The 123,892-nt window shown below is 41.1% G+C and overlaps 4 protein-coding genes across 5 annotated transcripts; 2 read left to right on the forward strand and 2 right to left on the reverse strand.

Moving 5' to 3' along the window:
- Nucleotides 1-1,946: 1,946 nt before the first annotated feature.
- LOC108696064 (tapasin-related protein) lies at nt 1,947-11,862 on the reverse strand. The gene is made up of 6 exons (XM_018225061.2): nt 11,249-11,862; nt 9,563-9,805; nt 6,743-6,961; nt 5,686-5,988; nt 4,950-5,249; nt 1,947-3,684 (listed from the first exon to the last, which is right to left on the reverse strand). Exons 1-6 carry the CDS (start codon nt 11,304-11,306, stop codon nt 3,548-3,550), a joined length of 1,260 nt encoding a protein of 419 aa, XP_018080550.1. The 5' UTR covers nt 11,307-11,862; the 3' UTR covers nt 1,947-3,547.
- Nucleotides 11,863-18,307: 6,445 nt separating this feature from the next.
- On the reverse strand, nt 18,308-35,197 carry ltbr.L (lymphotoxin beta receptor L homeolog). 2 transcript variants are annotated; one of them, XM_018225062.2, is made up of 9 exons: nt 34,829-35,192; nt 31,504-31,585; nt 30,215-30,340; nt 27,741-27,896; nt 27,486-27,527; nt 25,360-25,461; nt 22,566-22,585; nt 21,310-21,487; nt 18,308-20,813 (listed from the first exon to the last, which is right to left on the reverse strand). In XM_018225062.2, the coding sequence occupies exons 1-9, from the start codon at nt 34,895-34,897 to the stop codon at nt 20,668-20,670; spliced, it is 921 nt and encodes a 306-aa protein (XP_018080551.1). In that variant the 5' UTR covers nt 34,898-35,192; the 3' UTR covers nt 18,308-20,667. The 2 variants fall into 2 exon arrangements, 1 of the variants encoding a protein (XP_018080551.1); XR_005962694.1 differs by lacking the exon at nt 18,308-20,813 and adding an exon at nt 22,218-22,397 and having other exon boundaries at nt 21,366-21,487; nt 34,829-35,197.
- Nucleotides 35,198-45,134: 9,937 nt separating this feature from the next.
- On the forward strand, nt 45,135-72,221 carry scnn1a.L (sodium channel, non voltage gated 1 alpha subunit L homeolog). The gene is given in 13 exon segments (NM_001087923.1): nt 45,135-45,196; nt 52,872-53,180; nt 54,343-54,598; nt 54,685-54,872; nt 56,033-56,142; nt 57,479-57,642; nt 58,115-58,213; nt 60,091-60,208; nt 62,094-62,172; nt 62,954-63,011; nt 64,083-64,129; nt 67,567-67,642; nt 71,012-72,221. Coding segments are annotated over 12 exon segments (1,899 nt in total). The 5' UTR covers nt 45,135-45,196; nt 52,872; the 3' UTR covers nt 71,408-72,221.
- Nucleotides 72,222-78,481: 6,260 nt separating this feature from the next.
- tnfrsf1a.L (TNF receptor superfamily member 1A L homeolog) lies at nt 78,482-110,108 on the forward strand. Its single transcript, XM_018225065.2, has 10 exons — nt 78,482-78,912; nt 95,143-95,350; nt 99,745-99,873; nt 100,451-100,597; nt 102,149-102,233; nt 104,098-104,162; nt 104,897-105,037; nt 106,142-106,170; nt 107,057-107,198; nt 109,438-110,108. Exons 1-10 carry the CDS (start codon nt 78,850-78,852, stop codon nt 109,695-109,697), a joined length of 1,269 nt encoding a protein of 422 aa, XP_018080554.1. The 5' UTR covers nt 78,482-78,849; the 3' UTR covers nt 109,698-110,108.
- The last annotated feature ends 13,784 nt before the right edge of the window (nt 110,109-123,892 follow it).

Genomic DNA, 123,892 nt, shown 5'->3' on the forward strand with positions numbered 1-123,892 from the left:
TGGCATGAAACCTGGTGCATGTTTGCAGATGTTGCCCCAGCAGAACCTTATGCACTAAACATTGGCTGGAGGCTTCTTGCTGGAAGAGATAAATCAAGCATTTTGGTGCCTGTTCTGATATTAAACAAGCTGGCTTGGCTCACAATAATGGGTGGGAGGGTGTCGTTGGCAGTCACATTGTGGTTTCCCTTCCTCTGTAAATCTGACACTTAGGCCACTTCCAGCAGATATGTGCTGGCAACTCCAACGCACTCGAGGGGGGCTGGCACTTAGCAAACACTGCATGTGCCACCACCCACCACAAGGCACAGAATGGGTAAGGCCTGACCTTTTAGTTTTCCATGAGCCAACTTTCCCCCCTGCCACTAATGGTACTTTCCTGCCACGCTGCTCTCACCCCACATGGGCTTCATCTGCAGAACCCTTCTATAAGCACTGCCTATTGGCAGCTTCCTTATTAAAGGGGAACTGTCGCGAAAATGAAAATTTTATAGGAGCTACAGCATACTGAAATAAGTTTTCTAAATACAACCAATTAAACATTCTGGACAGTTTCTAAAATAATCAAGTTTATCTTCACTATTCCTCTCTCAGCATCTGCTTCTCCTCATTCTCTCTTCATGCAGCAGTTGGGTGTCAGATGAATGATCCAATATATCTTATAGGGGGGCTCCTTTTACCTATAAGATGTATTAGAGTTCACTCTATTAAAATCACCAGACATCATGTCTCTCTACATGCAGAATTTGTGCAAAAGGCAGTTATTTTGTTACATTTTGTTTGTACTGGAATCAGTTATTTGAGTGAGTTCTAATACATCTGCTAGGATAGGGAGCCCCCCTATAAGATATATTGGATCTAACTGTCAATGAATATCTGACACCCAACTGCTGCATGAAGACAGAATGAAGAGAAACAGATGCTGAGAGGAACAGTGAATATAAACTTGATTATTTAAAAAACGGTACAGAATTTTTAATTGTTTGTATTTAAAAAGTTTCTTATTTCAGTATGAGTAAGCTTACTGTATATTAAATTTATATTTGTGTGATAGTTCCCCTTTAAACACACAGTCTGAGCACCTTTTACCAGGGTGCTGCACTAGGCCTTGGCTAGATTTACCCAACAGTGTCCAGCACGGCCCTTCCTTGTCTATATTGAAATATGGCCCTGTTGGTCCCCTGACAGTAGTGGAATTGTAAACTGTCACCTAGCAGAAACTTCTCTCTCTAGCAGTGAGAGAAGTTTCTTTTACGAGGAGATCTTCATGTAACGGGGTCACTGCCTTCTCTGAGAGTTACGTTTGTAGTAAAGCATGGCCCTCATGTACCACTCTCTGCCTGCTGTATTTGTCATGAATAGGCGGCTAGGAAAATCAGAATTTCACGTTTTTTTCCAGAATTTCTATTGAAAACTCCGATTTTGAATGCTTTGGGGTATTGCAAGAAACACAGCGCACATCAAAAAATCATTGGGACTTATATGCAACCTCGACAGGTCCGAGACGCCGGATTTTCTGATTCAGACTTTTTCCATCCTCGGGGTTTAATAAATTCCAAAAAATTAGTGATTTTTTAAAAGTCCGATATTATACAAGAAAAAAATCAAAAAATCTCCGGCATTTTTGCATTCAGAGTTTAGTAAATAACGCCCTATGGATAAGGACTATGCATTTGCTCCCAGCTTGTGACTCTTCCCAGATCAACAGAAACCCTCAAACTGTCTCAGTTTCTCAGAACCAAAGCGGAACAAGCCATTGCAACACCCGCCATACTGTTCTGCATATGCAAAACAGATGGAGCATTGGTCATGGGTTTTGCTCTCCTTAAGTTAAATAAATCTATGTACAGAGACGCTGCTCAGCTCTGTAAATAAAGCGGCAGAACTATGAAAATTTCTTGTTATCACCCCAGGTGCCCCACACAATGAATAAGAAACAGACAAGATGGCATTACCAACTCTATTTTATTCCCAGCGTGTAGGGAAGTTGCAAATCCCACAATACGTGCTCTTAAATGCACTTCACTCATTCTCCACCTCTACTGTGGGGGTCTCAGCCAACGCCTGTGCCCACTTACAGTATAATGGACTCATCTAGCCTTGAGCAATAGGCACAATATATGGGCAGTGTATTCCCCCAAAGTTCAGTGAATGCTTTATTGGATTTCCAATTCACTGATATTGGTGATTGTCCTCTTGAACCCATGATGAACTGGGTCTTGTAGAAGCCATGATGAATTAGGTCTTATGGAAGCCATGTTGAACTGGGTCTAGTGGATGCATGATGAATTGGGTCTTTTTTGAAACCATGATGAATTGGGTCTTGTGGAAGTCATGTTGAATTGGGTCTTTTGGAAGCCATAATTAATTGGGTCTTGTTGAAGTGAGGTTGAATTGGGTCTTGTGCAAGCCATGATGATTGGGTCTTGTGGAAGTCATGTTAAATCGCGGCTTGGGAAGCCATGATGAATTGGGTCTTGTGGAAGCCATGATGAATTGGGTCTTGTGAAAGTCATGTTGAATTGTGTCTTGTGGAAGCTATGATGAACTAGGTCTTGTGGAAGTCATGTTGAATTTGGTCTTGTGGAAGCCATGATTAATTGTGTCTTTTTTGAAACCATGATGAATTGGGTCTTGTGGAAGTCATGTTGAATTGGGTCTTTTGGAAGCCATGATAAATTGGGTCTTGTTGAAGTGATGTTGAATTGGGTCTTGTGCAAGCCATGATTATTGGGTCTTGTGGAAGTCATGTTAAATCGGGGCTTGGGAAGCCATGATGAATTGAGTCTTGTGGAAGTCATGTTGAATTGGGTCTTGGGAAGCCATGATGAATTGGATCTTGTGGAAGCCATGATGAACGGTTATGGAGATAAGCTTGAAATGACCATCACTGATGCCATGTTGAATTTTTCATGACTATAACCATATTAAATCTGCCCTTTCCCTGGTTCCTTCTCTGGAATCACCTACCGTGCAGCCTCCGGCATATAACAGTTTGCTTGAGAACACTCTGGGTATTTATACACATGGTTTATCCTGAGGGACCTAATTCTGTAGGCTACAGAGGATCTTGGTCAGTAGAATTAACCTTAAATAAAAACAATGCTAAAGAAACTGGAATTGGCAAAAGGGTAAGTTAAGGAAACAACAAGAAAGCCAATAACTTGGTGATGCAACAAAGGGGATGATCCCAACTTTAATCCATGGTGCTCAAGATACTTTCCACATGATCATGTTTTGAGCACCATGGAATAAAGTTGGGATCACTCCGTTTGCTGCATCACCAAGTTATTGGCTTTCTATTGTTTCCTGGACATACTACTGGCGAGTGGCTAGGCCAGTGCCCATATGTTTTCCTACATCTAATATTGTCATTTGAAAAGGTTAAGTTAAACTATTATCAAAACTAAGAGAAACATGAAATAAAAATAAATCATTGGTCCATCTGTACATAGTGCAACATCTCCCACCCAACAGGCAGCCATTGTGCCAGGGGGCATCAACCGTTTCACATGTCTGGTGCTAAAACGTTTCTTCTCAGTCTGTCTCACTCCTTCTTCTTTTCTGTCCTTTGTTTCTGTTTGGCCCAGATGTATTTAGCAAGCGCCATTATGAAAATGATGGCTGATACGATTGTGGATGAGATGATCAATCCGTTGCCCGAGGGAGTGGAACTTTCTGCATCTGCCCCCAGTGGAGAATACAAAAAGGTTCATTTATTTTTGAGCATAATAATGTGTAAGTCTTCATCCCTGTTTATGTCTGTGCTTTAATATTATAATTCACTTAAGAGGTGGATTGGGCTGTTCTCTTTCCTCTGGTCAAAGTGAGGATGGAGCTTGGAACATTACTGAGCTTTCTAAACAGACAGGGGAGAGGCTTATAACTCCCTCTAGTGACCAAAGCTCTAATAACCTAATTTACTTTGCACAGACATGTAAAACACCCAGCCTTGCCCCAACCCAATTCCTTGTGCGTGGGGAAGAGAAAATCAAGTTTGGAAACCGGGTTCAGAGCATTGTACCTGGGTAGGTATTAGGGTCAGACTGAATTCAGTTACCTGGGGAAGTTTTCTAATGGGTCTAAAGTAAATGGGAGGTTTAATACCCCCTAGAAAACATTCATTCTACATCATAGGCAGGAAAAGGTTTGAAGGGCAGACAAATGGGTCTAATTTACCATTAAAGGAAAACTATACCACCCGAACAATGTGGGTCTCTATAAAAAAGATATTGCATAAAACAGCTCATATGTAAAACCCTGCTTCATGTAAATAAACCCTTTTCATAATAATATACTTTTTTAGTAGTATGTGCCATTGGGCAATCATAAATTGCCATTTTAAAAATAAGGGCCGCCCCCTGGGATCCTACGATTCACGGTGCACACAAACAAACCATACATGTTATGTCACATGAGCCAATTAAAAGACAGAGTTCTGTCTTTTGTTTCCACTCTTCTTTCTGCTACAGTTAGAGCTGCAGTATTTCTGGTCAGGTGATCTCTGAGGCAGCACAGAGAATATCCCAAAATGGTGGCAAGAGATGAAAAAGGGAAATATTTCCTTTAAGGGGAACTATCACAAAAATTAAATTTTAATATAAGCTTCCTCATACTGAAGTAAGAAACTTTCTAAATACAATCAATTAAATATTCTGTATTGTTTCTGAAATAATCGCGTTTATCTTCACTATTCCTCTCTCAGCATCTGTTTGTCTTCATTCTCTCTTCAAGTAGCAGGTGTCAGATAAATTGATTATTTTAGAAACGGTACAGAATTTTTAATCTTGTATTAAATTTTTATTTTTTGTGATATTCCCGTTTAAATATTTATACCAGTTTGGTAAGATTCTTTAATATGCCACTTAATTTAATATAAACTATCTGTTGCTTAAGTATTCATTTTGGGGGTACTGTTTCCTTTAAAGAGATGTACAGTAAATCTGTACCTGGCATAGCAATGCTGACATGCGCTTGGATTGGCTCAGCGAGGGAAACATGTGACACGGAGCAGGTGTACGTATCAGGATCGGATCCCCCGGCAGGTACAGGCACAGTCAGGGTGGTGCTCAGGTTGTAGGTACCGTCGCTGTTTTTGCGATGACTGGAAGTCTCAAGATCAGGGTCAGGGACTGGGGTTCCATTCAGGAGCCAATCAAATTCCACATCCAGGGGGTAGTATCGGTCTGTGCGGCATATCAGTCTGGGCTCTCGGCCTCCTCTTTGGCTAATGCTGACCTTAGGGGGCTCTGGGTACAAAGATAAAAAAGAATCATAATGGGATGCCGTGCTAGGAAATGGGTGCAGCTGAGATTGGTGTTAGAATAAGACCATTCACCCAGAAAAAGGTCCATGTGTGTAGTAGGATTGTTTAGTTGCACGTGGCTGCTGTATAAATACCCCTCCCCAGGTACTTCTCTGTGCACTTTGCCCACTGCACTTGTGAAATAATTGGCTGCTGGTCCTTAACCATTTCTAGCCTGCTGTGTAGTATAACACAATAGGAAGGCTATGGGAGATTATAGGATACATTGTGCGAGAGAGAATATACTGCAATACCAGATGGTCACTCCTTAACACTTGGGAACTATAAGCTAAGGGGAAAAGAACCCCCCTCCCCAAAATAAATACCCCACATGCCAATACCCAAAAGCTATGATTTCCCTCTAGTGCCCAATGACTTACCTCTGATCTCCAGCTTCAGAATCTGCTGTATTTTATGCTGTTCCACATTCACTGTACAGATGTAGGTGCCCTCGTCCGGCACAAGCACCCCTCTCAGTGTCAGGGACACGTCTCCTTTACTCTCCTGCCCCACGCTGACCCGCTCCTCCTCACTGGGGAATACCCTGCGGCCTTTGCCTTCACTCTGAAAGTACCACTCCACCTCCATTCTCTCCAGGTCGCCCCACACCTCACAGTTCAGCGTGACGTCCCCAGATATAGGAGAACGGTGTGAGGGGGGAGAGGAGGATACAATGTAATCCACTGGGGAGACAAATAATGAGAAAGAAGTGAATGTTCAAAAAATAGAAATAACACAGGGCCTATAGAAACCAGCAAGGCAGGGGATTTAAGGAGAACTAAACCCTAAAAATGAATGTGGCTAAAAATGCCATATTTTACATAGTGAACTTATTGCACGAGGCTAAAGTTTCAGCTTGTCAATAGCAGCAATGATCCAGGACTTCAAACTTGTCACAGGGGGTCACCATCTTGGAAAGTGTCTGTGACACTCACATGCTCAGTGGGCTCTGATTGGCTGTTGAGAAGCTAAGCTTAGGGCTCGTCACTAATTATCCAGCAGAAAATGAGCTTCCCTGGCTGTAATATAAGCTGATGCTACAGGTTTGCTGATTATTAAATTCTGATGCTAATTGCACTGGTTTCTGTGCTGCCATGTAGTAATTATCTGTATTAATTACTAATCAGCCTTATATTGTGACATTTCTATTCTATGTGTACTGTATATTGTGAGTGGGTCCCTAAGCTCAGTAAGTGACAGCAGCACAGAGCATGTGCAGTGAATCAGCAGAAAAGAAGATGGGGAGCTACTGGGGCATCTTTGGAGACACAGATCTTTACTGCTAAAGGGCTGTGGTTGCCTTGGGCTGGTACAGAAGCACAAAATATAAAGTACACCATTTCTACCTACTTCTTTAGTTAGGCTTTAGTTCTCCTTTAATGGGATAAAGCTGCCAGACCAGAGACTGTATATTGGCATCTCATTTGCCCCACTCACCCGTCATTGGTGTCACAGTCTTTTCCTCCGTCTCCTTGAGAAATTCCAGTTCTTCCATAGAAGCCTCTGCTTTGCACATCATGGAAATGCTGAGCTCCGGCAGATGGACGTGCGCCACGTAAAACTCGCCATAAATCGGGGAAATCTCACATCCGACTTCCTCGCCCTCGCAGTCCGCATGCAGCAGGCGCTCTGCAAATGGGAGGGGACCCACACGCACTAGCAGGGGGATGGGGGGTTAAAGATAGTAAAAAATAATTATTATTGCAGATTACTTTGAAACAGGCACCACAACAACATAAAACGTTGATACATAAAATTATCTATTTGTACGTTTTGTTTCTACTTCCTGTTCATGGGCAGTTCTCCTTCCTATGGTCAGGCAGGGGGGCAGGGCTAGAACTTGGCAAAAACAGCTAAGTGGAGCACTGATGTTCATATTACATCTTTAAAGGGGAACTATTGTGAAAATGTAATATTAGATTCCTCATACTGAAATAAGAAACTTTCTTAACACAATCAATTAAATATTCTGCTTTGTTAATTAAATAATCAAGTTTATGTTTACAAGTATTTCTGGTCAGGTGATCTCTGAGGCAGCACAGAGAATATCCCAAAATGGTGGTTCAAGGCAAGAGATGAAAAAGGGAAATATTTCCTTTAAGGGGAACTATCACAAAAATTTAATTTTAATATAAGCTTCCTCATACTGAAGTAAGAAACTTTCTAAATACAATTTAAATATTCTGTATTGTTTCTGAAATAATCAAGTTTATCTTCACTATTCCCCTCTCAGCATCTGTTTCTCTTCATTCTCTCTTCATGCGGCAGTTGGGTGTCAGATATTCATTGACAGTTAGATCCAATATATCTTATAGGGGGGAGTATTCCTTTCCTAGCAGATGTATCAGAGCTCACTCAAATAACTGATTCCAGTACAAACAAAATCTAAAAAAATTAATTCTGCAGAGAGACCAGAGCCGGGCCAAGGTAGTTTGGCACCCTAGGCAAGGACTTCAATCAGCGCCCGCCCCCCCCCCCCGTTCTGTAGGATCATTTCCCACCTAATCACTTACAATTTTTTGTAATGAAGAAACCTTACAACACATTAATGAATTAAACTTTTCTTTTATATAAATATGTAATGTTAACAAACAAAAATAAAGTACACTGTACCGTACTGTACCTGTGCCAGCCAGCAGCACCCAAAATATTGCCCCCAATCTGTACCTGTTGTGCCAATTGCCAAACAATGCATTGCCCCCAATCTATACCTGTGCCAGCCAGCAGCACCCAAAATATTGCCCCCAATCTATACCTGTGCCAGCCAGCAGCACCCAAAATATTGCCCCCAATCTGTACTTGTGCCAATTGCCAAACAATGCATTGCCACCCCCCCAAGTCTGTACCTGTTGTGTTGTGCCAGACAGCTCCAATACCAGTCACCAGCCACCACAGTTTCAGTCAGGACTCAGAAGAGCAAAGAACTGCCTGGGCTCTCTCCGACCCGCCAGGTCACCACACAGGCGCACAGCTCCCTCCTGGCTGAGTGACGTCACCACGCCCGCCAGCGCGCCGCTTACTACAGGCGCATGGATGCGCAATTGCGCATTTGTTTACATGCGCTCTGAAGAAGCCAGATCCAGCCAGGGCAAGTAAGAGGGTCGGGGAGGTGGGAAGCAGAGCGGAACTATGCTGGGTGTCTGGGGCAGCCGCATTGGAGAACGAAGGAACAGTACAAGCAGTTCAATTTCAAAATGAAAGAAAATAAATAAAAAAAAATTCTTTCTTTTCAAAATTGCGCCCCCCTATGACTGCGCCCAAGGCGGGCGCCTACTCTGCCTACCCCTAGTTCCGGCCCTGAGAGAGACATGATGTCTGGTGATTTTAATAGAGTGACCTCTAATACATCTTCTAGGCAAAAGGAGCTAGAGTCCTGCGTGGTACCAATTTCTCAGGTTGCCACCTTTTCTGAAAATTTTTACCGGCCGGTGGGAGGAGGCGGGAACAAAAAAGGGGTGGAGCCACACCGCGAGATGGCCAGAAGGCTGAAAAAAACTGTAAGTTCTGAACCGCAACCCGCATATTTACCAACTTTGATCCGCAACCCGACCCAGACCCGCAACTGCCTTATCCGCAACCCGGCCAGCAACCCACTGTCCACCAGCAAACAGGAAGGGGTGTTGCTGCAAACCGGAAGTGACATCATGAAAAGTGGGTGGGGACAGAAGCAAGCTTTGTAAAATTTTAAAAAGACTAAAGTATAGACAATATAACATAAGATAAGAAGTTTAGACGAGACCCGCAACCCGACCCGTATCTGCACCTGAAAATCCCCTTTTTGGGGTAACCCTCGGGTAGCCGACCCACTGCAGGACTCTAAAAGCAGCCCCCCCATAAGATACATTGGATCATTCACTTGACACCCAACTCCTGAATGAAGACAGAACAAGAGAAACAGATGCTGAGAGAGGGATAGTGAAGATAAACTTGATTATTTCAGAACCCGTGCAGAATATTTAATTGACTGTATTTAGAAAGTTTCTTATTTCAGTATGAGCTTATATTGATTTTTCATTTTCTCGATAGTTCCCCTTTAATCTTATTCTACTCTTCCCACAGTGTTGCAGTAACAGCTGGCCTCCCACATCAACCTGACCATTGGAAAGAGAACAGCCCTAAACAGAAAATCCATGGAGGTTGGATTATAGGCTACAGAAGAACACAGGAATAAAGGGAACAGTCACACAACATGTCTCTGTACTCCCGATCCCTTATAACAGGGAAGCCCCCCAGCTGTAGCAATAAATGGTGCCTAACCTGTGGCCTGGTAGGTGGCCGTCTCTTTATCCTTGGGGGCTTCATACTCTGTGATAGGATCCAGCTCTTGTCCTTCCCCGGTCACTGATATATTCCGCAGCACCAGAGTAACGTGTTCCCGGGAGAACGACAGCCCCCCGAGACTGCCTTGCCCCCCTTCTTTCATAAGGACGTATTCACACGGCAGCACAATGTCCACAGCACGATGTACCACCGGCTTGTCTTGGCACCGTACCACGAAGCCTGAAACAGAAAATGGGAGCCCGTCATCTGATGGTGAAGCCACACTGGCACCTTACATGTTCTATTTATGAATCTGTTCTTGTGAAATGGCTGTTAAAGGGGTGGTTTGCCTTTAAGTTAAAGGGATAGTGTCATTGGAAAAATGTTTTTTTTTTCCAAAACACATCAGTGCTGCTCCAGCAAAATTCTGCACTGAAATCCATTTCTCAAAAGAGCAAACAGATTTTTTTATATTCAATTTTGAAATCTGACAAGGGGCTAGACATTTTGTCAATTTTCCAGCTGCCCCCAGTCACGTGACTTGTGCTCTGATAAACTTCAGTCACTCTTTACTGCTGTACTGCAAGTTAGAGTGATTATCACCCCCCTCCCTTTTCCCCCCCAGCAGCCAAACAAAAGAACAATGGGAAGGTAACCAGTTAGCAGCTCCCTAACACAAGATAACAGCTGCCTGGTAGATCTAAAAACAACACTCAATAGAAAAAACCCATGACCCACTGAGACACATTCAGTTACATTGAGAAGGAAAAACAGCAGCCTGGCAGAAAGCATTTCTCTCCTAAAGTGCAGGCACAAGTCACATGACCAGGGGCAGCTGGGAAATTGACAAAATGTCTAGTCCCATGTCAGATTTCAAAATTGAATATAAAAAAATCTGTTTGCTCTTTTGAGAAATGGATTTCAGTGCAGAATTCTGCTGGAGCAGCACTATTAACTGATTCATTTTGAAACATTTTTTTTTTCCATGACAGTCTCCCTTTGAGTAGGAGAAACAACAGCCTGCCAGAAAGCAGTTCCATCCTAAAGTGCTGGCTCTTTCTGAAATCACATGACCAGGCAAAATGACCTGAGATGCACCTACACACCAATATTACAACTAAATACACTTGTTGGTTCAGGAATGAAATTTTATATTGTAGAGTGAATTATTATCAGTGTAAACAGTGTCATTTAGAAATAAAAATCACTACGTGACAGAATCCCTTTAGTACTTATAGAATGACTAATTCTAAGTAACTTTTCAATTGGCGTTAGTTATAGTTTATAATTATTTGCCTGTTTTCTTCTGACTCTTTCCAGCTTTCAAACTGAGGGTCACTGACCCCATCTAAAAAACAAATGCTCTGTAAGGCTACAAATATATTGTTATTGCTACTTTTTATTACTTATCTTTCTATTCAGGCCTCTCCTATTCATATTCCAGTCTCTTATTCAAATCAATGCATGGTTGCTAGGGGAATTTAGGCCCTAGCAATCGGATCGCTAACATTGCAAACTGGAGAGCTGCTGAATAAAAAGCTAAATAACTCAAAAACCACAAATAATAAAACATGAAAACCAATAGCAAATTGTCTCTTTGTAATTGTAATTTAAAGGTGAACAGCCCCTTTAACACAATTTAGTGCCCCTGTGACCCCCCTAACACCCCATTTCCCATCTTACTGTGCAGGAGAAGAATCAGCACCAGCGGGAAGTGTTTTCTTTTCTTCATGTCCAACATGGTCCCACTGTGTCGCACAATCACACACCCACGGCCCCAACCCAACACTGAAGCAGCACTTTGTCACACAAACACACACACAGTTGTGCAACTGAGTCCCACTAGGTTTAAAGCTGCTGTAACCGAAAAACCAGGGAAACAGACAGTGTATCTATAACCAGGCAAAGACACAATGTTGTGTAGCTGATACACAATACAACAATGATACAAAACAACACAATGAATACAACAATGATACAAAACAACACAATGAATACAGTATGTCTCACAGGAGAAAATCCCAATATCTGTAGAAATAAATACTTACATTAGCAGAGTATCACAGTCACAGAGAGAAACACAACAAATACACTAAAACAACAAAGACACACAATCATGCACTTTACACAGGGATCCTAACAACAACAGCAACAACTAGCCACACACTGAAACAGCCCTAAAGCAAAAAGAGAAATACTCTTTCATCAGCCCCCCAAGTGCTGAGCACTAACAGGCCCCAATAACACACGCACACCCGGGAAAATGACTTTCATTTTCATTTTTAACTATAAGGCTCGCTGTGTAGCTCGGCAGCGACTCCTAGTGGGCGGGACGCGAATGGCAATATGAGAGAAGCTGCACGTCCGCCCCGTAAAGTGTGACGTTTGTGCGGCGAAAGTGAAGGAGATTCCGATTCCCCCCAACAACATTGTCACCGGCCAGTGAGAAAGGATGAGCTGGAGCGCGGAAAGGATTTGTCGCGGACATGGAGTGTTAATCGAATAGTCTCTTCTCTGGGACTGCTATTGGCTGGTGATTTACAGTGAGAATGGTGTTATCCAAAGCATAGGGGTCTGTGTATAGCGCAGAGCTGAGTTATACAGGGAACTGATACTGTACCCCCTACTGTAAATGATAATGATATTACAAGTCACTGAGAGGTTGTTCTGTGACCATATAAAGGCACAAGGCTGCAGGCTGAGTTATACAGGGAACTCTGAGTATCACTCATATATTATAAGGGATAATGTACCCCCTACTGTAAATGATAAGGATATTAGAAGTCACTGAGGGGTTGTTCTGTGACCATATAAAGGCACAAGGCTGCAGGCTGAGTTATACAGGGAACTCTGAGTATCACTCATGTATTATAAGGGATAATGTACCCCCTACTGTAAATGATAAGGATATTAGAAGTCACTGAGGGGTTGTTCTGTGACCATATAAAGGCACAAGGCTGCAGGCTGAGTTATACAGGGAACTCTGAGTATCACTCATGTATTATAATGGAAAATGTACCCCCTACTGTAAATGATAAGGATATTAGAAGTCACTGAGGGGTTGTTCTGTGACCATATAAAGGCACAAGGCTGCAGGCTGAGTTATACAGGGAACTCTGAGTATCACTCATGTATTATAAGGGATAATGTACCCCCTACTGTAAATGATAAGGATATTAGAAGTCACTGAGGGGTTGTTCTGTGACCATATAAAGACACAAGGCTGCAGACTGAGTCATACAGTGAAATCTGAGTATCACTCATATATTATAAGGGATAATGTACCCCCTACTGTAAATGATAAGGATATTAGAAGTCACTGAGGGGTTGTTCTGTGACCATATAAAAGCACAAGGCTGCAGGCTGAGTTATACAGGGAACTCTGAGTATCACTCATGTATTATAAGGGATAATGTACCCCCTACTGTAAATGATAAGGATATTAGAAGTCACTGAGGGGTTCTGTGACCATATATAGGCACAAGGCTGCAGGCTGAGTTATACAAGGACTCTGGGGGCAGCCATTCAAGCACAGGATACACAGTAGATAACAAGCATGGAGGGAATTATTATATAACTCTGAAAAACAATGACAAAACCCAGTTTTACTTTGTGCACTGGAGGGCCGTGTGACTCAAAGCTGAAAACGGAGAAAAGGCACAGGATACACAGCAGATACCAGATAAGCTCTATTATACATAATGGAATTCTACAGAGCATATCTGTTATCTACTGTGTATCCTGTGCTTGAATGGCTGCCCTCTTGGCTACACAGCAGCTTGTTTATATAAATTATAGTAGTACTTATCTGTTATCTACTGTGTATCCTGTGCTTGAATGGCTGCCCCCATTGCTACACAGCAGCTTGTTTATATAAACAATAGTAGTACTTATCTGTTATCTACTGTGTATCCTGTGCTTGAATGGCTATCCCCATGGCTACACAACAGCTTGTTTATATAAACTATAGTAGTACTTATCTGTTATCTACTGTGTATCCTGTGCTTGAATGGCTGCCCCCATGGCTACACAGCAGCTTGTTTATATAAACTATAGTAGTGTTTCTGAAGCATACAAATCAGTTGCACCAGTGCAGGGCAACACTACATAATGTTGTCATTACTTTAAAACACTTTAATTATATGGTGTAACTGTTCCTTTAAGGAATAATATAAAATGAATTGAAGAAGACCCAGTAGCAGTATATAATTAAAGATAAACATCAAAATATATTTGTAGCTGTTGGACATGGTGATAACTGGGTGAGTTTGGGTGTCGGGGTGAATCAGACATTGGCGTTCTAAAAAAGGGAAATTCAAGGGACTAAACAGGCAAAAGAATGTTATGCAGTTAATTGGTTTCCTTAGTCTGGAAATTCCCACTTCCCTGCCTGGAATTTCTTCTCATATCCACACGGAGGGTCCGATTTCCATTTTGACTTTCAGGCATAAGAGCCCAGTGTGGGGAGGGGTAATAGGGAAACCTGCAACTCTTCCATTGTTATTAAAGTACAATGAAAACTCGATTTTAAGTTTTCCCTTGTTTTACATTTTTTATTTGTGGTCCCACCAATTTCTAATGCATTTCAATGGGTGCATTACCCAGATTTTAAGTCACGTTTTCCCGGATTTTACATCAAAATTTTGTCCTGATGTTCCCAAAAACTGCTTTTTTTCCCTCTATGAATGTTATTATTAGTAAAATAAATAGGTATAAAATAATAACCAGATGTATATTGTGCCATGGTTGTGCCTGTAAATGATCAATTGCAATGAGTCTGCCCCTTATACAGTCCTGCACCAATCACTTATTGCTTTAGGTTGTGTATGTGACAGAGAGACTTGCACGTGCCCCCCATAGTGTAACATTAACCCTGCAATGTTTAACCCTTGTTATTAACACACTAAGGGGCCGATTCATGAAGCTCGAGTGAAGGATTCGAATTAAAAAAACTTCGAATTTCGAAGTGTTTTTTGGGCTACTTCGACCATCGAATGGGCTACTTCAACCTTCGACTACGACTACGAATCGAACGATTCGAACTAAAAATCGTTCGACTATTCGACCATTCGATAGTCGAAGTACTGTCTCTTTAAGAAAAACTTCGACCCCCTACTTCGGCAGCTAAAAGCTACTGAAGTCAATGTTAGCCTATGGGGAAGGTCCCCATAGGCTTGCCTGAGATTTTTTGATCGAAGGATATTCCTTCGATCGTTGGATTAAAATCCTTCGAATCGTTCGATTCAAAGGATTTAATCGTTCGATCGAAGGAATAATCCTTCGATCGTTCGATCGCAGGATTTGCGCTAAATCGTTCGGCTTCGATATTCGAAGTCGAACGATTTTAGTTCCTAGTCGAATATCGAGGGTTAATTAACCCTCGATATTCGACCCTTCATACATCTGCCCCTAAATATTGTATCTCAAAGTAAAACTCATTCCTGTGCTTATATCCTTTCAGTACTTGAAGAAAAAGTTACTTTAAAGGAGAAGGAAAGTTACCAAAGCAATTTATTGCCAATAGATTAGTCACAATAGTGCAAGCTGTAACACTATATTTAGTCTGCAGAATACTTTACCATACCCGAGTAAGCAGCTCTAGAAGCTCTGTCTGTTTGTTTAGGATAGCAGCTGCCATATTAGCTTGATGTGACATCACTTCCTGTCTGAGTCTCTCCCTGCTTGCCAATAGCTCTGGGCTCAGATTACAGCAAGGAGAGGGGAAGAGGAGCAAACTGAGCATGCTCAAGCCCAAACCCTGGAGGTTTAAGCTGAAAACAGGAAGTCTGATACAGAAGCCCATGAGTACACAATAGAAGGAAAGAAATGTGGTGTTTCTTTTGACAGAGGACTCAGAGCAGCATTACTTTGAGGGTTTACAGGTGTATTTATATAGATCTTTCCTTCTCCTTTAACACATTTCCCTGATTTTACATTTTCCTGGATTTCCCGGTCCCCTGAAAAACGTAAAATGGGGGTTCTACTGTATATTAGACCTTCCCAGGTTCTTCGTCCAATTGCTAAAGACATGCCATCTCCCAGTGTGGGTGCAGGAGCGCTCAGAAGTCCATACTGCTCCCCATGGGGTCTCCCTATTTATATTGCTAGTGAGAGTGAGCTCTGAAGGTCAGTAACAGCTGGGATGTCATTGGTCAGATCTCACGTTATTGAATGAATGTTGATCTCAGGGCCCCAACATTACTCTTGACATTGGTGGGCGGTTATGAGTTGACTCAGGGCAGACTTGATCAGAAATGGCTTGACACACAGGCTTGAATACTCTATAGTTTTAAGACAAATAAAGATTCTGCTGAGTCTCCTGACTTAAGGGCAGAGACACACGCTCAGATTCGGGGAGATTAGTCGTCCAACGACAAATCTCCTCTTCTTCGGGGCGACTAATCTCCCCAAACTGCCTCCCGCCTGCTAGAATCGAAATCGCCAGCGGGATGGCAATTGGTGCACTTCGTTTTCCGAAGTCGCCCGAAGTTGCCTCGCGACTTCGGGCGAAAATGAAGCGCTCCAAGTGCCATCCCGCCGTCGATTTCGATTCTAGCTGGCGGGAGGCAGCCGAAGAAGAGGGCAACTAAATCTCCCTGAATCTAAGCGATTGTCTCTGCCCTAAAGTTGAACTTGGAGACAATGAGGGGACACGGTGCTTCAGCTTTCTCTGCACACAATGATGTTATTTTCTTGCACCTATCAGTGCCGGCCTTGGAATGGAACCGCAGCCAGCCAGGGGAAACAGAAGGGGAACCGAGAGAATATTGTTCCTTATTTATTTTTTGATAAATGAGGTGGAAGAAAATTGGCCTGCAAGGTCATATGCAAATACGGGTGCAGTGTAATCACTGAGTTACTCACTAAATGCCAGTTTTACTTCTCAAACATTGTTGGCCAATGAACTCATGGAAATTGCCCAATATGAGTGGAATTTCTAAGAGAGTCGCACAAATAACATATTTATTGCAGGCAGGGAGCTTACCCCATTTATTGTGACTATTGTGTAAAATGACACTGTTTAAACTGCAAATAATTCACTCTACAATATACAATGTCATTCCTGAACCAGCAAGTGTATTTAGCTGTAATATTGGTGTGTAGGTGCATCTCAGGTCATTTTGCCTGGTCATGTGATTTCAGAAAGAGCCAACACTTTAGGATGGAACTGCTTTCTGGCAGGCTGTCGTTTCTCCTACTCAATGTAACTGAATGTGTCTCAGTGGGACCTGGATTTTACTACTGAGTGCTGTTCTTAGATCTACCAGGCAGCTGTTATCTTGTGTTAGGGAGCTGCTATCTGGTTACCTTCCCATTGTTCTGTTGTTAGGCTGGGGGGAAGGGAGTGGGTGATATCACTCCAGCTTGCAGTACAGCAGTAAAGAGGGACTGAAGTTTTTCAGAGCACAAGTCACATGACTGGGGGCAGCTGGGAAATGGACAATATGTCTAGCTCCATGTCAGATTTCAAAATTAAATATAAAAAAATCTGTTTGCTCTTTTGATAAATGGATTTCAGTGCAGAATTCTGCTGGAGCAGCACTATTAACTGATGTGTTTTGAAAAAATGTTTTTTCCCATGACAGTATCCCTTTAAGTAAGATGTAGAGAGTGAGACAATTTGCAATTGGTTTTCATTTTTTATTGTTTGTGATTTTAGAGTTATTTAGCTTTTTATTCAGCAGCTCTCCAGTTTTCAATTCTGATGGCTAGGGTCCAAATTCCCCTAGCAACCATGCACTGATTTGAATAAGAGACTGGAATATGGATAGGAGAGGCCCGAATATTACGAAAATTGCCGAAGCGTCAGAAGAAGACCTGATAAAGACCGAAGAAGAAGAAAATGGCTGCCGTAAACTCTGCAGGACAAAATTTGCACGAGGGGTAAGTACAAAGTTAGGGGCATTTGCCCGGGGTAGCAGCTAGGCTGGGGGGAGGGTGTTACGGGTTTTTTTTAAAATAAGGGGTTTACTTCTCCTTTAAGTCTAAGTGCAACCATTAGGCTCTGCTTGTGTATCTGCATGAAGTCATTGGAAGCCGGCAAGTAAATAAAGGGCTACCTATCCTTATAAACCTACAGCTGAAGAAGAACAGATTTATATTATATATTATTATATTATATATCTAGTTTCACTGGACACCATGGAGGTCACAGACCTAGCTGTACAGATACACAGCATTTCTATACATGAACACAATAACAAATGACTCATACATAAGAAAAAAACTTGGACTTTATACAGACATTTCACAGAAATGGACAGGAATTATTTACAGCCAAACGTTTTTAATTCTAAGGCTATTTGTAACAATTGTTTTTCATTTTTATGGTTTTTGGATTATTTAGCTTTTTGTTCAGCAGCTCTTCAGTTAGCAATTTTGGATGCTATCTGTTAGTTTTCAAATTACCCTACCTGATTAAGACATTGGAAGATTAATCAGAGAGAGCCTGAATAGAAAGATATGGAATAATTATTAAAAATAACAATGGAATTGTAGCCTTACAGAGCAATCGTTTTCTTTTGCTGCTGGGGACAGTGACTCCCATCTGACAGAGGCAGAAGAAAAAGATATTAAAAATTGAAGATAAACTGAAACGTTGCTCAGAATAAGACATTCTATAACATACTAAGGGGCCTATTTATTAAATTTCAATTTTTTCTGGTCGAGTTAAAGGGGAAAAATTCAAATTTTTAGATAGAAAAAAACCCTTGAATTTTTCAAGATTTATTATACCTCAAAGCTGCAAACAATCTGAATACGCCTGTCAAAATCATGTAGAAATCAATGGCAGATGTCCCTCGCCATCTGCGCTGGGTTTCATTCGATAATCCGAAAAAGTCAAGGTTTTTGGGTGGCAACTCGAAAAAGTCAAATTTGAAAAAGCCGTATGATTTGAATTGTCGCATGATTTTGTCTAGGATTCGGTTCGGTATTCGGCCGAATCTTTCACGAAGGATTCAGAGGTTTGGCCGAATCCAAAATTCGGGATATGTTGCATCCCTAATTTTGTCAAGACTTTTCCCACAATGACTTTTTCAAGCTGATTTTTTGATAAATTAGGTTGATTCGGAAAAATCTGAGTTTCTGTAAATACCCCCATAAAAGTTAACTTAATGGACAACTGCCGCTTTACAAACGGAAAAAAGTATATTCAGAACAGGCCCTATTCATTTCACTCAAGGGGAGGTATATTCAGTTTGCTGTGACCCTACTGGCACCCTAGACTGAGGGGCCTATTTATCAACAATCTAATTTTTATAGTTTTTAAAACCACAACTAGACTCTCAAACTCTAAAACTGCAAATGTGAGAACATTCTGCAGAACTCGGAGCTAAAAAAAAAAAAACCTCTAAAGCCTCTAAAAAGTTTTTTGGACAATTCCTAATGAAAAAAAGAAAACCTCTAAAATTCCAAATTGATTTAGAGCAGTCCAATTGGATTAGCCCAGCTCCCATCGACTTCTAATGGACCTTGGGAAGTTTCGTATTAGAGATTTTTGTGTTTTTAACACAAAATTTTAATACAACATTTTCATAAAAAATTTTTTTTAAATGAGACAACCACATATTTGTAGATATTCGTGGAAACAATTGAAAATTGATTGTTAGTAAATGGACCCCTGAGTTTTAGCTCCCTCGGAGTTTTGTTATAGCTTGTGCAAAAAGCTGCCATAAAGCTATACCAACCATGGCCATTCACCTGTATTACTTAAGTATTTAAAGGTATATTTGCCCTTTAAACAGAGCAATACGCAGCACTGGTTTGGCAGGTTTTTGCAGGGAATCCAGCTATAAATAAATACAATAAAATATGCAATAAATCACTTGCTGCTCTCCTAAGCTCACATAATGGGAACAAGTGACTTGATTATAGAGAAGTTATTCACAGCTTGTGCAGGGAAAAAGGTAAATGGTAAATGCCCTATAAAATTACATTCTAACCAATTAAAGCTCAGGGAATTTTCCCTTGTGTATTTTCATTTCCTTTTACACATTCTCATAAACCCAAGAGTGTTACAACTGAATTTATAGAATGAAACACCGCTGCTTCATCATCACATTGTGAATTCTGACTCATTTATACAGTGATCTCCTTCCTCCATGAACAGAAGTTCCTGGTCAGGTCCTCCAAAGGTTGGGGCCCTGAGATAGAAAAGCGTCATTCAGGAGTAGTAAGAGAAGCTTGCAGGGATTGGTGAATTGTGGGGAATCGGTTGGGTATATCATGGGGGGTTATATGTAGTATAGGGCCCCGTAATTACTGATGCCCTGCCCTGTTCCTGAGTGATGTTGGGTTGTATTCTTTCACTAGATTCCCTTCCAGAAACTGGCATGGTTCATGGTCATAACAGAGACTAGTGGATCATACATTTATATTTTCCTGTATTGTCATAGTCCTGTATTTTCCATGGTAAGTTCTGAATATCCATATGTTCAGGGAGCAGATTATAAATAAATGATATCATACACATTAACCAGTGGAGCCCTTGGACAATAGGACACCAGTTTGTACAGCCACGTCATTGACCTTCACGCTTGTGTTCCAAACCACCACCACAGCTGAGTCAAGATCGGATGGAAATTGTTGAGTTGAGGTCTCATTTGTTCTACATCAGTGTTCTCCAGACTTGTTCAGGTCTTTGAGACCCATCATTTAAGTAGGGGACCTTAGGTTTGCCACCTGGCCAGTATTTAATTTAAAAATGTTGCTTGATGACAATGTTATTTATAGGGAAAACCCATAAAAATATAGGAAGGCTGGTATTTTTTTCCAGAAAACGTGGCAACCCTACTCATCACAAAATTGTAGTCTTATGTAGACATCATGGTGTCAGCTATTCACTTATAGTTCCAAGAATAAGGAGTAAATCTTCACACTCAAATCTCGTCTTCAAGCTGATCTTCCAGGAATAGCTAAGTGATATATAAGGCACTCTTATGTCTCCTTCAACCTGGGCCATCCTCCACTTTGGGAGCCACTGCTCTCCATAGACAGATTTTTATGAAACTGCAGAGAACGGGGTTTGAACTTTACCATTGTATGGGGTGGTTGTAACATGATTCCCTACTCGAGCTGTTCATTATTTAGATGCTTGATCTTCAGTCTTTGATGCAGTTTGTTTCTTCTTGTATGGGAAAATGAAGATGATCATCATCAAGCATAACTGGAATGGAAAGGTGGGGATTGCAGCCTGGGGCTACTTTAAAAGGGTAGACATAACCAGAGCTTTGCCAATTGGTAGACTCTGCAAAGAAGCACAAAATCCATCAGTACACATGGAATTCTACCTCCTTATCTGTGAAGATGGTTGTATCAGTTAAGAAACAGTACTATAGACTGCACCATAAGTCAACGTATAGTATATCAAATGGCACGGTCTGAGCATTCATGACACTTACTCGAGTACAACAGTTCACTTAGCAAGGATACAGAAGAGGCTTTTCATCTAGAACCCCCCGCCAACATATACTATATGAAGTGTACTAAAAACCCCAGCAGGCATCAGCATTAATAAAAACTCCAGTAGTACCAGTAATGGTAACCACCCTCCCACAGGATGAAGTTTTGCATAAATGCATGGGCCAAACCATTAGCTGACGTTTTATCAAGACGTCATCAGCTTTCCTTCTACTTGGCACTGGCATGCTCTGGCTCAGTAGTCTAATAGCTGCAATTGGTTTGGCTTCACTTAAAGGGGATTTTTAGCAGTTGTAATAAAAATATATTTTCATTGGTCTTACCCGAGAGGTGGCAAGTCTGCATTGGACTATTCTCAGCATAGGTTAAGATTGCTTCTGCAGGATTTTCGGACAGGTCTGTACTCTGGGTTCCCTTGGACGTTGGCAACAGTACTGTCTTAGCTACATCTTGTTCAGTTCTTGCATCTGCTGTATTTAAGGACGATGGTTTGTTGTCCTTCTAAGAAAATCAATGCAACATCATTATAATTCTATTCAGAGTCATTTTATGGCCTTGTATTAAGCTTGTGTACCATTGAAATGACGTTGCAGTTGTCGACCCCTCATTATTTATGGCTTCTGACAATATATAGACCCCAGGACCCTAAGTCATACCACCTTATTGTCCCTATTTATGTGGGATAATCCTGGCAGAACCCATAAGAGGAGGAGCTTATCCAAAAACAGGTAGGGTTTGGGTGAATGGAGGATGTGTCTGGGTTAAATATGTTATGGCCCTAAACATTCCAATTTTCCTTATATGATGTATTGACAGGGTGTGCCCCTAAATCTGGCCATACACTATAAGATCCACTCGTTTGACTAGGTTGCCAAACGAGCTGATAATTCCCCCTGATATGTTCACCTAAGGTGGAGATACCGAGCTTAATCCAGTCGTTGGCCCTAGGGTCAAACAATCAGATTATAATGGCGTTCATATGAGCCATGAGAACAACGCATCAACAATTTGATTCTCGATCAGATGGGAAAATCAAACCTTGACGATTGTCATCTGCCCGATTTTTAGCCAGATATCAGTGGGTGGGCCCAACAGAAGACCCCATAAATGGGCATGTAAGCTGCTGAATTGGTCTAAAGGGCCATCTTAAAGGAGAAACAAACCTTTGCTACTAAAATCACCTACCCCCCTACCCTGCATAGACCCCCCTCCCCCCCAGCCTAGGTGGTACCTTTGCTAAATGCCCCTCAGAGTTCACAGGTGCCATCTTCAGCCACTTCGGTAATCTTTGGGTCTTCTTCTGGCGTGAAAAAGACAATTGCTCCAACTGCGCATGTGCCGATATGCTGCTCTATTCCCGAAGATTATCAAAGAGAAAAAGATGGCTGCCGTGAACTCCAATGCCCTGAATCTGCACGAGGGGCAAGTAAAGAGATAGGGACATTTAGCAAAGGTACCACCTAGGCTGGAGGGGGAGCAGGGAGGGGGGTCTATGTAGATGAATTCAAATGTCTAAAACTGGGCCTGTGAGTAACGGGATCTTTTCAAAAACAGCAGATAAAGAATATCATGCTCTTACCTCGATGCCCATGGCACGAACTGGAAAACAGAAAGAGAGCGACACGTTAGTGTCCATTTGTACCACATAGCACAAACATATACAATTCTCTTGGGTACCCATCAACCATTCAGGTGCTTCTAAGAGCAGTTAAATGTTGGTATCTTTCTGCTAGAGCTTTCTGGTCCAGGGGCCTAAGGGTACATTTTGTAACTCTGTGGGAGAGGGACAAAGTGCTACAAATCTCCAACCATTTAAAGTGAACTGGAATCAGACCCAAGCACCCAGTGCTGTCAAGTGTCTGAATAGGGAAAGTAGTAAATATGTAACATTGGGTGTTACTAGAGTACTCTAATTGCAAATTGCAGATTTTAACTCAGGGATCCCCAACCTTTTTTACCCATGAGCCACATTTAACCGTAAAAAGAGTTGGGGAGCAACACAGGCATAAAATAAGTCCCTGGGGGTGCCAAATAAGGCGTTTGATGGGTTGGCTATTTGGTAGCACCTATATGGACTGGCAGCCTACAGGAGGCTCTGTTTGGCAGTACCTCTGGTTATATGCAACCAAAACTTGCCTCCAAACCTGGAATTAAAAAAATCATCCCAGGCCACTGGGGACAATAGCCAAGGGGTTGGCGAGCAACATGAGGAACACTCTAATGGGAGCTTACATGGGAAGGGGTAGGATGTCTGAACGAAGCAGTGGGTTGGACTAAAACACTCTAATGGGAGCTTACATGGGAAGGGGTAGGATGTCTAAATGAAACAGTGGGCTGGACCAGAAGACTCAGATCGAAGCTCGTGGGGGAAAAAGCAGTCTAGCCAAAGCAGTAGGTACAACAAGGAAATGCATAGCAACTTCTAGAGGTAGCGGTTAAGGATACTCTAGATTTGCTTCTACTAGAGATGCATATAAGCATTAATTCAAACACTGTAATGCTAAATTAGTGGGTCAGGTTAACTACCCGTTATGTTGAATTAAATACAGTAGAGGCTTTATATTTGTAACAGAAATACATGTAGGGGCCCATTTACTTAGTTCGAGTGAAGGAATAGAAATAAAAAAAACTTTGAATTTCGAATGTTTTTTTTGGCTACTTCGACCATCGAATTGGCTACTTCGACCTTCGACTACGACTTTGAATCGAACGATTCGAACTAAAAATTCGATAGTCGAAGTACTGTCTCTTTAAAAAAAACTTCGACCCCCTACTTCGCCACCTAAAACCTACAGAGGTGCCATGTTAGCCTATGGGGAAGGTCCCCATAGGCTTTCTATCAATTTTTCGGTTGAAGAAAAATCTTTCGATCGATGGATTAAAATCCTTCGAATCTAACGTTTCGAAGGATTTAATCGTTCATTTGATCGTTCGATCAAACTATTTACGGTAAATCCTTCAACTTCGATATTTGAAGTCAAAGGATTTACATTCGGCAGTCGAATATCGAAGGTTAATTCGATATTCGACCACAAGTAAATTTGCCCCTAATTGTCTCTTAGTTGTCTCACAAAGTATTTTTAGAATTCTATCCTTCCTTTTACATTGCCATGATGCCTCTACCCTCGTCATAACCCAATGTCACACATCCCTATTCTGTCCGTTCCCTCAGCGCCTCTTTACCACATCTGCTTTCCCTCTACTTATAGTAACATAAGTAGAGGAATCCATCATCTGTCCCTCCCAATTGGAGCTTACAGTCTATCTAAACCTCTGATAAAATTTTAATCAGAAGCCAAATAATGTCCTGTATTTTTGGAATATGGGGAAGGGGGTTAAGATGGAGAAACCCATGCAGGGAGAAAATACAAACTCCTTGCAGATAGGACCCTGGTTGGAATCAAACCCTTACGCTGCGAGGCAGCAATGCTACCCACTGGAATGTTAAATAATAGGAGCTGTAAATGTAGTATATTAGGACGATATGTGAATCAAAGGGTGAAATGTAACAACAGACCTGAACTTTGCTCCAGGCCTAGTAACCCTTAGCAACCAATCAGGTGCTTTAAAATAAGCAACCTACCAAATGCTGTGTGCTGAATGGTTGCCATAAGTTACCAGACATGTTATGACATTACCACCCTACGATGGCAGCTAACCAGGGATTTTAAAGCTCATAATACAAAGGTTTTTTTTTTTTTTAAATAATATAAAGCGGCTTTGTGTGTGTGGGAAACGAGAAAACTCATTAGTAGAGAATTATGCATTATCATCAGCAAAAACGGTTACTTCCCCTTTAACCACGGAGAAATGAACAAGAGACACAAAATGCAGCCAACTTTCCGTGTAAAATGGGGAAGCTGATAAAAATGATTTTGCTATGTCGTAAATGAAGGTTCTAGTACAGTCATTCATTGCATAATGCACACAGGCAGGAAGAGACAGCGCCATCTCTACATACGTGTTCCTTTCTCTCTTTGTAAATTTCCCTTTCCGCTGTATTGATGATTTCCACAACCCCAAATGCTGAGCTTCTCAACAGAAACCTAGAACCCACTGAGCATGTGCAGTGCCACTGACACTCAGAGCATTGGCTAACGAGATTCAAGATAACGAGATCCTATGAACAACTTTGAAGACCAGGATCATTACTGACTGCTGAACCTCTAGGCTGGTACAGTACATTTACTATTTAAAGTACAGTATTTGATTTTTTTGATTTTTTTTTTGTTTAGTTTTTATTACTTCAGTTCTCCTTTAATAAAATGGTGCAGAACCTGAAAAGAGGAAAAAAAGGAAGAGCCTTTCCTAATTTTCTTGACTTCTATAGACATGCACCAATGTGAATCACATACACAGGACTGTATTCTTACCTATTCCCTTCAAAACATGAGTATTGGTAACAAGCAATAATATTATGAGTCCTAAACAGATCAGGCCAATAGTCACGGGAATTATAATCCAGAGTGGGGTACCTGAAAAGGGATAAATAAGAGCTGAATTATAGTGTTTAAGGTCATGGGGAAGAATATGCAGAAAGATACATCCAGGTTAATAAATGTATTATAAAATCATCGACTAATGCAATTAGAAGTTAAAGGCCAAATATCAAGATCTTATTTTATTGTTACATGGCAGGTAATGTTATAGGGATCTTCAGCTAGAACTTCAATGGCAGAGATGGAGACATCATTGAGACGCTGGAGACCGGGGGCCACTTTAATATGAATTAAGAAATGTAAGAAATGCACACGTGTTATACTATCATACAAATAACATGACAGCTCCCACCCATGTATATATATATACAGAAAGGAATGTTCTACCTTCACTTAGTTATATCTTCCTATTGTACGTTCTAAGGGAAGTAATATAGCAGCTCCACCCACATATATATATATATATATAAATACACATTTAGAGAAAAAGAATGCTCTGTGTACACAATAACCTTTGTCCTATAAAAACATGTAAGCAGATATCCTTGTTATGCAGCAAGACTATTGAGCGTATTGTTATGTTATGTGGCTTTTGCCAATTCTGTTGCCAAGGTTGCCATTCTCTCCTTTATGTTAAAGGTAACTGTTATTAATTGAAAATGCTGATCAAATAAAGAAAAGAAATGTGGGGACATTTGGCCAGATTATGTTATTGTTACTGTCTACTGAAGATACAATGCTCTTAATAAGCTTATTAGTATCCAGGGGTTGTGATAACAATCAGGGTAGGGTAACACAGAACTGCCATCTAGGGGGTATATTTATCTATGAGTGAAGTTAATAGTGAAGTTCCGCCACTAGAGTGAAATTCCGCCACTTCCCATTCATTTCTATGGGGGTTTTAAAGGTGTATGTATCAAAGGGTGAAATTTCACTTTCACTCATTGATAAATACGCCTTTCAAAATCCCATAGAAATGAATGGAGAGCTGCGGAATTTCACTCTAGTGGCAGAACTTCACTCTTTGATAAATTTACCCCTTGGACTTTGCAACTAGTGCTGAACCACAGCTTCCACCCTAGAAGTGCAAGTGGGACAAGAAACCATGGTAGAGCAAGATGGCTATGGTAATGACTACAGTAGGGAAAGATGGCTGTGGTAGGGGAAGATGGTCATGCTAGGTCAATATGGTGATGTTTCAGCAAGATGTCAATGGTAGAGCAAGAAGGTGATGTTATAGCAAGATGTCTATGACAGAGCAAGAAGATGAAGTTATAGGAAGATGTCAATGGTAGAGCAAGAAGATGAAGTTATAGGAAGATGTCAATGGTAGAGCAAGTAGGTGATGTTATAGCAAGATGTCTATGGTAGAGCAAGAAGATGATGTTATAGGAAGATGTATATGGTAGAGCAAGAAGATGATGTTATAGGAAGATGTATATGGTAGAGCAAGAAGATGATGTTATAGGAAGATGTATATGGTAGAGCAAGAAGATGATGTTATAGGAAGATGTATATGGTAGAGCAAGAAGATGATGTTATAGGAAGATGTCTATGGCAGAGCAAGAAAATGATGTTAAAACAAGATGTCTATGGTAGAACAAGAAGGCGGTGTTATAGCAAGATGTCTATGGCAGAGCAAGATGGTATGGCAAGACAGTGGAGAATTGTGGCAAGAGAAACAATAAAATCATCCTAAAATAGTGGGTTTGGTGCATCCCTATAATTTAATAATCTGTCTGAACACAGACTCTTCTTAAATTAGAAAGACATAAGAGCTCATTTACATGAAGAAGAGAAAGAGCTAGAAGAACATTGCACTTAATGTTGTGCCATTTGTTTCATGCGTAAGGGAGTGGCGTGTTCCACCCATGTGCCGCTTCTTCCCTCTCAAGTGCAAGTTACACCTGTCTGTAAGCAAATTACTAACCGGCACAAATCTTTTCACCTACTGTATGTGGAGCAAAATTTTACTCCTTATTTGGGTGGGTACAGTTACACTGGAAATCTGGTGAAGAATGTATTTATTGAATCAAACAGAAGAGGAGCAGAATTAGTACCATTGTCTGATGGATCTATATGTCCGCCATTTGTCCTGTGATCTGTTCAAAAAAGAAAGTCAAAAAAGTTCAAGGCTGGTTGGGGATTGAGGGAATGGTGATTCATACAAGTTGGAGGGCTTTCCAGTTAAAGACTAGTAGCATTAACCAACAAGAGTTATTAGACTGTATTGTAGACCAAGTACAGGAATGGTGGCTTCTTGGCACCTCCTGGGGTCTGGTACAACACTAGTAGAATAATAAAGGAGTACTCACCTGTGGTGGATTCCACTGTAGTTGTGGGGGTGGTGACACGTCGGCAGTGCATGCACTTCCCCAGTGGGTTGTAGAGCTCACACACAAAGCCATCTTGGCAGCCGCACTCGGTAGCAGTGGTGGCAGAGCAATTGACAGTGGCTACCAGTCCTGTATCTGACAAGTGAGATAAAGGCATAAGAAGTTTGGATTACATGCATGCAGATGGATCGTGTGAAATGGAGCAACAGGTGGAGTAAAGAAAAACATAGTAAGGGATAATTATGACCATGGCAGACTATTAATTAATTACCAGCAGCAGATGACTCCTTGAATCAAACGTTGTCATGTTTCTTTATAATTCATAAATCCGCCCATAGATTTTTGTCTTCTTACCCTACCCCCAACATTGCCCTACAATACTCTACACCTCCTTTTGAACGAAAAGTCCCAAATTATAAATCCACAAAGATGGAGTTTATGTGGTTTGCTGCAGATAAGGGATGTGACTAGTAATAACTGGGTGTTGTCTCAGACTGGGAACATGACCTGAAATGCCCTGATTTCTTATATGCTCGGAATGCTGGGAAATATTAAAATTATTAGTGGGGCTGTGGGGTTTTCAATGAGTCAATGAATATCGTTCAATTCAATCTCTATATCTATAATACCGGAACGCTACTAATAATCAAATCTCAATTCTAAATGTTTAAGTCAAAATGATTCTAGATTAGAGATAAATCAGATAATCTCTTTAATAGCATGAATTGCTCACCCTTTATCAACTTTCACCTGGGTGTGTATACCTCAGGTCTCACACTCATGGTTTCGCAAACAGCATAGAAGGGAAAACGCACTCACCAGACGAGTGGCCCAGGTGCATCCAGTGTCGGACTGGGACACCAGGGGCCCAACAAAAACCCTTAGACCAGGGGCCCACCCAAACACCTTTAGACCAGGGGCCCACTCTAAGTATTATTTTCTTCCTTTCCTTAGTCAACCTCTATTCTCCTATTCTCTTTTCTTTCCATACTATAACATATTATTCCATCTATTTAGCCTCTTTATTCTCATAAAAAAAGGGAATGGCCTTGAAATAAGCCAAATATTTAGAAGCAGGAGGGCCCACTAACACCTTGGCCCACCGGGAGCTTTCCTGGTATGCCGGCCAGTCCGACACTGGGTGCATCGCCCCGAACCCGTAGCTGGAGGTGAAGAGCAGTCGAAGAAGAAAATTGGCGAGCACTATGTTTGCCACTCGTTGAATAATAAGGTCAACTTTATTTCAGCAGTTTAAAAACATCAAAGTCCTGATTCATTATCCAAAGATACATAGTCATGGGCTGTGGGGTTTCAATATTCTACTTTTCAGGCTTATAATGGAGTGCTACCCAAGCTGGGCACCCTAGACCTGGGCAAATGCGGAGACGTCAATTAAAGGAAAACTATACCCCCAAAATGAATACTTAAAGGCGTTTTGGCTCATGTGACCTGACATGTACAGTATGCATGCCTCCCAACATTTTTGAAATAAAAAGAGGGTCAAAAATATTTGCTGCGTGTAGCATTTTTGAGGGCCATTTTTGAGGCCACACGCCTAATTACAGTGTTCATTTTGGCAGGTTAAGAAAGTTTGAACATATTTCTGTGTTTTGTTTTCAGTTATTACAGTTTTGCTAATGAAGGTGAATTGCCTTTTAAGCCGTGAGTCTAACTTCTCCCAAGGGACTTCCTTATCTAAATTGTTACAATTATGTATTTGCTTATCTCTAATTTGTTACAAAGTATATTATTTGCACCTGTTAGCTGTTCTGGGCGCTCTACCAAAAGCCAATTATCTTAGAAACTTTGTTTCTTTGTTCTGGCTGTTCAGTGCAGAGAAAATCGGGACTTTCCAGTACAAACGTGGGACTGCGGGTTGACCTGTCCCGCTGAAAACGGTTGGGAGGTATGTGTATGGTTTGTTTGTGTGCACAGTGAATCGTATGATCCCAGGGGGCGGCCCTTATTTTTTTAAAATGGTAATTTTCTATTTATGATTACCCAATGGCACATACTACTAGAAAAGTATGTTATTATGAAAATGGTTTATTTACATGAAGCAGAGTTTTACATATGAGCTGTTTAATGTGATATATTTTTATAGAGACCTACATCATTTGGTGGGTATAGTTTTCCTTTAATGGCATGTCACCAGGGAGGTTATTATACAGCCCTGGCATGTATGTAAGGCCTTAATCTACTTTACACTTGGGTTGCAGCCCAACCATTGTTTCATTGGTAAAATAGTAGCCAAGGCCACATGTCAAGTTGTTACCACCCAGGCCTGACTAGTTGCTCCCTGATATGCCCAGTTATGACCAACCCCCCCCCCCCCCTTGGCCATGCCCTGAATCTAGCCTAATCCCCACCCCCTTTTATCCCCCATCCCATGGAATAAGTTATTCAGATTGTCAGGAGTGGATCATTATTCAAAGGCCCCTTTTCCTACTCACCTTTAGGACAGGGCCAACACATTTTGCATCTATTGGCGTAGATCCATTTCTCATTGTAGAAATCCGCAGGGCACGGTGTGCAGGTTGTGTTGGATGTAGCATTGCATTGGGAGGAGGCATAAGTGCCTGTGGGGCAGAATGATTCATTATTACAAATACAGGGGTAATTAATAGACAATACAGAAGTCACTGGCCATAGAACGTGTGTTGCAACGAATTACTAATCAGCCTTCTACTGGATGTTGCTCACTCTCCTGAGCTAAATAACTCAAAACCCACAAATAATAAAAAATGAAAACCAATTGCAAATTGACTCAGAATATCACTCTCTACATCATACTAAATTTAAAGGGTAGCTAATCACAGGCATATGTACCATTACAGAGGATTTGGACAGGGGAGAGAACGATGGGAGGACTTTCTTACTTTTAGTTCTATCAATGTTCGTCCGCCTCCCCCCTCCTTTATAGAAATGGGGGACACTCTTTGGCTGTGAGTATTATGTGAAACATTGTTGTGGATCTTTAATGCTTCAACAATATACAGCCATTTTAATGCTTTGTGCCTAAAAGAGCCCACCCTCTCCCTACAGGTAGATATTGGCGCACAGTAAGTGAGATATATAATAGGAATCTAGGAAATATCACAGCTGTGAGAAACACCAAAACTTAAAATTTAATTTGTTAATAAATGTGTCTCACAGGTGGATTTGCAATTAGATTTTATTCACAATCAACCTAAATATATTTTTAGCAGCAGTTTGGTAGGGTCCCAAATCACTGGCTTGTACCAAAAGCAGTTAATGAGACCAGTCTTAGCATTACAGTAATATTGACATGTTCTAGTTTGCCTTTAAAAATCTAGTTTAATTAAAATGGAAAGTAGTCCCTTTTCCTCCCTCCAGCCCACCCCCATCTTTGTTTAGGAATGTCATTGGTGGAATTGGAGGAGCAAACACCCAATGGAATCAAGTCTTCTCCATGCCCTACAAGCCAACTTGTGAAACAAAAGTTGTATTGTTAAATAACAGGGTAACAGAACCTGGTATTGCCAGTTTGCCTTGTTATCAGCCTTGGGTTTGCAGCAGAAGTTTGTTGTTTACAGCTGGATTTATACTATATACTGGTGAAGCTGGAGGCATAACAGGGCCTGCTTGGATAGTTGCTGGGTCATTTACTTTTATGCGGTTCCCCTTTAAATGCTACCAATCTTTTTTGTACCCTTGAGTTAAAAGGATGAAAGCCCATACCAGGGTCAAAATTAACAGCAGAGATCTCACAATATGTTACCTGGGGGGCACTTGGAGCAGCATTTTTTGTGTTTCAGGTGAAAATATTCATGTTCTCCGCAGTTCTTTTCAATCCCTGGGGCCTGGAAGCACAGAAATGGTTATTGGATCTCTTTCTCTCATACACGGAAATCACTGCATGGCGCACAATCGCCCAACCGCATACAACTCCCAGCACCTTTGCAGAACCTAGCTGTAGCAGGTTGCCTGAACTATGCACAATCCAAACATTAACGTATAAGAGGAGAATGAGAGAAAGGAATGAAGGAAACCCCTCAAGGCAGAACAGGGTTTGAATATGGATGTAGAAATAACTTTGATAAATTTAATTCATGTATATTGGGAGGTTGCTTCGATTGACATTTTCTTGCCTTAGGCAAATGAAGTCTCAAGTCCAGAGTTTCTCAACCATTTTCTAAGAGGAGTAATCAGGATGATCAGAATTGTAAGGCAAGACTTGACACATAAATAATTAAACAACATATTGAAGTTGGCAGCTATTTGACTGTGATATACAGCATTGTACAAGCCCACCCTAAGCAGCAGCCCTATTCTTCTCAAACAGAATTCTCTAAGACACATGGTCAGATTCGGCGACAAATCTCCTCTTCTTCGGGGCGACTAATCTCCCTGAACTGCCTTCCTGCCGGCTAGAATGAAAATCGCTAGCGGGAAGTCGCCCGAAGTTGCCTCAAAAGGCAGGGGAAGGCAGTTCGGGGAGATTAGAGATTGACAGTGAGGGGCGGGTCAGGGAGAGAGCCGGGCCCCCACCTGATGGAGGTGTAATTTGTTGGACGTAACATAACCCAATCTCTGGATCAATCAGCTTGCCTAACTCAATGTCTCAAACTGTACCTTATGTTGGCTCTTGGGGCCTAAAAGCAAATGCTGGAAGCCAAGGATGGGCACAAATACCCAGTAAATCAGCTTTGCTTATATCACTAGGGGGCTGGCGGCCAAGCTTTCTCCATCCGAAGCCAAACAGTGCTGGACAGCCCGACTCAGTAACAGGAGTGCACGAAGGATTTTACTATTCCAGCCTATAAATATGGTACCTGATGCCCATGTTTTTATTAGACATAGGAAGGTTAAGTAAGGTGGGGTGCACAACTCCCAGGATCCCATGACTGCACAAGGTTGTGATCAACAACATTAACTAAATATAAGCTATAAATTCAGCCAAACCAGTTGAGAAGCTCATTATACAGGGGCTATGGAGCACTGATCCTGCCATTGTTCTAATGACATGTGGAGTGGCCCAACAAGGAAGAATCATAAGCCAATGCTATTTTTAGTTTTGTACAGCAAGAGCCCAGGTTGGGTAAATCATTCACAGCTGTTAGTGCAAGGCTTCTGCCATTACAGGTTCCAAGTACTGCATGTACTGCATTAACCCTGCATTAACCCTTAGCCACAAATCAGCAGGTACCTGTTACTAGTGCCCTGTTTAACATCTAACATAGTTCTTTGTATTACTATGGGATAGCAGGTATAGAAGCGAGAGATGGTGCCTATAGTAACAGTGCATAATAGTCTCTGGGAAGGGAGTGTGACTGTGGGATAGCAGGTATAGTAGGGAGAGATAGTAACAGTGGATAATAGTCTCTGGGAAGGGACTGTGACTGTGGGATAGCAGGTATAGTAGGGAGAGATGGTGCCTATAGTAACACTGGGATAATAGTCTCTGGGAAGGGAGTGTGACTGTGGGATAGCAGGTATAGTAGGGAGAGATGGTGCCTATAGTAACAGTGGGATAATAGTCTCTGGGAAGGGAGTGTGACTGTGGGATAGCAGGTATAGTAGGGAGAGATGGTTCCTATAATAACAGTGGATAATAGTCTCTGGGAAGGGAGTGTGACTGTGGGATAGCACATGGTAGTGAGAGATGGTGCCTATAGCAGGGAGTGTGACTGTGGGAGATAAGGGTAGGGAGATGGTGCCTATAGTAACAGTGGGATAATAGTCTCTGGGAAGGGGGTGTGACTGTGGATAGCAGGTATAGTAGGAGAGATGGTGCCTATAGTAACAGTGGGATAATAGTCTCTGGGAAGGGAGTGTGACTGTGGGATAGCGTAGTGCTTGTTGTCTAAAACTGTCTGTATGTGTACTGTATATGGAAATCACTGGTGGAATATGGTTGGTACTATATATATATATATATATATATATATATATATATATATGCAGGTGTAATAATATATTTTTTTCCAGACAATAATAAACAAATTCTATGAAACTATACGCTGGTTATGTGTTGATTGGAGAGGTTAGTGCACTTTCCCAGAAGAGAATCACTTCCCCTTAATGGATTTATATTCTGCTTTTGCAGCCGGGATGAGCCAGACCCCTCCTGTATTGCGTGTGCTTTGCCCTTTATGGAAGGGAAACATTATGTCCTGTGATTTATTGGCGCAATACTCACCACTGCACTGATTTAAAGGAGCAGCCAAGTTATTATTTAGATGAAGGGGTTGAAGATGGTACTTTGTGCCTAGAAAATTCAGTTTCTCTGCACTTATGCTGTAGAATTGAATATAAACTACATACACCCATGCACCCTGGTATTGTACAGCGCTACAGAATATGCTAGGGCTTTATTAATAATCTAACAAAAAATTTCATTTAAATAGGACCTTTCTCTTTTAATTCTGGGACTGGCCTGCAAAGATTGCACAGAACAGAGAGAAGCGAGTATGTGGGAAATGCAGTATGGCAACAAATTTCTCAACAGGGTAAAAAGCCAATATACTGGCTCCTCTGAATTTCCTACCCCTTTCTGTATCAAGACAAGTGGTTGAACTAAAACTCCAGTAAATCAGGTTTTTCATCTGTCCCCTGGAGCATTCCATTCCACGCCGTGTACTTTATGATTGCTCTTTGCTTCATAGACAAGCCAAAGTGCAAAGAAATGAAACTAACACAAATCACCAGGTTTCTGAACCCACAACTCAGTGCTCTCCTGGGTAGAATTTTGACATACACATGAGCATATATTTTGGCACCGTTTTCTGCGTTAGTGGCATTGCTTCCAGCGTGCAATGTGCCCATATGAGTTGGGTTTGTAGAAGACCCGTGCACCTTGCACCTTGGAATTTAGAACTTTGTACTGTGCTGTCCCATTAGTTTCCCCCTACCATCATTATATCTGTCCTCCCCTTCAACACCTAGAGATATTTGAGTTTGTACATTTTTGGGACTGGAGGAGTGTCCCACAAGATTATTGTCATATCACAGGGTATGACAACCTGCAAGATTCCTTGTTGCTCTAGTTCCAATAATGACCAACTAGTTTCTGAGCTTCTCAGCCCCTCAAACAGCTTTCTCACCTGTTGTGCTTCCCTCCATAAGACCACCACCAGCAGAAAGAAGAGCCAAAGGACAGGTCCAACCTTCATAGCTTCATAGAATAGCAGATGCCTATGTCCCACCAACTCTGAGACGGTTATCTCGTGTGGTCAGGTGTGGGTCCTCTAGTCCAGCACAGTCATTAGCTGCTCTACACCATCTGTCATTGCTTCCTAGTTGTACCTTCTCATAATCTCAGTACTTTCACTTGGTCTTCTGGTTTTGCCGTGACTCAAGTTCATGCCCTCTGCACGTTCTCACTCATGAACATGGTTTCCAGGCAGAGCTGTCTCATTATCAACACACTTCAGCTTCTGGCTCACAGCTGCTTCCGTATGCTAGTGTAGTTTGTGGAATTAGGGAAGGGAGGGAGGAGTTTAAACTTAAAGGGCTGGCAAGTTTGTCACAGTGTCATTTCAGGGAATAGGGAGAGGCCCCTTAGAACCAGGAAGGAAATATTTCTCATATCGTTTGGACAGCAGTGAAAACTCAACAGCACAAAAGGACAGTTTCATAGAGAGGGGAACGCAAAGGCTCCTGGGTTCTAAAAAGTGTTTATTTTAAAGGGATACTGTCATTAGACTATAAAGTGTTCACTTTTACTTGACAACACGTGTTATTGATTAAGCTTGGAACAAAATCAAGGGGGTTGATGAGCAATATGGCACTTGTGAGACATTCATTGATCTCTACAACTTTGCCTGGAGGCGGAGTCTGGAAGAAAATAAAAAAGATAAAGAGCTCCGAGTGAGGCAGAACAAACAAACCCTTGCACTTGCAAAACATGTATGTCATGTCTGAACCTTTACTGTGACGGATTATGATGGCTTTATTAAAGGAAAACTATACACCCAAAATTATATCAAAGTAAGTGGCATATTTGAGAATCTTACCAAACTGGAATATATATTTAAGTAAATCTTGTCCTTTTACATCTCTTGCCTTGAACCACCATTTTGTGATGGTCTGTGTGCTGCCTCAGAGATCACCTGACCAGAAATACTGCAGCTCTAACTGTAACAGGAAGAGATCACCTGACCAGAAATACTACAACTCTAACTGTAACAGGAAGAAGTGTGGAAGCAAAAGACACAACTCTGTCTGTTAATTGGCTCATGTGACCTAACATGTATGGTTTGTTTGTGTGCATCGTACGATCCAAGGGGGTGGTCCTTATTTTTTAAATTGGCAATTTTCTATTTATGATTACCCAATGGCACATACTACTAAAAAAAAAAGTATATTATTATGTAAATGGTTTATTTACATGAAGCAGGGATTTAAATATGAGCTGTTTTATGCAATATATTTATATAGAGACCTACATTGTTGGGGGGTATAGTTTTCCTTTAAGGGTAGATTTTGTGCACCTTGTTTCTTATTCCCTTCATATATGCCACCCAGTTTCGGAGTGGATGTAGGAGAATGCCCATGTCTGTGGGATGGGCTCTATGACTTTAGGAAAGTCTTTGCTCCTCTGTCCGTTGCTGCAGGGGTCAGTGTAATCCCTGCAGTGCTGAGCAGAACCTCAGAAAAGGAATGAGTTAGGCTGGTGCATTGGAAAGAGATTGTTTTATAGGTGCTAAAGAAATAATAGAAAGTCCCTGTATTTGTTAGAGAAATCAGCAGTAAATGTTGCATGGCCAAGTGATGTCGGAAACATCTACACATGAATTCCAGCTTTGCAGTAAGGGAAATTAACTCTATTTATAACTTATTGTTATCTTCACTTTAAAGAAGACATTTGCCCAACAAATAACAGTTACAGTCACTCACGTGACCCGAAGGTGAAGCTGACAAAAGCCAGAGAGCGGAGGGGCCGTCGGGGGCCCTTACAATAAACATCATTACTTTGAAGCTTTGCAGATTTCCCAGACTCATTAGGGACAGAGAAGCCCAGTAAAGAATTCCACAAGGGATAGAGTCGGGAAGATTTAGGAAGTTGTTTTCTTTCCGTTTGCTAATTAGTTGTGAAAATAATCTGAGAGAGGAAGTTCAATGGGATATGAAATTTGGGCTCACTCATCCCCTTCCAATGTTTATTATTAAAGGAACACTGAACCTAAAATAAAATCATCTCTTTATATGAAAGCACCATTAGGGCCATTCACTAAAACATGTTGCGGGGTTGGCACTGACCTTTAGATGTTTGTGGGTGCTGGGAGTTACACTTCAAGGACCCAAGGTTGAGAACACTGGTTTAAAGGAGAAATATACCCCATGCACCTAGAGCCCAGACCTGGAGACCTACTCAGAATCGCATCACTCTGCTCCCCCAAATTTGGCCCTGTTCCCAAAAAGCAGAGTAGTGCAGTGAGATTATTTGGCAACATCTAGTCGCTAGACAACTAATCTCCCTGAATCTGACCCTGTCTCTGCCCTTAAAGTACATCATGGACACAAACATGGCTCCATTATAAGTCAATATGTTTAAAGATAAATTTGGCCCATCCTTTATTTGGACAAAATATGTTAAGCTGGAAAAGATATGAAGAAAGTTACTGTAGGGGAACTATATGAATTTTCTGAGTATCTTAAAACATGAAACCGTGACAACGGGACACCAAAAAAGGACCTACCTTGATATAGAATTAAATTTAGAAGGAGTGCAATTTAATGCCAGAACTACTGTAAATGTACCCAATGGGCTCAATGACAGGTTCATGCAATTCATGATGCTACTTTCAGGCACACACAGTGTTTTGGAGACCTGGTGGCTATTTCTTTTATCCCATTTTGCTTCCATGTGTGACATAGTCCTAAGGGACTTTCCAAGAGTCAGTTATTCAGGGCAAGATTAATTAGGTTCAGTTATGAGTTATTTGACAGAGAATCAGATATTGTGGTGGACAAGTTCCCTGCCAGAGGATATGATAGTGAGGTATTGTTTGGGGCATTAGGGGAGGACTAGCAAGGACAGGACGACATTGGGTAAACCCAAACATGATGGAATTCCAAAGGTAGGGAAATACAGCCAGCGCTCAGTACAATTAAAGAAAATGATCTTTTCACATTGTCCTATTTTAAAGAGATAAAGTTTTCCCCTTTTTTTTGTTACTAAAAGGGTAAAGGTATAGGTGACAAAAAAGGTACATTCCCCTGCTGCCATTGTGCACCACAGTGTCTCAAGGTTATAGAATCCACCGACGGGATTATACTGCTCACAATCCTGGGGTCATATGTTCCCTTAGGTCTGGTGCCTTGTGGGATTATCTACCTGGGACAAACCTCTCCTAAAATAAAGGTGTGAATAACTGAACACAAAACCATTATCAAACCATTGTAGTCAAGAAAAGCAAAACAGTGAAATAAAAGGAGAAATATAAAAAGGAAACTCTACTGGCTAAACAATTCTATGAGAGCTGGTGCAATCAGATGGACGTGATAAAAACAGAGACGGGAGCATAAAGAAATTACTCTTACCAAAGGGATCTTTATTAGATACAGAGACAGGAGAGACCCCCCAATTTCCAAAAGGCCTAAACGAACAGTGGAATTACAGTTGCATTTCTGTAAATATAAAGGAACGACACATTGTTCATGAAGGTGTTGGTTTATTGCACACTAATAAAGGATGTCTACAAGTGCTTGTGCTCCTATGCACTACTGGTGATACCCACATGTAGGAGTTTGTACCACAGCTCAATGGTGCACTTGTTGTGCAGGGAGTGCTCGTGATTTCCAATAGACTTTTGGACTGGGAAGTGCAAGCAATGAGACACATAAAGACAAGTGCAGCTCTTTCTGCTCCATACTGGGGGGGGGGGGCAATACCTGGGAGCACAGAAAGGCAGAACATGGTGCTTTGGATAGAAAGTATTCTTCTTCTCACTCTTTCCAGCTTTCTGATGGGGGTCACTGACCCCAATTAAAAAACAAATGCTCTGTAAGGCTACAAATGTATTGTTATTGCTACATTTTATTATTCATCTTTCTATTCGGGTCTCACCTATTCATATTCCAGTTTCTTATTCAAATCAGTGCATGGTTGCTAGGGTAGTTTGTACCCTACCAATCCGGTTGCTAAAACTGCAAACTGGAGAGCCGCTGAATAAAAAGGTAAATAACTAAAAAAACACAAATAATAAATAATGAAAACCAATTGCAAATTGTCTCAGAATATCCCTCTCTACATCATACTAAAAGTTAACTCAAAGGGGAACCACCGCTTTAAAACAACCTGCTTTAAAGGAGAACAAAACCCTAAAAATAAATGTGGCTAAAAATGCCATATTTTATATAGTGAACTTATTGCACGAGGCTAAAGTTTGAGCTTGTCAATAGCAGCAATGATCCAGGACTTCAAACTTGTCACAGGGGGTCACCATCTTGGAAAGTGTCTGTGACACTCGCATGCTCAGTGGGCTCTGATTGGCTGTTGAGAAGCTAAGCTTAGGGCTCGTCACTAATTATCCAGCAGAAAATGAGCTTCCCTGGCTGTAATATAAGCTGATTCTACAGGTTTGCTGATTATTAAATTCTGATGCTAATTGCACTGGTTTCTGTGCTGCCATGTAGTAATTATCTGTATTAATTACTAATCAGCCTTATATTGTGACATTTCTATTCTATGTGTACTGTATATTGTGAGTGGGTCCCTAAGCTCAGTAAGTGACAGCAGCACAGAGCATGTGCAGTGAATCAGCAGAAAAGAAGACGGGGAGCTACTGGGGCATCTTTGGAGACACATATCTTTACTGCTAAAGGGCTGTGGTTGCCTTGGGCTGGTAGAGAAGCACAAAACATCATGTACAATATTTCTACCTACTTCTTTAGTTAGGCTTTAGTTCTCCTTTAATAGCCCTTAAAATCTCTGTAGATTCAGGTTTAGGATTTGGCGGAATCCTTTCACCTTTTGCAGGATTCTGATTTGACTAAATTTTACTATATGTAAATCCAAATCCTTGAATTTGTATCACTTTAAAGCTCAGGACAACTGAATCTGTAATATCAGATTTGCATATGCAAATTAGAAATCTTTTGTAAAGGCTTTGGTGTTTGATCAAAGCCAAAAGTGATGGATTCATTGTATCCCTGCCCCTCATATACTGTATGTGTGTTATACTCAGATTGTTAAAGTTACAGCCAGGCATCTACACAGTAAACTTCCCTTAACTCTAAACATTTTAGGTCATTTCAGTTCCCTTTGGCATTTCCTTGTTGTACGTGAGAATAGCTGCTTGTGGTGCAATGGGGACACCTTGTGGCTTTAATGCCCTTTTTTTATTGCCTTTCTTTACATACAATGGTCTGGGATTGGTAAAGGATTTTCTACAAATGTGTTTGTACAGACATAAGCAGTTTAGTAATAAATAATAAAATGAATTGTTTAATAGGAAGGGGTTAGTGATACTCAGAATTCCTTGTATTACTCGGCCTGCAGCCTTGTGTCTTTATATGGTCACAGAACAACCCCTCAGTGACTTCTAATATCCTTATCATTTACAGTAGGGGGTACATTATCCCTTATAATACATGAGTGATACTCAGAGTTCCCTGTATAACTCAGCCTGCAGCCTTGTGCCTTTATATGGTCACAGAACAACCCCTCAGTGACTTCTAATATCCTTATCATTTACAGTAGGGGGTACATTATCCCTTATAATACATGAGTGATACTCAGAGTTCCCTGTATAACTCAGCCTGCAGCCTTGTGCCTTTATATGGTCTCAGAACAACCCCTCAGTGACTTCTAATATCCTTATCATTTACAGTAGGGGGTACATTATCCCTTATAATACATCAGTGATACCCAAAGTTCCCTGTATAACTCAGCCTGCAGCCTTGTGCCTTTATATGGTCACAGAACAACCCCTCAGTAACTTCTAATATCCTTATAATTTACAGTAGGGGGTACATTATTCCTTATAATACATGAGTGATACTCAGAGTTCCCTGTATAACTCAGCCTGCAGCCTTGTGCCTTTATATGGTCACAGGACAACCCCTCAATGACTTCTAATATCCTTATCATTTACAGTAGGGGGTACATTATCCCTTATAATACATGAGTGATACTCAGAGTTCCCTGTATAACTCAGCCTGCAGCCTTGTGCCTTTATATGGTCTCAGAACAACCCCTCAGTGACATCTAATATCCTTATCATTTACAGTAGGGGGTACATTATCCCTTATAATACATGAGTGATACTCAGAGTTCCCTGTATAACTCAGCCTGTAGCCTTGTGCCTTTATATGGTCACAGAACAACCCCTCAGTGACTTCTAATATCCTTCTCATTTACAGTAGGGGGTACATTATCCCTTATAATACATCAGTGATACCCAGAGTTCCCTGTATAACTCAGCCTGCAGCCTTTTGCCTTTATATGGTCACATAACCCCTCAACGACATCTAATATCCTTATCATTTACAGTAGGAGGTACATTCTCCCTTATAATACATGAGTGATACTCAGAGTTCCCTGTATAACTCAGCCTGCAGCCTTGTGCCTTTATATGGTCACAGAACAACCCCTCAGTGACTTCTAATATCCTTATCATTTACAGTAGGGGGTACATTATTCCTTATAATACATGAGTGATACTCAGAGTTCCCTGTATAACTCAGGGGACAGTAGGGGGTACATTAACCCTAATAACACATGAGTGATACAAAGAATATATTAATATATACAGACATATTTCAACAAAAAGTCCCCCCAAAGTCGCCCCCGGCCCGCGAACCTTCATTGAACGTGTCGGTATCACTTTAAGAGGTTAATAAATGATATGTGTACTGTATACAGTATAGGCCAGTGGTTTATAGAGGATTAACCACCCTGTGGTTGTGAAAAGCAACTTTCTTTCTCCTTTAACAATACAGGTATGGGACCTGTCATCCAGAATGCTCGGGACCTGGGATTTTCCAGATAAAGGATCTTTCCGTAATTTTGATCTTCATCTACTAGAAAATCATGTAAACATTAAATAAACACAATAGGCTGGTTTTGCTTCGAATAAGGATTAATTATATTTTAGTTGGGATCAAGTACAAGCTACTGTTTTATTATTTGGATAAAATGGAGTCTAAAGGTGGCCATAGACGCACAGATAATATCCCATGAAACACATTTTCGTACGATATTCGGTGCGTGTATGGTGGAAACAGAGCCGACCGATATCGACAGAAGACTTGGATAACGGTCGGCTTGTCGATTGGACTGGATGGAAAATTTTGATCATCAGCCATCGGCCATTGTTAGTGCTGAATCATCAGATACAGGTGGAATTCTATTGTTTCTATATGTATATCTGACCATTCAGCTCTACATGTGTGTATTGAAATGAACCATCTTTCTTGGAAATATCTTTTTCAAGAAAGATCGCAATTGTTACTTCTACGGCCACCTTAAGAGAGATGGCCTTTCCGTAATTCGGAGCTTTCCGGAAAAAGGGTTTCCAGATAAAAAATCCCATACTTTTATCATTCTGCTATCTTCAGCATGGTTGGCCATGTGTCCCCTGATATCTGATACAGCTGCTTTCTTACAACTTACCCCACATATTCCTGTATTCGTTCATCTCCAAATTGTTTGAACCTGGAACAGAGACTTTTGGCTGATCATTTGCTCCATTATGTCTTATTTTTTGACTCCCCAAAAAGAAATAACAGGGGAATCCTGTGCCTCCATATGATATCTTTAACTTTAGTGAAGAGGGATTAAATCAGACCATGTCATACATATTTTTTTTGGATGCGTGTGCCCAAGGGACCCTTTCTCTGGCTCTCTCCCAAAGTATAAGGATTCACGTACAGGCGACGGACACCAGTTATTGAGCAAATACACAACACATTAAACCCAACACAATGCAACCGAGGCTTATAATTAGTAGAAGGGAGTTTTTTTTTAATTATTACTATTATTATTATACTCAATGCTATGTTTTGGGTCAATCTCCTCCCTGTCCCTCCAGGCCCCCTGCATTCATAGGATCTACTAAAACCTAGTTCTGTCACTGCTGCCCAACCTTCTGCATAAACTATAACTATAGTGTGGCCTTTTTATTAGGTCCATTTGGGAGAGCGCTTTGGTGCATATAATGTCATTTATTCTACTTTCTATGGACCCGGAAGTTCCACCTGCAGGAGGTTTTCCTCCCAATCTCACATTTAGGTTGAGTTCCTTCTTCCATTGCTTCAAAACCCTCCAGGGTGGGGCAACCCCATAGTTTGGGAACCAGTCCTCTACGTGCTTAAGTACAGGCATGAGGAGGATGCATGTGTAGTGGAGTGAGTAGGATGAGTTCATAGACAGGTGGAATCAAGGCAAAGTGGGCAAGGCCAGACAGAAACTCTCTCTACCCCCCAACTTAATTGCAGTAAAGTGCCTTACATTAGGATGCTGTCCTACATTCATGACAAAATCATATTTATGGGTGTGAGAACTGAGAAAGATGTCAATACGCACACATGACCATTACCTGCTGCCTATTTCCATCAGACCAGAGGTCCATAGCAACCTATTTCTGAGTAAGACAATCTATTTTTCTCTTTTTTTCAGGTTCCCTTTGCCAGGTCTGTATGTGGTGGGGATTGGACTCTAATGAGAAGCTTGTTAGGGGACTTTTTCCATTGCTTTTATTTTTGGGCAGGGAAAGCAGACCTCATGACTATGGGATGGCCTGGTAGGAGCAGGTGGTGGTGGTGAATTGCGGTTTACTCCAGTGGGTGCACTGAAAGTGGCCTTAAGAACTTTTGCTTTTACTTATTTTCTCTCTCTGTCTCTGTAGACCAGTGGTCCCCAACCAGTGGCTCGTGAGAAACTCCCTGGCCCCTTAGATGTTGCTCCCAGTGGCCTCAAATCAGGTGCTTATTTTTTCATATCTGGCTTGGAGGCAAGTTTTGTTGCATAAAGACTAGGTGTACCTCCAAACAGAGCCTCCTGTAGGTTTCCAGCCCACCTAGGGACTACCAAATGTGCAATCACAGCATTCAGTGTCGGACTGGCCCGGCGGGACACCGGGAAAATACCCGGTGGGCCCCGACCCTCATGGGCCCCCGCCGGGCCAGAACCCCTCTCTAAATATTTATATTTAAAAAAAATAAATAAATTATCGGCGCTGAGCAGCGCCGCCTGCGCATGCGCGCCAAGCGGCGCTGTTGCGCATGCGCACCGAGCGGCTTCCTTGCTCGTCCCCGGCGCGTCACAGTGGGAGGACGGGTGGCCGGAGGGGGGCCTCGGCAACAGTCCCGGGGGGCCCCGGTCCCCCCAGTCCGACCCTGACAGCATTTATCTTGCACCACCCAGGAACATTTTTCATGCTTGTGTTGCTACCCAACTCTTTTTACATCTGAATGTTACTCACTGCTGTAGACAATTTAAAATAGATTGGGGAGCTTTTGCGATTGGAGGGAGCTCTTTCAAATCGTTTTACACTTCTACCCCTGGCTCGGTTGACCAATGCTATTGAATAAGAACTCAAGAATTAGAGAAATAAAGCTATATATCTGTGCGAGTACTGGGGAAAAGAGGATTCCTATCCAGCAGTTGGTTCTTTAACCCAGAGTTAAACCAGCAAGTCTACATAATTGTGGGGGGAGGGGCATTCACTTATGCTACAGTATATGTCTCCTTTAAATAGACATGCAGCCAATCAGAGAGGAGCTGCTCAGTTCAATGACAATTGCCTCTCAGGTCAGACCGGATCCCTCTTCAGTTGCATCTTAGGGAAGTGGGTCTTCATGCCAGGGGTTTGTTTTTTAGGTCTTCAGGCTTGAGTATTTTAGATTTTATGAGACATGTGGCAGGATTAAGAGTTTTGTTTTATTATTATTATTATTATTAATAAGAGTTACTTTGTCTCCCTATTGAATGTACATAAACACTGACATTGTGAAACTATAGTAATACAGATACTAGGAGAGATTATGGGAAAGATTATGTATCTGGCACAAGAGTAGAGTCCATGCAATTCAGCTGACCCCCGTGAGACAACTTGTACAGAACATATGGATCTCCATTCTTCCTACCTGGAAACTATTAGGTTGTATTTGTGATGTAAATGAATGGTTCCCAGGTAAGGAGTAGGAGGGAGGGAGGGACATGGGAGGTTCAACTACTCAATCTGCCAGAAATAACTGGAAACAAACCAGTTCCATCTCAGTCCAGTTTAACCACAAAGGAGAGAGGGAGCAGGAGGGACAGAGTGAGGGAAAGTGCTAGGGATAAGGTGTGCTGTTGTAGAGACGGAGAGAGAGGTGCAGGGCTATAGAACAGCACAAGGGGAAAATCAGGAGCAGGTGCCTGGGAGACATCTATTTGGGAGGGGAGAGAATTTGGGGAAGAATGAAGTAAAAACAACCAGAGGACGCCTGGAGATATCTGAGACAGAGAAAAAGCAAACCAGGTGAGTGACTGCTCTCACCTACCTGTTCTGTCATTTGAAATATTCCACAAGGAATGCTACATTTGCCTGAAGTTGCAGGGGGATGGAGAAGGGTAGCGTAAGTGTGTATAGGTGGGAAAGGTGTCTCCTACACTGCTCAGAGCTTGGACTTCTTCCAGGTAGCACCTGAGAGGTTTTGTCTGGTATTCCTGGCTGAAGAGTTCTCCCCCCCCTCATGTGACTGGTCTTGCTTAATGCTTTCCCATTGCTACATCTACATCTTTATTCCTCAATTTAAGAGGAAATGCATTCAAGGCTAGCACATTCCTAAGTGGAACGCCCTGAGGTAAGAGCTAGGTTATACTGTTAGACTGGCATTGTGTTTGTAAATTCTATGCCACATGGACCAATTAATTCCCCCCAACCCGCAAATACCTGTGGCAGTTGATTTTCTATTGCCATTTTTTTTTAAAAAAACACCATCTCTGGATCAGGAGTGAGCCACAGCTCTTCTTAGGGTCAGGTCACACAGGCAGATTCGGGGAAGGGAGATTAGTCGCCTGGCAACAAATCTCCTCTTCTTTGGGTTGACTACTCTCCCCGAAACTGCCTACCCGCCAGCAAGATGGCACTCGGAGCGATTAGTTTTCCGAAGTTTCCTCGTGAGGCAACTTCGGAAAACAAATCGATCCAAGTGCCCCCCACCGACGCTTTCCATTTTAGCCGGCAGGAAGGCAGGGGAGGCAGTTTGGGCAGATTAGTCTCCCCGAAGAAGAGGAGATTTGTCGCTGGGTGACAAATCTCGAATCTGCCTGTGTGTCCTGACCCTTATGGATATCAACAGAAAGCTTTTCTTGGAGGCACCATGCGGCATGTATAGGGGTGGTTTATAGTGTATGTGTAGATAAATGTTTGCAGTGCAGCTGTTATTGTATATTCTGCCATATTTCTTAAAGACATGGCCGAGATTGCTTTGAAGGATAAAAGAAGATAAAATGGAGCTCTCTAAACAATGCACGGAAAGGATTAGTGTTGACCCTTTTATGCCTGTCATTTTTTTTGTTCCCCCCTCAGGAATTTACATTAGTGCTGCACAGTAGATAGAAAATGCCAACAATTAGATATCATAGGAATGACTGATATAGATCTAAAGGAATAAGGGACCACTTGAAAGGCAAGGCTGCCAGCTCAATGTCAAGGTTCGGTAGCAGGTGGGCTGTTATAGTTTACTAGCGAGTGTTTTTAGTGACCTTCATTTGACTGGCAGTCCCCAATACCCCTTGAGCATGCAGTACCAAATAATTATAGTTTTATGGAGATTCGTGACTTGTAAGCCTATTTTAGATTACAAGGTCACAAGGACCCCTAACAGTTAAGTTGGACTCAGAAAGACGCATATTTTTTAAAAAGTACACATTCTGACAAATTTAAAATGGGCAAACAGGTATTTCTACTCCAAACTACCAAACTGCAAAACAGTGGAAAATCAACTCAGAACTTGCAATTTACAGCATCTTATTTCCCACATGTTCATGCTTAGAAAGATAACAAATAGTTTAGACAAATGCCAGTGGTCTGCTAAACAGTTTGATACCCAATATGCATAGGATTAAAATACTATGTGGCATGTAGATACACCAAAATAATAATTGCGCATATGGATTTTCGTGGCTAATATTTAAGTATTAAGAAACAAGTGCCTGTGTTTTATGTATTGGAAAAGCCCTTTAACTGCAGGTTGACCCTTAAAAAAACATTCTTGTTAAGCACCAAATGTGAGAAATATGTCTTGCTGTCCCTAACTAAAGCAAAACTGAAAAGTTGCCCAAAGTTTGTATTTACAGCATTTTATCTCCCACATGTCCATAAGTACAAATAAATAATATCATCAATATGAATGCCATGGGGTCTTCTGAACAGTTTGATAACAAATATGCATAGGATTACAAAACTTTGACATTTGAAAACCCAAAATAAACATAATTCCTAGATGTTTTCACACAAATTACAGTGCCAGTGATAACCATAGAAAAGCATATATATTTTTCAAAGATATACTTTTGAAAACATTTTAAATGGTTTTATATTTCTTTGTACCATAAATCTTTCGTAAATTTAGTGAATTTGTTTTCAGGTAATTCATTGAGTATTGGAATTCAGCCTAAATATGAATGTCCCATGTCTTTGAAATAGATGGATGCATTATATCTGTGTCATTCATATTCATATGATGTGGCTGCAAAGAATGCAGAACCCAATAAAACCGCTAGAAGTTCAATACAAATCACGCAAAGCAATGAAAAAAAATGATTGCACAGTGAGATTGGCGATCAAGAAGTAGAAGTTGAGTTCTACTGTTGTGACTGCTCAATTGATATTTTACAGGTAAATCACAATAAAATCACTTAAAAAATAATTTGGCAATGGTCACAACAGCACTAATAGGGGCTGTGAATAAAGGGAAGGAAGGTAGTAAGGGAAAGAAAAGAAAGAAAGAAAGAAAGAAAGAAAGAAAGAAAGAAAGAAAGAAAGAAAGAAAGAAAGAAAGAAAGAAAGAAAGAATAAATGGCTGCATTGTAAAGGTCAATTAAATAGTCAATTATTACTTAGCAGAGATAATATCTGTCCACCTGTAACGTATTTCAGAACAGAAAACAATTACCTTTAGAGAATGAATGCAATTAGACACAAAGAAGTAGAGATCACAGGAAAGTCACAGGAAAGTCATCTGTAGGTTTAAATGTACTGCATTTAGTCTGCTCTTGTAAGTGTGGTGGCACATGAAAGTTGAGAAACTTCAGGAGAAGTGATCTGCATGCATCCCGCCGGCGATTCACACTCTTGCCGGCGGGAAGGCATTTCGGGGAGATTAGTCGTCCGCAGTAGATCTGATCCCCATTGTAAGCAGCAGTCCTGTCCTGCTTTATGGCAGCTGAGATTCTAGCTATCTGTATAACAGAACATTCTGTCCCAGTGGCTGCACAGATCCTATCTGATCCCCATTGTAATCAGCAGTCCTGCCCTGCTTTATGGCAGCTGAGATTCTGAGATTCTAGCTATCTATATAACAGAACATTCTGTCCCAGTGGCTGCACAGATCCTATCTGATCCCCATTGTAAGCAGCAGTCCTGCCCTGCTTTATGGCAGCTGAGATTCTAGCTATTTGTATAACAGAACATTCTGTCCCAGTGGCTGCACAGATCCTATCTGATCCCCATTGGTAAGCAGCAGTCCTTCCTGCTTTATGGCTGAGATTCTAGCTATCTGTACAACAGAACATTCTGTCCCAGTGGCTGCACAGATCCTATCTGATCCCCATTGTAAGCAGCAGTCCTGTCCTGCTTTATGGCTGAGATTCTAGCTATCTGTACAACAGAACATTCTGTCCCAGTGGCTGCACAGATCCTATCTGATCCCCATTGTAAGCAGCAGTCCTGTCCTGCTTTATGGCAGCTGAGATTCTAGCTATCTGTATAACAGAACATTCTGTCCCAGTGGCTGCACAGATCCTATCTGATTCCATTGTAAGCAGCAGTCCTGTCCTGCTTTATGGCAGCTGAGATTCTAGCTATCTGTATAACAGAGCATTCTGTCGTTGTATCTCATGATCTTTATCTGCCTGGGAAATCCCCCCCCCCCCCCTTAGAAGTTATTTACAGAATCCTTTAGCTTCCATTGCTGGATGATAGTGGTTTATTTGTTAGTAATGGCAAGACAACATTCTACTGTTTCCCTAACGGTTTAACCTCCAAAGATCATTATTAGCCCCTGGCTTGGGAATCTTGACTACTGATATGAATAAAATATATATGGCAAACTGGAGCAGCCTGATTTGGTGCAAGACCATGGCAGGTGGTCCCTACGTGTATGGCTAAAGTAAGCATGAAAAGCATTTCATCTGAGATAGCCATAATGGTAATGGCTCTAGATCATATTTGTTGACTTCAAAATAAAGCTTTCCAGGTCATCTAAGCTCTGTAAGGGAAAGATGTAAATCTGACACTCTGGTGCTATGAAGGCCTTTCTTGCCCGAAACCATGGAACAAAGGAGTATTTACTACACCTGATGGGTGGGGTCTCGGCCAGGGGCAGACATGAAGAACTGGATCTGTTGTTCTCTATCATGCTGGGGGGGGGGGGGGGGGTTGCTGAAGGATTTGATTACTGCTTAAAATGTACTTATATTGGGGCATGCATGTAGTGTAGAAATATATGTGCCTGTAGCACTAGGAACCTTCCTTGGATTCAATCCCCCCAAATACTTACCTATTCAATACATACACTGCACCTCCTTAAAAACATCGGACCCTTACAATGTTGCCCTATAATAATGTACACATTGCCTAGAGCTGGTTTATGCTTCCAACTGTGCAGCAGCATTACATAAACTGCAGACGGCTGATCCCCCCACTACTGTCCTTCTCCACCTAAATCTCTGGCCAGACAAGGGCACTCATGTTAATGGTGAAGGCTGAAGGGTTGAGGTTGAAGTGCTTCAGTAAACTTTGCACACGGCTGGCTTGTGGTTACAGCATCAGCTCTATAAAATGTGACTCTTCTTGTGCAAAAACTACCAAGGTTTGGGAAGCAACAGTGCTGGCAGATACAATAGAAAGGGCTGGACTTGATGGACATCTATGTAGTTTAATTCCGTGCGCTGCACCGTTCCCTTTTTCTAGGATATTTCTGAATGTCATATTCTGCGGAGGAGGTTTACGAAACTCTCATAAAACGTTTCTGCTTGCAGTCACTCCCATTTAAATGACTGGGGAATGCACCACTTATGGCACATGGTGGCACAATGTAGTGGGGCTCATGCCATAGGCCTAAGATGGGCAAAATCATTACAAAAAGCAAATGTGAACTGACTGCACCATGGGTACTTGTGACTGTGGGTATGAATTTGGGATTGCTCTAAAAACAGGGCTGGGTTAAGAACACACAAGGGAGCATTAATGCGCTATATAATCTCTGTAAATAGATTAATTGCAGGCTCAGTGCTTACCTCATCACAGCAAGAACAGATTGTCTCCTGTTTTAATAAACACAATAAAGTAAATAATTGCATGTTCTGGTCCGGTGGCGTTCATGTTTATTTGAGGCAACAATGCATCAAGTCTTCTTACTCTGTAGGGAAGAAACGTGCAGACACTTTAAAGGACATGGTTGTGGGAATGAAGGAAAGATATCCAGACTTTATGTTGACTCTGTTTCAGCTGGTTGTGAGAAATTCTTCAGTTCAGTCGATCTTTGCTCAGGGTTCCCCATTAGCTACTTACATGGTTACAGATATAGGGGGAAAAAAAACAATAAATCACTTGTTCCATAATTCCAAGGACATCTAATTCATTTTCACCCTAGATCTCATGATTGACCTTCAGGCTGGTGTATCTAGAAGCTTCAGGTCAAGCCCACCCAGGCACTGCTCCAAGCCAACCCATGGAAGCCTGGGAGACTTTATCTATTATGTGTATTTTCAAATTAGTGTGAGTAGCCATTGTGGATCTGATCTGGCAGTTTGTTTATATGTAAGTGGTGATGTACAAGCAATCATTTGTAAACATCTCTTAAACATGAGAATAATATAGATTTACTTGGCAAGGTACAATATAGCCTGTAAAATATCTGCAATTGGCTTGTGTCCTTGTAGACCTCAGGGTTGTGTATTTATTGTCTAAACAAACACAGATGTTCATAGACAAATGGCGAGTACTAACTGAAAGCCAAGAACACAATCTACTAACTATTTCACTTTCATAGACCACTTGGTAAATGTAGCAACGTAGTATATAAGCACAGCACAATAAATTCATTATGTTACATAGTACCTGTATATACTTCAGCACTAAAGTACCTCATATATCTAAAGGGGGTGCCACCAGTCAAGCCCAAGTGGGGGTCAAGGGAAGTGGCTTTTGTGGGTTTATGTATTGAGGGTAGGGTTGCCACCAGGCCGGTATATACCTGCTTGGCCGGTAAAAATGATGGTTGATCTCAATGCTATTAATAGGGGAAAAATTATCAATATATAGGAAGGTATTTTTTTCCGGAAAAGGTGGCAACCCTAACTGAGGGATCATTATTTCGGGGTTCAGTTACAAAATTACCACTGGTGCCACATAGTTAATGGCACTGCTTCTTCTGATAATCCTACTTGTCTTTTTCCATTCCCCTTTAATTAAAGAACTTTTTCAATTCTCTTACAAAAATCATGAAGGTGTATGTAAGAACCTTTTTGGAGTTTTATACCCTTTTAATTGGTGGAGACATGCATGTAGTTAGAAAGGAAGCAGAACCTTGAACTGTTGGAGGGGCCTAGAGCAGACAGTACAGCAGCTTATGAAAAATGCTTATTTGAAAGTTTAGGAGGCCCTAAATTGATTTTGCTGTACCTTATATTGGGTTGAGACTAAAGTGCAGCACCATTGGACTGGAGGGTGTATCCGGGGCACACCAGGGCTACTGTATTAGGGGACCACACACCCCAGCCTAACTCCCCCCAACTCCAGGGCCTTTACCCTCAGCTACAGATTTTCATAATATCATTGCACAACTTTGATTTTAGGTAGCCATAAAGTGCTGATTTTTGGACACTTTACTGTATATACGTCATTATCTAAAGGCTCCTTCTATGCACTAAAACATTACAGGGCAACTCATAAGGCCCAAACGTGTTAATCTGGTAAAATGCACGGCTGTAGGTTTCCCAACCCTGAGTTAGAGTCTTATCAGCATTATTTATTCAAAACTGGCAGTTAAAGGAAACATTGGAGGTTCATTTCATGTTGGCAGTACACTCCTTTGGAACAGGTCTGCAGTATGTTCTTTCAGTTATAGCAACCCAATATTAGCTAAGATCTGATCTTCTGATTTTTTTCTTCTAATTCCTCCTCATATAATCTTATTGCAACTGTCTAGCCTTGCGTTTGTTGTTGTGACCAATGTTCTATCCTGCTCGTGGTGGTTTGGTGGCCACAAGAGAGGATGAGAGGACCTGCACTGGACATGTTGGCATGGAGTTGGGGTATCTGGAATAGTTTGGGGCAGGGGACACCAGAGGGTCTCTACTGAGCTGTTATAGAGATGCAGCCATTTTATTTAAAAAAATACTGTAGACTTCAGCCCTTGGGTCTCATTTTGTAAGACTGGTGCAATTCTTGTTGCAAAACTGTCTTGTAATTTAATTTAGCCATTAACTAAGCATAAAGGAATGTGCCCCCATTGTGTACTGCAATTGGAAATGACATGTGAAACTATAGGGCCAGACTGGCCCACTGAGGGGTCCAGGAAAACTCCCAGTAGGCCCGGGTGTCAGTGGGTTCTCCTGCTGACCCAACCATATGCCTTGCATACCTATACCTCAGCCATTAGAATGATTTAGGAGCAATTATTAAAATAATAAAGAAAATGAAGAAAGACAGAAGGAAAATATAGTTTTCTGGGGACCCCCGGGCAGTTTCACACTGCATAGCCTGCTGGTGGAACAAAATTTGGGTGCAATTGCTTGCCATTTGCTATCTGCCACACCAACAGAACAACTCAGAGCAACTTAGCTTTTACTGAGACAGTGGCATTAGAAAAATGAAAGCAACATATGATTGGTTGCCACAGGTAAGTCTTCCTCATATTAAACATTAGTGTTCTGATTATTCAGCTCTCAAACCTATTGAATTGAATGTAATTCTCTTTTATCAGGATGACTAAGGAGGAGAAGAATGAGAAGGAGGCCCTCATTGAGTTCTTTTCCTCATACCGGGAACTGTTTGAGTTCTTCTGCAGCAATACCACCATCCATGGGGCAATACGGTTGGTCTGTTCCAGGAGGAACCGCATGAAAACGGCCTTCTGGCTTGTGCTCTTCTTGGTTACGTTTGGCCTAATGTACTGGCAGTTTGGCCTCCTCTTTGGTCAGTACTTCAGTTACCCAGTCAGCATCAACCTCAACGTCAACTCAGATAAACTTCCTTTCCCGGCTGTGACCGTATGCACCTTAAACCCATACAGGTGAGTGCTGAATCCACTTCTTTGAAGTAACAGCGGTGGGGTAATTTTCTCCCAAAAACAGCTGACTTGTACAGGCTGTTGGCTTATTCTTTGAAACATTTTGTTGAGAACCATCTCTCTAACATTTCATAAATATGATAGGGAAAGAACATTTAGAGATGTCTTTAGCCTTTCAGTTGTTGCTGAACTTCCAGTATTCTACCAATAACCTTGTAGAGGTTGGATATCCCTGATGTATATAAATGTAAAATTGTTAATGTTAACTAATATGTCAGTTGTTCTTTTACCAGGGCCACCATCAAAGGGGGATTGGTAAGAGTTCTGCCAGGATCCCCATGGCAACAGGGGGCCTGGACAAATGCAATGGTCAGATTTATGGATGGGATCAGAGGGGTATTGGCTAAATATGGGCTGGTGTAGGTGTATTTGGTTGTAGGATAATAAAGCATTGGGGAATGGACCTTCTAACGTAGAATGTATGTAGAATGGGGCCCCAGGATGTTTGAACCATCAATTGTTGGCTTTAAGTCAAATAATCTCTCTGTTGTACCCTAAAAAAAACCCTGTGCCCAAGTCCTGGACTGAGGGATCAGCAAGTGTTGGAACTCACCATAAGCTTTGGAATAAATCTTGGGCATGACTGCACAAAACTGGGTGTGATACTGTAGCCAAGGAGATCAAAACTTTCCAACCCACTCCTGAACTGAGGGGTCAGCAAATGTTGGAGCTCACCATAAACTTTGGAATGGGCGTGACTGTATAGAACTAGGTGTGATCTTGGCCACATCTTTGAAATTATATTGGGAAGTTTGCAGCCTTCTTGAGGCTAAGGATTCATAAGCTGTGGGCTGGGAATCCTAAAATTAGGCCCACATGTGGTTTGGGGTTTGTTTTATCATCCCCTTTGCTACAATAAAACGTGATTCTATGGAAGGAGATTAAAGGATACTAATACTTCGCTAATTCTAAACCAAATCAGTGGTCACTAAACAGAGCCTCCAGACCTAATTTGGGTTCCATCCAGAAGAGACCCCTGCTCTAGGCACACATGAAAATTAGCAAGGAAAGAAGATCTGAACTTGGAGCTTATTGATAGTCCTTTATGTCTCACTGTTATCAGTAAAAAGCATAATGTGCACTAAACCCTGACCGTTGCTTTTAGGTACAAAGCGATTCAGAATGATCTGCAGGAACTGGACAAGGAGACCCAAAGGACCTTGTATGAGCTCTATAAATACAATTCAACTGGGGTGCAAGGATGGATTCCTAATAACCAGAGAGTTAAGAGGGATAGAGCAGGACTCCCGTACCTACTTGAGTTGGTGCCTCCAGGATCTGAGACCCACAGAGTGTCCCGGAGTGTGATAGAAGAAGAATTACAAGTCAAACGCAGGGAGTGGAATATTGGCTTTAAGCTGGTGAATATTAATAGTCTATGTGCCATAAGTTACCTTCACCTAATTTTCCTATGCCTGCTCATCATTCCTCTCATTGTCTTTACTAGTGCAACGAGACGGGGGGCGACTGTTTTTACCAAACCTACACTTCAGGTGTGGACGCCATACGTGAATGGTATCGCTTTCATTATATCAATATCCTCGCTCGTGTACCCCAAGAAGCAGCGATTGATGGGGAACAACTGGAGAACTTCATCTTTGCTTGCAGATTTAATGAGGAATCCTGTACCAAAGCGTGAGTGTGTGTGGTTATTCATAGCTTTGTGATTCATCAGGGAGAATAAAGGACATAAGGGATAATGTACCCCCTATTGTAAAATCTAAGGATATTAGAAGTCACTGAGGGATTCTGTGACCATATAAAGGCACAAGGCTGCAGGCTGAGTTATACAGGGAACTCTGAGTATCACACATGTATTATAGGGGATAATGTACCCCCTACTGTAAATGATAAGGATATTAGAAGTCACTGAGGGGTTGTTCTGTGACCATATAAAGGCACAAGGCTGCAGGCTGAGTTATACAGGGAAGTCTGAGTATCACTCATGTATTATAAGAAATAATGTACCCCCTACTGTAAATGATAAGGATATTAGAAGTCACTGAGGGGTTGTTCTGTGACCATATAAAAGCACAAAGCTGCAGGCTGAGTTATACAGGGAACTCTGAGTATCACTCATGTATTATAAGGGATAATGTACCCCCTACTGTAAATGATAAGGATATAAGAAGTCACTGAGGGGTTGTTCTGTGACCATATAAAAGCACAAAGCTGCAGGCTGAGTTATACAGGGAACTCTGAGTATCACTCAGGTATTATAAGGGATAATGTACCCCCTACTGTAAATGATAAGGATATTAGAAGTCACTGAGGGGTTGTTCTGTGACCATATAAAGGCACAAGGCTGCAGGCTGAGTTATACAGGGAACTCTGAGTATCACTCATGTATTATAAGGGATAATGTACCCCCTACTGTAAATGATAAGGATATTAGAAGTCACTGAGGGGTTGTTCTGTGACCATATAAAGGCACAAGGCTGCAGGCTGAGTTATACAGGGAACTCTGAGTATCACTCATGTATTATAAGGGATAATGTACCCCCTACTGTAAATGATATGGATATTAGAATCACTGAGGGGTTGTTCTGTGACCATATAAAGACACAAGGCTGCAGGCTGAGTTATAAAGGGAACTCTGAGTATCACTCATGTATTATAAGGGATAATGTACCCCCCACTGTAAATGATAAGGATATTAGATGTCACTTATGGGTTCTGTGACCATATAAAGTAGAGATGCACCGAATCTAGGATTGAGTTTGGAAATTGGCAAAATCAGGCAAATTGTTACTGTTAGTAAAGTAGTCCTTTTTTAAATATCATTTTATCAACAGGAATTACTCAAGTTTTCACCATGCGATATATGGGAATTGCTACACCTTTAACCAAAACCAAAGTGACCAATCGAACCTGTGGAGTTCTTCCATGCCCGGAATCAAAAATGGTTTGTCTAGAAGCTTCATATCACTGCATGAATATCTTTAGCAAACAATGTAAATTATTATAATGAAGCAATCTGTTTAATTTTTTTTTATTTTAATATTTAGGAATGTTCAGATATACAGCTATGGTATCTGTTATCCGAAAACTAGTTATCTAGAAAGCTCTGAATTACGGGAAGGCTGTCTCCCATAGACCTCACTTTTAATCATATAATTCACATTTTTAAAATCCCAATTAACATATTTAATCCTTATTGGAGGCAAAACAATAATTAAATGATTTTGTAATAACATAGTGGCATATTTACTAAGCTCGAGTGAATAAGTCGAATAAAAAAATATACGAATTTCGAAGTAATTTTTTGGGTACTTCGACCATCAAATTGGTCAAATTCGATCGAATCAAACGATTCGAAAGATTCGAAGAAAAAATCGTTTGACCATTCGATAATCGAGGTACTGTCTCTTTAAAAAAACCTTCGACTTCATACTTCGCCACTTTAAACCTACCGAAGTCCAATGTTAGCCTATGGGGACCTTCCCCAGCACTTTTCTAAATTTTTTTTGGTCGAATAAAAATCCTTCGATCGATCGCTTAAAATCATTCCAATCGAATCAAAGCTTTTGCGCTAAAATCCTTCGAATTCGATATTCGAATAAGAAGGATTTTACTTTGAGGGTCAAAATGGGGTTTTTTAACCCTTTTAAGCGATCGATCGAAGGATTTTTATTTGACCAAAAAAAACTTGCTGGGGAAGGTCCCCATAGGCTAACATTGGACTTCAGTAGTTTTAAAGTGGCGAAGTATGAAGTCAAAGCTTTTTTTAAAGAGACAGTACTTCGATTATCGAATGGTCAAATGATTTTTACTTCGAATCGTTCAAATCATTCGATTCGATCGAATTCAATAGAATTTGATGGTCGAAGTACCCAAAAAATTACTTCGAAATTAGAATATTTTTTCATACGACTTATTCACTCGAGCTTAGTAAATCTGCCCCTATGTTATTACAAGATCATTTAATTATTGTTTTGGAGATCCAGAAAACCCCAGGTCCCGAGCATTCTGGATAACAGGTCCCATACTTGTGGGTACAGGTTTCAGTGTAACTTACTCATGGGATGGGGATGGGACTCCCTCTTATGCAGTTCCTTTTTATCATTTGCAGAACTAGAGGATCTACACTAAATAACATTCAAGTTGGAGGCCAAATTAGACAATTTCCAAGTATTTGGCCCAGCCAGTTGGTCAGGCAACCCAAGCTCTTGTCCATGTAGGGGTTTAGGTTGCTCAAAACAGATATGTTTACCTTGAAACCAAATGCTTGTGTCTTTCAGGTCTAACCCTTGTCCTTCGGACTGAGCAGCATGATTACATTCCTTTACTTTCCTCGGTGGCTGGAGCAAGAGTTCTTGTCCATGGACACAAGGAACCAGCCTTCATGGATGACAATGGTTTTAATATTCCTCCGGGGATGGAGACCTCCATTGGAATGAAAAAGGTAAAAGCAGAAGGATAAACATTATACTAAGCCTACAGATCTTCACTCATATACTGTACATATATATGATTGTAAACTCCAGTGACCCTACTGTTTCAATTATAAACCCCCTTCAACTGTAGATGCTTCATATTAGTCAGCTTTAATCCAGTGAAGCAAATGATCAAACATTTTACTGCACAACTCTTGCCATGAACCCTGGCCTTTCTCTGAAGTAGTGTAGGCTGGGGCTTCATAAGGTCATGGTGGTGGTTGAAACCCAACAGAGCAGGGAATGGTATTTACCATGCAATGTTTTGGGACAAGCCTCCTCTTCAGGTATATGCAAGCTCAATCATTTAGCATAGTTGATGACTGGACTATCCCTAAAACATTGTATGATAAGGTCATAAACGAATAAGCTGAATTCTAATACTAAAGATTTCGGATGAATGCTGATTATACTGATGGTGCTTGTCTTGATGCCCCACAGGAAACAATCAATCGCTTGGGTGGGAAATACAGCGACTGCTCTGAAGATGGAAGTGATGTTGATGTGAAGAATTTGTTCCAAAGCGAGTACACGGAGCAGGTAGATGCAAGCTCTTCTACACGTGTGATTCATTAGTATAGACTACATTTGCTATATCCTTTTTTTGGTTCAGTTTTTATACATTAATCGTATAAAACCGATGTATATTTGTTGGTTAATGAAAAAGCCAGACTGTCTAGTAAAATTTGGTAATTGTAATTAGTAATAGGACTGCCACTAGCAAGGTGGTGGATAGTCACATGATGGACCACACGGAGGACTTCATGGACAATTAAATAATGCTATTCTCACGCACACACCATTCCCATTCTTTACAGAAAACTCCGGCGCAATATCATGTGGCAAGGCACTAGCATAGGAAAGTTAGCCGTTGAGTGATTTCAACACTATTTCCCCCCTTCTCTGGTGTCCAGCACACAATACACAAGCTTCTGCCGACTTTCACACTACAGCCTGTAGGTTCCCTACTAGCCTACTCCTGAGCTCTCATATCCCTCACTGGCGCACAATTGCCAGCCTTAACCCCAATCTCTACCTACTCGTTTAGACCACAGGCTGCCCTTGCTGTCTATACAGAGACCTCTCCCATCTGAGGTGGATCTGATCTCCTGCTTCTCTGGTCCTAGCAGATGCAGCTTCCCATCTGGTCTGGCTTAAGGTGGCCATAGACGCACAGATAATATCTTACGAAACTAATTTAAGTACGATAGTCACTGCGTTTATGGTGTGAAAGGAGCCGACCGATATCCACAGAAGACTTGGATAACGGTCGGCTCGTCAATCGGGCTGGGTGGAAAATTTTGATTGGCACCCAAACATCAGCCATTGTTAGTGCTAAATTGTCAGATACAGGTAGAAATTTATTGTTTCTATACGGTGTTGGACTGGCACATCGGGATACCAGGAAAACTCCCTGTGGGCCCAGGTGTCAGTGGACCTCTTGCTTCTAACCATTTAGCCTATTTCATGGCCATTCCCTATTTCTTTATGGAGAAAAATGCTTAATAATGGAAGACTATAGAAAGTAGATATAAAATACTAGGAGAATAGGAGAGGAGGAATAATAGTTTGGAAAGTGGGTCCATGGTCGAAGGTTTTCTGGACCATGGTCCAAGGTTTTCTGGTGGGCCCCTGGCATCCCAGTCCGACACTGTTTCTATATGTATATCTGTTGATGCAACTCTACACATGTGTATTGAAAAGAACAATCTTTCTTGGAAAGATCTTTTCCAAGAAAGATCTTGTCTATGGCCACCTTTAGCGGCCAGTCTTGCCTTCAGATCTTATCAGGCCAAAAAAAGAAGTATCTGGCTCCTGCACCTCCTTATATAGGCTCCTGAAAGGGAATTGAATATTGCCCAATTATTTACAATTGAAAAAATATATATTTCACCTTCTTACAAACAAGTACACTGTAAAACACCTATAACTTCTTCCCGTTATAGACAGGTAATAGTATGGCATCATTGAATAATGAGAAGCAGATTGCAGAATCAGATTGCAGATTTTTCATTTTAATGTTGTTTGAGCTGTTCTGGCCTTGGTTTAAAGCAGTGATCCCCAACCAGTAGCTCTAAGCAACATGTTGCTCCCCAACCCCTTGGATGTTGCTCCCAGTGGCCTCAAAGCAGGAGCTTATTTTTAAATTCCAGGTTTGGAGACAAGTTTTGGTTGTATAAAAACCAGATGTACTGACAAACAGAGCCTCAATGTAGATTGACAATCCACATAGGGGGTTACTAATAGCCAATCACAGCCCTTATTTGGCACCACAAAGGGACTTTTTTCATGCTTGTGTTTCTCCCCAACTCTTTTTACATCTGAATGTTGCTCACGGGTGAAAAAGGTTGGGAATCCCTGGTTTAAAGAAAACCTGCTGTGTAGACTCTTACGTTTCTCTCATTTTATATTTTTAGGTCTGTGTCCGTTCTTGTTTCCAGGCTGCTATGGTTGCCCGTTGTGGCTGCGGCTATGCTTTCTATCCACTTTCCCCTGGAGACCAATATTGTGATTACAATAAGCACAAAAGCTGGGGTAAGTGGAAGACTCTTTATGACAAGATAACACTTTGATACAAACAGATACAAGGTCTTAGAGAACAGCCTTGGCCATATCACTTGATGAAGGCAGGTGTATAACAACAGGAAAGTAAATCTTCATAACTTGTCCTTGAGTGTACACTCACACTGAGTAAATACAGATTTGTTTAACCACCCAAACTCATCTGCACCTGAACTTAACTGGAGCTCAATTGGAAAATTTCCCTAAATGGTGATCACCGGTCTAAAGAAGAAATTCTTTCCAAAAAAATGCAAAAAGTATGAAAAATGTAAGGCCTTGCCTAGTCTAACCTAGACCCATGTCTGGTTTGATTCTCATCTTTTATTTAAGTCCTGGATTCTCAAAGATAAATGAATATTTGACCTTCTGCACTGGAAATAGAAGGTTCCAAAGAACTTTGGGGCAGATTCACTAAAGGGCAAATTGACGCCAGCGACTGCTCCGCACACATCGCACCACTTTGCCAGGCGCAAATTCACCATCACTACAATAATTCTCTAATATGCAAAGTTGCACCCTGGGCGCATTACTTCGGCAGTGCGAGTATTTCATAGCGAAGATACACTAGCGTTTGTTTGTACTTAGTGAAAATCGCTATCGATCTTGCGCTTAGCTTAGGTAAATTTGCATAGGGCGGCTAATTTAAAGTTGTATAAAGGTCAGTGTCGGACTGGCCCTCCAGGATACCAGGAAAACTCCCGGGGGGCCCAGGTGTCAGGGGGCCCTTGTGCTGCTAAAGATTTGGCCTATTTCATGGTCATTCCCTATTTCTTTGAGAACAAAGAGGCTAAATAGATGGAATAATAGATCATAGTATGTAAAGAATAGAGACTAGGAGAATAGAGGTTGAGTGAGGAGAAGAATAATAATAGTACTGAGAGTGGCCCCTGATCTATGGTTCTTTGGTGGGCCCCTGGTCTAAGGTTTTGAGGTGGGCACCTGGTGTCCCAGTCCGACACTGAGGGACGTCTTTATTATAAATGTTGCTTGAAGTTAACATTTTTTAATTACAAATGTCCAGAGAACCTTAATAAAGACAAGAGAGTTAATATAATGCCCTACACATGAGCCCACTGTAAAATAAATGTTCCATATGTTATGAAATGTCTGGAAAAAATCGGTTCCCCAAAAAACATTTAAGCCAGGACTTTTACAGGCAATCCCGCTTAAAAAAAAGTCGCCAGCGTTTTTTGAACTTTAATGCATTATAGCACGTCGCCTGGTCTGAAGTGGCAAAGTCAACTCTGGCGAAAGAGGTAACGTTCAGTAAAATCTGCATTTTAGTGAATTTGCGGAGTAAGAGCAAAAAGTCACCTGGCGATAGAGTGCGAACAAACGATACCGACGGTCTCTTTCGCTAGTGAATTGGCGCCTGCGTCTGTTAGTGAATTGGCGATGTCCCTGCGGGTGGCAATGCTGGCGAATCATCACTAGCGTTAGCCACTTCGCCCTTTAGTAAATCTGCCCCTTTATGTGAACAAAGAGCAAAAACCAAAGGGGAAAAATAGGGGCTCATTATGTTCATGTAAACAAATGAAATACATTAATGTTCCACACTTAGGACCCATACATTCATTTATTGATATGGATACACTTAAACCTTGATTATCTCTCTCTGCATAGCCCTCCTATTGTGTTATAACGTCCTTTAAATAGACAAGAGTAGACCTTAGTGGCCAATGTGCTGGTGTCATTGGATAATTGTTACTTGGGTGGGATTCTTTATGTCTAACATTAGCAGAATAACTCCAAAGCCAGTAGAGACCACGTCTGGTGGTGACCACATAAAAGTGTGACTCTGCTTTTGACCAACTGTTTGAATGGTACATACTAATTATTTGCATTATTTGCCCCACAGGCCACTGCTACTATAAGCTTATTACTGAATTCACTTCAAACAAACTGGGCTGTTTTACCAAATGCCGCAAACCGTGTCTGTAAGTAATTGTAGATTTTTTTAGGGTTAGTAATATGCGGGTGTGGTTTATTTTGATCCCTTATAAGAAAGTGACATGTTGGATGGGGTCATCTTTGCAATCCTATCTCTCAACTGTTCCTTTTTAGATGGATCATTTGGCAACTGTATAAGAACAAAGGGGTGGGGCTTTTTATTAGGGATCCACCAAATCCAGGATTCGGTTTGAGATTCGGCCAGGCCTTTTCAACAGGATTCGTATTCAGCCAAATCTTTGTTCCTGTAAGGCACAAGGATTGATGCGCCGAACTGATTCCTAATTTGCATATTTAATTAGGGCAGAAAGGGAAACCACATGACTTTTCTGTACAAAACAAGGAAGTAAAAAAATTTTTTCCACTTTTTCCTTTCTTGCCCCTAATTTGCATATGGGCTCGGATTCGGTTTGGAATTCAGCCGAATCTTTCATAAAGGATTCAGGGATTTGGCCGAATCTTTCACGAAGGATTGGGATTCGGCCGAATCTTTTATGAACGATTCGGCCGAATCCCAAATAGTGGATTTGGCGCATCCCTACTTCTTATGAAATGGGAGGAGTTTGTGTGGTAGACCAGGATGGGTAGAACAAGGACATAAATCACTTTGTCAAGATTTATTTAATCAGGAAGGTTGGGAGGAAATTATCCTTCAGCTATGCCTGTTTTGTGCCTACAGTGCCCCGCCCTCCCAATGTGATTGGTTAATGCCCTGTGCATATTAATGATGAAAGAGCTGTACTATTGTTCTATCATGTCTCCCTACAGGGTGTCAGAGTATCAGCTGACTGCAGGTTATTCCAAATGGCCGAACAGAGTGAGCCAGGTTAGTTGAGTCAATTTACATAAAGACAATAAATTCACAACATTTTTTAATTTACCTTCCTGAAATTGTTCAGAGGTAATCAATATTTTATGAAGAAAGGTTAACTTATAAATGATATTTTAAGTGTGATTTAAATCTTTGCATGACACAGAAATCTCCTCCACTGCAGATGTAAAATATTGAAGCATAAAACTGCCCGACACTAACTAGATGTGCTTGAAATGTATTGGAATGTATTGGAAATACATAGGGGATAGAGATTGTCCAGGAACATTACCTAGATATCTGACACTGTGCTTTCTGAATGGAACAGAATAATAATGAATATGATGAGTGAGATCTAAAAGGGACTCTCTGGAAATGGAAACTTTTGAGAGGTTTATTAGTTCACCCTGGGGGCACATGTAGGTGGAGAATAATACTGATATAGGGCAGCACCTCAACTCAAAGACGTCACGGAATAAATATATATGACAGCCAAAGTATAAAAATAGAAGAAAAACAAAAAAAAAACAGCCAATCAATAAAGTATGTCTGTTTTTAAGAGAGAGAGAGTATTTGTCTTGAACTGTCAGCCTCAGCACATCCCCAGAAAAATGTTGTTACCAAAGTGACAGCATGCAAAGTTAGAAAAGAAGCGAGAATCTCAGCCATAAAGCAGGGCAGGACTGCTGCTTACAATGGGGATCAGATAGGATCTGTGCAGCCACTGGGACAGAATGCTCTGTTATACAGATAGCTAGAATCTCAGCTGCCATAAAGCAGGACAGGACTGCTGCTTACAATGGGGATCAGATAGGATCTGTGCAGCCACTGGGACAGAATGTTCTGTTATACAGATAGCTAGAATCTCAGCTGCCATAAAGCAATGGGGAATAGATAGGATCTGTGTTTTGATATCGGGAGTCACATAGGGGCTGACAAACTCATGTGCCATAGGGCCTAAGATTTTGGATGTAAAGTGGTCTAATAGCCTCTGAGAACTCTCTGTCTAGGCCTAATAATGAATATGGATGTATTTATTGACACACAGGATTGGGAACGTATCTGACATGACTTTTTATGTTACAGGATTGGGTGCTTCACACACTGTCCCGACAATACAACCTGACGGACAGGTAAGGACCTAGAGATTCTGTATATTACTACAGTGTAACCTGCTTTGCTTACACACAATGTTGCAATGATGTTGGCCCACAGTTCCAGACTGGCAATCTGTGGATTCTGGCAAATACTAGAGGGGCTACTGTAAGATGCCATAGATACTCACTATTTATTGGGCTGGTGGGGACTGTTAGGGCCTCTGTTTATTTGAAATGCCAGGGCCTATTTTGAATCCGAGTCCAGACCTTTCCAGTCCAGATGTCCCCAAAATTGTGGATGACCCATTTCACACAGCAGATGACCCATGAAAGAAAAAGCAGACCCCGCAGATTCCTCTGTAGTTACGCCACTGCTTACATAGGCCTCAAGGTGCATTTTATTTTTTTTCTCACACCAATATATTTTAACAAAATTGAAAGGCTAAGCCCACTGGATCCAGCCCCGTGCCCATCTTTCCAAAAATTACAAAGTTTGACTTTTAGTACATTTAAATCTTGGGTTGCTCTCCTTCCCATCGTCAGACATGGGGCAAGGCCTGAATTGATGGAAAACAGCTGGCTGGGATTTCTCACTGCCTTGAATACTGTGGCCTCTGGAGAAAAAAACATAATAATAATAATAATAATAATTACCTATAGGAATCAGTTCAACAGACAAACCCCGACTTAGCACCAAGGCCTGACTATGGGAAAGAGACCAAGAACATGATGGAAAGAGAATCAGAATAAGTTGTTTCTGTTTAACAAATTTCAAATCTGAAGTTTAGAGCTTGTAGGTATGTGATTTATCAGTGCAGTAGCCTTACAACATGAGGCCGGCAGCGGTGCCTCAAGACTAAAAAAAAACCAGAAAGGCAAATTACAGCCTGATAGGTCTATTATTAAGGTATATTGTATCCCTTGTTATAAAGTGTAATGATAGTACAATAAGGGAGAATGATAATTGTTCCAATAAACAAAATCCATGAATAACTTGTAAAATAAATAGTGAATAAACTAACCCCTATTGTAAAATATATAGTGAATAAAGTAGCCCCTATTGTAAAATATAAGTCACCGAGGAGTTTAATGACCAAATAAACGAACAAGGCCGAAGGCAGGTTTATATGGTCTTGGAACTCCGAGGTAACTTCTAATATCCTCATATTTTACAACAAGAGGAACTTTATTTATTATAATACACAACGCTTAGTGAGTCATGTGACAGAAAGGACATTACTACTCACCGTTTATAACTGATGACATCACTAGTCACTGTTTATAAGGATATAATACACACGAGCCATGAATATCCTGTAAATTATATCCTTATAAATGGTGCTTAGTGATGTCATTGGTTTTATTCAGAGCTTAGTGATGTCATTTCTGTCACATGTCTCACTGAAACTTGTGTATTATAATAAATAAAGTACCCCAGTTGCAATATATGAGGATATTAGAAGTCACCTCGGAGTTCCATGACCTGTATATATTTTATATGGTCATGGAACTCCTTGGTAACTTATAATATCCTCATATTTTACAAGAGGGGGTACTTTATTCACTATATTAACATTAATTAATGTGGGATCAGTTCTCTGTGTCACATAACTCACTAAAACATGTCTTTTATTTAAAAAAAAAAATAAAAAAAAAAGTAACCCCGATGTATAATATGAGGATATTAGAAGTCACCTTGGAGTTACATGACCTGTATAACTCAGCCTGCAGCCTTGTGCCTCTATATGGTCACAGAACAACCCCTCAGTGACTTCTTATATCCTTATCATTTACAGTAGGGGGTACATTATCCCTTATAATACATGAGTGATACTCAGAGTTCCCTGTATAATTCAGCCTGCAGCCTTGTGCCTTTATATGGTCACAGAACCCCTCAGTGACTTGTAATATCCTTATCATTTACAGTAGGGGGTACATTATCCCTTATAATACATGAGTGATACTCAGAGTTCCCTGTATAACTCAGCCTGCAGCCTTGTCCCTTTATATTGTCACAGAACAACCCCTCAGTGACTTCTAATATCCTTATCATTTACAGTAGGGGGTACATTATCCCTTATAATACATGAGTGATACTCAGTGTTCCCTGTATAACTCAGCCTGCAGCCTTGTGCCTTTATATGGTCACAGAACAACCCCTCAGTGACTTCTAATATCCTTATCATTTACAGTAGGGGGTACATTATCCCTTATAATACATGAGTGATACTCAGAGTTCCCTGTATAACTCAGCCTGCAGCCTTGTGCCTTTATATGGTCACAGAACAACCCCTCAGTGACTTCTAATATCCTTATCATTTACAGTAGGGGGTACATTATCCCTTATAATACAACTCAGCCTGCAGCCTTGTGCTTTTATATGGTCACAGAACAACCCCTCAGTGACTTCTAATATCCTTATCATTTACAGTAGGGGGTACATTATCCCTTATAATACATGAGTGATACTCAGAGTTCCCTGTATAACTCAGCCTGCAGCCTTGTGCTTTTATATGGTCACAGAACAACCCCTCAGTGACTTCTAATATCCTTATCATTTACAGTAGGGGGTACATTATCCCTTATAATACATGAGTGATACTCAGAGTTCCCTGTATAACTCAGCCTGCAGCCTTGTGCCTTTATATGGTCACAGAACAACCCCTCAGTGACTTCTAATATCCTTATCATTTACAGTAGGGGGTACATAATCCCTTATAATACATGAGTGATACTCATAGTTCCCTGTATAACTCAGCCTGCAGCCTTGTGCCTTTATATGGTCACAGAACAACCCCTCAGTGACTTCTAATATCCTTATCATTTACAGTAGGGGGTACATTATCCCTTATAATACATGAGTGATACTCAGTGTTCCCTGTATAACTCAGCCTGCAGCCTTGTGCCTTTATATGGTCACAGAACAACCCCTCAGAGACTTCTAATATCCTTATCATTTACAGTAGGGGGTACATTATCCCTTATAATACATGAGTGATACTCAGTGTTCCCTGTATAACTCAGCCTGCAGCCTTGTGCCTTTATATGGTCACAGAACAACCCCTCAGTGACTTCTAATATCCTTATCATTTACAGTAGGGGGTACATTATCCCTTATAATACATGAGTGATACTCAGAGTTCCCTGTATAACTCAGCCTGCAGCCTTGTGCCTTTATATGGTCACAGAACAACCCCTCAGTGTCTTCTAATATCCTTATCATTTACAGTAGGGGGTACATTATCCCTTATAATTTAATATTTTGACATTAATAGAGGGAAGGTATAAAAGTAGAAATATGTGCAACCTCCATAGCAGGTAATATGGACGTATCAGTCACAGACTCTCCGCACTAACAAAGGATCACTTTCATTGTTTTAACCAGACTCAGTTAGTGTTACAGTATAAAGATGTCAGGCTGTTATGCATTTTAGTCTCTATATAAACTCCCTATTTATCTCTCTCTCTTGCAGAAATGGAATCGCTAAACTGAACATTTACTTTGAGGAACTGAATTATAAAACCATTCTGGAGTCCCCAACAATAAATGTAAGTAAATGTTTGGTGTAGTAGCTTTAAGTCTCGGCCATTGAAATTGCTGCCCTTTAGGACGCCAGCGCTGCTGGAATTCCCGTTACTTGATTTTAGATTTAAATAAGATTTAGGAGTCACAAGGAAATCCAGTAACACGTTCTCAGGCTGAAACGGTTTCTGAAACCCGCATGGAATAATTTCCAGTAAAGCAATTTTGGTAAGATAGAGGAATGTTACAGATTAAGGAGGCTGAACCCAATTATTATTGCAATACCTGGAGGCCTATTTTAGAGGCGAATATTAGTGGTTTTAGAGGTTTTTGAAACCACAACTAAACTCGCTTTCTCTAAAGCCACGAATGTCATGAAATTTATTTAAAAAATCCAAACTGAAAAAGCACAAATGGGAAAAGACGCAAAAAGGTCGACTTTTTCGAATTGTTGCATAGTCAAAAATACCCAAAACCCTCTAAAACCACGAATCAAAGAAAGTCTTCCAGTTCAATAAGAGCCATCTGCCATTGACTTCTACATGATTTTGATAGGTTTTAGCTGGAGTATTTTCGGATTCGGAATTGTCTCGTAATAAATCTGTGGGGGAAAAACGCAACTTTTTTGGCGTCAAAAAGTCTGACCCAACTAAATTTGGATTCATCTTCTGATTAAGGGAATTAAATAGTCAAAATATTTCCTGGAAAAAAAAAGTGCTTTATTGTTTTTTTTTTTTATTTCTTTCATGTATTTATTTATTTTTCTTTGTTCTAATGAGATTTTTATTGTAATTTTAAATGTAATTTTATTTTGTTCAGTTTAACCTTTATGATCATTTTGTTAGATCTTTATTGCTTTTGGTTTGTCCTTGGAAAGCATCATATGCTATTGTATCTTTCTGCTTTTACATTCAATTTTTGGGATCTTGTTTATGAACTGCTCCGATATTGACTTGTTTATGAATAATAATAAACACGTTGTAAAATGAAAAAAGTCTGACCCGAAAAAGTTGCGGCTAAATTAATCGACCAACTAAAGATTTTTATACAGGTATGGGACCTGTTATCCAGAATGCTCAGGACCAGGGGCTTTCCGGATCCATAATTTGGATCTTCACACCTTAAGTCTACTAGAAAATCATGTAAACGTTTAATAAACCCAATAGGCTGGTTTTGCTTCCAATAAGGATTAATTATATCTTAGTTGGGATTAAGTACAAGCTACTGTTTAAAATTTCAAAATTTGGATTATTTGCATAAAATGTAGCCTATGGGAGGCGGCCTTTCCGTAATTCATAGCTCTCTGGATAACGGGTTTCAGGATAATGGATCCTATACCTGTACCTGGCACAGAACTTGCACTCTATGGGGCAAATTCACTAACCGGCGAAAATTCGCCAGCGCTGGCTTCACAACACTTCGCCAGGCGTAAATTCGCCTGGACAACGCTAATTCACGAAGATCCAAAGTTGCGCACAGGGTAATTTACGAAATTACGCCAGCGAACTTACACTCAGCAATTCAAAGTTACGCTAGCGATGGCTAATTAGCATACGGCATGCCGTTAAAGTACAATGGACGTTTAAGATGCAGCAAATACATTACATTACACAAGCCCAGGGAACCTTAATAAAATTATATAAAGTTGTTATATTGCCCTACACATGTGCCCAAAGTATAGTTTAGGTGCCATATGTCAGCAAATGTAGGGGGGAAGAGGGTACCCCAAAAAAAATTTACGATCTTTTTCATTCTATCACCCTTTAAATAGGAAAAAACGCCAGCGTTTTTTGGGACTTAGAAAAATGTTGAACTATTTTTTGAGGAAGTCCTACCTACTCTATTGCACTTCGCCTGGTCTGAGGTGGCGAAGGCAAGTCTGGCGATAGAGGTAACGGTCAGTAATATCAAAATCTCGAATTTGCGTAGTAACACTGCCGAAAATTTGCCTGGCGTTAGAGGGCGAAATTGCGCCAGAGTCTATCTCCTTGGTGAAATTACACCAGCGAATTTATGCCAGCTACCGTTAGTAAATCAGCGAATTGCCGACATGACGTCACACTGGTGAATTTTCGCCAGCGTTAGCCACTTCGCCCTTTAGTTAATTTCTTGTAACTGCCTGGGTTGCACAAAATTCATGAAAATACTTAATTTCAACTCTTATTCGCATTCTAAAATCAAATGGTTTGTTCCTCTCCCAGCTTCCCAGTCTGCGGGGGTGCAGGTTCTGTACAGGCATTGCCTACTGGGATTGCCGCGCTGCAGTCATCTGGGAAGGGACCAGTAAAATAAAAAGTGAACAGTAAAGTGCAACTGCGTGAGAATTATAGTGGTGTGACATTGTGCTTAGTAAATAAAGAGAATTATGCAAGATATTGTGCAACACCAATGAAAACCACTGTTTGCTGAGAAGTGAAACTGACAGTTATTACTTCGTAAAAACTTTTGTGTTCCTATGAAACCTGTGCGAGACAATTATTATCTACCACAGTCTGCAGCGTTTCATAGAGATTATCCATTACTCACTTCAGTCCCAGTGGAGCTTACAGTCTAAGGTCCCAATAGCAGCCATGCCTATGACTAAGAGGCCCATTTATCAAAAGTCGAAAATTCAAATTCATGTGAATATACTCACAATTCGACTGGGAGATTATTTAAGAAAAAAATTGAATGGCTAATATTCGATCGAATGGTCCCGAACCAAAAATTAGACTCGTATTTGATTCGTACGAATGCAATTTTTCTCCCGTAAAAAAAACTTGAATGTCAGGAAGGCTATTTACATCTCCAAATGGCACATGAGGTTTTAGGTGGTGAATATTCGAATTAGGACTGTTTCCATGTGATAAATCTCACATTCAAATTTACATTCGAATAGGGGGATTAAAATTTGAATGTGTGAATTTTTAAACTCTAAAATTCTAATTCAAATGGACTTTTCGCACTTTGGTAAACCCCTAAGTGCACAAAACGCGTAGGGCACATAGAGATATTGTTGATGTTAAAGGTGTTTTTTACGTTTATTTTCATGGCCCTTGTTGAGTCCTTGAGTGCCCTTTACCCAATTTTTTGGCTATTGAGCCTGTCGCAGTCACACACAGAAGGGTCAGAAGTCAGTGAACTTGCCTGTATTTGGAGTGTGGGAGGAAACAGGAGTACCCAGAGAAAACCCAGGCAGGTACAGGGAGAACATACAAACTCTTTGTAAATAGTACTCCAGCCAAACCTAATCTAGGACTCCACTATTGAGGTTCATCATTGGGTTCCGGTTGAGTATGGAGAAGGTTTAGGGTCATGCGTTTGGACCATTATACAGAATACCCAGAATATCTTTATTTCTTCAAAAAGGATTCTTTATCTTCATATGTTTTTGTTTTTTGCTTCTCTCTCTCCAGATGGCGATGCTTCTCTCCTTGCTGGGCAGCCAGTGGAGTCTCTGGTTTGGCTCCTCCGTTCTTTCCGTGGTGGAGATGCTAGAGCTGGTCATTGATTTTGTCATCATTGGGGTAATGATTCTGCTACATCGTTATTACTACAAACAGGCCAATGAAGGTGAAGAAACTACAGTGGTTCCAACCCCGGCACCAGCCTTTGCTGATCTAGAACAGCAAGTTCCTCACATTCCTCGTGGTGATCTCTCCCAGCGCCAGATAAGTGTGGTTGCAGATATCACTCCTCCACCAGCGTATGAAAGCCTGGACCTGAGGTCTGTAGGGACATTATCCTCTCGCTCATCCAGCATGCGCAGCAACAGGTCCTACTACGAGGAGAATGGAGGTAGAAGGAACTGAGAGAGGTTGGGGGAAAAGAAAAGAGATCTAGAGCATGAAATGTGTTGGAAATGGGGAGAAATTCTGAGTACTTTGCCACCTGGAGCTGTTAATTGTTAGGATTGCAGATTGCCTAGAATCACTTTGTTTGTCAATGCCCTTAAAGCAGAACTAAACCCTAAAAATTAATATGGCTAAAAATGGCAAATTTTATATAGTGAACTTATTGCACGGGGCTAAAGTTTGAGCTTGTCAATAGCAGCAATGATCCAGGACTTCAAACTTGTCACAGGGGGTCACCATCTTGGAAAGTGTCTGTGACACTCACATGCTCAGTGGGCTCTGATTGGCTGTTGAGAAGCTAAGCTTAGGGCTCGTCACTAATTATCCAGCAGAAAATGAGCTTCCCTGGCTGTAATATAAGCTGATGCTACAGGTTTGCTGATTATTCAATTCTGATGTTAATTGCACTGGTTTCTGTGCTGCCATGTAGTAATTATCTGTATTAATTACTAATCAGCCTTATATTGTGACATTTCTATTCTATGTGTACTGTATATTGTGAGTGGCTCCCTAAGCTCAGTAAGTGACAGCAGCACGGAGCATGTGCAGTGAATCAGCAGAAAAGAAGATGGGGAGCTACTGGGGCATCTTTGGAGACACAGATCTTTACTGCTAAAGGGCTGTGGTTGCCTTGGGCTGGTACAGAAGCACAAAACATCATGTACAACATTTCTAGCTACTTATTTAGTTAGGCTTTAGTTCTCCTTTAAATGGGAATAATCACCTTACTATATTGTATATCAGAAATAAACTTGCATTGCTTCTGTAGACAAATAAATTTTGTGACTGGGCTTAATTTCATTCTTTTACTCCTTATGGCTTGTCAGAATGACGAATCTTTATGAATGGAAAGATAATCAATGAATCATTTTTATATTGGCTTTTGGTTGTTTGCTGTCCTGGTAACCAATCTAAGTTTCACTTCACTGAAAGTCAACTTTCTTGAGAGTGATTCATAAGATAATATTGTTTGCGTTCCGGTCTTTACTGATGGGCTTCCGCCATACACATACTGTAGCCATGTTGGAAAATAAGGAGAAGGAAGACAACTCTCCATTATTGTCGGAAAACTTTATCCTGTGCAAATGACCTCAAAAATATGGAAATAGCCAATGGCAGCTTCACAGTGATAATGAGGGAGTGTAGGGTATAGTACATTGTCCTGGCACTAGAGTCCTGCAGCGGGTACCAGCGGGTTATCCGGAAAAAACCGGGTACCCTGCGGGATGAGGGTAGGATTTTTGGGTAGCCGGTCTCTTCTGTATATCTTATCTTATAGTGTCTATATTTTACTCATCTTAGAATTTTACAAAACTTTTTTTCGGTCTCCGCCCACTTTTGCTGATGCAGCAACAGCACTTCCTGTTTAATGGTGGTCAACGGGTTGCAGATTGGGTTGTGGATAAGGCAGTTGCGGTCAGGTAGCAGATTCAAGTGGGTAAATGTGTGGGTTGCGGTTTGGGTCGCGGGCTGCGGGTTTGGGTCTCAAAATGGTTCCACTCAGAACTCCACCTGGCACTACCTGACACTCTGTCCATTGCTATCAACATATGGTGCTGAGCCCTACTATTCAAACACTGTGTAATGGAATGAACTCAGTGGCATAGAGAACAATTACTCGGTTTGATACTGTCCCTGGGGTTTCCCTGAATGAACTGTGTGGCGCAAGGCACTTATGGCCACTGTCATCACTATACTCTAGGCTTATAAAATACAGAGGTGCCCAGTGATCTCAGCCATTGTAACAAGGGCTTAGCTTTGGTACATAATCAATTGACATCACAGGAATTTACTCACAAGGTGGCTCAATGGGTGGCACCACTGCTTTGCAGCACTTGGATCCAGAATTTGATTCCGATGTGGGCACTAACTGCAAGAAGTTTTCATGGTCTCCTCGTCTTGGAATGGGTACCCTAGTTTCTCCAGTACACACTCATTTAGGTTCATTGGCTCCTAATGAAACTGACCATTGCCTCACTGAGATAGGAACCTTAAATTGTGATCTTCACAGGGACTGGGGCTGAGGTTTATATCTCTGTAAAACTCTACATAAAATGTGTTGGTGTTAAATCAATAAATGATGATAATATTAAGTATATAAAAAATAAGTATATTAGAAATGAGAGGATTAGGCCTGACCCATGGGGCATTTTCTATTTCTAGGTGTGTGTGTTGTGAGTAGTGTGTGAGTGAGTGTACCTGTGAGTGCATGTTGGAATGACTCCAAGTTTTAATGGCAAACCCATGAGTGTCCTCAGATCTGGCACACATTAACCAGTATGAGTGCACTGAAGTCTGGCACAATCTCCCTATGTGACATACACTGCCCAGAGTGCACTCAGGTCCAACACATTCTAGCAAGTGTGAGTGAGCAAACCTTTGAGTGATTTTAGACATGACACGTGCCCCCCCCCAAGCATGAGTGGCCAAATCTGTGGGTAATTATAGGTCTGGCAAACGCTCTCCAGTATGAGTACACTCTGGTCTCATACTCTCCCTAGTGTGAGTGAACTTAACTTAAGGCCAATTCTCAGTGATTCTCAAAGTCCATGATACTTTCAGCAGACATGACTGTACTCACCCTAATACCAAACATTGGTATACTACCGGCCTATGTATCACTGCCTTTCTACTCATGCCCCCTCCATTATAGATACTACCAGCCTATGTATCATTGCCTTCCTACTCCGGTTCCCTCCATTCTAGACTACTACCGGGCCATGTATCACTGCTTTTCTACTCCTGTCTCACCCATTCTAGGCTACCTATGTTTCTCTGCCTACCTACTCCTGTCGTCTCCATTCTAGATACTACCAGCCTATGTATCACTGCCTTCCTACTCCTGTCCCCTTAATTCTAGACTACTACCAGCCTATATTTCACTGCCTTTGTACGCCTGTCTCCCCTTTTCTAAGCTACTACCAGCCTATGAATCACTGCCTTCCTATTCCTGTACTCACCATTCTAGATACTACCAGTCTATGTTTCATTGCATTCCTACTCCTTTCTCTTACATTCTAGGCTACTACCAACCTATGTTTCACTGCCTTCCTACTCATGTTTCCCCTGTTCTAGGCTACTACTGGCCTATGTATCACTGCCTTCCTACTCCTCTCACGTCCCATTCTAGGATACTACCAGCCTATGTTTCACTGCCTTCCTACTGCTGTCTCCCCCATTCTAGGCTACTACCAGCCTATGTTTCACTGCCTTCCTACTCCTTTCTCCCCCATTCTAGACTACTACCGGCCTATGTACAGTATCACTGCCTTCCTACTCCTGTCTCACCCATTCTAGGCAACTACCAACCTATATTTCTCTGCCTACCTACTCCTGTCTCCTCCATTCTATATACAACCAGCCTATGTATCACTGCCTTCCAACTGCTGTACCCTCCATTCTAGACTACTACCAGCCTATCACTGCCTTTCAACTCCTTTCCCCTCCATTCTAGACTACAACCACCCTATGAATTCAGGATTGGGACACATTTCACCACCACTGTAAGATTTGGACTAGACCAAACTGCTAAGTTGGTGATACCCAACTATAAAATGCTGTTGACTCTGCCCATCCAGCCCAAACCAGCAGCTTACTGGGCCTTTTGACAACCTGCCAAACCAATATGTGGCTGGAAATGATCCAGTGATCTAGTGGCAGTTTAGAAATCCCATTGGCTGAGGACCACATTGGTGCATTGATGAGGCTCCATAAGGCTGCCGCATGTCTTGTTTTCCTGATGTGTAATTCGGTCTAGAGATGGCCAGACAACTAGATCTGCTCGTATGGTGATCTCCTCAAAAGAGCAGATATTTGTCTGATTTAGTCATCCAATCGCTTGGCCAATACAGTCTGATCTGATAGTTTCAATAGTCTATTTATCCTTTCCTCAGCTTTTAAAGTTGTGCACAAAACAAATGAAGTCCATTGTCCGTGGCAAAAATAGCTCCACTATGTGCCAGGCTGTAGGACAAGATGCCAGTAGAAGAACTCAGTCAGACAATACAAAGTCATTTTGTTTCTCACAGTAATTTCTATAGAAGATATACAAAAGCCCTCATATTTATCTCATATTTATCTCATATTTATCTCATAATTATCTCATATTTATCTCATATTTATCCCATAGTTATCTCATTTTTATCTCATTTTTATCTAATTTTTATCTCATATTTATCTCATATTTATCTGTGCTCGCATAACTCAAAGGCACAGGGCCCCATAATCTGTTACAGTCAGTCTCCTCCTCCCTCTACACCTGGGGGAGCAGGTCTGTCTTGCACAGGAGCAAAAAAAGTGAAATATGAAACCTTGGCTAATGAATAGAACGAGTCAGAGATTTGTATCTAAATGAATAGCAAATTCCTTTGTTTAATTAATGTAAATACCGTAAGTGTTTTATCAGATTCGTTATGCTGTATATTTAAAGGGGTGGTTCACCTTCAAGGTAACTTTTATTATGTTATAGAAGGGCCAATTCTAAGCAACTTATCAATTGGTTTTCATTATTTATTTTTAGAGTTATTTGCCTTTTTCTTCGGACTCTTTGCAGCTTTCAAATGGGAGTCGCTCCCCCCTTCTAAAAAACAAACTCTCTGTAAGGCTACAAATGTATTGTTATTGTTACTTTTTATTACTCCTCTTTCTGTTCAGTCCCTCTCCTATTCATATTCCAGTCTCTTATTCAAATCAGTGCATGGTTGCTAGGGGATTTGGATCCTAGTTACCAGATTGGTTAAGATGCAAATAAAAGAGCTGCTCAATAAAAAGATAAATAACTAAAAAAAAACAAGAAAAAACAAGAACCAATTGCAAATTGTCTCAGAATATCACTCTCTACATCATACTAACAGTTATCTCAAAGGTGAACAACCCCTTTAAGCCTCTGTGCACCCTGCTCTACTTTCATTTCCTTTTGTTTTTCTCCTTTCCTTTTGTCTAAATGGGAATATTAATCCAGTATTCTACTTTTTTAGTTGGCCAATGTCCTATGAAGATCCTGTTGGCTCATCAAGAAGTGTGAAGTCACAGGTCAGGAGGAAAGTTGGTGGGATTTGGATGAACCCATGGATAGGGGATTTGATATAATGCTGTGGGTCTGGTCATGCACATGCAGAGCCTTTTTTATTCTGTTGGGGCCCCATTTTACTTATAGGTAAGCTTCGCTTCACAGAAGGGGCAAATTCACTAAGCCGCGAAGCGCCGAACGCTAGCGTTAATTCGCTAGCGTTTGGCATTTTCGCTTCTGCGCAAATTCACTAACGAACGCTGGCGTAGTTTCTCTAGTGTTACTTCGCAACCTTACGCCAGGCGAATCTTCGCTAGCGACGAAACTACGCAAATTCACTAACTTGCGCAGTGTACTGAACGCTACCTTTTACGCTAGACTTCCTTCGCCACCTCAGACCTGGCGAAGCGCAATGGAGTAGATAGGGATTGTTTCAAAAAAAGTCAATTTTTTTTCTAACTCCCAAAAAACGCTGGCATGTTTTCTACATGATGGCTGATAGGCTGAAAAAGATCAAAATTTTTTGGGGCTCCCCTCCTTCCCCCCTACATTTCCTGACTCATGGCAACTTACCTAGACAGTGGGCACATGTGTAGGCCAAAATAAAATTTTTATTTGCTGATTTGAAGTTTTCTAGGCATTTGTAGTGCAGATACGTGTTCCTCCATTGAAATTTGAATTTCGCGCCGTATGCAAATTAGCCTTCGCTAGCGTAACTTCGCTTTATATAGCAAATCAACGCTAGCGCAACTCCGCAACCTTACGCTACCCCTGTGCGCAACTTCGGATTTTAGTGAATTTGCGGAGCCCTGGCAAAACTACGCCTGGCGAAGTGCGGCAAAGTGCGGCGAAGTGCGGCGAAGTTACGCCTGGTGCAACTTCGCATCTTAGTGAATTTGCCCCAGAGTGTCCAAGCCAATATTTGGCCCCCCCTGGGGAGGGCCCTGCTTAATTTTTGGTGGTGGCTCTGCTCTTCACTACTAAAAAGTGTCATGACAGGGATCCAACCCGGCATGACCTAGCGAACCAATGTATAACATCAGTGGGGTATCAATAGTTGGATAGACTATGCAGATTTTCATTCATCCAGGTCATGGTATATCTAGTATAGGTCAATCTAAAAACAACTAGACTTGCTGAGTAATCAATGAAGACGTTTCACTACTCATCCGAGCAGTTTCTTCAGTTCAACTGACTGGTGTGGGAAGTTCTCGACATATAAACTCTTCCACCAATCCAATCACAACGGCCCATTGTAACTCTTCAAATAGGTGACGTCTGAAGAAATTCACAGAGGTGTAGATTCTGTGTAGTTACTGTGATAGGATTATCCAATGTGTCATGCAACTCCTAGAAAGGAGAATAGGCTGGTTTTGCTTCCAATAAGGATTAATTATATCTTAGTTGGGATCAAGTACAAGCGACTGTTTTATTATTACAGAGAAAAAGGAAATCATTTTGAAAAACTTGGATTGTTTGGATAAAATGGAGTCTATGGAATTCTGTAATTTGGAGCTTTCTGGATAATGGATCCCATACCTGTACTCATAGGTGTCTCCATACCCTCTATGCTCCTTGCTCCATCAGTTATATATAAAACCACCCCAATTATTTTTATCCTGTCTCACTTTGTTATAGTTTCAGGTCCCCCCACCCTCAATTCTGTCATTCTTTGCCCATTTGTTATATCTACAGGTTTCACCCCCTCTGTTATACTTACAGGTCCCCCCCAAGCTCTGCGAGTCTGTCTCTCCTTTATTTCTATTGTATACAGAGATCTCTTCCTGCTCTCTGTCCTTCTGTCTCTTACACTTCTCCTTTCTATTTACTTTTTTCTCCCTTTAGTGTTGGAATTTGTTTTATTTACAGGTTTCTCCAAAACCCTCTTCTCTCTCCCTGTGATTCTCTCTAGTTCTCTCACCAAGATCTTTATCTGAGTTGCAGTCTCTCTGCCCTGCACTCTCCCTCCCCTCCACCTTTCTCACTTCTCAGCAGCACCCAGCACTCCCTTTTGGTGTCATCACTTCCTGAAACTCTGCTTTACTTGAATTCAGGAAGCTTTTCCCCCTACTGAGAGAGACACCGAGACGGGAGGGGAAGGGGATTGGACAGTCTGAGTGACACCAGGCAGAGGGAGATACAGCAGCAGCCGTCAGAGAGTCAAGTAGAGAGACAGATAGAGACCACTATAAAGAGACCCCTGAGGATGTGCAGCTCCCATAGGTGCCACTGATCAGAACTGCACAAAAGCTGAATAAAGGGGAAATTGCCCAAAGAGAACAGACTTTCCTTGGCACCAGCTGGTGAGAGAAGGGCACAGAGTGAATGTGACAGCTCTAAAGAGGAGACGTGGGGCATTGGACAGTAACAAGTCAATGATGAGAAAAGTGAAATGATTTATTGTCTTAAAATAATCCCAGGGACCTGGAGGATGACTGGCCACCTGCTGCTTATGGTAAGTCTTATAGTGAGTCTGGGTTGCCAGCCAGCAGGTGTGTGGGATTGGCAGAAGAGCTTGCAGTTTATATTTCTATCCCTGCAAGGGTTAATCAGGGGCACTTAGGTGAAGATGACTCGCTGAAGCCTTGGGGAGGAAATAGAACTTCCTTTAAGACTTGGAGGCAACTTAAGACAGGAGGTTCTTTACGGGCAAGATGAAGCTAATGGGAAAATTGTCTTTGATGGCCAAGGAGGGGGTGCTCTCTAGAAGCCAAAACCCTTTTGCGGACAGATTGTGTTGGGTGCAGAGGGAAAGCACACAACAAAGCAAAAACTTTAATGGCTTCTACAAATGTATCATATTTTCTGGGAAAGGGCTGAACCTGTGGGGTATTGTGTATAGTAACACGAGGCAGTATTGGGTGTTCAGAGTAAGGCAAGGACTGTGTATAGTAAGGTGCTATGGGTGCCACTGGGACCAGCTTGTGAGAGAGGACCCTGCACCCTGATACTAAATGCCTTGTGCTGGTGGGTGTCTGTGTAGTTTGTGTTTCTAAACCAGGGAACTCTGAGAGCTATAGTTTTACAACAGCTGGAGGTAAAACATTTTGTCATTTGGGACTTTTGCTTTGGCCACAGAGCCCCGTGTGAAGCAAATTCCTTCCCTGTATGGCAATACCCAACACTTCCAGCCAATCGTAAACTGTTAAAATATACACGAAAATTTCCCTTCCTACTTTTCTTCTCTTTCCCTTTCTCTGGTTCTTTGTTGAAATCTCACTGCTGATTACAATGTTGTTTCATTTTATATTGAAAAATCAATAAAAAATCTTAAATATTAAAAATATACATAAAATAATCCAGAACATAAACATAAACACATGTATGTACCAGTCATGCCCAGCGGGTGGCCCTGTCGTGCTCAACCGTGGCTCCTACATTGGTCTGGTGAATAGACAATTTAATGCATATCTTTTCTAAAACAACATGATATTGTCCTATCACCAATAGTCAGGGGCTCCAGAAAATGTCAACCCTTTAGAAGCCATGCCACTAAAGCTCTTTATTAGGGGGACTTTTAGTGGCATATGTATCAAAAGTTGATAAATATGCTCCTAAAATTCCTATACAACTGAACAGAGAGTTTGGGAACTTCCCTGGTGAACTCAATTGTGACTCTAATAAATTTGCCAATAGGATCCCTGGTGACAACATGCACCAGGGTGCCAGCACTGTCAATTCTAAGTTTCCAGATTCCTCTTTGTCCCTCTTTTTGGTAAGTAAGGCCATAGTGAATCCTTGTGGCTGACTGCCCTGATCTTATGACCTGTCTACTGATCACTGCTATTGCCTGCCCCCTGTCCTATCTGACTGCCAGCTGATCACTGCTATTGCCTGCCACCTGCCCTGTATGACTGCCAGTTGATCACTGCTATTACCTGCCTCTTGCCCTGGCCTATCTGACTGCCAGTTGATCACTGCTATTGCCTGCCTCCTGCCCTGGCCTATCTGACTGCCAGCTAATCACTGCTATTGCCTGCCACCTGCCCTGGCCTATCTGACTGCCAATTGATTACTGCTATTGCCTGCCACCTGCCCTGTATGACTGCCAGTTGATCACTGCTATTGCCTGCCTCTTGCCCTGGCCTATCTGACTGCCAGTTGATCACTGCTATTGCCTGCCTCCTGCCCTGGCCTATCTGACTGCCAGTTGATCACTGCTATTGCCTGCCTCCTGCCCTTTATGACTGCCAGTTGATCACTGCTATTGCCTGCCTCTTGCCCTGGCCTATCTGACTGCCAGTTGATCACTGCTATTGCCTGCCTCCTGCCCTGTATGACTGCCAGTTGATCACTGCTATTGCCTGCCTCTTGCCCTGGCCTATCTGACTGCCAGTTGATCACTGCTATTTCCTGCCTCCTGCCCTGGCCTATCTGACTGCCAGTTGATCACTGCTATTGCCTGCCTCTTGCCCTGGCCTATCTGACTGGCAGCTGATCAATGTTATTGCCTGTCTCCTGCTCTAGACTGCCAGCTGAACAACATGTGATAATGTAAAATTGTTAAAAAAATTTTTGGAAATGTATCTCTTTTTTCAACTTTTTGGGGGCCTACAAAAGCAGTGATTAGTTTGCAGTCTGATAGTTTAGGGCAGGCGGGAGGCAATAGCAGTGATTGGTAGACAGAGCAGGGCAGGCAGCAACAAGGATCCATTATGGCCTCCACTGACACCTTCAGTGTCACCCGCTCAGCTAGTGAGGCCCAGTATCTCAAAAGATATGAGAAAAATAATTGAGAAAGTAATTCATTAAATAGCCACTACCTTTATCACATATGACTGTCCTACCTTAAAGGGATCTAAACTAAAATTAAAAAATGAATTGATGACTTCTGCAGTTTACATAAGTGTTTCTATTTTTAATGGTTTCTGAGATATTAGCACTTTAAGACCGCTGATAACGAACTTTTGGCTCAACAGCTCTCGCTAACCCAAGAGTAATCTGACTATTCATATGCAGAGACGGGAGCACTTTATTTCTGTAGGGAGGGTGTGTTGTAACCTTCACAGGCTTCAATGTCTTCTGAACTGAATCACTGACCTAGCGGCCGAGAGTCTGTAATTCCCCAGCCAGCTAAAACCAACGCAGGCGACAGGGTTCATTCTTTATAAAGGGGGGCTTTGTAGGCACAGTTACAGCAATTCTCTGTTTAACTCTTTATGTGCCGGGGAAAGTAGAATCAGTGCCCACATGTCAGCGCTGTAGATCCTCAACTTCTGGGTTTCAATTTGATTTGCTCTGCATTGTGTGCTTTTCTTGCCACACACCATATGGCACACAAGGGGTTAAATCTTGGAACAATTTCATACAGTACTTTGGTAGATTGAGAAATAGTTGGGAGTCCGGGATAAAAATAGCAGATTAGCAGCTTGGAGGGGTACCAGGAATTCCCAGTGTCACTGGAGTGCCATGAAAATATTTGTGTGCTTGTATAGGGTAGTGTAATAAATTGGATCTGTAACAGTTCTTTCCTTCCCTGCTTTATGGCAGCTGAGATTCTAGCTATCTGTATAACAGAACATTCTGTCCCAGTGGCTGCACAGATCCTATCTGATCCCTATTGTAAGCAGCAGTCCTGTCCTGCTTTATGGCTGAGATTCTAGCTATCTGTATAACAGAACATTCTGTCCCAGTGGCTGCACAGATACTATCTGATCCCCATTGTAAGCAGCAGTCCTGTCCTGCTTTATGGCAGCTGAGATTCTAGCTATCTGTATAACAGAGCATTCTGTCCCAGTGGCTGCACAGATCCTATCTGATCCCCATTGTAAGCAGCAGTCCTGTCCTGCTTTATGGCAGCTGAGATTCTAGCTATCTGTATAACAGAGCATTCTGTCCCAGTGGCTGCACAGATCCTATCTGATCCCCGTTGTAAGCAGCAGTCCTGTCCTGCTTTATGGCAGCTGAGATTCTAGCTATCTGTATAACAGAACATTCTGTCCCAGTGGCTGCACAGATCATAGTGATTAAGATAAGAAAGCTCAGCAAGGAAATAGGAAAGCTTACAGCAATTATAAAATATCAGTATGCAAATGATACCCACATACCAAAACCCAACTTGAACTCGCAGGTATATTAGTTCCGCACGTTTTATCTTGTTACAAAACTTCCTCGTGTTTTGGCAGTGAAGTCGGTGTTTAATGTCAGGTTTAGAATGTCATGTTGCCTGTCAGGTCGACCAATGAGTGACAGTTTAGCCAATTATGTCAGCTATGCAGGACCAGTTTGGCTTTAAATTGTTTAGGAACTTGGCCCAAAACCAGAGCATGACAGGGGCACATGACCATATTGATCCATCTTGAGAACGGGGATAATTGGAAACTGGTTTCTGGCTCCCACCTTCAGTTGCTTTCAGTTACCCACCCCTCTGTTATATGTCATGTTTTTATTGCCACATTTCACTCTGTTTTCATATTTCTGCTTCCCCAATCATTTTCATCTCTTATCATCTTCTTTCTCCGTGACCTATCTGTAAGCTGGTGGATAATGATGGTTGAGGTAGAGCAGGACCTTCAGCTCTTGGTGAAAGAGAGAAAGGCTTGGAATAATGATAAACCCACTGATGCCTGGGCTTAATGAGGTTCTTCCTCTGGGCTAAAACACAGGGAATTACTACTAAAGGCTGGAGATTTGGGTTAAGACTTGGGGTGCAACACTGGAGTGAAGCCATTGCTGAAAAACAGGATAGTATGACATTACTGTAGGCCACAAACGTGGATGGTTGGATTGCAGTTCTTTCGGCACAAGGATGTCAGTAGGGTGAATAGTTCGGTTGGCTGATCTACCCCTATTCATGTAAATAAATGTCATAAATTTAAAGATCTACTCATTTGGCAAGGTCACCAGACAAGCAGATCTTTTACTGAGGTGGTTGAAATTGAGTTGAGACCCGATGGTACAGGCAGACAGTCGGGGTGAGGACCAAATCAACCAGCCTCACACATACAATATGTTTTAACCTGTCCAATTGACCCCTAGTTGATTTTCAGCCCAATATCAGTTGACCACGAGGTTTGAGTATGGCCACCTATAGATAAGTATAAGAAAATTCTCACCACCGCACTCCTGTGTATTTACTCCTCTGCTTCCAGTGGTGCTGGGTCTCCGTGAACCCGGCCAGGTCCCTGTAGTCAAATGAAGTGAATTACGGATCCGCACACACTATATCTTCAAGCAGATGGGGATTGACCCCAGTTTATTGTGCAACCACTATTGTGCATTTTAGTGGTTGCACAATAAACTGGGGTCAATCCCCATCTGCTTGAAGATATAGTGTGTGCGGATCCGTAATTCACTTCATTCACCTATAGATAAGGACATGTCCCACCTAAATCAGGAACACTGGGGAGGTATGTAATCACATGTATGGTGTTTGGGTATCCAGACACAAGTTATACTTTAAGTACTATAAAATACTTGAATTATTGCATAGTTTCCTATTCAAGGGGGAGCTTGGGGTGTGATTGCCTTGTGCTCCATTAGTAAGTGTTCATCTGGGCTCTGCCTTTCTGCAAACTCAACCGAATGGCAAAGCATAGGAAACTGGAACCATTGTATATTTCTACAAATTAAACCTTTATAGTCAGGCAGGATAATCCTTGATATGCTTGAAAGAATAAAGGAATGCAAATTTGGATTACAAAGGAGAAATAATGAAATATGTATTACCGCTCTATGGCTACGCGCTGAAAAATAACATGGACTTTTTTGATTTTGTAACTTATTTCATAAGATCTTTTGCATCATAAGAAGAGGGTCTCATCATTGCTGACAACATTATTAGTCAGACTACACAGAAAACAGATTTACCTGCAAATACAACAGAAACCTTGTTGCAGTTAGTGCAAATATTGAAGATAAAGTTCTTATTCAACTGCTTTATATTTTTCAAGGTTTTCCAATTATTTGCTGTTATTTTGCTGCTCTTTAGTCAGCCATATATAGTCTTCTCCCCACGCTGATTGTGTATAAAATAGATTTTTTTTCGTTTCTATCTAATTACTATGAAAACAATGGTTCATTTATCAGTATCTGTGAGCTTGTGTGATATAAATATGTGCTGCCTCTATGGGGACAACTATGGCACCTGCAGGGATAGGAACACAAAAAGCATGTTTATAGAAGAGACAATTTAAATGACAGTCAGAATTAAATGTTGCAAGGCGATCTGGTATATGGTGTGAGATTTTGTGTGGCCATTTTCTTTTTATGGCTCTCACTTGATGTTCTTGGTGGTTAGAGTTGCACCTCGGTGCTTCTGTCGGAGGAGTGCAGCCTGTATGACTCACACTGAGATGTGTGTTGTGGTTGCTCTTATCTGGAGACTTCTTTATAATGTCAACTGCTCACCCTTGGGACCAACCACCCCCTTCCCAAAACCCATTAAAATTCCATATGGGAAACTCATGGAGATGGTTTTATTTACAGTATATCAACACAATAAATGGCAACAATAACAGCTGATCTGTAACGAATAACCAAACCACAGTCCTCTTAATTGTGCCAGACTCTCTGCACCCACTTTCTTTGTGGCTAGAGATAGAGATGAGTGATCTGATCAGATACATGAGGTCCCACTGGGGCAGGTCACATTGGCTACTTAAAGAAACACAGTGGAAGCCATACATCCCGGTGGTCCAAGTTTAGAAGGGACTTGCAGACCCCAAGGCTCATCTGCACCTTAAAGGGATACTGTCATGGGAAAAAAAATTTTTACCAAAATGAATCAGTTAATAGAGCTGATCCAGCAGAATTCTGCACTGAAATCCATTTCTCAAAAGAGAAAAACAGATTTTTTTATATTCAATTTTGAAATCTGACATGGGGCTAGACATATTGTCAATTTCCCAGCTGCCCCAAGTCATGTGACTTGTGCTCTGATAAACTTCAATCACTCTTTACTGCTGTACTGCAAGTTGGAGTGATATCACCCCCCTTCCTTTCCTCCCCCCCCCCAGCAGCCAAACAAAAGAACAATGGGAAGGTAACCAGATAACACAAGATAACAGCTGCCTGGTAGATCTAGATCTAAGAACAGCACTCAATAGTAAAAACCCATGTCCCACTGAGACACATTCAGTTACATTGAGAAGGAAAAACAGCAGCCTGCCAGAAAGCATTTCTCTCCTAAAGTGCAGGCACAAGTCACATGACCAGGGGCAGCTGGGAAATTGACAATATGTCTAGCCCCATGTCAGATTTCAAATTTAATATAAAAAAATATGTTTGCTCTTTTGAGAAATGGATTTCAGTGCAGAATTCTGCTGGAGTAGCATTATTAACTGGTGCGTTTTGAAAAAAAATGTTTTCCGATGACAGGATCCCTTTAAGGTGCCTATAGATGCATCGATAATATTGTACAAAAAAATTTTCATACGATATTCGGTGCGTGTATGGTGGGAGACGAGCCGACCAATATCGGCTGAAGACTTGGATGTCGGTCGGCTTGTTGATCAGGCTGGCAAGAAAATTTTAATTGGGCACATTTGAAGGCACCGGAACATTGGCCATTGTTAAGGCGGCCATAGACACACCGCTAATATCGAACGAAACTAATTTTCGTACGATTTTCTGTGTGTATGGTGAGAGACAAGTCAACCAATATCAGCAGAAGACTTGGATATCGGTCGGCTCATTGATCAGGCTGGCCAGAAAATTTTGATTGGGCACCTTTGAAGGCACCTGAACATCGGCCATTGTTAGTGCTGAATCATCAGATACAGGTAGAATTCTCTTGTTTCTATATGTATATCTGACCATTCAGCTTTACACGTGTATTGAAACGAACCATCTTTCCCGGAAAGATCGTAATTGTAACGTCTATGGCCACCTTTAGATGTAACTTAGCACTTTCCCAACTCATGACCATAGGTCAGGAGGGCAGTGCTTGAAACTTACAGCGTCTTGATAGAAGTTTCATCAAAGAAAAGTTCTTTTCAGGGGCTACACTTGACAAATCGTAATATATCATGCATTGCTTGCTCATGGTCCATGGTTCAATTAGCAGAGATCAGTTAGCAAACATCTCACCAGCAGCCAAGAGCATACTGAGCATGTGCAGTGCCACTGACACTCATAGGATGGCCTTAACAAAATCCAAGATGGGAACAACTTTGAAGGGTTGGATCATTACTGTTATAGGACCTCTGGGCTGGTACAGTAGGTTCAGTATGTAGCATACAGTATATCTATCCAAGTTATTTTTTAGGCTTTACTTCTCCTTTAAAGGATATAAAGTGATTATAAGTTGTTAAATTTCCTTTATATACTGAACGATTGTTTTCTTTTCGCTCGAGGGCCTCAGTGGCTTGGAAAGGACATGAGTTGTTTACGTGACCATCCTGTTAACCACCAAGGTGTAAACTTCACTTTTGCGATTAGTCACGGGAAACACTGACTCCGCTGAGCTGTTGATAACGTGATAGTGATTCACTCCTTGCCCGCACGACATTGTTCAAGCATGTGCAGTGACTGCTCTTTGTGTGAACCACAAACTCCACAAAACAAAGTAGAATCGTCTCTGCATTGATATAACAGCGGCCACATATGGAATCCAGGTTCTGTGTGGCCAGTTAGTGATCACCACAGATGCACTGGATTCTAAGCAGCCAAGCAACATGTATCTAAATGAATTACTAATCAGCACGAGGGGGGATTTTATTTGCTTTAGATATTAATGGTGAGTCAGAAGAGCAGGCAGCGTGCCAGAACACACGAGTTAATTAATGCAGAAAAAAAGTATTTAGAAATAATATTTGATATGAACAAAATTAGCCTAGACATGGGTAATTGTAGGCTCATCATTACTATAAGATATTAGAGGGGTGATTCACAGTGATGGGCGAATTTATTCGCCAGGCGCGAATTCGCGGCGAATTTGCGAAACGCCCGCGAAAATTCGCGGTAAAAATTTGCTGCCGAAAAACGGACGACGGCGTCAAAAACGGGCGCCGGCGTCGGAAAAACGGGGCCGGCGTCAAAAACGGGCGCCGGCGTCAAAAACGAGACGCCGGCGCCGTTTCGCCCATCACTAGTGATTCACATTTAAGTTAACTTTTAGTATGTTATAGAATGATCAATTCTTATCAATCATTCAATTGGTCTTCATTATTTATTTTGGATGTTTCTTAAATTATTTGTCTTCTTCTGTCTCTTTCCAGCTTACAAATGGGGGTCACTGACCCCATCTAAAACAAATGCTCTTTTAGAAAAAATATGTACAGTTATTGCTACTTTTTATTACTCATCTTTCTGTTCTGGCCTTCTTACAGGCTGATGGGACACCGGGAAAAGACCCGGTGGGCCCCGGCCCTCCCCTGATCTGCGGGGCGCCCCAAAAAAAACCAAACTGCGGCATCACATGTTGGACGCATATGCACCGGCTTTGTGCTTGCGTGCCGCCATTAGCGAATACATGCGGGGGGCGCAGAGGTTTCGAACCCAGTGGGCCCCCCAATGTCCATTCCAACCCTGACTTCTTCTATTCATATTTCAGTCTCTTATTTAAAACAATGCATGGTTGCTAGGGGAATTTTGACCCTAGCAACCAGGGCCAGATTTACATAGCGGGCACCCCTAGGCCCGCTGACGTTCATCGCCCCCATCTCCTCCCCTTTATTCGAGCAAATTTTCATCATCCGGAGTAGAGCAATGGGGATTGGCGCACAAGAAATTTAAGAACCCAGCCCACTTGGCAGAAGAAACTTTAAATAAAGGTTGTGGTCCTGATTCATAACTTTTCCAGAATTTTTTGGATAAAGAGTTTATGGAGATCAAGTCTTCAGCTTGGCTGGCATAAAAGGAGTTAAAGGGATCCTGTCATCGGAAAACATGTTTTTTTTCAAAACACATCAGTTAATAGTGTTTCTCCAGCAGAATCCTGCACTGAAATCCATTTCTCAAAAGAGCAAACAGATTTTTTTTTTATTCAATTTTGAAATCTGACATGGGGCTAGACATATTGTCAATTTCACAGCTGCCCCTGGTCATGTGACTTGTGCCTGCACTTTAGGAGAGAAATGCTTTCTGGCAGGCTGCTGTTTTTCCTTCTCAATGTAACTGAATGTGTCTCAGTGGGACATGGGTTTTTACTATTGAGTGTTGTTCTTAGATCTACCAGGCAGTTGGAATCTTGGGTTAGGGAGCTGTTATCTGGTTACCTTCCCATTGTTCTTTTGTTTGGCTGCTGGGGGGAAAAAGGGAGGGGGGTGATATCACTCCAACTTGCAGTACAGCAGTAAAGAGTGATTGAAGTTTATCAGAGCACAAGTCACATGACTTGGGGCAGCTGGGAAATTGACAATATGTCTAGCCCCATGTCAGATTTCAAAATTGAATATAAAAAAATTCTTTTGAGAAATGGATTTCAGTGCAGGATTCTGCTGGAGCAGCACTATTAACTGATTCATTTTGAAAAAAAATTTTTTCCCATGACAGTATCCCTTTAATGTATAACTATGGTTATGGCGAGGGAATAAATGTTTCCAGACAAAAATAGAATCACGGAAAAGGGGATTCTTCTTAAAATCACATGGGACATTACTCCATTTACTACGAAGAACAGATAAAATATCAAAGTGGGGTTCTTGAAAAACTTAAATTTCTGGATTTGTGAATTTATTACCTTGAGAGATCCATTCAATAAGATATCTGGTAAGGGCTGATAAATTAAAAGCTCTAAAATCAGGAAGATTCAAGCCTCCGAGTTTAAATGGAGCTCTTAACTTGTGGAGAGCAATCTTTGCTTTTTTACCACGTAATTAATGCCGAATCAAGTTTCTTGACATCAGAGTGTTAATAAGCAAAGGAAGATTAATTAATGGGTTATCAACTTGGGGAATATCAAAGATTTAAAAAAAAAAATACCTGACGAAGGGGGAACGCCCCCGAAACGTTGTGACGCAATAAACGCACCAGAGGTTGCACCCCGGTTTGAATCGCTTCGTGTGCCAACCTGTTTTGTTTTTCACATTTGAGATTGGGAGGGCCGTCTCCCTTAGGAGCTGTGTAGCGAGCAGAAACATTTGAGAAAGGGCCTGAGTCTGCACGTGATCTTGTACAGATTAGTATCATACACATAATAGAAACATTCATCTACAATGGTCTGTAAAGTCACACATTCATTAATTTACTGAGGATTAAAAAAAATTAAGAGAGCTTTTTTGGCTAATAATTATTTTCAAGGAAAAAAGATGAAATGTTAAACTGGATGATATGAGTTTGTTTCCTGTGGGTATTAGAAGAAAAGCCTCCCAACCAAGGTAACCCAGGGGGAAGGGGAGAGAAATTGGCCGGATTTACAGGAAAGGGAAAGCAGAAGAAACATTTCCCGAGTAGCAGGACGTGGTACAAACAACACTGGGGGAGCATGAGAAACTTAATGGGACAGCGACTTCTGCTTTATGGAAATAGAGCAAATAAAGTTCTGTCTTGCATAAAAAAGGGCATTAACTCAAGGGATGAAACATAATTGTGCCTCTTTATAGGTCCCTGGTGAGGCCTCATCTGGAGTATGTGGGCAGTTTTGGACTCCAGTCCTTAAGAGGGATATAAATGAGCTGGAGAGAGTGCAGAGACTAAGTGCAACTAAACTGGTTAGAGGGAGGGAAGACTTAAATTATGAGGGGAGACTGTCAAGGTTGGGGTTGTTTTCTCTGGAAAAAAGGCGCTTGCGAGGGGACATGATTAGACTTTACAAGTACATTAGAGGACATTATAGACAAATAACAGGGGACCTTTTTACCCATAAAGAGGATCACCGTACCAGAGGCCTCCCCTTTAGACTAGAAGAAAAGAACTTTCATTTGAAGCAACGTAGGGGGTTCTTCACAGTCAGGACAGTGAGGTTGTGGAATGCACTGCCGGGTGATGTTGTGATGCTGATTCAGTTAATGACTATAAGAGGGACTTGGATGATTTTTTGGACAGACATAATATCAAAGGCTATTGTGATACTAAACTCTATAGTTAGTATAGATATGGGCAGGGCCGCCATTAGAAATCACGGGGCCCCGTACAACAAAATTTTTGGGGCCCCCTGGGCCCCGCCCACACTGACGACCAAGCTCCGCCCCATATCCCGCCCACATCGCAGTTAAAAGACCACACAGACATCAGCGCTAAAAAAAGTAACCCCCCCCCCCACACAAGTTGTAAAAAGCTATTGATGGTCAGGGCCCCCAACAAAAAAAATGTAAAAAAAACTAAAAAATAAACAAACATTGGTGGCAGGGGCCCCCTTCTAAGTTAAAAACAAATTGGGGCCCCAAAAAAAAATTTGAAAAAAAATTAATTTTTTTTTGAAAAAAAAAAAAACATTGGCGGCAGGGGCCCCCTTATAAGTTAAAAACAAATTGGGGCCCCAAAAAAAAATTTGAAAAAAAATTAATTTTTTTTTGAAAAAAAAAAAAACATTGGCGGCAGGGGCCCCCTTATAAGTTAAAAAACAAATTGGGGCCCCAAAAAAAAATTTGGAGAAAAAAAAATTTGGAGAAAAAAAAAAAAATGGTGGCAGGGGCCCCCTTACAAGTTAAAAACAAATTGGGGCCCCAAAAAAAATTTAAAAAAAAAATAATTTTTTTTGGAAAAAAAAAAAAACTGGTGGCAGGGGCCCCCTTACAAGTTAAAAAAATTTGGGGCCACCAAAAAGAAAATTAATTTTTTTTTTAAAAAAAAAACCCAAAAAAAAACAATGGTGGCAAGGGGCCCCTTACGAGTTAAAAAAAAAATTGGGGCCCCAAAAACAAAAGTTTTAAAAAAAAGATTGGTGGCAGGGGCCTATAGAATATTAAAATAATACATTGGTGGCCAGGGGATTAAAAAAAAAAAAAAACACAAACTGGTGTTCAGTAGAATTGAACTCATGGCTTCAGTACTTCAACTTCGCCTCCTTTCGTGACTTCGGGTCTTTTCACCGCTTCAGGACTTCGGCTTCGGCTGTTTTCGTGACTTCGGGTCTTTGCGCTGCTTTAGGACTTCGGCTTCGGCTGTTTTCGTGACTTCGGGTCTTTTCGGCGCTTCGTGACTTCGGGACTTCGGCTTTTTCCGTGACTTCGGGTCTTTTCGTCGCATCGGCTTCGGCTTTTCGGCACTTCCGCATTCGGCACTGAAGATTCAAGACGTACGGCTCGGGCGCTCGTAAGGGGGGCCCGGATCTTCAAAAAAATGCAGCGCTGCCGGGCCCCCCTTCATGCCCGGGCCCGGTACGCTTGTCCCCCCTGTCCCCCCCTGATGGCGGCCCTGGATATGGGTATATAGAATTTTAATTAAAAGTAGGGAGGAGTGTGTGTATGGATGCTGGGTTTTCATTTGGAGGGGTTGAACTTGATGGACTTTGTCTTTTTTCAACCCAATTTAACTATGTAACTATGTAACTATTAGGTTTGTGTTCTTCACATTTCAAAGTGATTTTATCTGTTTATTCTTCAAATAACCAGTTATGGTTTATACCATGATCAGGCTGGGCACCACCACCTTCATCTGAATGTCAGTCAATCTGTCCAGGCAAAAAAAAAAAATACAATGTTCTGAAGAAACTTTTCTGATGATGTAGGGCCTGGGCTCCCTACATCATCAATATATCCGTTTTATTACACAAAGGGCACTGCGTCATGATATCTGTAAATAGAATGAGCATTCATGAAAATAATCATAAGGGGTTGGTGTGGGACAAGGTACAAAGTGCTCATTTTTATTGCCCTGGATGCAAGTGAGGGAGCAGTAAGGAGCACAACAATGTATCCATCAAGGCTCATGCACTTACTGTACCTGCCCTGCTTGGGGCAATTGTTTCTGCAGTCTACTCTTGCACCTTAAAAACCTAGCACAGGTGTGGATGAATGTAAAGCAGTTTTTCATCCCACTAAGCAACACTACTGTGACACCAGAATTTTATGATAATCAATAAATCCATCTGTTAAAGCTTTTAGATGTGGTCGTTATCAAGATCAAAGATGGTTTTGTTTCCTTCTTTCAACATCTCTTACTGAATGGGCACAAGGTTTTACTGAACACGTGTTTGGATTCTGGGAGTTACACAATCATAGACAATTACTTTATGTAAATAAATAACCCGCTCACGCACTTAATTTCCTTATTATTCCTGTATAATGAGATGACCAAGCCTGGCTTTGTCCCATGCCTCGAGGCACCCACTCCCTCTGACACTCCCAGCTTTGTGAGAAGACAGTTGTATTAATAGAGCGTTTCCTGGTGCAAAATACACTCCAGCCTATGCCACATATAGGACAAGGGGTGTAACTACAGAGCGGTACTATAGGATTATAGAAGCAGGGAGGCTCAGGAAGTAATGGAGGCCCAGTGGGGCAATGACTAATAACATTGTTCAATATATATTTATTAAGAATGTCTAAAGGTGGCCATACACTATTAGCTTCGCTCATTTGGCAAGGTCCACAAACGAGTGGATCTGAACCCGATATACCCACTAACGGCTGGGCGATATCGAGTGAATCCGAACGTTCAGCCCTGGGGCCAAACGATCAGATTACAATGCTACGAATGGGCACCAACAGGTCGCAGGACAACATCAACTAGCCCATCCGGTCCTGGATTTCTGAAAAAAATCAAACCCTATTGATCGATATTTGCCCGATTTTTGGCCAGATATTGCTCAGGAGGACCCGTCAGGAGCCCACACACATGGGCAGATAAACTGCCGAATCAGTCTAAAGGACCAATATCGGCAGCTTTTATCTGCCCGTGTATGGCCACCTTTATTCCCAATATTTAGGGGCCCTAAAATGATTTCACTGTGGGGCCCAGTAACTTCTAGTTCCACTGCTGGTGAGGATTGAGAAATCTCCTACTACTTGTGGGGGCCATACAATTACTGCTACATCCCCCTGATCTCTCCCAGGTCACACGTGAATATCACTTGAGTTTAATTTGGGCCCTGGGCAACTTGAGGTGCTTACTAGTCAAGCAAACTGGGGCATTTAAATTAAATTAAATTAAAACTTTAAATTAAAAATATTTAAATTAAATTAAAAACTCGGGCATTTAAACTAGGAAAGCAAACTGGGGCATTTAAATTAAATTAAATTAAAACTTTAAATTAAAAATATTTAAATTAAATTAAAAACTGGGGCATTTAAACTAGGAAAGCAAACTGGGGCATTTAAATTGGCCTCTCAAGTAATGGGGGGGGGATCATATCCCAAATTCTGCACTGATGTATACATAGATCCTTGTACAGGTATGGGATCCGTTATACAGAAACCCATTATCCAGAAAGCTCCAAATTACGGAAAGGTATTCTCCCATAGACTCCATTTTATCCAAATAATCCAAATTTTTAAAAAGAATTTCCTTTTTCTGTGTAATAATAAAACAGTAGCTTGTACTTGATCCCAACTAAGATATAATTAATCCTTATTGGAAGCAAAACCAACCTATTGGGTTTATTTAATGTTTAAATGATTTTCTAGTAGACTTAAGGTATGAAGATCCAAATTACAGAAAGATCCATTATCCAGAAAACCCCAGGTCCTGAGCATTCTGGATAACAGGTCCCATACCTTTATATACCCATACCTATATATATATATATAGAGGTATGGGACTTGTTATCCAGAATAGTAACTGGGATAACTCCAGTGTTACCATCTCAGGGGCTGATTTCACTGAAACTCGTTCTCATTAGTCATTAGTATTAGCAATATCTCCTCGGGATACGTTCCACCCTGCAGCCCCCACTCCATCACCTGATCATGATTTATCTATATTCTGGGGACATTCCTGTAGAAACTTCCCTTGGCTGTTTTGTTATATTTTATTACCTGTATATTTTCTCTTCATTTCCCATTGTAAGTAATTTTTTTTTGCATGGACGTAGCTGTTGCTGCCAGAGATCCACTTTTCATACAAATATATTATATATAAAGTGTTATGGGCTTATTGGCTCTGACTGTATAGCCTGTATATCTAATAATATTTATAGGGATGGACGAATTTTTCGCTGAGTTTTGTCACGGAAATGACCCCATGGGAGAAAAAAAAATTACACGCGTCAAAAAAATTCATTAAAATTTGACGCCCATAGACTTTAATTCATTATGGCAAATTTTCATCGACTGCAAATTTTTGCCGAATCAAAACAGGTTCGCCAATCCCTATTTATAACATACATAACTTCATTTACAGTAAAAATGTGTTTTTAAGTTACAGTGGTCATTTCAATTCACTGATCTGTCTGTAATCCAATTACATTAACTGTATTTATAGAGCAACTTTTTGGCATGTAAGTGGTTCAGCTGATCCTTGTGCTACTGAACTTAACTGGCCTGGGGCCCAGTTTTACTCAAACCAATTATTCCAAATCCAAGTGCAATGTCATCCATTCATTAGATGGGGAAGTAAGAACTCAGATAAATGCACAATATTTCAGTTTCTGAAGGGCACACAGTAAAATGTCCATCAAGCAGCAGGCAACCTGCCCACAATGGACCTTTTCCCTAATTGAGTATCACTAGTTTCCTGTTTGAGGATTGACAAAGGCCCAATTGCCAGGAGAAATGTTATAACCATTTATTTTAAACTTAATCCACAGCAAAGACAGAGTCTTTGCAACTCCAAACCATGATCCTTAAAAGAGTCAGATGTCTCACAATGTCGATAAAATCCAAGTTTTGACATTTCAATAAATTGTCTATTTTGCTCCATGCAGGTCTTATGGCTCGGGGTTGTTCCCAGCTTTTCTATCGATATCCCATTACCAGCTGCTATTCTGATCAGAGGAGAACCTGTAGGGGTTACATCACTTCTGAGTCGACAGAGAAGGTCCCACCTGGAGAATGTCACAGAGGAGGAGAAATGTGCGGACGATGAATACAAACCCCCGGATCTGAATCATTGCTGCAAGAAGTGTGCGGCAGGTGAGTGACTCCTTGGACGACATTAAGTGACTTTACTGGTGACGAAGGGGCAAATTTACTAAAGGGTGAAGTGACTAACGCCGGGCGAAAATTTCACCAGCGTGACGTCATTTCGGTACTTCGCCGATTTACTAACGGTCGCCGGTGTAACTAGCGAAGGAGATAGACTCTAGCGGTACTTTGCTCTGGCAAATTTTTAGAGCTTTAAAAAAAAAAAAAAAAGGGAAAACTACAAATCTTTTGAGATTAGTGGAAAAAATAGAAATTTGATTGTTAGTAAATGGGCCCCAAAGTGATTAGACCATGGATGCAACATCGTGGTCCAGTGGCGTTACACAGCTCAACAGCCTCACCACCCTCTAGACGTGCCCCCACACACCTACATAATCCCTCTTCCACCTGTCCCAATCGTCCTGTCACAGAGTCTTCAAGAGGCCCATTTTGGGGGTGGTCCCAGGTGCTATTGCTCCCTCTGCACCCTCGGTAGTTATTTCACTGTCCTGGCCTTATACTGCTCTTTATCTTTAACCGAGATGACTGTAGCAGGGTTATTCATCAACAGTCACATGACTTGGGGCAGCTGGGAAATTGACAGTATATCTAGCCCCATGTCAGATTTCAAAATTGAATATAAAAAATCTGTTTGCTCTTTTGAGAAATGGATTTCAGTGCAGAATTCTGCTGGAGCAGCACTATTAACTGATTCATTTTGAAATGAAAATTTTTTTCCCATGACAGTATCCCTTTAACATCTCAGATCTATCAGTGTATGGCCAGTTTAAGCTTCCAGACAGAATTAAGTATAATTAACACAACAGAAAGGGGGATTCCAGAACTGGCTCGGAACATACCCTCAATCAACGTTCTAAAATATGTATCAATACCAGAGAGATTTGTAGAATCAAAAGGTTGCAAATAAGCTTCCTGCCTCTGGTTAATGAAAGGAAGGTTCGTCTTCTTAGGTTTCCAGTCAGACGGCTTGTGGCTTTTACTGTAATCCTGATACAGCTTTTCTGTGACTACGAGCAGCCTTGACATCTCATTGTTTTCAGACCAAACACCTCCAAGGGCTGCACATTGCATTGGTTTCTGTAATTGTGTAACACACGGCAGGTTTCTGAATTGCTTAGTTATTAGAGCAGGTCCATGTGTTTAGTTATATTTTGTCAGCCCAAGCTGTAAAAAAATGAATTACCCACTCATTCTGTCACTGTAGTGCTATTTACTCAACAGCTTTAAGGCTTCAACCGAATCTGTGACCTACTTGTTGTGAGGCTTTTATCATAACAGGGCCCTATTTTATACTGGGATTATACTTGTTCCCAGTGCCACATGGCTAAATGACAGAATATGATCTACAGATGGAGCAAAACGTATCTAGAATTGAGACATTAAGCTATGATATGTTCCAACATGACACTTCATTTAAATAGGACATTATCACCATTTTCCATTGAACTGAATGCTGTGATACATCAAGCTAAATGATGTCAAAACAAGCTTGCTCCATCTATTGGTTTTACATTTATGCCAACTAGTGCCATGGTTATTATTAGGGATGCACCGGATTTTGGATTCAGCCGAACCCCCGAATCCTTTGCGAAAGATTTGGCCGAATACCGAACCGAATCCTAATCCTAATTTGCATATGCAAATTGGGGTGGGAAAGGGAAAACATTTTTTACTTCCTTGTTTTGTGACAAAAAGTCATGTGATTTCCAAATTAGGATTTGGATTCGGTTCGGCCGTGTAGTAGGATTCGGCCAAATCCGAATCCTGCTGAAAAAGGCAGAATACTGGCTGAATCCAGAACCGAATCCTGGATTTTGTGCATCCCTAGTTATTATGCACTGGGGAGCTTAGTTTAGTTTATCTACGTATCTTTATTTCCTTGTACAAATAAGTCAGCCCGGACTGGTTATAAGGTGGGCGGACTGATTATAAGGTGGGGCAGTATCTTGACTCTTGTTTCATGTGATTGACAAATGTAACCTACCTTGTAAATAATACAATAGTGGCGTTACATGCCATAGGTGTTGCCAAATCGTGCAAATTGATAGAATAAGATGCATTTGCATTAGTCCTGTTAGTAATCTCCCAATTTGTACATGAACTCAGACACCACCAGTCCAAAAAACAACACAAAAACTGGAATGCAGGACTCTTGTATCTGTGTAGTTTGGGTAATTTCATTGATGTACCCTGGGGAGGACTTCCGTTGGGCTCCCGTTGGTGTTCACAGTATCCATTCCAGTTTGACTTACCCTTAAATTATGGAAGAGCATCTCAATATTGAACGTGACTCTTGATGGCTTTGGGTATATTCTGACCAGAGGTGAATACCGTACATACAATCTTGAACTTCAGAAGAACAAGACGGTGATGGTGTTGGTGTAGACTACCATGCACAAGTCATTGGATGCACAGAGAAGGATAGAAGATGCAGGGTGAAATTTATGGCATTTCCCCTGTCCTTTAACTAAAAGCACTTAATTTATCTTCATTTTAATGCCCATGGCTTATGTTAGAAGTTATAAGAGAACATCTTGACAAGACTTGGAACCAAATTGGAGCCGAAATAACTCTGGATTTCTGCCCAGTGTCTGATGGATGTTGCCTTACAGTGGGTGTAGCAGCAATTAATATTGTGTAATGTGCAGAAGAAGCCTTCTATGATAATTATAGTTATATGCTCTTAGCTAGAACAGGTTTTTTCACTCAGAAGCTTAGGATTTATCCTCCATCAAGTAAATGCGGTTAGGGAATCATAACAATCAACTCAATTGAGGCAAACATGAAACATGGCGAAACTATCAAAAAACCCTGCCTGAAAATAATATCTATGGTTCATTAAATAAAGGAATTGAGATAATTTCACTATGGGACAAATTTAGTGAAGTTTAGAAAAAAGTGAAGCGAACCCCATTTCAGTAGTTTCTCTTGAGTGAAAAGATCTGAGATCTGAGGTTTAAATTGGTTTCACGTGTTTCCCATAGATCTGAATTGTGTTTTGAGAAACTTTGCACAGATTTTCACCTGGGTTGACTGAGAATTCAGAGCAGACTTGTCGAGCTAGGATAGAATCCACCAGAGTGAAAACCCAAAGCTCTCTATTCATTTCTATGGGATTGTTAGAGGAGCTGGTGCGCTCTCTCCCTAACCCAGTGATCCCCAACCAGTATTTTGTGAGTAACATGTTGCTAACCAACTCCTTGGCTGTTGCTCCCAGTGGCCTCAAAGCAGGAGCTTATTTTTGAATTCCTGACTTGGAGGCAAGTTTTAGTTGTATAAAATCCAGGTGTACTGCAAAACAGAGCCTCCTATAGGCTGCCAGTCCTCATAGGGCTACTAACTCACAAGCCTTATTTTGGCACCCCATGACTTTTTTCATGGTTGTGTTGCCTCCCCAATTCTTTTTACATTTGAATGTGGCGCATTGGTAAAATAGGTTGGGGACCCCTGCTCTAACCCATTGATAAATAGGAATTTTTTTATTTACATAGATTATAAAAACCCTTTTACAAAATAATGCACACCTTCAAATTACTAGCATGAGGCAAACCCTAATTAATGAGAGTCCATTTGTGGCAGTTCGTGTAGTAGGTGACACCAAACCACCCAATCCACCCTCCAGAGGATAGTCAGAATCCATTGTCCAAACTCTGTCCATACTGACATCCTCCCCTCCCTATAATAAAGGACATTCATATTCAAGTCCAGAGTCTGTTTGAAACGTCCTTATAACACACTCCCTCCACCCTAACCCCATCCCCCACCCAAAACAAAGGACCCCCAAGGACAAAACAAACAGGCAGTAATTTTCCTCCAAGGTTCAGGCTCAAACTAAACATTAGAATATGAAATCCCTCCATGAAGAGATCCCATAGAAATGAATAGAGAGCTATAAACAGTGTATATCTAGAAGGGAGGATCTGATAAAGTACCTTCTTCTCCTCCCACAATTCCATTGAATAACTGCTTAGATGGGAGCAAGTGCCACATAACTGGACTGGAGGTTTGTTGCCTATGTTTAAATCTGAGCTACTATGGGCGACAAATCTCCCCAAAATGTTTTCCCACCTACAATAAAGTAAATCTCAGATGGGAAAACATATGGAGCGCTTAGTGTTCCGAGGTGGCCTTGCATTGCCCAGCATTTGGCTGCCTTTGAGTTCTTTACTCGTACACAGATACAGAATAAGGCAGAACAACCCCTTTAGATTTGTCCAAAAACACGGAGCAACACGAGGGAGCAAAATAATTGATAAAATATCACCTTTAATAGTTCATCTTTAAACGAATCCAATACATCGCAACATATAACTGTTGATCCTGCATTTTACACGGATATATTCCGTCCCTACATTAATGCGTATATGTTTATTTTTTTACAGGTTTCTATAGGACCCAGCATTGTCCTAAAAAGAACCAAGTAACACAGTGTCTTTCTTGCAAACCTGGCACCTATACTGAAGTATCCAACAGCATAACAAAGTGCAGAAGGTGCTCTTCATGCACTTCCCGTGAGTATGACTGTCCTCTACTGGATCATATTTCTGCCTGTTGAAAGTACACAAATGGGAGTCTTACTAAAGGGTATTGTTAGCATTGCTAAAAAAATGAGATTTTGTTATGATGTATGCAAGGTCAGTCATTTAGAGGCAGGTAGTTACATACAGCAGATGGAGCGTAGAGTTATTGTGAAGTGTCCTGGGAAGTCATTGGGCTCTAAGGCTAGAAAAGCAGTCGTGTGCTCCACCGAGGAGATATTTGGTTGGTTTTCTTATGTAGAGCAATAACATGGCTTTTATTTTTTTGGCTGTTTAGAGTTTACATTAGCAAAATGTAGCATTGGAACTATACCAAGCTTTTAATTTGAAGTACACCCTTACAGAAACTGGGGTGAGAGACTGCCATGCATAATAAATCTCATTGCACAGATCCCGTTGAATTCAAGTATCCCATGTCCGATTATTACTGTGTGACTACTCAATAGTGCAGGTCCATCTGATTGTGTCCATCTGACCTATTATATGATAACTTGAGTTGCAAACCAACCTCTTAGGCCTTATCGTAATTGAATTCATGGTTTTGTTGCAGAACACGGGCATGTGATTGTACAGAGTTGTACTCGGAATAAGGATACTGTTTGCGGATGTCATCCGGGTCGGTTCCAAGTCAAGGTTGCCAGTACTTTCATATGCAAAAACTGCAGCCACTGCTTGAATGGAACTGTAAGCATCCCATGTAAGTAACACTCGCTCGTCTTATGGGTGGGACTTCATTCTTAATGGGATATTGTCCTCAAAATTTCCCACTGGTTCCTGTTTAGGGCAGAGACACGCGCTCAGATTGAGGGAGATTAGTCGGCCAGCGACAAATCTCCTTTTCTTCAGGGCGACTAATCGCCCCCCGAACTGCCTCCCAAACCATAAATCGCCTCTTCTTCAGGTCGTACTGCCTCCCGCTGGCTAGAATCTAAATCGGTGTCCTTCGAAAACGAATTGCTCTGAGTGCCAGTACGACCCAAAGAAGAGGCGATTTATGGTAAATCTCCCTGAATCTGACCGTGTGTCTCTGCCCTTAAGGGTGTGATAAAGCAAATTTGTAAATAAGGTTTTAAGTGCATAGGGACATGGCTGCATCATAGCCTAAATTGTTTTAGTTTGTCAACTAGAATTAAAAGGAGGTATCATTTAAAAAATTTAAAAAAGATGCATTTATGCCTTGAACCTACTGTATGTGTAGCCTCATTACATTACTCTATATGGCCAAAATTATGTGCCACACCTGCCTTTATAACATTAATATGAAGTTGACCATCGCTTTGCTTCTATAACAATCATCTTTTGGGAATGTTCCCTCTAGATATTGGGGCATTGTTAATGGGATTTGCTTACATTCAGCCACAAGAACATTAGTGAGGTTGACCGCTGATATTGGGCATCAGGCCTGGCACACAGTTGGGGTTCCAGGGCATCACACAGTTGTTTGATTGGGTTGATATCAGGGTTCTTCCACTCCCATCTCAGCAAACCCATTCTGTAGGGACCTTACATTGTGAATAGGCTTATTATCTTGTAGGGATGCACCAAATCCACTATTTTGGATTCGGCCGAACCCCCGAATCCTTCTCGAATGATTCGACCGAATACCGAACCGAATGCATATGCAAATTAGGGGTGGGAAGGTGAAAACATTTTTTACTTCCTTGTTTTGTGACAAAAAGTCACGCGATTTCCCTCTCCGCCCCCAATTTGCATATGCAAATTAGGATTCTGATTCAGTTCGGCCGGAAAGAAGGATTCGGTGCATCCCTATTATCTTGCTGAAATGATAATACCTTCTCCAATCTATTGCCACAATGTAAGGAAGCATGGAATTGCCATTGCATAATATAGTCCCATCTGTGTCACCAGCGATGGGTGTTTTAATAGCTAACTCCTATAGTTAGAAGGGGTATCCATATACTTTTGGCCTTATAGGCCTGTAAGTTATGGCTAATCTCGCTACAGTGTATTATAACCTGTAGGCTGAGCTACAGCTTCCAAATATGAATATGGCAAACCAGCCAGTCAGTTACTCTCCCTGTGCTGTGCAGAAGTTCTGGGCTTGGAAGTAAAGCAAGCGAGTCAGTAGTAGTGATAGGTATGTATTGTAACCTGCACTATGTTAGTACAACTGAAACCAGCTGACACCAAATTCCTGGGGTATTTTATTCCCTCTAATTTCTGACATCATGACTGCTGACTCTCTCTTTTCAGACTGACACGTTCTCTCTTTTTTTATCTGGGGCAGGTAATGGTTACAATGACACGATCTGCACATGTCACTTTGGCTTTTACTTTGATCGAGGAAGCAAGAGATGCCTTTCCTGTGATATGTGAGTATAACCGCGTGACCTTGAAATCACGGAGCTTGTGGTCAAAAACATGTCGATTGAGTGTTCTTGATACCACCACCTTTCTGCTTCAGAAGATCTTTTCAGATGTGGCTAATATCCCTCTAGGTATACAGGGTACAACACAATTGGGTAATCAGGAATCAGAGTTGTAGAGGGTTCCCCTTGTAATGGAAAAAATGGTGGAGCTCCGATCTGGGAAGGGGGATTAATATTTTGTTTTTTCCTATCGGTTGCCTCCTGGTCCTTATTTCACTGTCCTGGTGAGTAAAAATGATGCTTGATGCCAATGTTATTGACAAAGAAGATAAAAATATACTAAGGCCACTATTTAATTTCTAGAAAAGTTGGCAACCCTACCCATGGCCCACCTGTTGTTAATTACAACGCTCAATACCCCCCAAAAATTTGAGTTCTACTTTATGTAGAATATGGTACAAGGAAAATGAGACCCTTTCTATTCCATGACGCCTTCTGTTATTCTTGGACAGGGCCAAAAGGACATAATCTGGCTTTTAGGGTATAATGAAAAGGGTTTGATGGGACTTTTAAGAAGCTGCAAAGAAAAATGGCAAATGAAGAGCAGGGAGCAAACTAGTCTGAACAGAAGGAATGTATCCCATATTTACATACAACGCAACACAAACAGGACTTTGTCCCATTCAACATACAAGTGAAGTGACTCTAGTGGAGGATTTAAGGTTACTGAACACATGAAATGTATGAGATAAAGTTCAGACAGTCTGCTGCCAGGGTTGTGGGTGGAGAACTCTGCGGGGAAATGATGGGGAAGTACCTAGAACTCAGTTACATCTTTACTACAACTTTTGTACTTGGCCAACTCTTTCATGGCCGTTTTGCGTTTGTCGAATCCACAAATTTAAAGCAACCAGTTGTTTGATTGAGTTACTGGACCTTGCGAAAATGTACTCTTATAAAATGTACAGTGAACCCACTACCATAAGGTGCATCCCAATTTTGCAGATCATGCTTTTGTCATGGAGATAATTCTATACAATGTCCTGTCATCTCCCAGTAACCACAACCCTTTAAACCATGATTTGGAATAGGAAAACAGGGCAGTTGGAGAGGTAGAAGTAAGCAGAGAATTGTTCATCTTAGCTCCTTTAAAGGAGAACTACTAACTAAAAAAGTAGCTAGAAATTTTATAAATTATATTTTGAGCTTCTGTACCAGCCCAAGGCAACCACAACCCTTTAGCAGTAAAGATCTGTTTCTCCAAAGATGCCCCAGTAGCTCCCCATCTTCTTTTCTGCTGATTCACTGCACATGCTCTGTGCTGCTGTCACTTACTGAGCTTAGGGAGCCACTCACAATATACAGTACACATAGAATAGAAATGTCACAATATAAGGCTGATTAGTAATTAATACAGATAATTACTACATGGCAGCACAGAAACCAGTGCAATTAGCATCAGAATTGAATAATCAGCAAACCTGTAGCATCAGCTTATATTACAGCCAGGGAAGCTCATTTTCTGCTGGATAATTAGTGACGAGCCCTAAGCTTAGCTTCTCAACAGCCAATCAGAGCCCACTGAGCATGTGAGTGTCACAGACACTTTCCAAGATGGTGACCCCCTGTGACAAGTCTGAAGTCCTGGATCATTGCTGCTATTGAGAAGCTGAAACTTTCGCCTCGTGCAATAAGTTCACTGTATAAAATATGCCATTTTTAACCGTATTCATTTTTAGGGTTTAGTTCTCCTTTAAATATGTATTTTACTCATCTAAGGCTTTGAACCCTCTCTTAGTAAACTGCAGCTTTGAATACTGTAGTATATAACACTGTAAGTGTAACTTACTATTTCTCATTTGTTTAGGTGCCAGGATCCAAGCTGTAAGCAGCACTGTCCTCCTGTATTAGAAGTTAATAAACGACCTCGAGGTATGTCTTCTGGAATTTCTCCTTTGGATGCCTTGCTTTTCCTCTATGGGTTGGGAAGCCCTGCTATAGAAAAAACCTAGCAGCCCATAGTCCATAGAGAGCACACAGTTAAAGCCAGGTCTGGGCTGACATCCCTAGCAGGAGGACCTTAACCTGCAGAAGATGGTGCCCATCAACCCTACTGCATTGCTCTGATTTTTCTCAATAGGTGACGAAAATAGGACAGTATCTATGGCTTTTCTTATCCTCTAATGCAGTGGCCTCAAACCAATGGTTAACAACATGAAGCTCACCAACTCCTTGGTTTTTGCTCTCAATGGCCTCAAAGCAGGTGCTTCTTTTTGGATTACTGTCTTGGAGGCAATTTTTGGTTGTATAAAAACCAATTTCTGGCAAAACAGGACTCTCTCTAGGCTGCCAGGCCACATAGGGCTACCAAATACCTATCATATCCTTTATTTGGCACCCCAGGAACTTTTTTCATGCTTGTGTTGCTCCCCAACTCTTTTTACATTTGAATGTGGCTCACAGGTAAAAAGGGTTGGGACCCCGCTCTAATGAATGACACCAATACCCCAATACATGGTGTCAATACACCATAGCCCTTTGTAGGCTACAAATCGAGCCTATATCTGTATGTGTTTATGTTACAGAGCAAATTCTCTGCTTTGTATTGTATTTACATTTCCTTTGTGGACTTCCCGAGACTGAGTTTAGTGCCCTTTGTGTTCTAGAAAACCATTACTGGCTGTATGGGATGCTGGGACTCCTATCTGTCGTATGTTTGGCCGGTGCAACACTTTTCCTGGTTCGTAATACTTTAAAGAAGTCCATTTGGAATGCTCACAAAGTGCTGTCCCCAAGTAACACGACAGGTAAATTATTAGTATTTGTATGGGTGTGTGGTCACTAGTGTGAATTAATTTGTTCAACAAAGCCTTCATTTCTTCCATTGATCATGCAAAGGGACCGGAGAAAATTTTGCACATGTTCTCTCTGTCTTTTTGAGAATTCTCTAGTGAGTGGAGGGATAGAAACATTTGTTTCAAGTCCATGCTGATGTGCCTAGTGGGTTTTATGGATCTTTTGGCCTACAAGCACACACAATGTTTCAGTGAGAAAAAGCCAACTAGAAAAAAAATCCGAACGTTCTCCATCTTAGTCCAGGTCAAGCTAAGGAGGAATGTCCCTCAATTTTAAAGGGTTGGTTCACCTTTAAGTTAACTTTTAGTACGTCATAGTATGGCTAATTCTAAGCAACTTTTCAATTGACCTTCACTTTTTCTTCTTTATAGTTTTGTAAATTATTTGCCATCTTCTTCTTCTGATTCTTTCCAAATGGGAGTCACTGACCCCAGCAGATAAAATACTATTGCTCTGTGAGGCTACAATTTGTTAGTGTTACATTTTATTACTCACCAGTCCATGCAGGCCCTCCCCCTTTTATTACTTTCCAGTCTCTTATTTAAAGGAAAAGTAACACACATTTTAAAGTAAATCCCACCCTGCACTAATACTAGTTCTGTCCTGCACAATGTTTAACATTTTAAATTCTTTATAAAAAATACCTTGCTAAAACTCTGCATCCGCTCTACTCATAAAGGCGAAAGGGCAACATTCACTGTGCAGGATCCAACATGCGGGGCTCAACTTTTCCTCCAACTTCTGCAGTCTTTAAATTTATGTCCATACAGTCGCAACTGTTGACTTCCGATTTTTCTCTCCTTGCTCGGGCTAGGAGGAGAAGTTGAGCAAGGAGAATTTGGACACTAGTAACCAGATTCCAAATTAGAGAGCTGCTAAATAATAAGAAAAAAACTACAGATAATAGAAAATGAAGACCAATTGCAAATAGGCTCAGAAGGTGAACAACCCTTTAATTTCAAGTACATTTGAGCTTTATTTATTGGATTTTTCCATCACTTGTGAGTACACTACATGAGCCATAACTTTGCCTCTTCTTTTTTTTTTTATTATAGATCCCAAGTCTCAAAGTGAAACTCTATTGGTGAGTAAACGACTTGTGTTTATGGAATTTGGTTGTATCTGGGAAGCCATCAGGGTGGTTCAGGTGAAACAAATGTGGGTGTATGTGCCCCAAAAAATCAATATACAGGTATGGGACCTGTTATCCAGAATGCTCCAAACCTGGGGTTTTTCCAGATAATGGATCTTTCCGTAATTCGGATCTTCATGCCTTAAGTCTACTAGAAAATCAAGTAAACATTAAATAAACCCAATTTTTTTTTGCTTCCAATAAGGATTAATTATATCTTAGTTGTCATCAAGTACAAGCTACTGTTTTATTTTTACACAGAAAAAGGAAATCATTTTTAAAAATTTGGTTTATTTGCAATGGAGTCTATGGGAGACAGACTATGCATAATTTCAAGCTTTCTGGATAATGGGTTTCTGGATAATGGATCCCATACCTGGCTCAAGGGATCCAAATTCATTTTGTATCTCAGTCCTGTAAAAATAGTGGGTTTTCGATGGGAGCTCTGCTGAAAGATATTCAATCTTTATTTCCACCAACTACTTCAAATATTTATATTATACATTATATTTCTATAATTCATATGAAGTCTGTCAGTAATGCTTTGGCAGTTGCCGTCTCATGCTGGAATCAGTCGGTTAGAGAAGCTGAAATCTGTCAGTGACTCACAGCATGTGCGTAAAACTTTTCGCTAGAAAAAAGTTAGGTTGAGGACTCAATAAGTAATTAAACATCTAATATATAGACTAAAAAAATATAAATTTCAACTGAAGTTTAAGTGTATTCATTTTATAATGGAGATGGTTATAATATATTAGGGTGGCCACATGATGGGAGCCCTAGCTGGCTGATTGCAGACTGAAGTGGCAGGATCTAATATTATGTGTTTTCTTTGTAGCTTGATAAAACTGAGGACTCACAGACAGTGAATTCTACATCAGGAAACATGATCCATTATGTGCAGGAGACTGATGGGCCCCTCTGCAAGTCTCTCCCATTGCCTGACGTCACACAAGAAACTCGCCTACAGTGTTTTCAGGGTTAGTGAATATGTAGATCTTCTTCAAAGACAGGATTAAGAAGAATTATGCAGGGAGTCATTTTAGGCCAAAAAATAAAAGGATAATTAGAGAAGGTGTATATGGATCTATCATAGAGTCCTACAGAAGGCAAGGGGAGGTTAGTAGATGGTAAAATAAAGGGATGCACCGAATCCAGGATTTGGTACGGGTTTCAGCCAGGATTCGACCTTTTTCAGAAGGATTCGGATTCAGCCGAAACCTTGTGCCTGGCCAAACCGAATCCAAATTCTAATTTGCATATGCAAATTATGGGGAGGGCGGGATTTCACGTGACTTTTTGTCACAAAACAAGGAAGTAAACCAATTTTTTTCCACTTTTTCCTTTCCCGCCCCTTATTTGCACATGCTAGGATTCGCATTCTGTTTGGTATTTGGCCAAATCTTCCACAAAGGTTTCGGGGATTCGGCCGAAACCAAAATAGTGGATTCGGTGCATCCTTAACAAGAGGATTTACAATCAAGCAATAGGGGCAGATACAGACGAGGGTCATAAATAGAGATTTTCACAGCAAGCGAGGGAGCCATTATACAAGCACTAAGTATACTGGAATAACAGGAGATTAAGTGACTTGTCCAGGGTCACAAGGAGTTGCCACAATGAATGGAACCAGGCCCGGATTTGTGGCGAGGCCACATAGGCCTGGGCCTAGGGTGGCACATTTTTGGTGGCGGCATGCCGCCCAGCTGCCTGTGCTCCCCAGTGTTTCGGCGCTCGCACGCTGACGCTTTTGCGCCAGCGAGTGGTAGTGCAGGTGGGCGCTAAGATCGTGCAGAGCGCACGGCCTAGGGGCGCCCGCCCAGCGTATCCGGCGCTGAATGGAACCAGGGTCTCTAACATGAGATACAACATCAGAGGCAGATCACTTAACCTCTAGGTCAGTAATTCCCAACCAGTAGCTCATGAGTAACATGTTGCTCTCCAACCCCTTGGATGTTGCTCCCAGTGGCCTCAAAGCAGGTGCTTATTTTTGAATTCCAGGCTTGGAAGCACGTTTTGGTTCCATAAAAAACAGTTGTACTGACAAACAGAGGCTCATTGTAGGTTGACAATTCACATAGGGGCTACTAAATGGCCAATAACAACCCTTATTTGGTAGCCCAGGAACATTTTCATGCTAGTGTTTCTCCAGAACTCCTTTTACTTCTGAATGTTGCTCATGGGTTCTAAAGGTTGGGGATCACTGCTCTAGATCATGTTCGTGGTACAGGCGTTTAAGATATTTGATTTCATTTTCACATAAACAAGAGAAATCAATATGCAGACTTGGAGGATGTGCTGTAATAAATACACCGGCATGTTAGTTACAAAAATGTATAACATTAATAGATAAAAACATAGAAACATTAACAAAACTAACTAAACTAGTGGATTTAAGGACAATTGAAAAGAAAATAAAGAAAAAAAAAACATTGTTTCCTGGAAAGTCGGATTACCCAGTAGTCATTCAATTTACATTCGAAGGAACCTAAAGATTTGACCTTTGGTATTGGAGTCACAGGCCTCAAAATAAGGAGACCATGTAAGTCTAAAGGACTCTGGAACTCTTCCCTGTTCTTTTAGTTTTTAAAGCTTCCTGACAATTAGGTTGGTTCGTGTAAGAAATGATATCTCTTAATGAGGGGGACTCTTTTTTGTAGCCAATAATTAAATAAAGCTCTTCTGGCAGCAGCCATTTTTGGTTGGTGGATGTTGGTGAAGGGTTTTATGGTTGAGAAGGGTCAGCTTATTAGTTTGATGATGCACAGTCAGGATTACATGAGGCATAAAATGAGATGGGGGAGGAATTACTGTATATGAGCCAGATATGAAATGATTATTTGAGTCAATAGGAGGAGTTCTTAGGGGGAGATATCTGAGGCAGCTATGAGATGGCCATACACTCTAATATTTTCTCATTTGATATGGTCAACAAATAAACAGATTTTTAACCATCCAGCTGATGGGCCAAATTGGGTTAATCCAGTCCCTAAATTACATGAAGGCTCCGTGCTGACCCATTGAGAGAACCAATTGTATTTCTTGATATCAGACAGGGAAGACCTTGTTCTGGTCCCAACATGGGCCAATAAGCTTTAGACCACAATTATATAGATGCGGGAACTTTTTAGAAGCTCATGGACAAGGTTAATGATTGTGCAAACTGTGCCTCTTATTGAGTACTCTCCCCCAATGAAACTCGTTTTTTTTTGCCTGTAGATCCAGTGGAACTTTATAGTCTTGTCGACAGCATCCCTATGCCCCGCTGGAAGGAGTTTGCCAGGCGTTTGGGCCTCAGTGATAATGACATTGACAGATCCGAAAGGGATAACCGGCGTTACAGGGATGCGCAATACGACATGCTTCTGACCTGGAAGGACAGGGTGGGATTTTCTGGTGCCACAAGAGATGCAGTTTGTAAAGTCCTGAGGGAAATGGAATTAGCGACATGTATAGAAAAAATCCAGGAATATCTCTAGTTGCCAGTGTTTGTGTCATCAGAAACTCTAAGACCAGAGGACTTCAGCCACCACCTTGTCTGTAGTTCTGAACCTGCAAGTTCTGCTTTGTACAGTACTTCATATATCACATGTCATTTTGAACCTATTTTTAGTTTTTTCTTTTGCCAAACTGTGTCTTTTTTTTAAAAAACAAGTGTAAATAGGTGCTACATTAGGTGCTACATTACCTTCGGCTTCTACAAAAGTGCCCGTTTTCCATTTTATCCAATTCCTAGACCAAGTGTCATGCCAGGACTCTCGTTGCCTTGTGATTGCAAACTCTACTGGACAAGGATACTGTGCTGGGAAATTTTCTACAACCATGTGTGAATCTTGTAGTTTTGTTATAAAAAGAAAAAAAAAAAAGAATAAAGACATAGGATGAATGTATGTGTTTATGGTTACCCAATGCCTTGTCTAGCTGCATGAACAATGGAAGACGGAATTGTTTCAGTAAAGGGACGGCCATGGGTACACAACTCTGAGCATCTGTACAATACAATGAAGCTAGGGGCTAGATGGGAAGGGTTGACAACGCCCAGCAGCATTGATTTGAGGCTATCAGGGCTTCCATTGCATCAAGGCATGAACTGAGAAAGCTGCAGGGTGGTTCCTCTCAGCCACACTTGCTTAAAAGTATAGGAATACCAAGGCACTCAACATTGATTAATGGCCAATAGAGTTCAGATGCATTTCACTGTGATTGTGGGTGGTGGTACAGGTAAGCCCTTTGCCACTGACATTCTCACCCAATAGCCTTGTGGCATAATAAGATATATTTGAGTGATTTTGCACCAGAGCTTGAAACGTAAGAAAGTAAAGGAGTCCTGAGATCTTTGTGATGGAACAGGCATTTCACTACACTAAGGGGCCAATTCGTTAACTTCGAGTGAAGGATTCGAAGTAAAAAAACTTTGAATTTCAAAGTGTTTTTTGGGCTACTTCGACCTTCGACTACGACTTCGAATCGAAGGATTCGAACCAAAAATCGTTCGACTATTCGACCATTCGATAGTCGAAGTACTGTCTCTTTAAGAAAAAACTTCGACCCCCTAGTTCGCCACCTAAAAGCTACCAAAGTCAATGTTAGCCTATGGGGAAGGTCCCCATAGGCTTGGCTATCTTTTTTTGGTCGAAGGATAATCCTTCGATCGTTGGATTAAAATCCTTCGAATCGTTCGATCGCAGTTTTAAGTTAAAATCCTTTGAGTTCGATATTCGAAGTCGAAGGATTTTAATTCCCAGTCGAATATCGAGGGTTAATTAACCCTCGATATTCGACCCTTGGTGAATTTGCCCCTATGTGCAATTCTGTGGGCAAACGTCAGATTATATTTTCCCTAATAAATAAGTAAAGCTTTATAGTGAAGAGGAAAGACAACAATCATGTCTTGCAAATATGAGACTGTCGTTGACATTTTAAGCCCCAATCGCACTGTGATTCAGCTCTTCCTCATTTACCAAAATAGCTCAGCATGTGACACAATCTGCAGTATATTCCTCTTTTGGGATGTTTCCCCATAAAATAGAAGTTACAACAAAGAAAAATAAATCCATTGCTAGGTGCACAAAATTGTGCAAGATACCATGTTTTTTTACCACGGTGCTGCAGATTGTTACCAAGAGTACCCCAGAGGCAGCAGGGATGATATAATACAGACGCAGAACATTTCCAAGCTCTGCACAAGCTACGTCTGAATGATTATGGGCATCAGCATGTGTGCAATTTAGTTGGGTGAGGCAAGCAAGGAGAACAGTCTCTTAATGGGATTAGATCTGATAGTTGGGTAATTTGTGTTACAAGAACATTGGACAACCACTGTTTCATTTCCACCATAAATAGTCTGAATGCTAAAAATGAATAATATAGGGAACATTGAACCCCCTGTTGTAAAATGTAAGACTATAAGAAGTCACCGAGGAGTTCCATGACCATATAAAGACACAAGGCTGCAGGCTGAGTTATACAGGGAACTCTGAGTATCACTCATGTATTATAAGGGATAATGTACCCCCTACTGTAAATGATAAGGATATTAGAAGTCACTGAGGGGTTGTTCTGTGACCATGTAAAGGCACAAGGCTGCAGGCTGAGTTATACAGGGAACTCTGAGTATCATGCATGTATTATAAGGGATAATGTACCCCCTACTGAGAATGATAAGGATATTAGAAGTCACTGAGGGGTTGTTCTGTGACCATGTAAAGGCACAAAGCTGCAGGCTGAGTTATACAGGGAACTCTGAGTATCACTCATGTATTATAAGGGATAATGTACCCCCTACTGAGAATGATAAGGATATTAGAAGTCACTGAGGGGTTGCTCTGTGACCATATAAAGGCACAAGGCTGCCGGCTGAGTTATACAGGGAACTCTGAGTATCACTCATGTATTATAAGGGATAATGTACCCCCTACTGTAAATGATAAGGATATTAGAAGTCACTGAGGGGTTGTTCTGTGACCATTTAAAGGGACAAGGCTGCAGGCTGAGTTATACAGGGAACTCTGAGTATCATTCATGTATTATAAGGGATAATGTACCCCCTACTGTAAATGATAAGGATGTTACTGTTCTGTGACCATATAAGAGCACACAAAAATGGTTGTGTGTTGGGGTTGAAGGATTTGGAAATTTTTATGGATAACAAACTGTACAACTCTAAGCAGTGTCACTTTATGCAGAAATTGGGAGTCTGATCTTGAATGACAGTAAGGTCTAATACAGCCTTGGGGGGGTGTCTAGAAGATGTATTAGAGCTTACTCTTCATAACTATAAATCCTGTTTCTCTACTTGCAGGATTTATGGCAAAGTCAGTTATTTTGTTTCTGCTAAAATCAGTTATTCAAGTGAGTTCTAATGCATCTGCTAAGAAAGGACCCCCCCCCAAAAAAAATATATATATATATATCAGACCTACCTGTCAATTAAAATCTGACTTTCAACTCCTGCATGAAGACAGAATGAAGAGAAACATAATGCTGAGAGGGAAATAGTAAAGAGTAACTTGATTATTTCAGAAACAGTCTGAATTTTTCATTGAAAAAATCTTGAGTATGATGGAGCTTATATTCAATTTTTATTTTTCCAATAGTTCCCTTTAACTATGTCACTATGTAACAAGGCTGAAGGTCAAGTTTTTATATCCACAGTTTTTAGTATATGATATTAAGGATATTTATGGCTCTTGTATATTATCTTGTATATTATTCTTTTTATATTATAACAACACATTACGGCAGGATTGTTGCACTTATGTGGAGCCCCTCTTATTAGGAAACTACTAATCTTGCAGAAACGGCTTCTCCTGTGACACATATATTATTGAGAAATAAAGGAAGAGATCGACACAGATACGACGCAGGGAGGAAGTGAAACGAGAGTTTGTGGCACAGAAAATGAATGGAATTAGTGTGTGAGTTTGTATTTTGGCCTGTAAATGTCAAGGAAACTACAAGGTGGTCATAAAAGAGAGTGACTCTGTAATGGGGTAACTAAAAGTCAGAATTATGGGGACCACAAAAACATCCATTAAAATTGCTTAAGAGCCAGGACCTTTATTTGACCCTTTTTGCTTCTTAGTCTTCCTTTAAATATACAAGTATGGGATCGGTTATCCAGAAACCCGTTATCCAGAAAACTCCAAATTACAGAAAGGTCTTCTCTCCATTTTATCCAAATAATCCAAATTTTTTAAAATGATTTCCTTTTTCTCTGTAATAATAAAACAGTAGCTTGTACTTGATCCCAACTAAGATATAATTAATCCTTAATAAAAAAATGAGAAAAGTTTGAGGTTTGTAAATGCCCCCCTTAAAGTATGGAGATCCAAACTATGGAAAGACCCTTTATCTGGAAAATCCCAGGTCCCGAGCATTCTGGATAACAGATCCCATACCTATAAAAAGTATATGTTATCCAGAATGCTAGGGACCTGGGATTTTCCAGATAAAGGGTCTTTCCATAGTTTGGATCTCCATACTTTAAGGGGGGCATTTACAAACCTCAAACTTTTCTCATTTTTTTATTAAAACAAAGTCAACCTAATTCCCATCCACTAATTTAACTCATTTATCAAATAATCAGCTCGAAAAAGTCGGTGCGTGAAAAGTCCCAATAGAATCCTACTAAAATTCAGATTGTACAACTTTTTCAAACGCCCGAATTGTACGATTTTTTCACGTTGTCGCCAAAAAACCCTGACTTTTTCAGATGATCCAGGGCAGATCACAATATCAAGAAACATCTGCAGGGACATGACCTCCACAGGATTAGCTGGAATGTTCAGATTCAGATTTTTAGCAGCTTTGGGGTATAATAAATCTCTAAAAATGTTAGGGTATTTTTCCTCTAAAAAAAAAAACTCGACCAGAGAAAATTGAGGCTTCATAAATAGGCACCTAAGTCTACCAAAAAATCATTTAAACATTGTTATGATTCCAGTAAGGATTAATTATATTTTAGGAGGGATCAAGTACAAGCTACTGTTTTATTATTACAGAGAAAAAGGAAATCATTTAAAAAATGTTTTAATTATTTGATTAAAATTGAATCTATAGGATACGGCCTTCCTGTAATTCAGAGCTTTCTGGATAACAGGTTTCCAGATAATGGATCGCATACCTGTTCTTATAAAAAGCAGGGAGGAACAGCTTGGTGACCTTGGCTGTATGTTGCCATATTCCTAGATATTTGGTGATTTGTTTCTCTTCCTTCCCACTGATGGGCTCCTCTCATTCTTAAAGGAAAACTATACCCCCCAAACAATGTAGGTCTCTATAAAAAGATATTGCATAAAACAGCTCATATGTAAAATCCTGCTTCATGTAAATAAACCATTTTCATAATAATATACTTTTCTAGTAGTATGTGCCATTGGGTAATCATAAATAGAAAATTGCCATTTTAAAAAATAAGGGCCGCCCCCTGGGATCGTAGGATTCACTGTACTCACAAACATACCAACAAACCATACATGTTAGGTCACATGAGCCAATTAACAGACAGAGTTGTGTCTTTTGCTTCCACACTTCTTCCTGTTACAGTTAGAGTTGTAGTATTTCGGGTCAGGTGATCTCTGAGGCAGCACACAGACCATCACGAAATGGTGGCTCAAGGCAAGAGATGTAAAAGAGCAATATTTACTTAAATATATATTCCAGTTTGGTAAGATTCTTTAATATGCCACTTAATATAATATGAACTATCTGTTGCTTAAATATTCATTTTGGGGGTATAGTTTTCCTTTAATAAAGAGAATAGTTTATGAAGTGCAGCTCTTGACCCAATCTTTTTCAAACCTTTAACTAGTACTGGACCCCCAACTTTCCTTTCTGACTCAAAGGAACCAGTCTTAATTAACCTGTATTCTCTTTTTAAATACATTGGGTGACTGCCATGTTGGAGACCTAATCCTGGCTATCAATGCACATGCTCCTGCTTTCAGATCATAGTGTTGAACAGAATGTAACATGGCCAAACATGGCCGCCAATATATCTGGTGTCCAACTGTACAAGGTCAGTTTTTTTAGAGTTCAAACACAAATGAGTGGAGCTAGTATACAAATTGTTGTATGTTTAAACACCGCAAGTTTGAAAGGGCATAATACATATAACAAGACACTGAAGCAAGAGGGACACTTGTATCCACCCTATGCTTCAAAGCAAACCAGTTCAGTGTAACACGCAAACAAAGTATCAAGTAGTTAAAACGTAACATTTAATTAACTTGTTCTAAAAATTGGAAGCGCTCCATAACCACACACCCACTGCTGCGTAAGGTTATCAGCAGTGCTGGACACCTGTCCATAAAAAACAATTATTTAAAAACCGCAGATGGTGAACACTTAAGTATATACCTCTATGGGATTATATATTCGTTGCGCCATAAATTAGCACCACCCGCTCCCACCCTTCCGTTTGTGACCCCAGTGTGCAAAACCTGCCTAACTACGTAGGGACAGGGTGGAAGCTAGGCTCCTCACCGTCCACCAATGCCGCCCAACGCGTTTCGCTGACTAGATCGGCTTCTTCAGGGGCATTAGTGGTGAGCGCTCTTTGTTTCAAGGTTCAAATAGAGATTATTTGCTAATGTATTCTCGCGAGATTTGGCGGACCGCCAAATCTCGCAAGATTAGAATACATTAGCAAATAAACGTTTTAACTACTTGATACTCTGTTTGCGTGTTACACCGAACTGGTTTGCTTTGAAGCATAGGGTGGATCAAAAACATCTCAGAGGAGCTTTGAAAGCGTGTGGCTACCCAGACTGGGCCTTTGTCAAAACAGCAGCAACCAAGCCCAACAGGAACACCAATAGAAATAACCACCCGGAGACACATAATAGGCATAAAATAGTCATCCCATACGTAGCTGGAGTGTCGGAGAAACTCAAGAAGAATTTCAAAAAGTGCCAAGTTGATGTGTTTTTCAAACCGAGCAACACACTGAGACAAAAACTGGTACTCCCAAAGGATCCAGCACCTAAAGAAAAACAAAGCAATGTGGTATATACAGTCCAGTGTAGCGAGGAGTGCAAAGATATGTACATTGGGGAGACAAAACAACTTCTCACCAAGCGAATGGCTCAGCATAGGAGGGCAAATTCTACTGGGCAAGACTCATTGTATGTAGCAGACAGCTGTCTTTCAGCAAGGTCCAAATCTTGGATAAAGAAGACCGTTGGTTTGAACGAGGCATGAAAGAGGCGATTCATGTCAAGGTGGAGAAACCATCCCTGAACAGAGGCGGGGGCCTTCGACACCAACTGTCTGCTACATACAATGCTGTTCTAACATCTGTACCCCGGCGGTTTCAGAACACTTCACACATCCATTCATGCAACTCTCATAAGTAACACCTGTTTCTAGGAGTTGCATGACACATTGGATAATCCTATCACAACTACACAGAATCAACACCTCTGTGAATTTCTTCAGATGTCACCTCTTTGAAGAGTTACAATGTGCCGTTGTGATTGGATTGGTGGAAGAGTTTATATGCCGAGAATTTCCCACACCAGTCAGTTGAACTGAAGAAGCTGCTCGGATGAGTAGTGAAACGTCTTCATTGATTACTCAGCAAGTCCAGTTGTTTTTAGATTGACCTATACTAGATATACCATGACCTGGATGAATGAAAATCTTCATCTTCAGAAATGGTCTGAGCTTACTGAAGTAGACATGATCCCCAGGTGTGCCGATAAATGACAGATAAATGACAAAATGGTGATGCCACAAGATAAAAAGCAACAAACTTAAAACAATGTACTGTTCTTTTGTCTGATTAAAATGAGGAGTCTTGCATCTCAGCAGGATGCTTCTGCCAAAAGTTATCCCACATATAAAGTATGATGATGGGCCCTTTATTAAAACCGCCCTGTTAATACTGCTTCTCCTGCACCGTTTTAAATTCCTTGGAATAACAAGAGCTTTAATTCTGTTTCCCTATCTGTGAGATCATAACCCCCATTAAACCTCATTAGTGGGGATATCTGGATACCTCTCATCTCCAAGCAAGATAGGTCTCCCCTGTCTCTTGCTAGTCCTACTCATTCAGTCTGTTCTATATGGACGTGGGCTGGGGAAGCACATGAGTTACGCTTCTTTCCACTCTTGAAGTTACATCAGAGGATCTTCCACTTTCCCAACCCCATCTTGCTCCTGTGCCTAGGGTTTCCCACTCTACAGAAACTCCCCAGGGGATTCCTAACTATGACCAACCTTAGGAGATGCTGCCTTCAAGTGACCAAACTACGAATTACACTCTGTCTGTAACAAATTGCCAGTTTATCTGTATTTTACAGTTCTTTATGGTAAATCCTTTTCACTGTGTGTATATATATATATATATATATAGCAAGTCCAAAAACTGGAGCACACTTTTCTATTAAGGCAACTGCCCAGGTGCTGGTTAAATTACTAACTTGTACATATCTCCACAAAAACCGCACACATAGGACTTGTTAGTGCAAAAAAAAAATTGAAAAAATGTTTTATTCCGACGTTTCGGTTCACATACAGGAACCTTCCTCAGGTGGGGTACCTCACCTGAGGAAGGTTCCTGTATGTGAACCGAAACGTCGGAATAAAACATTTTTTCCATTTTTTTTTGCACTAACAAGTCCTATGTGTGCGGTTTTTATATATATATATATATATATATATATATATATATATATATATATATATATATATATATATATATATATATATATATATATAATTAATTAATAGAACAGTAACATTATGTTACTCACATAACTTGCTTTAGTGCCTGGACAGTTCTGGAGACATCATAGAAATCCTCATCCCATAAGCCTATGCACATGGGACCCAGCACCTGTTGATAACTAAATGGAATACTGAAATGCAATTGATCTTTGGTAGAGCTTAAGGTTGGGTGGCAACAAACTCAACTGTCTATTTTCCTTTTGAGCAACTAACAGTAGGATTCTATCTCTGCTCCTTATTCACAGGCTCCCCACTTTAGAGCCTACATCACCGCATGCTTTACACATGTATTTACCCTCATTCCTGAGGGAGAGCCTTTAATGGAGAAGTCAACCCCTTCTGTGCTAAAATCCCTCCGCCTCCCCTATGATGGCTTAAGTTTTATTATGTTACTTACCGAATATGTCAAATAAACAGAACAAATTAAAACTATACCAAATGTGAATCTTACTTTTCTGCATGGCGTCATGTACATAAAATACCGTTCTGTCTGTTTGGGCTGTAACTGGGTCATGTAGAGGGGCCGATTCACTAACTTCAAGTGAAGGATTCGAAGTGTTTTTTGGGCTACTTCGACCATCGAATGGGCTACTACGACCTTCGACTACGACTATGACTTTGAATCGAACTATTCAAAGTAAAAATCATTCGACCATTCGATAGTCGAAGTACTGTCTCTTTAAGAAAAAACTTCGACCCCCTAGTTTGCCATCTAAAAGCTACCGAAGTCAATGTTAGCCTATGGGGAAGGTCCCCATAGGCTTTCCTAAGTTTTTTTGATCGAAGGATATTCCTTCGATCGTTGGATTAAAATCCTTCGAATCGTTCGATTCGAAGGATTTTATCGTTCGATTGAAGGAATAATCCTTCGATCGTTCGATCGCACTATTTGCGCTAAAATCCCAGTCGAATATCGAGGGTTAATTAACCCTCGATATTCGACCCTTTGTGAATCGGCCCCTTTGTGTTAGACTCGCCCACCGGGATACCAGGAAAACTCCCGGTGGGCACAGGTGTCAGTGGGCCTCTTGCTTCTAACCATTAGGCCTATTTCCTGGTCATTCCAATTTTTTTTGGGGGAACAAAGAGGTTTAATAATGGAAGAATCGAGTATAGAATGTAGAGAAAAGAGACTAGAAGAATAAAGAGGTTGAGTGAGGTTCCAATAGTTTAGAATATGGGCCCTCAGCCTAAGGTTTTCCGGTGGGCCCCTGGCATCCCAGTCCAACACTGGTCATGTTTAGCATAAGCTTGTCATGATCTTTCATTTGGTTCCTCTTTACTCATTAAAAATGTTGCAGTTCCTCTGACTAAAAACTTATCAGAAAATATCTTCTAGGTTTTATTTCCTTTCAACTCGTTCCTACACAACCCTGGAGTATGAATAACTAAAGTATTGTAATATTTAACTTCTGTAACCCCCCACCCAGTTCTAGTAACTGGGTATTCTCATCAGGACATCTGGTAGGGGAATAAGAAGGTTAAATCAAAACACCCCAAGTTATTACCCTTACTCTGCAGTAGAACTGATTCTAAACTTAAGCTTAAACATCACCGCTCTACCATCTAAGGAAGATCTTCTCTTCATCTTCTCCTGGATCCTGTTACTCCAACCTAACCCAACGTAAAATGATGTCACAATTACCATCATCGTTATTTCCTTCTAGACTCTATCTACTATCCCCATGGCTGTTGATTGTCCCAAATCACAGTCCCTCTGCTGACAAAACCTTCTTAGAAGATAATACATAAAGAAGAGCCATTCATTAGACAATACTCATGGATCTGAAAAGAAGACTGATGCAGGCAGATAATGAAGAGCACTATCCATTGTGTAGATGTTTGTCAATGTTATCCATTCTGTACTTAAATACTAACACACACACACACATATATATTTTTTAATCATTGTTATCCATAATTGGTTATTCCAGGGAAAATTTAGTTGCAACATCTTTGTGTTTCATTCAATTCTCCAATTTTATGGTTAATTAAAAATATTTAAATTTAAATATTTTTGAAGGGTCAGTAGTGTCATGAAGTGAAAACACATAATTTGCATAATTCCATACAAAGCTTTATACAGTTTATTCAGAAATATCTGGTTTCCTTTTGAAGGACTATTGGGGGCAGCCTCCACTAAATAACACAAAATAAGGGGCAGATTTATTAAGGGTCGATTAGTAAATTTTAATTTTCTAATTGTTTTTTTGGTGTTACACATTCTAATTTTTATCCCCCAATTCGAATGTGAGATTTATCACACCTCGACCATGGAAACAGTGATAATTCGAATATTCCTCATCTAAAACCTGCCGAGTTCATTTACAAGTCAGTGGCAGAAGTTCGTTGACCCATTTGAATATCTTAATTGCCTTCCTGACATTGGAAACTTGATTCGTGCAATTTGAATTTTATTCAAATTTTCAGGTCGGGACTATTCAATTGAGTATTAGACATTCATATCTTTTCTTAAAGGATAAGTAAACCTTAAAAATAAGTGAATGTTAAATTGATGAGGGGGCTATTCTAAGCACTTTAGTCATGTACATTCATTATTTATTTATTTTTAATTCCAAGATATTAAGGGATACATGTGCTGTTAATATGAATGGATTTTGTTACAACAGCGCCACCTGCTGGTCATTTTCCCATCAGTCTGACCACCAGGTAGTCAAGGAAAGAAAGCAGCCTCTTTCTTTCTCCTGACAACTTCCTTGACTACTTGCTGGTCAGACTGGTGAGAAAATGACCAGCAGGTGGCGCTGTTGTAACATAATTCATTCATATTAACAGTACATGTATCCCTTAATATCTTGGAATTAAAAATAAATAAATAACGAATGTACATTGCAAAAGTGCTTAGAATAGCATCCTCATCGATTTTACATTCACTTATTTTTAAGGTCCAATTCGAGTTGTGAGTATATTCGAATTTATTCGAGTTAAAAAAAATGTACATGAATTTGAAATTCGACCTTTGTGTGGATTTTGTTGTAAATACCGCATATTAATAACTGTTATTTCTATTTGAATGAATCATTTTCATGTACCTTTTCCTTACAGAATTGCTTGTATTTTCCTCTGCTTGGCTCTCTACTTTCTAACTGATGTTATTACACAAAACGGATTCCGGGGGGATTAGTCATTTGATATTTAAGGATTGTTCTCATTTGGACTTTTGCCATTGTAATCACATTAAGTCACATTCACATCAGAGCCAACTCATCTCAGTTCTCCTGGATCTCATCAACCTTCTTGGAGTCTTTGTAAATAAAATCAGTTTCGGATATGGGACTTGATTCCATAAGCAGGGTTACATGAGTCTGGTTGGAGACCTTTCAAGCCTTTTCACCTTCTCTTCCCAGGGTCACTTGCTTCCAGCAGTCAGATAAGGATGAGGAAAACACCTCTGAGTTCTTGAGAAAGAGGAAATCCCACAGAATTTTAGGAAACAATGAGAAAAAATGTAAGATTATTCTTTCCACCAATTCTTCTAATATTGTTTGTAAAAATATTATAGTGAAGGTGCCTCCCAGGACATATAAAATCAACGCCCAGATCTCAAGTATGTCCTGGTGTTCCCAAGCATGATTGTTTTGCCGTCGCTGATGCGCTTTCATCATCATCAAACATGGAAATGAGTGGAACAAGAAGTTTGAGGAGCTTGTTTTGCCATAGCTGATAGGGTTATACCATGTGATACAAATGATGGGTAAGTAAATAGTAGCCAGTATGTGGGAAGGACTTCAGGATGTAAAGGGGAAGTATTCCAGACCCAGCACCTGGTGTTCAGCTACCCAGGATCACACCGGGTACTCACCACACGGGACAAGATGACAAAGTTAACCAGTAGAATTTATTCACTATACACCCCAGAGGCTTTTCATTCAGGCACACATTACACACTCCAGCAATTACTTCTTCAGACACGTTAATTATACATTTCAAACCAGTTTTCCTTGAAGTAGGCACACCTGCCTTAGGACCTTGGATCCCATCTAACCGCCTAGTGGTCCGGTATATGCTCCACCTGTATCCTCCCACTCTCCAATAGAGGCCCAATACCTTCAGGGTGATACCCCTCCACTCTTCCAGTCTAGGCCCTTTTTATCCAAGTCCTGGCCCGAAGCCTCGGTGTCCTTCCTACCTAGTCTTAAACTGTCACTGGTTCCCTCGCTTACAGGGTGCCCATAGGAAACAAATTCCACTTTTCTCCTTCATGGGGTCACAACTGCCCTTACTAAATATCCTCACTATCTCGTGCACCTAGTGCTCGCTAACTTAAATCTTTCCTGTTCTGACTTATCCTCTACGCCGTTGTGGGTCTCCACTTACCCAGCAAGGTGATGTTGCTTCGGCCACGCCCTCCCATCAAGACACTTGGGCCGTGCACCTCATTTTATAACCTTCTCTGTTGTCCCACAGTGGCCTCTAGTGGCCGGGGTAGAAATTACACCTAACAATAAATTAAAACCTCTGCTGCCATCTAATGCTGATTTCCAGAAATTACATCCAACACATTTAAACATATATACACTCTTACATACATGCACATAACATTCTCATCTCATAACATCACTAGTATACTACTCTTCCTCAAGACACGTGGAATTAAAATTGTTTTTTTATCCTTGTGGGATTCTCAGATCTTCCTCAACTGCATTACCCCCTGCTGGCGAGCTTCTATCTCATAAGTGTTCTAACTTTATTAGGAAACATTATTATTGTAGTGGTGGTGTCAATGAATAACCCTCTGCAGAGCCCCATGTATTACTTCCTTTGCAACCTGGCATTTCTGGATATTTGCTACACCACAACCACCCTTCCTAAACTCATCCAGCTGCACTCGGAACAAAATGGAACCATTTATTTTGCTTCCTGCCTATTGCAGCAGTATTTCTACATCTCATTTGCAGTTTCTGAATAGTTTCTTCTGGCTGCTATGGCTTATGACAGATATGTCGCCATCTGCAAACCTCTGCACTACTCAGTGGTGATGAATCCAAAAATTTGTGTCCTACTGGCAAAAAGTTGTTGGATTATAGGGTTTGTAAGTTCGTCAGTGCCTGTTTCCTTCTCGTCCAGCTTTCATTTTTGCAATTCTAAAATGATTAACCATTTCTTCTGTGACCTGACGGCACTGCTGAAACTAGCTTGCAATAAGATCTCAGATATTCAAGTAGTGATCTTTATAGAGAGCATTACATTGGCTCTTCTCCCATTTTTGTTGACTTTGGCTTCATATGCAACTATTGTGCATAGCATTCTGGGCATCCACTCTAAAACTGGGAGAAGCAAAGCCTTCTCTACATGTGCATCACACCTTACAGTAGTTGGTCTCTTCTATGGGACCATGATTGGGGTCTACATGCGCCCAAGCTCCATGTATTTTCCAGCCCATGACAAGCTCTTTGCATTGCTCTACACAGCTGTCATTCCTATCCTAACCCATCATGTGAGGTGACAGATGCCCTTAGGAAAACAGTAACAGTTTATTTAATAAGATGGCTCAGGGTAGAACTGGGAAAAAACCCGGTGGGCCTCGGCCCTTGTGGGCCCCCCCCGCCCAGACCCGCTCCTGTTGAAACAGAAAAAAGAATGTGCGGCAGGGTGTGTGCTGTGTGCGGACGTTTGCTCATGTATGCTATGCTCAGACGTTCGCGCATGCACGCACTGCAACATTTGTTTCGCATGTGCACACCATGCCGTTTTTGGTCCATGCGCATGGGGCCCCCAAGGTTTGGAACCTGGTGGGCTCCAAATGCGCCAATCTAACCCTGAGATGGCTTATTGGGCTACAAGAACATATTGATGCCATTGTCTTGTGTCACTTCTTATCAAAGTCTTTGAGACAAAACTTTGCATTGTTATTAAATGTCTGTTGTCGACCAAAGAAGGATCCAAAGGGTTTCAATGTCTAACAGCTAAATTACATATA

Source organism: Xenopus laevis, chromosome 7L (assembly GCF_017654675.1).
Source record: "Xenopus laevis strain J_2021 chromosome 7L, Xenopus_laevis_v10.1, whole genome shotgun sequence".
NCBI lineage: Eukaryota > Metazoa > Chordata > Amphibia > Anura > Pipidae > Xenopus > Xenopus laevis.

Coding starts and splice junctions, on each gene's coding strand:
- tnfrsf1a.L (XM_018225065.2), top strand. CDS start 78,850: ATGATTTATTGTCTTAAAATAATCCCAGGGACCTGGAGGATGACTGGC. Junction 95,351..99,744: donor CTGCAAGAAGTGTGCGGCAG/GTGAGTGACTCC, acceptor ATTTTTTTACAG/GTTTCTATAGGACCCAGCAT. Junction 102,234..104,097: donor AGATGCCTTTCCTGTGATAT/GTGAGTATAACC, acceptor TCATTTGTTTAG/GTGCCAGGATCCAAGCTGTA.
- ltbr.L (XM_018225062.2), bottom strand. CDS start 34,897: ATGAAGGTTGGACCTGTCCTTTGGCTCTTCTTTCTGCTGGTGGTGGTC. Junction 22,586..25,359: donor TCATGTTTTGAAGGGAATAG/GTAAGAATACAG, acceptor TCTGTTTTCCAG/TTCGTGCCATGGGCATCGAG. Junction 21,488..22,565: donor TTCGTGCCATGGGCATCGAG/GTAAGAGCATGA, acceptor TGATTTTCTTAG/AAGGACAACAAACCATCGTC.
- LOC108696064 (XM_018225061.2), bottom strand. CDS start 11,306: ATGTTGGACATGAAGAAAAGAAAACACTTCCCGCTGGTGCTGATTCTT. Junction 6,962..9,562: donor GGCCACCTACCAGGCCACAG/GTTAGGCACCAT, acceptor TCCCCCTGCTAG/TGCGTGTGGGTCCCCTCCCA. Junction 3,685..4,949: donor TGTCAGCATTGCTATGCCAG/GTACAGATTTAC, acceptor CACTGGGGGCAG/ATGCAGAAAGTTCCACTCCC.